This window comes from Euprymna scolopes, chromosome 23 (assembly GCF_053919585.1).
Source record: "Euprymna scolopes isolate OS-2025 chromosome 23, ASM5391958v1, whole genome shotgun sequence".
Taxonomy (NCBI): Eukaryota; Metazoa; Mollusca; class Cephalopoda; order Sepiida; family Sepiolidae; genus Euprymna; species Euprymna scolopes.
The window spans coordinates 11865694-12002715 of record NC_136504.1 but is presented as its reverse complement, the minus strand read 5'-3'; the positions used below and the strand labels follow the sequence as shown (position 1 = coordinate 12002715).

General features: G+C 33.8%; 3 protein-coding genes and 1 pseudogene across 3 annotated transcripts; all 4 read left to right on the top strand.

The window, feature by feature from the left end:
* Positions 1-11798: 11798 nt before the first annotated feature.
* On the top strand, positions 11799-11915 carry LOC145246220 (5S ribosomal RNA; annotated as a pseudogene).
* A 20769-nt stretch (positions 11916-32684) lies between these two features.
* LOC145245756 (succinate--CoA ligase [ADP/GDP-forming] subunit alpha, mitochondrial-like) lies at positions 32685-80192 on the top strand. Its single transcript, XM_080107354.1, has 9 exons — positions 32685-32827; positions 59406-59509; positions 62847-62963; positions 64143-64355; positions 69766-69823; positions 72416-72577; positions 74173-74246; positions 76389-76577; positions 79361-80192. The coding sequence occupies exons 1-9, from the start codon at positions 32794-32796 to the stop codon at positions 79379-79381; spliced, it is 972 nt and encodes a 323-aa protein (XP_079963480.1). The 5' UTR covers positions 32685-32793; the 3' UTR covers positions 79382-80192.
* A 10970-nt stretch (positions 80193-91162) lies between these two features.
* LOC145245753 (uncharacterized) lies at positions 91163-123706 on the top strand. Its single transcript, XM_080107352.1, has 2 exons — positions 91163-91298; positions 120546-123706. Exons 1-2 carry the CDS (start codon positions 91264-91266, stop codon positions 121723-121725), a joined length of 1215 nt encoding a protein of 404 aa, XP_079963478.1. The 5' UTR covers positions 91163-91263; the 3' UTR covers positions 121726-123706.
* LOC145245754 (uncharacterized) lies at positions 92562-106977 on the top strand. Its single transcript, XM_080107353.1, has 2 exons — positions 92562-93327; positions 106267-106977. Exon 2 carries the CDS (start codon positions 106313-106315, stop codon positions 106637-106639), a length of 327 nt encoding a protein of 108 aa, XP_079963479.1. The 5' UTR covers positions 92562-93327; positions 106267-106312; the 3' UTR covers positions 106640-106977.
* Positions 123707-137022: the final 13316 nt, after the last annotated feature.

The following is a 137022-nucleotide window of genomic DNA, read 5'->3' as shown; positions in this document are numbered from 1 at the left end:
GAAGGCCAATGCTCTAAGAGATATCCCAGACAGTTTTTGAATGAAACTCAATTGGATAAAATGGTTACCCACTATATCGACGATTATCTACGGTAGCTGGAGGATTTGAAACAACAGTTACCCTCCCTGGCAACGTAAAATTTTCTGTAGACAACCGATGGGTTTTACAATATAATAAACTCCTTTATAAAATTTTTAATTTTTAATGCACATATCAATGTTGAATACCGTAATTGTGAAAACTCAAATACATTTGTGAATATGTGAATAAAGACAGTAATGAAGCTGTCCTTCGCAATTGAAAATAATGTTCATGATGAAGTTAAGAGATATGAAAATGTCCGTTACATTTCTACTAATGAAGCCATTTGAAGAATACTTAACTTCCCCAGACATGTACATCATCCTCCAGTTATTCACATGTCGGTCCATCCAGAAAATGAACAGCAGATATACTTTACTCAAAGAAATGTGGCGGATAGAATTGCAAATCCTCCTGCAACAACTCTGACAGCTTTTTTCAATTTATGACAAGACTTCTTTGCACGTACACTTCTGCATGCTGAAGTTAGCGCTTATTATACATGGGACACTAAAAATAAAATCTTCAAGCGAAGATTACAGGGTAGGACAGTTCTAGGCTATCCGTGTGTTAAAAAAAACATAAGTTTTGGGCAGGGTACATACAGTGCATCCAAATCAATTCAAATGCTTCTACACCATGTTATAGGTCCACAAAGTTTTAATGACCTCAAAACTATCAATGGTCAAGTTATGAATACATTCAGGGATGCATGTAATGCGTATGGACTACTTGATGATGATGATGATGATGATGATAAACACTCGGATGCTACATTACAGGAAGCATTTACATCAGCACATAATTTGAGGCATTTGTTTGCCATCATGTTGATTACATGTGAAGTGTCTTCTCCAACAGGATTTTGGCATACACACAAAGCAGCATTCAGTGAAGAACTTGAAGGCCTACTAGACACTATCCTCGAGTGTCTAAGGTCTCTCTGTACAGGGGTTTTTCAGAACAATCTGGCATGAGGATACTTTTTCCTAAAAATAAACCCTGACCAAATGTTCAAAATCACATAGTATTCGCTGCCCAAATAAGATCTCACTACGGCTACCCCACAGCTTTTCCGAGGATTGGTGCACCTTCTCCAAGTGATATTACCTCAAGTAATAGCACGAAGCTGGATACTCCACCAGACTAGATAAATTATTGTCCTGGAATCCAGTAAGACCAAGAGACCAACATGAAAGATATACTACAACGTATAAAAATGGTTAATTGGGGAGAGGAAAATTATGTTCTCAATTTCTTTACTAACTCAGTGTTTGAGAGATAAAGAACTTTAATGGAACGTTCGAATATCTATGTATCTCATATAGATTTCAAGTGTTAGCCCCAGGTCGTAGGCCCCTTGATTTCTGAGAACTTCGACTGAAGTAAAATAAAACAAATGAAGATTTCCTATTGAAGGAACACAATCAACATCCTGAGGTTGATATAACATTTTCAGACAAAATCTTTAATATTGCTTTGGTTCATATTGAAGATTTGCCTTATGAGATGAATGGTAAAACACAGATTTGGGTCTTACGTCACCTGATTGATCTAATACACAACCATTCATTACTGCTTGGACATGTGAAATTAGCTATCAACCACATGAGCAAGCATCAATTGTTTGTGATGGTATTGCACACCTAAATAGTGAGCAAATGTTTTTTCAAACTGTAATTAATAAGGTAGAAGATCAGCAGGATGGCTTCGTATTCCTTGATGCACCTCGAGGTACAGGAAAGACAGTTGTTACTAAGCTGATTCTTACAGAGGTTAGGTACAGAAGGAAAAATAGCTGTGGCATCATTAGGTATTGCAGCCATTCTTCTTCCTGGGGGTAGAACAGCTCGACATTTAAACTGCCATTATCATTAACAAAAGATTCTAATCCAATTTGCCAAGTACAATGAGGATTAAATGCCTGCAACCTCGTGATAGGAGCTGTCATATTAACTTGTGTGGCTAAGGGTGAATTGACATTCATTCCCAGAATACCTATTATTCCATCAGATTCTATAATTCAATTTAAAAGGCTTCAATTTCCAATTAAATTATGTTTCGCCATGACAATCAACAAGTCCTGAGGACAATCCTTGGCCATAGTCGGTCTCAACTTAGCTTCGCCTTGCTTCAGTCATGTGCAGTTTTATGTAAGATGTTCACAGGTAGGCTCCTCACACCATCTATATATATATATATATATTAGCACCAGAAGGTACAACATCAAATGTTGTGTATCCAAGAGCTTTATACCAATAACAAAGTGAATGCTCCATTCCAGGAACACAAACTTATGTCACATCATATTCAGATGCACTTCACATACACTATTACAGAATAAAAAAAACTTCTAATAATATCAGAATATCAATAGATCTATAATTATCTAAATTATTGATAATTGTTGTTTAACATTTTAAACAAATTCTATTTCAGTGATGTAAACTTTTACTTATGTACATATTACATTTTTCTTTACAACAATCATCACTTACCATAGTTTCACTTATTTCAGTTGTTTCAGTACAAGATTCCCATCAATTACGAAAGTTACTTACTCTTAATAAATACCTAAGAAACCATTTGTTGCATTTCGCTTTCAATTATTTATTACATAACATTTGTATTAAAAATTCTTCTGTTAAATTTTTCTGATGCATTTCTCCAGTCTCTTATTCACGTGATTCACACATGATGATGCACCAGATAATCATATATTTTAATTTATTCTTTTTGGAAGAAGGGATTCACTTAACTAATCTCTTCTGGCTTTGTGCCATTATAACCAACGGGCACCAATGATACACATGGATTTAGCAATTCAAAATGATTATTATTTAATATTTTCTACACTTAACATTCTTACATATCTTCTCGGGCAACACCGAGCAACGGGACCGGCTAGTTTGTAATATAGTTGTTAACATTCAAAATATGTAATGCGTTTTTGACATGGAATGAGAGGTTTTGTTTTGTTTTTTTTTTTGTTTGTTTTTTTCAAACAACACAATTGTTAGAATTTAAAAATGTTTGATTTTGAAGGAAAAAAATCGTTAGCCAGTGATAGGTTAATTTGGAAATCAATTTCTTAAAGCTGTCCAACACATGCCAACATGGAAAACAGACATATTATTCAATTGGAATTCATTATTGAGACAAGTATTATTTATTTATGATGAAGGCCAGAGGAATAGTTGGCTGAAAAGTTATGAAACAACAACTAAGGATAATAGTCTGCAATAAATAATGTAAAACAGATGTTAAATCGAATGTGATGATAGTTTAACTATAAAAATGGAACAAAATATCAAAAGTAAATTCAGCACTCGTGCATTGCTGTCACAAAACTTATTTGCTCTCATTTTGGAGTTTGCAGAACAAGGGGAGACAATGCAATTTGTTAGAAAAATTTTTATTTTGTAAAAAAAAAAAAAAAAAAAAAAAAAAAAGTCACATGCATTCACATAATAACTATTCAAAACTTATAAATTTAAAGTCATAGTTTTGGAAAACGTTCATCAATTTCAGAAACTTAGATTTTGTAAAAGAAAAAACAAGTTTTCTCAAAAAGAAAAAGTCATGCATTCATTTCAGGATTTTAAATTTTATGTAAGAAAATATTTAAAAACTTCTATTTTATGTTATTAGAATTTTATTGATTTTATTTAAATTCAATAAATGTTCAGATAATGTTTAATTTTGTGTTATTAGAATTTTTTGTTGACATTTATTGGGATTTTCCTTGTCCAATCACAAGCCAGCTCTCAATCACGTGACCGAGTACATAAAAAGCAAAATCGGCAAACCCTCTTTCTCTTTCTCCCTGGCTTTTGCTGGCAGCAGACATTTGCCTCGGACTTTGGCCCCCACCCCAGGTCGAACATGAGTACAACAAGCCAACATGGTGACTTTCAAACTTCCACTTTCTTCCACGTGCGCTTCACACGCATACTCTTTCCTACCACGAGACACTAACCTTCTCTGCTATCGGATGCACGCTCCTACACACGTAAACACATTGAACACTTGTCTCTCTCTTTCAACAGGCTTGTCGGATATCAAATCTTTGTCACCACATTTTTATTTTTTTTTATTTATTTTTTTTTTTACATTTTCACCCCAAACAAGGCACATTGCCACTTTGTTGTAGGGGGCTACTATCAGGGGCAACAACTACTGGGGTACCATCCATGTTGGGATTTGGGCAGCAAGATGTCGGTTCATGTTACACTTGAACTTCTGCATGTCAGTACAATTGGGGAAGCAGGGATCTGGAATGGAATTCCAGAGTCTAGCGGTTCTGGGGAAGAAACTACTGAAGTAGAAATATCTTTTACATCTAGGGATCTCTACTATGTGGGGTGGGATTTAGCTGCCTGTCGGGTTTGTTGAGGGTGTCTACGTCGTGAGGGCACAAGTGTCTGCAGTTTGCCATTAAAATACTTGTAGAACAGGCAGAGGGATGCAACATTTCATCAATGGGACAGAGGCTGAAGCTTAGATGCCAGTTCAGGGCCTATCAGATTGGCGACTCTCTTTTGAACGTTGTCTAGGAGCGAGAGACTAGTAACAGATGCACCAGCCCAAATATGACAACAATACTCCATACATGGGCGAATGGTGGCCTTATAGAGGTACAGGATACTTTCGGGTGTTAGTAGTTTTCTAGCACGGTAGAAAGAGCCTACCTTCTTCGTAGCGGCCCTGGCAATGCTTTCAATGTAATTGTCCCAACTCATGTTTCCTGTGAACGTTAGGCCAAGCAGTTTTAAAGATGTACTCTCAGATAAAGAGCTACTGGCCATTGCTATTGATGGTAGAGAAGGTTTCTTGTAATTATTGAAGAAAACAAGTTTAGTCTTGGCAGCATTGAATGTGACCATCCATTTTTGTCCCCATTCTACTACAGATTGGAGGTCATCCTCTAGTTTTTTTGCCATTTCTTTAGATATGTGTTCATTTGTTTTCCTGTCATGCCTGTTATAGAGTGTGGTGTCGTCAGCATATATACTCGTCTCAGAGGCAATTTTGTAGGGGAGGTCATTTATGAATATCAGGAACAGTAGAGGTTCAAGGATAGATCCCTGGGGCACTCCCGCATTTATATCATATTGTTTAGATGTACGACCGTCGAGGACAACCTGGATTTTTCTCTTATCTAAGAAGGATTTAATTATGTTAAGTATTCTACCAGTGATACCGTATGATCTAATTTTCTTGAGGAGACCCTCATGCCATACCCTGTCAAAAGCCTTAGATATATCTAGAGCTACTGCTCCCCCCCCCCGCTTTGTCCACTGAATGGTATATATGTTCAGAGATTACAGTGAGGATGCAGGAACTTTTTTCACAACTACTATAAATACGAACGTGCACAAACACTGAATTCTCCTACTAATCCGCTTCTCTCTTGTACATGCTACTAACTAAGATGACAAAGTTGCTTTTAAATGTTAAAATGAGGCTCCATTTTGTTGTTTCTTATTCTACAGACTTTCTTATCCTTGTTAATAAAAATCTTGCAGTATTTTTCAATGACAACGGAATTTCTTTTCTTTTAATTCTTTTCAAAAGAAAAGTTTCTTCTCAAATACCAAAGACAGTCCAAAATTCTTGCTTTTTCTTCTCGTCGGGGCCCGGCAAACTTTTAACATCTGTATTTATTTTTTTATCTATTTATTTATTTATTTATTTTTTTTTTACAAAGGGGGTCACCACATATCAAGGCCTGAAGGCCACTCGAGGATAAGGGTTAATATGTATGGTATGGGACAGTAGGGTAGTAATCGTTTATGGTGGAAATTCAGTATAATTAGATTATTTAGGATCATCATCATCGTCGGATCTCCCTGCTAGTTTAATTATAAATTAATGTAAACAGAGCCGTCATTACTTACATCAGAAACCCCTGATTGGAAAGGTCGGGTGACATACCCCCTCCTTCCCATGAAAGGATGACTGCAGCAGCACTCTGGAAATCTAAGATTTTGTCCCTTTACTGAAAATATTGTTGGGGAAAAAAATCATGAATCTCTAATTACTTGTTTGCCCACAAGGTCGGTTTTAATATGGGGAAATCCAGTAGTTATAGTCAGCTAGCGTACTTCCTAACTTCCAGCATGGCTGCTACCGGAAGCAGTGACAAGGCAATGCTTTTTTTTCTCTCTCGCCTATATCTCCCCTGTGCATGTACTTTTTTCTTTCAATCGTTTTTTTTTAAATAATCATTTAAAAGTTCTTTTTAGTCTCATTTTAATTAAGAATTATTAAAAACACTTAAAAGTTTTTTAAAACTATATTAGAAATATTATGCATTAGAGATGTTTTGTGTGTGTGTGTGTGTGTGTGAAATTTTGTTATTTTGATTGCAATAATTATATTTTTTTATACTTTCATAAACATATTTATTATATAAATTCAAATAAAAACATATTTTTAAAATTAAAAAAAAATATTTTTATACTTTCAGAAACATATGATTTTAAATAAAGACATTTTTAAAATTAAAAAAAAAATATTTAAAATTTCATAAACATATTTCTTATAAAATTTCAAATAAACTAAAAACATTTATTTTTTAAATTTTATTATTAAAAGTACAAATAAAGATTGTGTTATTTTTATCTGTATAATTTTTCAATAATTTTTATTGTATATTTTTCAATAATGTCCTTTTCTTATACTTTATTTCAATAAATCGCTTTAAAATAGAAATAACAATAAAAATGAAAGAACTGATTTGTCTTGTTACCGCTTCCGGTACTAGCCACCATGGAAGTTAAGAAAGTACGTCAATTGACAATAACCAATCCAGATCTCCAAAAAGAGCATGCTGGACTGGGAAAAAAATAAAATCTGCCCCAGTCTTGAAGGACAGAAAAAAAATGAAGTGTATTATCAGAACAGATACTACACTTTGTTCTTAATAAATAAAACGTTATTGAGGATGTGAGTTAATCAATTCCAAACTTAAATTCTGACCAAGTCTCTTCTCCTTTAAAACTTTAATGCATGCCATAAATTTTATTTAAACGCGATAATTTATCTAATTTTTGGTGATTAAAAAAATACATTGTCTTTACAAAGAATAGTTTCTTAGTACACCCCAGTTTCACCCCACCTACATCATAATTGGGGGTGCGAGAGTGAAGAGTACATGTCCCTCCTCCCAAATCAGCGACAACACTATGTACATGTGTGTGGGTGGGTGTGCAATCCAAGTTCCCATATCCTTGTTGTCAAGTCACCTTGACTTCGACTAACCAAGGTCAATGATACTCCAGCTTCAAGGAGGCCAAGAAATAAGTATGGAAACCTTTACATGTTGGAATTATAAATGTCAATCAGCATAGATTAACAACAAAAGACAGAATTTAAAGAAAGAATAAAAGTTATTGTTGAATATTATACAACATTTAAATTCAACATGTTTGATCTAGTGAGTGAGTCTCAGCCTCAAGACTGATACTAAAGCATAGTATCAGTTCTCTCGTTGGTCATCAAAAAAAAATAAAAATCTTTCTACACCGAGGCAATTTTTATTTTTTATCCCAATCGAGTGTGTCCCTTTTGGGGGAGTTGAATTTTACCCACATTAAAAATTAGCCTCGTGTCTAACTCTACCCTTACTCTCTGCCTTCAGATTAGAATCAAAGCGTAGTATCTGTTCTAACCTTAGTCAGTGGATAAGAGATCCTCCTAAACTGAAGCAATTTTTATTTTTGTTGGAGACTTAAATTTACCCACATTAAAACTGGCCTTGTGTCTAACTCTATCCTTCTAGGGAAGCAAGTAAATAAAGACGCTTACTTATAATTAGAATCGTATTGCTTTAATTAAAAAAAATAAGTAAAAAAATAAATAAATGTGAACATCGGACGTTTAAAACTTGGTTCATAGTAAGTTGAGGAAAGAACAGCTGATTTTTGGATGAGTAATTATCATGCCAATTAGGAGATATATGTGGAGAGGTGTAAAAGATGATAAAGTGATGTAATAGGAGACGAGACAGGAACAGAGCCAACACTACCTACCTTTTACCTATCATGGAAATAGGTGTGGAAAAGAAAGTTTCAGTAGTGCTCTGGAGGCTTCTTAGTTTTATTTCGGTTCCTTATTATAACACTGCTGAAAATATATATATATATATATATATATATGTTTATATATATATGGTATAATCTTGTACGGCATTAGATCACCAAAGTTAAGCAACATTGAGTCTGGCTAGTACTAGACGGGTGACCACTTAGGAATTCTAGGCGCTATACGTGCTCCCCGCTTATCTCAGCATTGTTTCCAGTCGCCCTAAACCTCCACTTGCCTCTGGTATTCAACAATGTCGACTCAGGAGAGGTGTGGTTGGAGATTACTGTGTGTATCTATAGTTTGTCAAGACTGAAGTTTTTGTTTACTTGCCTCCCCACGAGGGCAGAGTTAGACACAAGGTCAGTTTTTAATGTGGGAGGAAACCATCACCCAAAAAGGGGCACTCTGGTTAGTAACAAAAATAAAAAATGTATCAGTCATGAAGGATTATTTCTCCATTAAAATTGAAGTGGAAAAAGTGAAGTTCAGCATCAAAACAGATACTACACTTTGATCTCAGCCCGAATTCGGTAGTATTCAAGTCTAATGTAAAAAAATTTCTTGATAAACCGTCCTCTTAAGTAATCCAATTTACCAAATTTCAAATCGGTGCAAAAGTGTGAAAATTAAAAAAATGGAATTTGCTGGGTGAAGATCGAATATGCATTTGTAACGTAAGAACTATTGGTTCATGATTTAGCCTTGCAGCAAACATGTCTTCGTAGGTCAGGCATTAATGCCAAAGAAAAAATAAATTGTAAGCTAAACGTTTTGGTTTCGATTCTCAGTGGTGGTGTTTAAGTCATTTTTTTTTTAACTTTTAAAATCGTTACAATACATTCGGTCCAGTATAATATTAAATACAAAATCTGCATTCATCAAAACATCATATTTAAGGATATTTTACGACTGGGCAAAGTTACAGTTATAACTTCAGATACCCCTTCTAACATAAACCGACATAGCATAAGACCTCCTATTTCATGTAAACCCCTTCCATAGCTATAACCCATCTACCCATATGATTAAATACGCATCTTCTTTCAATTCACTTACCTTATATTCTTCCCGAGAGTCTACTCACACATGTTGTACATGTATATTAAAACCCACTATGACAGATATGCTATACACCTACCTGTATTATATAATAAAAACTATACTCCTCCTATATCAGAGATCAATTTAGTTCCCCTTCATATTTTATTTCGCTCCTAATGCAACTATCGATAGACGTCGCATCCCTATTATGTTACCCAGCATCTTCAAAATAGACTTTGTAGACTAGTGGGGGACGCCCTTTTCTCTTCCCTGCAACTTCTTTCCCACAGAAGAGACATTGTGAGCCTGTCTCTGCTTTATCATTATTTTCATGGCAAATGCTTGTCTGAGCTCCAATCTATGATCCTCCAGGTCTGATTTTCATAAAAACACACTCGTCTACCTGAAACCACTATCAATAATTTCTCCCCCCCCACTCTTCTTCTGTGCCTAAACCTAAACATAGATTCCATAAACAAAGCTTCTTTCTTAGAACTGTATGTCTGTGAAACGGTTCCGTTTTCCTGATTTCCAACTGACTACAATATGGTCGTCTTCAAGTCCACCGTAAACAAATTCTTGATTCTTGATGAGCCATCTCCTTAAGTAATCCAATTTACCAAATTTCCACTGCTAACGGTGACTTCTTTGTTAAAAAAAAAAGATCATATTTTGTCGAATTCAAGAATTTGCATGCCATTTCAAACGTTGCATGCTCTAGTTCCGTCAGCCAAGACCAGGTAGAAATCTTAAATAATGTGCAATTGTATTCTTCATGTCACATGCACTGAGAATTGAGCCTTCAACATCCGAAAGAGTGTCTCTTACAATTGACTTGCTAGGAAGATTCCTGAGTTCAACAACTTACATCTGAAGAAGATCGCAGGTTACATCAGTCAAAATGTGCAAATAAAATTCAAGAAGAGAACAATAGTCTGAATATTCCAAATTATCAAATCCTCATCTCAAAAATATCAGAAACATAAAATCTATATGTTAATCCAGAGAATGTGTCAGACTGAAAATTTCATCACTCTTTCAAATCATCCAATGTAAATGGAGTAGGCGTATATGATTGGTTTTACTGGGGTTTTTTTTTTTTTGGTTTTTTTTTTTTGCCTTTCCATAAAATGTATATAAATTCATAAATCTATAAACGTAAGAATGTGTGTGTGTGTGTGTGTGTGTGTGTGTGAGGACACTTCTCAATTTATATACTCAATGAATTTTTAATCTACCCACTTGAAATTTAGTATATAGGGTATTCAGACATGTGGAAAACTTTAATTGGTTTTCATTCGGAAAATGGACTGCTAAGGGGTCAAAATTGAAAAATTAGAACTTGGGAGTCATCAGATTTTTATCCGTTTGTCAACTTTTTCACGAGGTTTGAAAGCACTTTTTAAAGATCATGACAAGCTGGCCTAATGGTTATTATACTTGACTCACTGTTTTTAGGTTTTGGTTTGGATATCAGTGCGAGTGTTTTTTTCTTTTTTACTTACAAGAAGTAGACTGTTTAGAAAAAAACATAATACTTGCATACACGTCTTAATTCCTTTCCGTTTTTTTTTGTTTTGTTTTGTTCTTTTTTGTTTTGTTTTTTAAAGGAATTTAATGTTACGTTTAATACTAGACAACGTCACGTACATCTTCTAGTTTTAATATATATATATATATATATATATATATATATATATATATATATATATATATATATATATATATATACAGGATGAAAATGTCATTAGTTATTTTAATTACCCAATGTAAGCAATTAAAATTCTTGCAGAATACAGTCGAAAGAATTAGAATATTTAATATTCTGGTTTATCGTGTTCAGCAACGCAGTACGCACCTGTGTAGAAACTAGAATTATTTTCGGCACACGTGGGTCACCGATATTCACCGTTTATTATTCTTGGTTGACGGGTGATGCCTTTATTGTTTTATTAACAAATACAATGCAGAGGGGGGGGGATTGGTACTCTGTAAACTATCAAATGGCTTTGTAGCAGAGTAAGCACATTTACATATCAGATGTTTCAGATGGATTGAAAAAGCGAGACCCTACGAGTTTAGGAACAATGGGCTGATTTTCAGATGAGTAATTATCACGCCAGAAAGGAAGAATATCTATGGGGGAGTGGTTGAAGATTATAAAGGTAACAGAAAGCAAGTCAGAGGGAGAGATGTATCACAGATAACAGATTTATTTTTTTGTGGGCTATTATCCTCATCTTCATTGTTTCCCCAGATTTTTTTGTTTTTGTTTTCCTCAACTAAAGCTTTTTTTTTTCCCTTTCCATAAAAATGTCTCTGTATATAAATCTATATATCTATAAATGTGAGCATGTGTGCGAGGACACATCACCACCTATATACTTATATATACTATATGATTTGGGTAGGACTGAAACCGCTATCTTCAGATAATGCTCACCTGGAACTGTAGAGATTCAATGCCTCTATCTACTATGCCACGGACCCCAAAGGGTGATTAAGGTTGGATTTTTTGATCTTATAAATCCAAGTTTTCGTTTTTATCTGGTCTTCTATTATCAGGTCTGTACCAAATGGTACTGTACACGGCATAATCACGTTGACACACCGGTTTCCATCAAATCACCGAAGTTAAGCAACGTTGAGCCTGGCTAGTACCAGATGGGTGACCATTTGGGAATTCTAGGTGCTGTATGTGCTTTCCGCTTATCTCAGCATTGTTTCCAGTCGTCCTGAACCTCCACTTGCTACTGGTATTCAACAATGTCGACTCAAGAGAGGTGTCATTGGAAATTGCACAACTCTTGCCACAAAAATTTCATGCGCAGGCACCCTTACCCTGGGTATCTATCGTCTGTCAAGATTGAAGGAAGCCTTGATGACCAAATGGTATTATATATTATTTTTTTTATTGGAATCCTTTGAGGTGAGTAATTAATTAATTTATTTATTTGCAAACTGTTATCCTCATCTTCATAGTTGTTGTTTGACCACATTTCGGCCAACTCATCCTCTGGTGAAATAACAACAACTATACAGATGAGGATAATAGTCCGCAAATAAACAGAAATTACTCATCTCAAAGGATTCCAATAAAAAATAAACAAAATAGTATATAAGATAACAGATGTTGTATTGTTGGTCCAGGAAAATGCTGGAAAGTAAAGCAGATGATTATTATTATGATTATTTAGAAGTCAAGCTGTTTTGTCAACTATAGAATGTACCAATGTCACGGTATATTACAGAATACTTTCACTTTTCCACTTGAATAAAAAAAACACACAATGGTAGCATTTTGCGCCAAAAAATGTTAGCCACGCGATCAGCATGTGTCACTCATGTGCTGTTCACATGCGACACTCATGGCATTCACATGCAACATTCATGGCATTAACATGCAACATTCATGGCATTCACATGCAACATTCGTGTGCTGTTCACATGCAACATTCATGGCATTCACATGCGACATTCATGGCATTCACATGCAACATTCATGTACTGTTCACATGCGACATTCATGGCATTCACATGCGACATTCATGGCATTCACATGCGACATTCATGGCATTCACATGCTACTCATGTGTGCATATACGTGTAGGTGTTTTCACATGGCCAGATGTTGTTGATTTTTTTCATTTTTTCTGCCAATGAAAAAAACCCTCAAAATTTGATTTTTTTTATAAATAATTAATTTCAAAAGTCTATTGAACAGAATGAGAGTCAAATATGCTGATCGCGTGAACACAAAATGCTACCATTGTGTGTTTTCTTTATTTGAGTGGAAAAGTGAAAGTACTCTGAAACACACTACGACACCAGGAATGTTAACTTGATAGAATGGAATTTAGAAACGAGTTAAGAATTTTAGTGTGGATAAATAATAACTTGGAAATGGAATTTTTAGTTAAACAAACAAATTAGAAATTTTAGCTGACAAAAATAATAAATAGATTACGTCAGCAAAGCTATCTAGCATATGATATATAAAAAGAAAAACATATGGAAAAAGACAAGCATGCAACTTTCCAAGTGGAGAAACATTCTGGGAATAAAAATTGCCGAAAATATAACCAGAAACTTCTGGTTGTTTCATTGGGATGAATCTTGAATCTTTGTTTGCAGCTTTTGTGGATCCATCAAACAAGACCCAAAGATGGACAAGGTATGTTTCCCCTATTGACCAGATGTAGAACCCCAACAGAAGTGTGTTTCAGTGTTTCATCTCTTTGTATTGTCTGTTTTGTTATGTCCTGTTAAACACATGTTATATATGCATCAACTTGAAAACAATAGAGAAGCAAGACGATCCCAAACACTAAAGACTCTTGCATGCATGAATACTAATATACACCCACAACAAACTGTAGATAAACGCAAAGAACATTATTAGACGTTACATCCATTAAGACATGAATATATACCTGTTATAGCAACCTGTAGAATAAGAAGACAAGATGTTTCATCCTAACATTTAAAACCAGCTTTATCGATTATGTTTTATAGTTTGACTTGTATAGTTAAACGGTTATTATTAAGAAGAGTTCTCTTTTTTGTTTACTTTTACTTAAGGCAACGTCCTTAAAATGAAGGGGCCCACAACCTGGGGCTAACACTTGAACTCTATATGAGATACGTAGATATTCGAATGTTCCATTTAAGTTTTTTATCTCTCAAACACTGAGTTAGTAAAGAAATTGAGAACATAATTTTCCTCTCTCCAGTTAACCATTTTCATAAGTTGTAGTATATATTTTTGGTTTCTTGGTTTTGTTGGATTCCAGGATAAGAATTTATCTAGTCTGGTGGAGTATTCAGCTTTGTGCTGTTACTTGAGGTAACATCACTTGGACAAGGTGCGCCATCCCTCGTAAAAGCTCATGTGGATTAGCCATAGAAAGGAGATCTTATTTTTGCTGTGAATACTACGTGATTTTGAATATTTGGTCAAGGTTTACTTCTAGGGGAAGTACCCTCATGCCAGGTTGTTCTGACAAATCCTTGTACAGAGAGACCTTAGTGTCTAGTAGGCATTCAAGTTCTCTCTGTGTAGTGATGTAGATGAATGATTAGACAGACCTGTTGAAAGAGAGAAGAGTTCATGTGTGTGCTAAAGTTATGGTCCGTAGCCATGATGGATTATTTGTCTTCTTGAAGTTAACAGTAGAAGCGTGCATCACAAAAGATTAAAGATAGTGCTGTAGAAAGATGAGTTCATTTATGTAACATATTGTAGTCTGGTCGCGGTATAATACTATCGCCTCCCCGGGATGGTTACTTGGTTGAGGAACGTCTTGGGAACACAACCAGCTCCCCGGGGAATAAACGATATCCAACAATATCTAAACAATAGGTTCATGTTGGAAACATCAACAAAAAACGGGTCGATATGTCCGATATGTCGTCGGCTACAACTGTCTGACATGGGTCGCTTCTTGTGTGTTCATTGCGTCGTTACAGGCAGTTGTCTGTCATCGCATTAATGGGAGGAACCACAGGCTGAAATCAAACACTTGTACAAAAATAATGAACAAATGCATTTTTATAAAAAATATATAATTTATTTAACAGTTAACAAGTAGGAAACATATTTAATCGATCCATTGCGTGCACACCAAACTACTATATCCCATGCATACAGGATGCAAGCTTCAACTGTTTAAAACAATACAATCATATTTCAATTCTCTCTTTCTTCATTGAAAGAGAGAGAAAGGGAGTGAATGAGAGAAATAGAGAAAGAAAGAGAGAGAGAGAGCGAGAGAGAACGAGAGAAGGACATAAAAAGAGAGAAGATATATTCATACAGGTTAAACATTGTTTTATTTTCGAATGCCTCATTGACGAGTTCTTTCGGGTTTGACCTTTCATTTTCTAAGACCTTATATCGTTTTGCCTTGGTTTAATACTATAAACAAACTGTCATTCTTGGCTTGAGTCATCGCAGAACATTTTCAAAATCGCAAACACCTGTTTTACACAATTGCACTGCACAAGTGCAAATCAAGTTAGGCACAAGGTTTATTAATGTAGAAGCCCCCAGCTCCCTCAAAAGAGGCTACATCATTGTGCCACAGCGGCAGTAGATATGTTGGATTATTTTTATTCACATCTTAAGTTGAACCCTGGGCCTGAAGGTCAGAGTGTGTTGTGTGGTGTCCTACGTGGAGTTGTTGTCAGTCCAAGGTCTGGGAAGAAACAGAGAAAGTGTTGCCATGGTTTAACCTTCATGCACTTTGTCATATATTCAGCTTGCCAGAGAGATGGCATCTGATTGGCAAGCCAGAAAGGAAGTTGACCGTTTCAACCAATCAGCAAGGATATTACAAAGCAAACATATTCAAAATCTTAAGCCGACAGCATATGCTGCTACAAACAACACTCTATAACAGAGATATGATTATATATATATATATATATATATATATATATATATATATATATACACACTCGCTATATGCACATCCAGAGTACAACACATTAACACAGTAAATAGACTCTTAAATAAATATTTACATACATTCATTAAATAGGCTGTTGTATATACTCGTAATATATTATATAATGCAGAAATGATGGCTACAGTTCGCCTTTTCTTAGGGATAGGGTAGAGAGGGGTATATGATTGTTCTGTTTCTCTTTCTATCCTTTTCCATGAAGTACATGTAGATAAATTTAAAATAAAAACCATGTTTTCTGCTGTTTTGGTATGTTCACCCTATGGATAACAAAGACCAGGAAAATATGTCTCTTGGAGTTAGCACACAAGTCGTGCACGTGGCAGTCGGACTGACATATACCCACACTCTTTATTTGTTGTATTTGCTTTTCTGTTCAATATATTTTGTTTGTACTAATTATAAAGTTGCGTCTTTCTTCCGTACCCTCACAAGACCACAACACTAACGACAAAAAAATAAGACATATTTTCCTAGTCTTTATAATAAGTGGAAGAGTGCATTATTAACCATAGGGTGGATACACCACGACACTTAGTTAAAATGAAGACGTCATAATTTATTTTAATCATCCAATGTAAACAACAAACTGAAAAATTATAATATTTGATGACAGTTATAACCACAGTTATCTCAGTAGATCTCAAAGTTAAGCAACGTTGAAACTTGGCCAGTACTAGACGGGCGACCATTTTGGAAAACTAGGTGCTGTATGTATTAAGGTAAGCAGAGGCCAAGCTGAAAAGGAGAACTGGAAATTACAGGTTTATAACAAGTGACAACATAGTAGTTACAATTATTAGTCATGGGTAGAAGGTTGGGGTAAAACCATCTCTCTCTCTCTCTCTCTCTCTCTCTCTCTCTCTCTCTCTCTCTCTCTCTCTCTATCACAAAAGTACTATTATATACCAAAGATCAAAGGAAAGAAATCGCTCTAAATGTTGAACACCTCTAATTCCCTTTTTTGTTTCCCACAAAATGAATATTACAAACAGAAATGCATCCATATTCTTTCAGAGGCCAAATAATATATCGTCTTTGTTAATGCCTTGTGTAGTTTCTGACTTTTAGTTGAACACACATAGATAGCTGCTCTTTATATAATAGATACGTTTGCTGTACTTTGGGGTAAGCTATAGCTTTATATTAAAGCAGTCGGATCTGATTGGTTATTTTGTGGCACTATTTCCTTGTGCCACTGTTTCTAACACACTCTGCAGCATGGACGGGTGGTAAATTGTCCATGAGCGTAGAGATACAAAGAAACCCCTTCCCATAATTCCCTTGCTATCTTTCTGTCTCTTTCCTGCACGACCACCATGATGTGAGGACCCATAGACTGTCTCTCCGTAAATGAGGGGGGCCACTAGTTAGGGTAGGTTAGTTAGCTTTGAAAAGCCTATTGTAAAAATTAATTGCAAATTGTTTTTTTTGTAATATATATTGTATCTCTAATGTAAAATAAAATAGTTAGTTATACCTTTGTATATTACAATTGTGTCGCGTGTCGTTTTTCTTGTGTCTGCCATGAATTCCTTCATAAATGTCTTAAGTCGAAAGGCGGCCCTGAGGACAAAGAAATGAAGATTCCCACCAGAATGCCACCAGGGTGATGAGATCATCTTGAGAAAGGAAAGGAGCCACACCCAGAACCAACATCTCAGGTATGATTTTCTTCTTACTACACAAACCCTAATGACTGGCCCATCTTCATATCTTCCCGAGACCGCTTTAAGACATTTACTATAACACGTCTGTCGGTCACACCTCGGTGGCCGGCTGATTGTGGTATAAATGGTGCCGTGACCAGGATTGACCCTGGTTAATTACCAGACGGATCTCGTCGCATCTGTGTCGCAGTATAAATGATGCACTATGACCAGAACATATTGTTTCCCAGCATGGAAATAATTTCGACCCTTAAACCCACTGCACAACCAAAAATAACGACCACTAGACGAATCGAATGAAAAAAATGGTCCACGGTCTTTAAAAACGGAAAAAACTATTATTTCTGGCAAAATTTAAAAAAAATAGCAGACCAGTACACACGCGCACAAAAAAAAAAAAAAAAAAAAAAAACGCACTCAAAAAAGAAAATTCAGAACCTGAACAAAAAAATTGTCTTGCACCTACAAAAAAAAAAACAGTTTACAAAAGATCGATTTAGAAAAAAAAAGAGTATTGAAAGTAACCCTTCGAAAAAAAAGTAAGAAATGTGTCCCACACACAAAAAAAAAACAGAAACGAGAAAAAAGTGTCTCTAGAATATGCAATATCTCTTTCTCTCTCACGCTTTCTCTCTTTCTGTCTCTCTCCGGATATATATCGATATGTGTGTATATCTATGCATCTTGTTATTACATGAAAGAAAAAAAAAAAAGAAAAAAATCCTTCAAACACGAAGCTCGAAAAATAAATTTAAAAAAAAAAAAAAGGAAAGAAAATAAAGGATACCTAACATTTTTTATCTGATCTTTATTTCAGGTTTATAAAGATATAGGACTTTTTAAAAAATTCTTTTGACTTTGCAAGTGTTAGATTCAGATTTGAAAAAATAGAACTTTTACATTACATTTTATTCCATGAACAGTTGATGTGTTTATTTTTCAGGTTAGGTAACAATTAAAGCTGAAACATAAGGGGACATTTTTTTTTTGAATTGATAATGTTTCTTTTATTGATGTTTTGTCTGTTTGAAAAGAAAAGAAAAAAATGTTACTGGTAAAAAAAAAAAAATTGGGGTTAGATAATATGAAAGTTTTGTGTTAGAATGTATTTTACAAAATTGTTCAAAATAAGATTGTTTTTCTATTTTCTTATTTTTTTTTTTTAAACTCGTAGAAATGTTTAATGTCTACCTGTCACTCATTTTTTAAAACAATGGCCGCACATGGGAAAGATAAGCGAAGATGACCTCGTCATGGTGTTTGCGAGGGTGTTGAGGAGTGGGTGGTAGAACAGTGCTATCTGCCTCTCTCTCTCTCTCTCTTATTCTCTCTATCTTTCTATCTCTCTCATTCCCTTACCTTTTAGGGTCTATGAGGACGAGAGAGAAAATTGTCGAAGATTTTTTTGTTATTACATAATGATATCATGAGGGTGGTAGGGTGTGTAATGGCATCGCTCTGTCTCTATCCCCTTCTTTTCCCCCTCGGTCTCTTTCTCTACTCTTGCGTTTTAATGATTGTATAGCTAAACCCCCATGGCTGATTGCAGGAGGGCATATAATAACGAATTAACTTGGAGTTTTTTAAATTTTTCTACCAAGTTTAAAGAACAAAATTATTTATGCTTCGTTAAATTACATTAAATGATGTCTTCAATTGGTTTTTATTAAAAATAAAAACTGAGACGATTATTCAAACAGCACTTAAAGTACTTTTTTGAAGTCTTCGAGTGTTTGGAAAAGCCAACTGTTACATGATTACGTTATTTTTTTAAGAGTTCTCTGAAATGTTCATAGTTTTTCTTAAAGAAAAAATTACGCTATTACATTTCGAATATTCTCTGAATTTTTAATAATTTCTAAGGAAATATTGTTTGACTAACGAAAGAGATTTTCCTGAACTCTAGATGATTTTAAGGAAGAATTATTCGAGCAAATTCTTTAATTGAAGGTTTATTTGAAATTGGACCGTATGATAGGGGTCCCTGAAATATTGACTGAGGAGTATATACGTAAAATTGAATTAATTATTAAGAAAAAAAAAGATTTCCTCAGTCTAGAAAGATCTCTCTTTAATTGAAACTTTAATTTTTTCGAGCTGTTAACTATACAGAACTGGTCGTTAACTAATGTGACTCCCAGGTGTGGCGGGAGTTTATTAATTCGAAATAATCCTTGTGAGTGAGTTTAGGAAAAGAATTGCTTTTAAATGATAAAATAATTACTTTGGAAAATAAAGTTAATTAACGTGAAATGTTTCTGAATTCGAAATGACCTTGATAATGACCTATAAGAAGAAATGATTTTTAAGAATCAATTAAATAACTTTAAATGTACACTGAATTTTAAAAATAATAATTACAAAATGAAAAAGTTTTGGGATGTCTCTGAATCTCATAAAATAATTACTTGGAAAATAAAGTTAATTAACATGAAAAGTTTCTGAATTCGAAATGACCTGGATAATGGTCTAAAAGAAGAAATGATTTTTAAGAATCAATTAAATAACTTTAAATGTACACTGAATTTTAAAAATAATAATTACGAAATGAAAAAGTTTTGGGATGTCTCTGAATCTCATTGTGAAGGGTAAATTGATTCAAAATGAATTTTCTATGATCTTTTCGGAAGATTAATTTTAATAATGAACCAAATGTTTGGAATAATTTTTGAATTGTATTACGAAAAATGGGTCTATTCGAAGTTTATGACCTTTTGAGAAGATTGGTTTTTATAATAATAAATGAATTACTTTGGAAAGAAGTTAACTAACATAAATTGATTTTAACGATGAACCAAAATACTTGAAATAATTTTTAAATTTTGGAATTAAATTTTAATGATCTTTTGTAAATCAAGTTTTGAAAAAATACATATACTTTTTAAATGTACCCTGAAATTTGGGAAAAAGTTAATTATGAATGTAATAACTGAAATGCGTTTGCATTGTGTAAACAAATTCTAATTGTGACCGAGGTGCTCTGAAATGATTTTTTAAAAATGTTTTCTTTTTAAGAAAAAAAATTGTTAACACCCTATTTCATTGATTTAATGTATACCAGGTTTCTGAATTGTTTATTTTTGGAAATTTTTTTCCCCCTAATTGAGTATTCTAACTCATGAAGGCTGAGTACCCTTCTTAGTTAATTCTTTATATAATTAATAAATATTCCGTGGTGGATAGTTTTTATTGGTCGCTCGGCGGCAGACTCCTTGCTCTAACAGAATTAATTGGATTAGAACCTCTGAAGACCAAGGTTTTACTAAATCCATATAGGTCGGCATGATGAGGTCACGTAACCCCGACTTATCTAAAATACATTATACTGGTTGCTGAAGAGAGCGTAAGTCCAGTAACTGAAGTAATAACTTGGAATACATATAGGTCGGCGTGATGAGGTCACGTAACTCCGACTTGGTTAAAATACATTATACTGGTTGCTGAAGGGAGCGTAAATCCAGTTACGAAAATAATGTTATGAAGACTAAATTAAAAAAACGTATAGGTCGGCGTGATAAACTCACGTAGAATCCGGCTTAGTGAAATACGTATAGGTCGGCGTGATAAACTCACGTACAATCCGGCTTAGTGAAATACGTATAGGTCGGCGTGATAGACTCACGTAGAATCCGGCTTAGTGAAATACGTATAGGTCGGCGTGATAAACTCACGTAGAATCCGGCTTAGTGAAATACGTATAGGTCGGCGTGATAAACTCACGTACAATCCGGCTTAGTGAAATACGTATAGGTCGGCGTGATAAACTCACGTAGAATCCGGCTTAGTGAAATACGTATAGGTCGGCGTGATAAACTCACGTACAATCCGGCTTAGTGAAATACGTATAGGTCGGCGTGATGAACTCACGTAAAATCCGGCTTTGTTAAAAAATATTATACTGGTTGCTTAAGAAAGTGTAAATCCAGTAACTGAAATCATGAGGTCATTGCCTCGATAGAGGGCGAGGATGATTACCCTCTCTGGTATTTGAAGCAGTATACCAGTCTACCAGGAGCCTGGTGGAAAAAAATAACTTGCTTCACTGAGTTCCTGATGGAACGTAGAGCATGGGGACATTGATTGCTGACGGCCGGTTGACGCACCATTCACGGAAAATTAGGGACTTCTGAAATTTATGAATACTCATAAATTTCGGATAGCATAGGGAGGGATGTGGCACTATTTCCTTGTGCCACTGTTTCTAACACACTCTGCAGCATGGACGGGTGGTAAATTGTCCATGAGCGTAGAGATACAAAGAAACCCCTTCCCATAATTCCCTTGCTATCTTTCTGTCTCTTTCCTGCACGACCACCATGATGTGAGGACCCATAGACTGTCTCTCCATAAATGAGAGGGGCCACTAGTTAGGGTAGGTTAGTTAGCTTTGAAAAGCCTATTGTAAAAATTAATTGCAAATTGTTTTTTTTGTAATATATATTGTATCTCTAATGTAAAATAAAATAGTTAGTTATACCTTTGTATATTACAATTGTGTCGCGTGTCGTTTTTCTTGTGTCTGCCATGAATTCCTTCATAAATGTCTTAAGTCGAAAGGCGGCCCTGAGGACAAAGAAATGAAGATTCCCACCAGAATGCCACCAGGGTGATGAGATCATCTTGAGAAAGGAAAGGAGCCACACCCAGAACCAACATCTCAGGTATGATTTTCTTCTTACTACACAAACCCTAATGACTGGCCCATCTTCATATCTTCCCGAGACCGCTTTAAGACATTTACTATAACACGTCTGTCGGTCACACCTCGGTGGCCGGCTGATTGTGGTATAATTTTAACCATGTGACATCGGAGAGGCTTGAGGTTAGATTTCAGTTAATGACAAGAGTTTTAATTTTATCTAAAAATGTTACTTGAAATCACTCAACAAGTTATAACGAAGCAACATATTGCAATGGAGACGTGTGATATCGAAATTGATTCTTTTTTTTTTTTTTTTTTGAGGGGGTGGGGGGTATGTACTTTGAACTGATAATAAAAACTAATTGTTATCATAAAGGTCATTTATGCTAAAGGTTGCAAGGTTGAACTTTAACCCGATGACCTAAATTTGCCAATCTGTTCAGTTGATTCTTTGATAGGTGAAGTAAAAAGTAGAATCAATGCATTGACCCCCACTGCAACTTTTATAGCAGATGGGAGGAGGGGGGGGTGAAGATTAATGTGGTGAAATTAGGACAATTTCAAAATTTGAGGTTATATGAGATTTGTACTTCGCTTTCTTTTGACAATCATCATCATCATCAGTTTATTGTTTACTCACTAGGAATTCTCATATGCGTCGATACGAGTGCTCACTCACTGGAAACTGCAGGTGGTGTTCCCTGAAATCTAGGTATGAGCATAATAAAGGCGGAATTTTCAACCACCATAACAAATAATAACAGTAAAAACTTGTAAAATAAAATTGATTCATCGTAATTTTTGCTGTATTCTCAAGAAGAAAGATTATTATATATATCAAAAAATCTATTTTCTTTTTTTTTTTTTTTTTTTTACTCTCCATAAAATCAGTGAATTTTCAAAAACTTCCCCAAAAAGCTAAAAACGGGGAGGGGGTGGAGAATGGAACCGAATGTTATTTCTACATATTATGGCGTAAACAATGAAAACAACGCGATTTTTTTTTTATTCTAATTTCGTTAATTTTTTTACAGACTTATTTAAAACAAACAAACAAAAAAACCTAAAAAACTGAGACGCTTCTTCAGAATTGGGACAAGATTTTGTAATCGATAAATGGAGTTTTTAGATAAAGAAAAACAATGGTTTCAACTGACTTTTTTTTTTTGTCAATTCTAATAAGTTACAACGGTAGCTTCCAAAGTATGCAGTCGAAATTACCTGAATATTACTGAATTATTTAAAAAAAACAACTTTAATCGTGTTAGCAGGTGAAATTTTCCGCCATCTTGTTTAAATCGAAACTGAAAATTACCTCCATTTTGAACTCTCCTGTGTTTTATAATCGTTTTCATGAAGTTCTATTTATTTTTTATTTTCTTTAATAAATAATTTTCTAACTTATCGCTTTTTGTAATTTTTGGATATAATCATCTTAAAAATACAAGGAATATTATTGTTTTCATGTGAAATTCAGTATTACGCTTTTCAAAATTTCGTCCCAATAGTGTAGAAGGGCCAACGTTGAACGTATAACCTGAAATAAAATAATATACAAAAAAAAAATCATATTTCTAAGGTTGCTTCTTTCTCCTTGTCTCATATCATATGTCAAGTTTAATAGCTCCGTTTTCTAGGTACACAGATGTAGGAATTCTTGTTCAATATAGCGACGCCTGTGATTTGATGAAAAGGTTCACCACAAAAATGCGCATGTTTTTGCACAATGCAAAGGAACAAATCTATAATCTTGTGGGAAAATGGCAAAAGACTCCAAGATTTCTTTCATAGGCTTCAGTCTCTGTCCTATCGACAAAATGTTGCATCTCTCTGCCTGTTCTACAAGTACTTCATTGGTGAATGCTCTGACGAACTACAAGCACTTGTACTCCCTCGACGTGAATAACCCCGACAAACCCGACAAGCAGCTAAATCCCACCCCTACACAATAGAGATCCCTATGTGTAAGAAAGCCTTCTACTTCAATAGTTTCTTCCCCAGAACTGCTAGACTTTGGAACTCCATTCCGGGATTCTGCTTTCCCAACTGTACTGACATGCAGAAGTTCAATTGTAATGTGAACAGACATCTTGCTGTTCAACTCCCTTCATAAAGTCCCTGCAACTTATGTCCCTGATAGTAGGCCCCTACTTCAAAGTGGCACTGTGCCTTATTAGGGGAAAATTTAATTTTTTTAAAAATTGAATAAAAAAGTTTGAGGAATTCTTATCAAGTAAATTTTGTAATCAACAAAACTTTTGCGCATTCTTCTTGTCCCCTACAATCTCTGTATGTATTTGATCAAAATGGCTGTTTATGCGATGAAACCTATGGAAATAAACAGAGAGGACAAAGACTCCAAGTTTCATCTCATTCTGGTTGAAAGCAGAATCTATGCTTTGACAAGATACCGCAAAAGCAAACGAGTTCTTCAAATGAAAACACAAATAATTCACAACAAATTTCAAGATCACAGTGTAGTATCTGATCCGATGCTACACTTCACCTTTTTCTGTCCTCGGTCAGTGGAGAAGAAATCCTTCATGACTAAAGCAATTTTTATTTTTATTCCTTTCCAGAGTGCCCCTTTCTGGGGAGCTGGATTTTCCCCACATTAAAAACCGACTTTGTGGCTAACTCTGCCCTCGTGGAGAGGCAAGTAAATAGGAACATCTCTTTTGCATAACAAACAACTTGAAGTTATATAACGGACGAAGATAATAAAAACAAAGTTAAAAGTCTTTATAAAAAATACATTTTATCTTGATCTGAAAATATATTTTTTTTTTGTGGGTGGTGGTGAGTAACATGGATATATTTATCTTTTTCACCTTCAAAGGAATTTTGTTCTTGTTACGACTTTAACCTACATCTGATGGTGGGAGCCCAAATTTCAAAGCTTTTGCAAGTGTGGAGTAATCCCTTAATTCCCATTACCCCTGGTTTATTCTGACCCTGAGCCGTAATACCTACCAGGGTTCCATCTATGAATTATATAGAATCTATCCTAGGTATGAGATGAAGCCATATCCGGTTGTATGCACACACACACACACTCACACACACACACACACTCTCTCTCTCTCTCTCTCTCTCTCTCTCTCTCTCTCTCTCTCTCTCTCTCTCTCACACACATTTACATTATGGCTAGGTTGTTAAAATAAACACACATGACACTACCATCTATGGTAGCACATCTAAGACAGTAAACGACCAAGTTCTCTCCGATTCTCTCTCCTCTGATCTTGATCACGTTGTACAATGGGGAAAGGAGTGGCTGGTTACTTTTAATGCATCTAAAACCAAGCTTCTATCTTTACATCATCAACGTTCTGATCCCCATCTGGCATCAATTAAAATGAATGGCTCTCGTCTTGGGGAGGCCTCAAGTTTTGACAGGCTTCTGGGCTTGACCTTTACTGCTGATCTTAAATGGAATATGTACAGCAAATCTATTGCCAAGGCCGCTGGAAAAATGGTCGGATCCTTCTATCGATCCAGTATATATCTCACTGCTGATGCAATTCTCTATCTATATAAGAGCCAGATACGTCCAAGGATGGAGTACTGTTGCCACATATGGGCAGGAGCTGCTAGAAAAGACTTGTCCTGCCTTGATAGGGTTCAAAATAGACTTCATGGCCTGGTGGGAGATGTCCTTTTCTCTTCGCTGCAACCTCTGTCTCACAGAAGAGATGTTGCAAGTTTGTCTCTGCTTTATCGTTATTTTCATGGAAAATGTTCAACTGAGCTTCAATCTATGGTCCCCCCTCGCCAAACTTTCACAAGAAACACTAGACTAGTTGAAAACATTATCAATAATTTTCCCCACTCTTTATCTGTACCTAAACCTAAACATAGATTCTATGATCAAAGCTTCTTTCTTAGAACTGCACACCTGTGGAATTGTCTTCCGTTTTCCTGCTTTCCAGCTTTCTATAATATGGTTGTCTTCAAGTCCAACGTGAACAAATTTCTGATGAGCCGTTCCACTTAAGTTAACAAATTTACCGAACTTCCATTACTATCGATTACTATATTGTCCTTTTGACTACTCTACACTCTTTAACCCTTATCCTTGAGTGGCCTATCGGCCTTGATAAGTGGTGACATTTATGTAAAAAAAAACAAAAACAAAAAAAACATGAATTAATAGTTGAATATATTAAGCACGTCTGATATTTGTGCAGTTTTGTTGCCATGCTGAAAAAATAACGTTATTTTGAAACCTATTCTTAACATGAGGAGGGGAGGGTGTTTTGTAACTATTCTGTGCTTCCAACTAACAATTTAATAATAATAATAATAATAATAATATATCGCGAAACTTGAATTTAACCTGAAAAAAATTATTTAAATACAGCGCGGTAACGAAAGTGCATATGCACCGGACGTTTGTTTTTAAATCTATATACAGAATGATACTGTAGTGAGATTCAGATGCGATTCTGATGAATGCTAAAAAACAAATGACTTTTGTTGTTACCCTCTTTCTTTCTACACTTCGTTGTGATTCGCTGTTTTCGTCACTTCCTAAAACAAGTTTTCACAGAAAAGTGTTGAACAACCAAAGAAAATCGTTTCAAATCCTAAAAGTAAAAAGTTATGTCAGATTAACAAACCGATAAAAACTTCAATAAAATGAGCAAACAAACAGCCGAAAGCTTGAAAAAAAAGATTAAACCTGTTGAACCTAAAAGACTCAAGAACGTATACTCAACACCCTTTGTGCTTTTGGCAAAAACGAATCTCCAATGACAATGGTTCTTGACAATACCCAAAGACACCATCGTCATCTAAGATAACCCTACCGGGGCCAAGAATCATGTCATAATACCTTAAGGCATCAATAACGTCAAATCGATTGATTTTCCAATAATAAAAAAAACATTAAGAACTTGTAGGATTAAATAACTAAAAAACAAAACAAAAAAAAAAACAGTAGATATGCCACAAAACAAAACGAATAAACTTTTAAAAGCTCTGTAGAGAATACAACATCCTCAACTAAAATAAAAAGTTTTTTACCTAAAATTTTCAAAATCAGTTCTCAGAGCTTATCAAAGAAAGTGGTTTCTTCAAGGAAAGAACCATTCATGTCTACAAGGGGACTACAAAATGGGAAATTGTTCCAGCTCATTCTTAAGATCCACACAAAAAGCAAATGGCCACCTCTATCTGTCCTCTGTGTGTGTGTATATATATATATATATTTTACAAAGGAATCACCACTTATCAAGGCCCGGAGGCCACTCGAGGATAAGGGTTAATGGGTATACATTAGTCAATGTGATTATAGCGTTTTTAACATAGGTATTGGGATTTTTGTAAGTTGGATTATATAGGAGTACAGTTCATCAAGAACTTGTTTACATCGGACTTTAAGACAATCAAATTGTAGTCACCTGGGAAGCAGGCCAAAGAAAGAGAGTTCCACAAGCGTGCAGTTCTAAGAAAGAAGGTCTGCTATTGGAATCCATGTTTAGATCTAGGCACAGATAAAGAGTGTGGGAAACTATTGGTGGTGGTTCTGGCTAGATGAGTGTTTTTTGTGAAAGTTTGTCGAGGGGGGGGGACATAGATTGAAGCTCAGACAAGCACCTGCCATGGAAATAACGATAAAGCAGAGACAGGCTCGCAACGTCTCTTCTGTGGAAAAAAGGTTGTAGGGAAGCAGGGGAGATCACTCCCTGGTTACTTTCTGTTATCAAGGAAGATAACTCTATGGGTACTTCCTGTTATCAAGAAAGATAACTCCATGGGTACTTCCTGTTATCAGGAGCAGATGATTCGTTTACCTATACATGTCCTTTCCCTTGTGCCTGCGGGATGAATTGTCATGTTTGCATCCAAAAACTTGCATGATTTTCTGTGCATTTGTGCTCTTGTTTTACAACATGAAGGTTGTCCTAACAATGGAGGAACTGACCGAGTGTATGCATCTTCCTGTGGTATCATCAATTTCCATTTCTTCTTCATAATGCCCACTGGAGGATCTGACATAGATGGGCCATTCAACCTCCATTGCTTCCTCAGAGGGTTGTTCCTATGGGGTGGGTCAGGGTTTGTGGACGAATGTGAGGTTCCTGATGTAGCGTATGGGGGTCATCCACAATTTTTTATGAAGAAACTGACGATTGTGCAATATTACTCAATTGTTTCCATTTACTTGCACTTAATATTTTCAGTCCCCATCTATCTCCACGATTATTCCCATCTTCACCCTTTGACACAAGTACTTACCATCCTGGTTCTGGATCTAGACAAAGTCTCTGACTTGGAATTCCCAGAATGAACAACAATGCTGGTTGTAGAACTTTTTGTTCTCTTGACGATTGTCAACTCTTTGTTTATTTCTTTCAATTGTTTCCACATTTAATATTTATCCCATAGGACAGGAATGTGGTCTTTAGTGACTCAACATAAATAGCATTATGTCCAAGGACATGTCAAAGTCTTGAACAGAGGCATTGTGAAGGGTTAGTAATGTCCAAGCTACCCAATCATGGCACAGAAGACTTTAGTTGTCCATATTAGCTTTTATGCATTTTGCAGTCCTAACAGCTTACTCTGCACGGTCATTAATTTGAGTGTAATAAGCTGATGAGGTATATTTCCATATACATTCTTTAAAAAAAAGTCATACTCCTTGGACTCAAACAGTGGTCCTCTGTCCTAAGAGATTTTTGCAGGTACACCATAAATGTAGAACCACGTTTTCAAGGTGTTGCATACAATTTTCACTCTTCTCAACATCATTAAGGCCACTTCCATACATCTAGTATATCAACCAGCATACACCATAACGTTCTTACATTGTATATCTACAAAATCAACCACCACTTATTGGAATGGAAATTCCGGTTCTGCTTGTGACATCAAGAGTTGCTTGGGTTGAGATGATGCAATTGTGTTGCAAGTGCCTCACTGGAGTCTGGTTTGGCTGATGTTAACATCCAAACCCAGCCAGAACAATCGTTGCCTTGCATTTGTCAGCATACCATTTATGCCTTGATGTGCAGAATGAAGGGATTCCAATAGCTCTGCGTGAAGTTGTCTAGGTATCAGGATTTTATTACCTTTGATAATGACTCCTTCCAGGCGATATGATTCTAACTATTTGAATTTCTAGAAGAAATTAGTGAATTCGATTGTTCATCAAATGGACGCAACAGCGAAGACATCACGTTTTTTTTTTCCACGTTTTTTTTTTCCACGTTTTTTTTCCTTCTTTGCAGTACGGGTTCAAACCTGCCTGCCTGCCTACTATCACTTTCTTTTTTTTTTTTGCTCAAACATACAGTCAACACCGGGCACCTAGGCTAGTATATCAATAAAAGAAGAGCAAGATATATTTTTATTGATATAAACAAATTTACATGGTTGCGACATTGGACATGCTAGTGTTTCAGACAAATGGTCGGTGAAAACCAGAAGTTCTAGTCAGGTGACTAAATAAATAGTTGCTTTCCACAGACGAAACCAGTCCTCAAATGAAAAAAAGAGAAACAGTTCAATTTACTTAAAATACAATATTATAAAATTAAAGAGAGATGGAGAGGGGTCATGTGACATATATACTACAGACATTAAAAGAAGAGCAGGAGAAAAAAGAAAAGGAAGAAAATTCATTATCGTGTCGGTCTCCATTTTTTTCAAAGGGCATCTTATCCAAGATGCAAGGTGCAGAACAAGATGGAGTGGGTCAAATAATTGCATTTTTTCTGGAACATTTTTTGGGTTTTTAGCCAATAAAAATAGCTGCTAAAGGTAAAAAAAAAATTTTTTTAATTGGAACTTAGAAGGTGTAAGTCTACTAAACCACATGCGCAAATACATTCATATGTTTAAGTTGATTTATTTTTAATTATTTCTTATCCATTTGACAAACAGTTCAAACAGTAACAACTAAGGCTGGAGTGCTATATGTTTTGGTTTCGATTCTAGCTGATGGCACCCAAGTTATATATATATTTTTTTAAACCACTACTATAGAGTGGGTACAATTTAATCAACATATGTAATATTTTTATTGCAGAACTTCCCCTCTGGACCAAAGTACTGAAGTTTGCGAAACAGATACCACATACAAATTTATTATGGCTAAACTATTAGCCACTATATTATGTAACTATAAGAAGCCATATTTAACACATTTAGTTGTTATAATAAAAGCCTACATTTCATCCTAGGAGCAACATCATCACAATCACGACCATCTTTAGAGGGAGTAGTTTCTATTTTTCTCTCTAAATAAAAGTACTCCAACTGCCCCAGTCATCACTGGGAAGAATTCTACATTTTCAACATATATGAGGTTTTACTCTTTGTAACTGGATCATAAACTCATACGCATAACATAATCTTTCCCTTTTCTGTGTCAAAAATAATAAACTCTCCCCAGACAAGTTCCTTCTGATTGGCTGAGTTCTAACCATTCCTATATTCTGGATTAACAGTATCCACATGCTAAATGAATGCTAATGTACCATTCAAACATGGAGTTACAATGATACCTACTTTTGCACTCTGAGTAAATTGCTGCATTATCTTTCTTAAATTTGACAGCATAATTTTGTATTCCCCCCTCTCTCTCTATATATATATCTATCTATCTATCTATCTATCTATCTATCTATCTATCTCTCCTCTCCCTGTCTCTCTCTTGCTCAATCACTTTTTACTTCAAACAAGTCATTGCAATGATACCTAATTTTGCACTCTGGGTAAATTGCTGCATTATCTTTCTTACATTTGACAGCATAATTTTGTATTTCCCCTCTCTCTCTCTCTCTCTCTCTCTCTCTCTCTCTCTCTCTCTCTCTCTCTCTCTCTCTCTCTCTCTCTCTCTTCCTCCCTATCTCTCTCTCTCTCTTTTGCTCACTTTTTATTTTTTTAAAAAACAAACATTTATTTCCTCTCCCTCTCTCTCTCTCTCTCTCTCTCTCTCTCTCTCTCTCTCTCTCTCTCTCTCTCGCTCGCTTTGTACATTTGGTCCCGTAATTAATTATATTTTTTCAGACATACTTACGTTTTTTTATGTACTTTATTTAAAAAAATTTTTTTTTTTTTTTTTTACATGAAAGTCACCACTTATCAAGGCCCGGAAGCCACTCGGGGATAAGGGTTATTGCGTGTACAGCAATCAATGGGATAGTATCATAGTAATCTTTAGTAATTCCTGATGAACTGGCTTAATTTACAATTATACAGTTTCAGTTTTCATGAATCTATGTGGCTTTTCTTTGTATTTTAGATCTGTAGTAATTTCTATATGTCCGACTTGCATCTGTAGCTCATGTGAATGAGTAAGATGTGTGCAGTAGTCACACATATTCATTGTTTTCTTTTCATGCTTATGTAAAGAAATATATGTTTAAAATATCTAAACAGTTTGACAGAATATATAAGATATTAACTTATATAAACATAGTTATTTGAAATAATACGCGATTTGAAAATGAAAAATCAAATGATAAAAGTATCCATATTTTTATATATTTTTATTATGAAGGTGATGTGTAAATTCCTTATCTACATCAATGATCTTCCAAAACACATACTTAAATCATTCATTGACATCTATGCTGATGACACAACCATCTATGGCAACACATCAAAGGCCGTAAATGACAAGGTTCTTTCTAATTCTCTCTCTTCTGCTCTTGAGCACGTGGTACAGTGGAGAAAGAGGTGGCTGATTACTTTTAATGCATCTAAAACCAAGCTTCTATCTTTACATCATCAACGCTCTGATCCTCATCTGGCATCAATTGAAATAGATGGCTCTCGTCTTGGGGAGGCTCCATGTTTTGATAAGCTTCTGGGTTTGACCTTTACTCCTGATCTGAAATGGAACACGTACATCAGGTTTGTTGCCAAGGGTGCTGGGAAAATGATGGGATACTTCTACCGCTCCAGAAGATATCTCACTACTGATGCAATTCTCTATCTGTATAAAAGCCAAGTACGTCCAAGGATGGAGTACTGCTGCCACATCTGGGCAGGTGCTGCTAAAAACAGCCTATCCTGCCTTGACAGAGTACAAAATAGACTTCGTGGCTTAGTGGGGGATGCCCTTTTCTCTAGCCTGCAACCTCTCTCCCACAGAAGAGACATTGCAAGCCTGTCTTTGTTTTATCATTATTTCCATGGCAAGTGCTTGTCTGAGTTCCAATCTCTGGTCCCCCCTCGCCAATCTTTCACGATAAACACCCGTCTGGCTGAAACTACTGTCAATAATTTTCCCCACTCTTTATCTGTGCCTAAATCCGAATGTAGATTCCATGAGCAGAGCTTCTTTCTCAGAAGTGCATGACTGTGGAACTCTCTTCTGTTTGCCTGTTTCCCACCTGACTACAACTTGAATGTCTTCAAGTCCAACATAACAAATCCTGACAAACTGCCCTCTTAAGTAAGACACTCTATCAAATCTCCAATTGTACACGCAATAACCCTTATCCCTGCGTGGCCTCCGGGCCTTGATAAGTGGTGTGGTGACCTCCATGTAAAAAAAAAAAAAAAAAGAATTAGTAATTATTTTCACGCTATAGTCACAGTTATATACATAGGCACCTAAGTTTAGGCTTGGCTAGTCTGTTACATGATCACATGGTTTGCTAAATAAATAGCGTTACGGAAAATGCGTGTGTGTGTGTGTGTGTGTGTTGAAAGAGATAATTACTTGTACGTTCATCCGTAGTTTTAAATAGTGAACGCTTACCAGCATTATAACGCGAGCGACTCGGTGAAAAGTTGTTGCACAGCTCCGATTGGTCCGATCACATCACGTGCACAAACATGGCTGCCTGCAGAGCTCTCGGTAGATTACTAGGTAAGCTCCGACGACGTTTTCTTCTTGTTTAGTTCGAATAACGCCGTTGTAATTTATTCGAAAAAGCCTATGAGACAACAGGTTAACATAAATTTATTTTATTTCTAAATGTGCCATTTTCATCCTCTCTGACACGATTAGAATTGCCAGATTGAGAAAGGAAAGCGAGTGAAGTACCTGTAGTGTATGGAAAAAAAAAAACAAACAAACAAAAACTCCGGTTCATTTTTTTTTTTTTTTTTTTTTTATCCTATTACCTTGACAAATATTTTCACCTTGACCTAGCCGGTATTTTTATTATTCTATTATTAAATACATTTAGTTAACCTAGAAGATGATTATTAATTCTTTTCGTTAATACTTGTCTCTAGATTTCCCTATTGACACTAAGACGCTCTTTCTATCTTGTCTCTAGTCTATAGGTGACCTTCCATTATTTTTTTTTTTATTTTTTCGATTCTGGAATAGTGTACCTTTCGAGAAATACGATTTGCGGATGCACGATTGAGGCATAATACTAGACTCTCGCTTAATTTAACTATATTGACTTAAATTCACCCCCCCCCCAAGAAAATGACGTATTAAGCCTAATTAATATTCCTAGCCTTTGATAATATCAATTATTGATAATTGATTTCTAGGGTTTGTATTACTGTACACATAGATTCGGAAAAGTTGTCAAAAAAACAAATATATAACAAATAAATGTTATCAAAGGCAAGATAAGTTACTTTTCTACCTAACTGGATATATTTTTTGTGTTTTTATTCAATGTAACATGTTTATTCAGCTCGAAAACATGCAGTGTTTACCGATGTATTGGAAAATTCAAAATGGCGCACGCGACTGCACGACTGTCTCTTTAACACGGTAAGTTTGGGAAAAGATGTTATAAATAATAAACTAGACAAAATACTATTAAAAAACAACCGAATATATGTCAACTTATGTCACGGTAACATATATTGAGCGAATTTCTAACAGTATTTTGTCTAGTTTATTATTCATAATACCTTTTCCCAAACTTACCCTCTCGTAGAGAGAGTCGGCCGCCATTTTGAATTTTCCTATACATCGGTAAACACTGCATGTTTTTCGAGCTGAATAAACATGTTACATTGAATAAAAACACAAAAAATGTATCCAGTTAGGTAGAAAAGTAACTTATCTCCCTCTTTAACACGGTAAGTTTGAGAAAGGTGTTATAAATAAAAAACTGGATAAAATACTGTTAAAAACTCGCTCAATATATGTTACCGTGACATATATTCGGCGGGTTTTTAATAGTATTTTTTCTAGTTTTTTATTTATAACACCTTTTCCCAAACTTACCGTGTTAAAGAGGGGTGAGGAGGAGGCGCCATCTTGAATTTTACAATACATCGGTAAACACTGTTTTTCGAGCTGAATAAACATGTTACATTGAATAAAAACGAAAAATATATCCAGTTAGGTAGAAGAGTAACTTATCTTGCCTTTGATAAAATTTATTTGTTATATATTTGTTTTTTGACAACTTTTTCGAATCTGTGTACAGACAGTAATACAAACCCGATTTCTAACATTAATGATATTGATAATTGATTTAACTTTGATAAAAAGGGTGCATGTTAAGATAGTCAACAGATCGATTTTTTTAATAACAATATCATTTTGGTACTTCTACAGTTTATCGCCGGAAATGGAGACGCCATTTTTTTTTTTTCGGGCACCTGTTGTCAAAATGAGGGAGAAATCGGTATTTTAAACTATGAACAAAGCATGGAATAAATTTAAAAAAAAAAAAATAGATGATGATTACTTTCGGAAAGAACTAATTACTACGTGCCCCAGCATAGTATAAACACCCCTAACCTCCTCATGTTAAGAACGGCTTTCGGAATAAACACCTCGAACTTCGAAACCCGTTCTTAACATGAGGTACTACTACTACGCTGGGTGAGGCAGGAAGCACGTAGTAATTACTTCTTTCCGGAAGTAATCATCATCTAGTTTGTTTGTTTTTTTTTAATTTTTTTTTTTTATTTCATGCTTTGCTTCAGTCATAGTTTCAAATACTGATTTCTCCTTCTTAGTTTGACGACAGGTGTCCGAAAAAATGGCGTCCCCATTTTCGGTGATAAACTGTCATATTTTTAAGCAAAAATAGTATCGACTTGTCCAAAATAGTAATATATCACAAAATCACTTTCATCTCGTAGAAAGTTATTTATAACTAAAAGTAATTCTTACGGAAAATTGGGTAAAATTGCATTTTTTCTTAGATGTTATAAAGTAGGTGGTGAAGAGTTCACACACACAGGAGTGATAACTCGGAACGCCTAATTTATATTAAATTTTAATGGCGACTAACTGTGTACCCTGTAGCAATAGACTTTTTTTTTTTTTTTTTTTTTACTAAGAACACGATAACAGTTGTCTTGCTGGATGAATTTTCGTAACTTTTGGATATATTAATTATTTGGACATGACAATGTAATATTGTTTTTTGCTTAAATTGACATATTTATAAAAATCAATCTTAAGCAGTAAGCACCCCCTCCCAAAATGTTAATTAACTTAATTTACTTAACCCCACCCCTTTCCTTACTGTTAGTGTTAACAGTTATTAAAAATAAAATCGCTTGTCCTTCCTTAAGCCTGGGCCCGAGTGGCAATATGGAAAAATAAACTAAAAAAAAAGTAATTAAAATAAACTAAAATTAATAATGACAAAGTACAAAGGGTGCACTCGATCTGAGTATTCCAAGATCATAAAAAAAAGTTGGTAGTTAAGTCCCGGCAAAGTTCGACAACTCTAGAAGGGTCACATCCGTATTTTACACCGTCAAATCACTAATATTTACGAATTAGTTTTAAAATAAAAAAATGTAATTAATATAAAAAAAAAGGTAAATTTATACAAATACCGTGACAGCGAATTAGTAGAAAAAAATGTACCCTAACCCAGTTTTCATATTCGTGTTCAGCACACCGAAACGTAACAGAATACTACGTAAAAGATTTTACGGTACTGGTCGCGGTAAGAGTTCCCTGCCGAACACCCTCCAAAAACAATGATGTCTCCCGTTTCTCGCGCAGCCGCAAAGGACATGTTTTAGTTGCCATAGTAACAACACTTTTTATCGACATTGTTTTACTGTTTAAAGACATTACTACACATTTATTAATAATATCTCACTTTTAATCACTTTTATCGACTTTTTAAAACTTTTTTTTTTACTCTTTTTAAATGACAACGTTAATGTTTATGAATATTGAAATAAAACATTACTACACATTTATTAATATCTTTTTTTTTCTTTACTGTTTATGTGTCAATTTTATCGACTTTTTCTTTTCTTATATTGAATATTGAAATAGAAGACATTACTACACATTTATTAATAATATCTTTTTTTTTTTTTACTGTTTTATTGTTTGTGTCACTTTTATCGACTTTTTCTTTTATGAAACTTATCGGCGGTTCTTGAAATTTACTTACCACAAAATGATGATAGAATAATAAATTTACTTACGTTTAATCAATGTTATTTTCTTTTTTAAATAGCATTTTCTTTTTAAATGACGACGTTTTTACTGTTTATGAATATTAAAAGAAAAATAATTACTAAACATTTATTAATAAGAAAATGGGTGCTAGTGCACTTATGATCCGCGCTATATTTTAAATCGTATTTCTAAGCTTAAAGTTTAATGTTCATAAACAGTAAAAACGTCGTCATTTAAAAAGAAAATGCTATTTAAAAAAGAAAATAACATTGATTAAACGTAAGTAAATTTATTATTCTATCATCATTTTGTGGTAAGTAAATTTCAAGAACCGCCGATAAGTTTCATAAAAGAAAAAGTCGATAAAAGTGACACAAACAGTAAAACAGTAAAAAAAAAAATAAAAAAAAAAAAGATATTATTAATAAATGTGTAGTAATGTCTTCTATTTCAATATTCAATATAAGAAAAGAAAAAGTCGATAAAATTGACACATAAACAGTAAAGAAAAAAAAAAGATATTAATAAATGTGTAATGTTTTATTTCAATATTCATAAACATTAACGTTGTCATTTAAAAAGAGTAAAAAAAAAAAAGTTTTAAAAAGTCGATAAAAGTGATTAAAAGTGAGATATTATTAATAAATGTGTAGTAATGTCTTTAAACAGTAAAACAATGTCGATAAAAAGTGTTACTATGGCAACTAAAACATGTCCTTTGCGGCTGCGCGGGAGAAACGGGAGACATCATTGTTTTTGGAGGGTGTTCGGCAGGGAACTCTTACCGCGACCAGTACCGATTTTACTAATTCGCTGTCACGGTGTTTGTATAATAATACCAAAAAAAAATGGTACTGGTCGCGGTAAGAGTTCCCTGCCGAACACCCTCAAAAAACAATGACTTCTCCCTGCGCAGCCGCAAAGGACATGTTTTAGTTGCCATAGTAACAACTTTTTATCGACATTGTTTTACTGTTTATGAATATTGAAATAAAATACATTACTACACATTAATAATATCTCACTTTTATCGACTTTTTAAAACTTTTTTTACTCTTTTTAAATGACAACGTTAATGTTTATGAATATTGAAATAAAATACATTACTAAACATTTATTAATATCTTTTTTTTTTTTTTTTTTTACTGTTTATGTGTCAATTTTATCGACTTTTTCTTTTCTTATATTGAAATATTATATATATGAAATATTGAAATTATTCTTATATTGAATATTGAAATAAAAGACATTACTACACATTTATTAATATCTTCTTGAATATTAAAATAATTTCCCAACTTTTTTCATTGCTATGTGTTTTTAGTTTTGTGTGTTGAATGAAACTTTTTTTTTTTTCTTTTTTTTTTTTTTTTTTCATTACAACAATAGTTATCGACCCCGGTTCTTTGGCTGACAAACGACATCTGTCGGCGGTTCTTGAAATTTACTTACCACAAAATGGTGATAGAATAATAAATTTACTTACGTTTAATCAATGTTATTTTCTTTTTTAAATAGCATTTTCTTTTTAAATGACGACGTTTTTACTGTTTATGAATATTAAAAGAAAAATAATTACTAAACATTTATTAATAAGAAAATGGGTGCTGGTGCACTTATGATCCGCGCTATATTTTAAGTCGTATTTCTAAGCTTAAAGTTTAATGTTTTTTTCGTGCTGAAATAACGTTATTATTTAAAAAGCCATTCTTAACATGGGGAGGGTGCAAGTTCGCCTAAAAAAGTAGAATCTCATTTTACGGAATTAGCTAAGAGTGTTAATTTACAATAACACCTATGGCACCATTGGCACTTCTGCATGTCAGTAACATGAAGCGAATGCGTGTAATTTAGTTTCAAGAACCGCCGACAGATGTCGTTTGTCAGCCAAAGAACCGGGGTCGATAACTATTGTTTTAATGAAAAAAAAAAAAGTTTCATTCAACACACAAAACTAAAAACACATAGAAATGAAAAAAGTTGGGAAATTATTTTAATATTCATTTTAAGAAAATGCTATTAAAAAAGAAAAAGTCGATAGAAGTGAGACATAAACAGTAAAACAGTAAAAAAAAAAAAAAGATATTATTAATAAATGTGTAAAACGTAGTCATTTAAAACAGAAAAGAAAAAGTCGATAAAAGTGACACAAAACGTAAAACAGTAAAAAAAAAAAGATATTATTAATAAATGTGTAGTAATGTCTTTTATTTCAATATTCAATATAAGAATAATTTCAATATTTCATATATATAATATTTCAATATAAGAAAAGAAAAAGTCGATAAAATTGACACATAAACAGTAAAAAAAAAAGAAAGATATTAATAAATGTTTAGTAATGTATTTTATTTCAATATTCATAAACATTAACGTTGTCATTTAAAAAGAGTAAAAAAAGTTTTAAAAAGTCGATAAAAGTGAGATATTATTAATGTGTAGTAATGTATTTTATTTCAATATTCATAAACAGTAAAACAATGTCGATAAAAAGTTGTTACTATGGCAACTAAAACATGTCCTTTGCGGCTGCGCAGGGAGAAGTCATTGTTTTTTGAGGGTGTTCGGCAGGGAACTCTTACCGCGACCAGTACCAAAAAAATATTTGGTATTTTTTTTTTTTTTTTTTTTTTTTTTTTAGATTAGGTCCACCTCCACAATTTTCTTTTAAATGACGACTTTTATAAGTTTTCTACTATGCTGAATACGGAAATCGCATTGAAAGTTTGCAGAAATAAGTAGTTATCAAGATATAAAAGTTGTATTATGCATTGTGTTCGTATTTGTATAACGGCCATCGTCTTTACGCGCGTGCGCGCACCATAAACAAATCTACGTGCGTAATAAAGATGGCCGCCAAAGAATACAATGCATAATACAACTTTTTATATCTCGATAACTAATTATTTCTGCAAAATTTCAAGGCGATTTTCGTACTCAGCATGGCCGAAAACCATTAAGAGAAAATTGTGGAGGTGGACCTAATCTGAAACTTTATCCAATATTTTAATATTGGAAGTAAGCACTTGATTAAATAAAGTAAACAAATAGAATATACATTTTTATATATTTATAACTTCATTACAGAAAAATGAAACAGTTTTTAGAAAGTATTATTGTCTTAACAGAAAAACGAACAAAATAAAATCTGGAGTAATGAACCACGTAACAAAATATAAATTTATACAAAATAAAACAACTTTGAAAATCGAGCATTTCTTAAAAAGTGTATTGTTGTCTTATGCTTTTAATAATTCGTGGAAATGCGTGTCCTTTTTCACGCCGTCTCCACAACTCTTCCATTATTATATATATATATATATATATATTTAAAAAATTTTTTATTACATTTTCACCTCAAACAAGGCACATTGCCACTTTGGTGTAGGGGGTTTACTATCAGGGGCAACAATTACTGGGGTAATTACAGGGATTTGGGCAGCAAGATGTCGGTTCATGTTGCACTTGAACTTCTGCACGTCAGTACAGTTGGGGAAGCAGGGACCTGGAATGGAATTCCAAAGTCTAGCGGTTCTGGGGAAGAAACTACTGGAGTAGAAAGATCTTCTACATCTAGGGATCTCTACTGTGTGGGGGTGGGATTTAACTGCCGGTTGGGTTTGTCGAGGGTGTCTACGTCGTGGGGGCACAAGTGCTTGCAGTTCGTCAGAGCATTCATCATTAAAATACTTGTAGAACAGGCAAAGGGATGCAACGTTTCGTCGATCGGACAGTCTGAAGCTTAGATGCCAGTTAAGGGCCTATCAGATTTGCGACTCTCTTTTGAACCTTGTCAAGGAGCGAGAGACTAGTAGCAGATGCACCAGCCCAAATATGACAGCAATACTCCATACATGGGTGAATGGTGGCTTTGTAGAGGTACAAGATACTTTCGGGTGTTAGTAGTTTTCTAGCACGGTAGAGAGAGCCCACCTTCCTTGCAGCGGCCCTGGCGATGCCTTCAATGTAATTGTTCCAACTCATGTTTCCTGTGAACGTTAGGCCAAGCAGTTTTAAAGATGTACTCTCAGATAAAGAGTCGTTGACCATTGCTATAGGTGGTAGAGAAGGTTTCTTGTAATTATTGAATGGAACTAGTGTAGTCTTGGCGGCATTGAACATGACCATCCATTTTTGTCCCCATTCCACTACAGATTGGTCATCCTCTAGTGTTTCTACCATTTCTTTAGATATGTGTCCATTTGTTTTCCTTTCATGCCTGTTATAGAGTGTGGTGTCAGCATATATACCCATCTCGGAGGCAATTTTGTCGGTCATTGATGAATATCAGGAACAGTAGAGGTCCGCATTTATATCATTGTTTCGATGTATGACTGTCGAGGACAACTTGGATTTTTCTCTTATCTAAAAAGGATTTAATTATGTTAAGTATTCTACCAGTGATACCGTATAATCTAATTTTCCTGAGGAGACCCTGTCAAAAGCCTTAGATATATCTAGAGCTACCGCTCTGCCCTCCCCTGCTTTGTCCAGTGAATGGTATATACATTCAGAGATTACAGTTAGGATGTCTGTTGTGGAACGGGCTTGTCTAAATCCATATTGTTGGTCAGTCAGAAGTTTAGCATCTGTAAGGTGATGGTTAATTAAGGTCTCAAATATTTTGGCAAAATTTGGTGGAAGGGAGGCTAATGAGGCGATAATTCAATAGGTCAATTCTTTCACCAGAATTCTTGAAGCAGTTTTCCAACAGCCCGGAAAGTAAGATTCATTAAGGCATTTGTTGTAGAGTTTGGAGAGAACTGGAGCTACTTCGGCTGAGCACTTTTTTAATAGCACAGCTGGGATGAGATTCGGTCCACATGCTTTTGAAGTGTCAAGGTTTTTTATGATAGCATGCACCTGAGCAGGGGTGATTTTCAGATCGTCTAGTGTGGCGTCTATCCGCATAGGGTGGTTGGAAGGGTTCAGTGTGGAGTTTGAAGCAAACCGACTGGCAAGCATGTTAGCCTTCTCTGTTGCTGAGCAAACAACCTCGTGAATTTTGGTTAGTGGGGGAATTGATTGCCCATTATTTACTACACTGTTGTAGATTTTCCAGAAGTCACGAGTTCCTAATTTTTGTGCTTCGATGCGTTTTTTAGTGGTTTCCGTAAATTCTCTCTTAGCTGTCGCTATTTCTTTCTTAACGTTACTTCTAGCTTCTATATACTTCTGTTTGTTTGAACTGGACTTATGTCGGTTAAATCTGTGGTATGCATGCTGCCTTTGAGCAATGGCAGTAGCGCAAGTCGAAGTAAACCATTAGGGAGAGTGGGGCTTGCTATAATTTTTCCGCATGAGAACATGTGCTTCGATTGCAGTTTTGAACCATTCGGTGGTCTCGTTTGCGCACTGTTCAGCAGGAAGAGAAAAAATATTTCCCCATGGAGCATTTCTGATAAGATCTCTGGCTTCCCAGTCAGCCTTTTTATAATATCTCGTTGTTTTGAGCACTGCCTCTTCAGTTTTGGCTCTAGAGTTTAGGGCGATTTCAACCATTATCACTGCATGATTAGATGGGAATGGAACAAATTTTCATTTTTTTATATTAATTATATTTTATATTAATTATATATTTTTTTATTTTAAAACTTTAATAATTTTTATTATTTTAAAACTAATAATTCGTAATATTCGTGATTTGACAGTGTAAAATACTGATGTATGTGACCCTTCTAGAGTTGTCGAACTTTGTCGGGAGTTAACTGCAAGACTGTCAAAAAGTGGCAACAAAGTTTTGTTTTTAATTCTAACCAGATAGTAATTTCAGATTCAGTTGTAAAATTTCAAAATCATTTTCAGACATCCTGTAGTAGTGACAAAATCGCCGTGGCGACCATTTAAAAGGGGGGGGGTGCTTATTTAGAATTACACTTAAAAATAAAAATGGTACTTATGCACCTATATTACCGTGCTGAAATAAAATGTTATTTAAAAAGCTGTTCTTAGCATGCGGAAGGGAGGGTGTTTTGTTACTATTTTGTATTTTGATTTAACAATTTAATAAACAGAAATTAAAAATTGGATTTAACTTGAAAATACTATTTAAAAAAAAAATAGCACAGTAACATAAATGCACAAGCACCTAAAATCCATTTGAGAAATATATACTTTAAATATGTAAACATGGGTTTATTACAATCCACAGACGTACGAAAAAGTGGTTAAAAAAAAATATTATCAAAGCAAGATAAGTTGCTCTTCTACCTATCCGAAAGTTTTTAGTGGTTTTACTCACTTTAAAACGTTTAAGTGGTTTGAAAATCATACAATGTTTATCGATATGTGAAAGACAAATGGAGACGAGCTGACTGTTAAATACATGAAGGTTGGAAAAATTGATAACATATTCTTAATTTTTTGACCACCTCTTCGTACATCTCCTGTTTACATGTTTAGAGTGTATATTTCTCAATACAAAATGTGTATTTCTCAATGGATTTTAATTCAAAAAGATTCCTCAACATCCAACAAAAAAAAATTCTCGCAATAAACTCACGCCATGATTTTAGTGAATGGCGAAAAATCTCTGTATGTACTTGTCATGGAACAAAAATGTCATATTCTAAAAATTACGTAAATTGATCAAGTAGTTTTTTGTCTTAAGAAAATTGAATTGGTAAATTTTATGATTTTTAGCGATTGGGGGACTTGTACAATGCACACATGCCAGTGTATTTTTATTTACTTTTTTTTTTTTTTTTTCCAGCAAATTATTATCGATTGAATACTTATCTTCTAGATTATAAAAACAAAGCAAGAAATTCAATATTTAAATAGCTGTAGGGTACTTGGTTTTTAATACAACGTTCTAGTAAATCGATCCCCCATATTGGAACCAATGGACAATCCAATGTATTCCGTATTGTTTTTACTCCTCGCCATTTTGTTTGCTAACACATTTGCAATTTTTGGTATTTATGCACTTTTGTTACTGTGCTGAAATAACGTTATTTTGGAAAACATTCTTAACATGGGAGGGTGTTTTGTAACTACTCTGCTTTCACCTAACAATTTAATAAAAAAAAAAAATATTTTAAATGTGAAACTTGAATTTAAGCTGAAAAAAAACTATTTAAAACTAGCACGGTAACAAAAGTGCATAAGCAACCCAATTTTTTTTTTATATATAATCTGGTAGATTAGTGTCAGTCGATAATAATCCATTGAAAAAGACAAAAAGAAAACAAAATGGGGGGGGGGGTTGCATTGTGATCCGATTAGCTATTAATAATAATAATGAAATAACATGGCCCATGAATCCCAGTAGTGAAATTGAGTTATTGCCTGTTGAATTTTAACACATTTAAAAAAAACATGAAATTTCCCAGTTCTCTCCTGTCTTATTCATAGAATTTGATTTCCTCATTTCAAAATGAAAACTACTTGATCAATTTACATGATTTTTGGAATATGACATCTTTGTTTGGTGACAAATACATACATCAAAAATTTGTATTTTCTATATTTTTTAATCACTTCAACATCCGATGCTAGTCTAACAGCACTGATGAACTGATACAGCGAAACAGTACTGTATGGGATGACACACACACATATATATATAGTGGCGCAAAAAAAGGAAGTCCACACTTGCATTTTTTCAAAAATTGTAAATTTAAGCTAAATTAAATGTAACTGTTTAAACAACCTATACCGCATTTGATTCGCCTTTTTATTCCTCTATAATTTTATCTTTTGACTTTTTATTGACGTATCCTTTTTTGCAAAGGAGTCACCACTTTATCAAAGCCTCGAGAGAAGGGTTAATAAATATACTGTGGTCAAGGGGAACATGTAGTAATCGTTAGTTGTGGAAATTTGATAAAGTGAATTAAGGGGATGGCTGATCAAGAATTTGTTCACGTTGGACTTGAAGACAACCACATTGTAATCTGTTTAGTTTTCCTGCTTTCCAACTGAGTTCCACAGGCATGCAGTTCTAAGAAAGGAGTTTTGTTCATGGAATCTACGTTTAGGTTTAGGCACAGATAAAGAGTGGGGGAGTTATGGATAGTGGTTTCAGCCAGACGAGTATTTTTCATGAAAGTCAAATCGGGAGACCATAGATTGGAGCTCAGATGATTACTTGCCATTAAATAATAAAGCAGAGACAGGCTCGCAATGTCTCTTCTGTGGGGAAAGAGATTGCAGGGAAGAGAAAAGGGCATCCCCCACTAAGTTACGAAGTTTACTTTGAACTCTGTCAAGGCAGGATAAGCCACTTCTAGCAGCTTCTTCCCAGTACTCTATCCTTGGATGTACTTGGCTCTTATATAAGTAGAGAATTGCATCCAGAGTGAAATATCTACTGGAGCAGTGGAACGATCCCACCATTTTTTCAGCAGCTTTGGCAATGGATTTGATGTACATGTTCCATTTCGAATCAGGAGTAAAGGTCAGACTTAGAAGCTTGTTAAAATATGGAGCCTCTCCAAAGACGAGAGCCATTCATTTTGATTGATGCCAGACGGGCATCAAAGCGTTGATGATGGAAAGATAGAATCTTGGGTTTTGGATGCATTAAAATTAGCCAGCCACCTCTTTCCCCATTGCACCACATGATTAAGATCAGAGGAGAGAGAATCAGAGAACTTGGTCGTTTACGGCCTGTGAAGTGTTGCCATACATGGCAGTGTCATCAGCATAAATGTCTACGAATGATATTAAGATGTGATTTGGATCATTTATGTAGATCAAAAAGAGAGTTGGGCTCGGGATGAACCCCTGAGGAACTGCAGCATTAATACTGTGAGCTTCTGATTTCTGCCCATCAACCACTCCTCACTCTTATGAATCTATCAGAGAGAAATGATTGTGAAAAGACATTTCCAGCTATACAGTAGCTGGAGATTTTGTGGAGTAGACCTTTATGCCATACTCTATCAGAAGCCTTTGATATGTCTAGAAAGGAAACCGCTGTCGATAGTCGCTAATGCTATAAGATATAACTGAGCACATCTGCTGTACATCTAGCAGAACGGAAACCATACTGCATGTCACTGAGGATGGTTATTTTTGCTGAGGTGGTTGACTACTTCTCTATTTAACAGATTCCAGCAACTTACTCATGATATACAGGAAACTTATTGGTCTATATATATTAAGAGGGAGATATCACCTGAATTTCTAAATACGAGACCTATTGATGAGGTTTTCCAGGGTGTTGGGAAGCATTTCTCTTTAAGATCACGCTTAAACAGCTTTGTAAGTAGTGTTCACGTCAATTTAAAAAATTAACTTCAAATCATGAAGGCAAAAAAAAAGCTCTGCAGCAACAAATGAGCTTAAAACCAGCTTAAAATATCCACTTTTTAGGCAGCGAAGCATCTGCTAATCGTAATTGTTGTTGTTCCAGGTTATACAACGTAACATTATTTCTTTGCAGGCAAAATGCCCACTAGGATATCTTTGCCATAATATTTTCGAAGTGACCACATGTATTACCATCTGTATAAAGCAGCTTCAATTCAACCTATGATGGAACTTATGCTGAACAAACACTTGACTTTCGGACTGATATTCAAGTGTGGTATTAAATGCCAACAATTAGAGCAACTAAAATTTGAGATTGTAGTAACGGTAATGTAGACAGGATGACCGACTGCTTCCATTCTCATGCTTTTGATGGCATTGTCTAATTTAAAATTTGTCATTTTCCAAATAAATAATTCAGTATAGTATATGTTCTATCAAAAGTCCTTGACTGGGACAATTTTAATTTTTGTATCACCCAATGTGCTCCTTTTAGGGAGCTAGATTTTTCCCATATAAAAAAAATCAACCTTACCAAACTTGACCCTCTGGGAAGGCAAAACATTTTAAGGTTCATAAACAAATATTGCATCTTTCACTGTAAACAAACAAGTTTTTTTAGCAGGGTGAGGGATCCAGTTTTGTTTTTTATTTGTTTTTTTTGTTTCCTTTTGGAGGGGGGGTATCAAGAATCGGAAAGCATGTATTTTCATTTTTTTTATTTTAGTTGAATTGTTTATCTGATATCAACCGTTTTTTAATTTTTTTTTCCAATTAGTGTTTAAATATTTTTATTGAAAATTCAATGTATTTTCTTTTTCCAGAAATAAGTTTTTTTTTTTTTTTTTTTTTTTTTTTTTTTTTTTCACAATCTCTTGTTTACAATTTTGATTTCTCTCATATTGAAAAATCTTTTCTTTTACTATGGTAAGACTTAAAATATTTTTTAATAGGATTATTCATGATTATTTGATATTGAACCACTTTCGATTTTATTTTGTATTCACAAAAAAAAATGGTTATCTGGAAGACTTACTAAAGTTATTAAACTTGACATTATTTTTACAAAACAAAGTTCACAATGGGATTCATTTGATAATCGTTATTATAATAATGTAAAGTCGAACCCCCCCCCACTTCTGCATTCAGACATTATAGCTCAGTAAACATAAGTGGTATATAGAATTTGACTGCTCACACTTTATGTCGATTCTTGATGTGTTTTTGAAAAATATATGCTTGTTGGTTCACTTTTCTACATTTTTTTTTGACTTGCCTGATTCCACTAAAATTGTAATATATAAAGGAAGTAATTTTTACTCTTGCACAAAAACGTACTTCCATCATCACTACTACATTAAACCAGGGAAGATCATCTTCATAGGATATGTTTTCTTGAAACTGCCATCATTATTTTATTTTCTGACTTGTTTATTAATATTTTCCTGCTGATACTTTTACGACCTAAATATGGGTTACTTCCTTCACTTTTGGGGTGCTTTGATTTTTAGGGAAATGTTCACACCAGTTTTGGAGTTTTATTTTAAGGTGTTTCATAATGGGAAAGAAATATTTTTGGGATGAGCCGGATTCAGAGAAATATTTTCAATGAAAGATTTACAGGTGTTATTAAATGTGAGAAAATTAAAACAATGTCACCATGTAAACAGAAAATGAGTTTAGAAATCTTATATTCATGAGATATTTTATGTATGTTTAAAATGAGAGGCTTACAGCTATAGGAAAACATAGAATGTTCCTGAATATTTTTAGAGTTCTTGTAAAAACAAAAGGGTTCATTAGCTGAGACATTAGTTAATCTGGGTTGATTAATTAATAGCCGTGAGTTTTAGATGTCAAGAAAATCATATTCAAAACTGTTCAGTTAAATAAATTATAATTCATTGAAAGTTTATAAGAGTCAATGTGCTTTTCTGTTGGTGAGATATTTCAGTCAGAAGGATTGGAAATATTTCAATGAATAAGTTTAACAGAGTGACAGGCGATAAAGTCGAGTTGTTTGTGCATGTAAGTGGAGAGAGATATCCCAGAGATGAGTGTCCAGTGACACTGATCTGCAGATTCAGGTTAACTGGGTTCCACTGATTTATTGAAGAAAAATTTGGCTTTTAAAGGGTTTAGGTAGCTCCCAGAAAAAACATTTCAAATAAATTCAGAAAGATTTCTGATTCGTTGGAAATATAATTGTTTTTATTTAAGATAGTATATGCGCAGACGATGTGCATACAAACGCGTTTATGCATTTTGATTTTGTACGTCGATGTGTAAAATACAGTTTGCACACATTTATTTATTTATTTTTTTGTTTTTAAATTTTTTTTTTCTCCTCGTAGAATTTGTATAAGAACATAACTTTTCTCTCTCCCAGGTTGTATCGAATACATTTGGTTGCTTACGTTCATCTTAGTTATCATTTGCATTTGATTACACTATTTCACCGCAATACGTACTTTTCTAATCAAATGCTGTTTAAGAACAAAAACAAAAATATCTTTGATGCCATGGTAGACCATGACGACAAAAACATTTTCTTTATTTTTCTTAGGAGTGGATCCATATTCACAACTTTTTTAAAGTCTTATTAAACAAAATACACTTGGCTGTTAGTCAAAAATAATTTTTCGTTATAGTCATCTAACGTACTTCCTAATTTCTGGTGTATTTACTACCAGAAGTGATGACAAGGCAAATCAGTTACTTTGCTTTTTTTTCTCTCCTACCTATATTTCCCTTGTACATGTACTTTTTTTTTTTTTTACTTTTTTTTATGTTTTTCATTTCTCTTTTATTTCTTTTCTTTTTTTTTATTCAATAATCATTGAAAAGTCTTATTTTAATTAAGTATTACTGAAATTATTTTTATTATTAAAAACACTTAAAATCTTTTAAAACTATTTTAGGAATATTAGGTATTCGATAAGTTTTTTTATGTTTGAAACTTTATTGTTTTGATTCCAATAATTTTATTTTTATAATTTCATAAACATAAGTTATATAAATTCAAATAAAAAAATATTTAATAAAAAAAAAACTTAATTTTTATATTTTCATAAATATTTCTATAAAATGAAGACTTATTTTTTATTTTTATTATAAAAAGTGCAAATAAAGATTTATATTTATCTGTATAATTTTAATTTTTATTGTATACTTTTCAATAATGTTTTTTTCATATTTGATTTCAATAAATTGGTTCACAATAGAAATACTGAAGAACAATAAGTTAAGGAACTAATTTGCCTTGTCACTGCTTCTGGAAGCAGCCACGCCGGAAATTAGAAAGTACATTAACTGACTATAACCTAATTTTTTGCTTTACCTGTTTCCCTTAAGCCAACAACAATGCTGCTGTCAGCATTTGCAATAAGAAAAAGAAAAATGCAAAAAGATCAATTTATTTACTAATTAATCTGCATGAATACAATTTTATCAACAAATTTCATAAAACAAATTAGTTTTATCAACATGTTTTTTGAATGGAAATGCATTTAAGATGTTTGTCAAAAACAATTTCTCACTTTACAATTTGTGACCTATTTGAGTTAATACAATTATAATTTATTAAAAGTTATGAATCTTTTACACTTGTGTAAATGTAGATTCCAAAAACGATTTTTATCTTCGTATAAAGACCTGGCTTAATCCTAACTCCTAATGAGATTTCTGATTTTTTTTTTTTGTCTGAATTAATACTCTAATATTTTTGTCCCCCCCCCCTCTTCAATTAAATCATTATTTTATATTTCTGCCAGGACATAGGTCCTGCTAGTCTACTATGTAAAGGAAAAGTGTCAATGTCTGACTAAAATTCAGTAACTACCAAGGATACACTTACAGAATTTGATGTAAGACTTATGTTGGCAACCTAGTTTTGGATAAAAAAAAATGCTGTAAAATTTTTTAGGGTCACCAGGGACCAAATTAGTTGGGAGGGGTGTTCCACTGATTATTTTTCCAGCAACACTGGGGTTAATCTGATGACTTATTTTACCTTTTCTTTCTATTATATTGTTCCCCAAAGAGATGGGGAGGGGTGAAAAACTAATGTGACTGGGGATTTGTAGAGAAGAGAGGTTTTAGAATAAGTTATGCACATGTTTTAAAACTTTCTTATACATGCTATCAGCGTAATCCTACTAATGTAGTAGTGAAGTTTTCAGAAAATTGATTTTAATCTGCCAGTTTAAACATTTTAGCAAACTAGTTCAAGCAAATGTTTTTAATTTGGTATGAAACTTTATTTTTATTTTTTTTAATTACTTGACTCCTTGTTTATTGCAGGCATAAACTTTAACAATGCTGATATTGAAAATTTTAAGATATATTGTTAATATGAATAGATCATTGTTTCAATTATTATGACCCTCTCAATACATATAATCAGGTGTGTATGTATACGATATCAACTACAAATGGCTTCCAAGTAGATAGGATTTATCTCGGCCACAATATAAAACTGACATAGTTTCTCTTCAAACTAGAACACAACTATTGACAACGCAAATTCATAATTACTTGAGCGTTTGAATTAAATTTTAATTTAGTAAACAAATGTAATTAATAATTTCAGTTTTAAATACATGATCAAACAAAAACATACTAGCATTATTTGCTGTATTTCTGTTAAGCATTCCAAGTTTAGACTTTTTACTTAAACATAGATTAATTTGTTAAAATTGATTTACAACTTGATAAATTTTCATAGTTCTTTGTTCCTAATAATGATTTTGAAGTGAAAATAATAAAAATCTTATCAGTTGGTAAATGAAGGTCAATATGTGTGTTATGCGAATAATGCTTAAGAACTTTCACTTGCTCTTCAGCCTAGTTTTATCATTGTGTTCTCGTTCTTATAAGTGTGTGTGTGTGTGTGTGTGTGTGTGTGTGTGTGTGTGTGTGTGTGTGTGTGTGTGTGTGTGTGTGTGTGTGTGTGTGTGTGTGTGTGTGTGTGTGTGTGTGTGTGTGTGAGAAAACTAATGGCACTTGTATTTGAATATATTATAGAAAATAGAAAGCCAAATAACAATGTCTATTTTTTTTTCTTTAAAATAAATAATTTATCTTAAAGAAAAAAACAAATTTTTGACTTGTTAAAAAGTCTTCATCAGGTTATGATTAGGGCTATGACAACAGCATATTCTTTTCATTGTTTTGACTCTTGAGTATATATCCAACACACACAATTAATCAACCGAGGATCACATCATTCTCCATAAAAACATAAGATATCAATGGATATATACCTGAGAATCAACAAGGAAAAACAAATGCTGTTGTCATAACGCCTAAAACTCGGCCATGTGTGGCACAAGACAGAACATTTAAAACCAACCATGAATAACATCTCAATAGAACCTTATCCACAAGGGATTTATATCTATGATATAAATATGATTTACAAACAAAACAATGTCATAACCTGATGAAAAATTTTTTATTCTTTAAGATAAATAAATTTATTTTGGAGAAAAGAAAAACATTGTTATTTGGCTTTTTACATAATTCATGTATATATGATGATTGCCACTTTTATAAAGGCCGTTCCTATAAAATTGCAATGTCTGCTTGTTGGCACGCAGATCGATTTTATTTTTACAAGTCTTGCTATAGATATGACATTTCCGTTTTTACATCTATGTTGCTTCACACTTGTTTAGTTGACTCATACCATAGGATCTCGTAACTCGATAGACAAGCTCTTGGCAGGTACTCTGCCGCATAAACTAAACACATGGTAAAATTGAAATGTGGTTGGGATGCATAGCGCCGATTGTTTCTGCAAACCACGATTGAAAATGGAGTACTCCATATGCTTTGTTTCAAATCTGTTGAAGCCATCACAGATACACTTGTACCAGAGCCATCCTCTCCCTGTCTCCCATGTTCATATGAAGGATTTTCAGGTTTTTATTACAAAGCTAAAATGTAACTTGGGTTTGTGTTTCAGACGTTTTTCATGCAGCAGTTTCCCATGTAACAGTTGCTAAAAGAACCTGTAATCTCTCATCCTAAGTGCCCTACACAGTGCATTTGACTGCATATACAATGCTTGCCAGTTCATTTTGCTCTAGAACATTGTATGATTGTCAGTTAATATTTAGGATCCTCCCGAGACAGGTGGAATCTCTCTAGAACTTCAATGCATCTACAATACATAGTTCATATCTTTGATGAATGCGGAACATAGAAAATGTATGGCTCGTGTACAGTTTTATTTTGATAGTAATGCCGCCTCTGTCTGACCATGTGCACTTTTTCAAATCTACGAAAGGCTTTACTAACCTCTTCAATTTTAAAAGTATCTGTTTTGAGGGATCCATCTCGGGAGAGAGTGCTACCAAAGTTTACTAATGAGTCCACTTTATCTAACTACCTTCGTGTAAATGTTGGGCTCTAAATACTGAAGTCCTCGGAAATATTAAGCATTACCTTAGTTTTCTCTAGATTGATGGGGAATCCAAAGGTGGCACGTTTGAAAGAATAAGTCTATTATCATGTGAATCTTCTCCTGTGCATGTTATCATTTGCATCTTCTCTTCTGTGTGGGCAACGCAGATGGCGTCATCGGCATAGACAAGTTACCATACAGGGGTTTGGAAGATCTTTGACGTTGCATTAAGATGGATTAAAGACTCTACCAGTAGTTCGGAAACATGAGAACACTGGCATTCCAGTTTTTAAAGGTGGAGAATGCCATTGCTAAATATATATCCAATTTTACCGAGGATTGTACATAATGCTGCTCTATTAAATGTTGAAAGTTTTTATCGGGTCTACAAAATCATGATAATGACATTCGTTGTTCGATGAACTTTCCTGAAGTTGTTGGACAAAAAAGATTGTATCCATCATGCCAAGACCTAATGTAAAGTCCTTTTGACATTCTGGAATAACACTGGCACACTCTCATAGTAAAGTGGTTAAGCAAGATTTTTGCAAATACTTTACTCAATCACATTAAGGTTTGTACTTTTTATAATTTCCACAAACTGATTAGGTTCCTTTTCCCTTGTATAACAACATCAAAGTTGGATCCATCCAATCGTGAGGTACAGATGCACTAGCAGTATCAGAAATTTGGGGATATTCGCAGGCGAAGTCGCCATTTTGAATATACACCTATCTTTCTATCAGATTTTAATAATAGTAAAACGTAATTTAAACCCGTAAATTTTATTTCAATAAAACGAGCAAAGACCAAATTTTAATATCATAAAAGCTTTAATAGAGAAATAAACAATTTTATTTATTTTTCCGTCGATTTCTTCACTTAAGTGACACTTAACATTCGAACAATAACATTACTTGAATCTTACGATAATTATTTTAACGGCAAAATAAAGAACTTACCTGGTTAATGAGTAAGATATGCTTTCTTTTAATCTTCCTGTATGAGAATTTATTCATATTTATGTATTATAATCCATGTATTTTTAAATGGAAGGATTTTTCCAACACACGGCGACGACGGCGTGTCTTTAAAGCAAGTTGTGACGACACCGGAAAGTGAAAAATTATCTCTTACTTATGTACGGAGGCTTATAAGTGTAAAAAAAAACCACTAATTCAGAAACCTTAATAATCTCGATATTGGATTATATTCCTTCAAATTTTCCACTTTTAAAGGTTTTCGGAGGCGCTGAAAACATAAATAAACATATATACGGCAAACGAAACTAATAGTTTCCAAGATAAAAAATTTTACAAATGGTCACAAAGTGGGGGGTCACTTTTCTATAATGATGTGACGTCAAATGGGCACCCACTTTATGGCCACATTGCAATGAACAGATTGACGGTAGCAGTACGTTTTTGCCTGACTTAAGGGAGATAACTTGTCCGGTTTTTTTTTATTTTTTGTGCCTTGACGCTATCGTAGACAAAATCTGATAGTTTTCATTTTTTCATTAAGACGGATTACTATATGACGCAGATGTTCAATGGTATTTTTCTTTTTTTAATATCTTAAAGAAATACCTGAATATTTTTTTTTATTATACTATAAATCTGCATTACCCGAATTCGTCTTTGTTTTTTTATATATCGAAAAAAAGGAAACCAGGAATTAAATATAATTATATCAACTGATGGACTATTAATTACTGGAACATTCTAAACAAAACTTAAGCTTCCACGTAAAAAAACAAAAACAAAAAAAAAACACGTGGTTATCGAAAAAAGAAGGATTTAAATTTTGGACTTTACCGGTAAATTACCAGATAAGTAATATTCTTTTGTTGTTTTAAATTTGAGTATTTTATTTATTCATGTTTTATCTTCAATTTGTGATATATAAAACGTTTCAAGCAAAATTAATTATTAAATTTCTCATAGACATTCCAAAATGGGGGGGTGAATTTATAAAACAACGTTTGTCTATAATATTATATTTAGTTTATCGGAAAGAGCATAAAATTTTACATTCACCCTGAAAAAAACGTAACAATTGAACGAATAGGAAAATTTTGATAGATTTTTAAAGTTTAAAAATTGAAAAATATTCATCTCATAAAAATCAATTGATTTCATTACGTAACAAAATGGCTCCCTAGAGCGCACGCACGCACTTTGTAAACAATGTTTTTTAAACAATGAAAAATAATATTTCTATTATTTTTTAAACAACTTAAATAGTTTATTTTGGAAGCATATTCTATAAAGAAAATAAATAACCCACTTTAGAAAGAGAAATTACGAGTTTTCTATATTTTAATCGCAGTTTTCTGTTAGGGGTGTCAAAAATTCCCCCAAATTTCTGATACTGCTACAGATGCACCTATCTGTATGTCTGATATTAATCGCTAAACTTGTGGAACGATTTTTGTCATCCCCAAAACCGAGAACCTCAACAGGGATGACATCAGGCTTAGTTGACTTCCCGATATTAATTTTCTTGATTGTATTATGAATCTCATCATCGATCACTGACGGATTATAGGATAGATCTGAAAACTGTTCAGTTTAATTTCATGTCTTTGGGACTTTTATGGAAGAGGGACCCATTTTTGAACCTTAATGGTTCCATAGATGAGAATTATGGTCTTCAGACTTGCTTACGCAAGTGCTACATGGATTTGATATCATTTTTTATTTATTTTTTAAATATTCTGCCATCATTGTTTTTATTTTCTGAATATTGCACTGAAGTGCAGACTTTACATATATATCTTGCTGTTGCGGGTGCACATTTTTTATTTATTTTTTGAATATTCTGCCATCATTGTTTTTATTTTCTGAATATTGCACTGAAGTGCAGACTTTACATACATATCTTGCTGTTGCGGGTGCACATTTTTTATTTATTTTTTGAATATTCTGCCATCATTGTTTTTATTTTCTGAATATTGCACTGAAGTGCAGACTTTACATACATATCTTGCTGTTGCGGGTGCACTGGTATAGCCTATTTTTCTTTTCTGTAATCTTGTTCATCTGAGTCATTGCCATTCAACAAAATGATTTTGCTTCCTCAAACTAAGAATCTCCAATTGTTTTCGTGTACCATCAAGCTCTACATTCTTGAACACATCTTAAAGATTGCCACATGCACTCATGTCTAATCTAGATATATCAATGTGTTTGGGAATTTTTATTCTTTGAGAGTGAGAATTACACATATGAAGCTTTAATTTATCATACAGAAACTTGTGTTCTGAATCACACTCTACACCTCGCATAACCCTTACCATGCACACTTCCTAAAAATTTTGCCTTCAACTAATAATATAATCAAGAATGTGTCCATACTTTGACTATGGGTGGATCAAGTTGCCTTATGGGTAACCTTCTGATGTAAGAATGTGTTACAGATGGCAAGACTAAATTTTGAGCAGAACTGAAGAAGGTGAATACCATTGCAATTCACATTTCCCACTCCATATTTAATGCGGTTCATTTCATGATTTGTATCCACTCGGACATTAAAGTTCCAAAAATTTTGTTAGCTTTTGGGATCAAGATTAGTATTGTCCTTAGATCTTGGTTGAAGGACATGATATCCCCCCTCCTCACTGCTAAGAGTTGAAACATTCCCCAAAATGACAGTCATAAAGAGATGAATGGTTAAATCTTGTCACTAAAACCATGTAGCTGCTCAATTTTATTGACTCTGTACCACTCCACCTATTCCTGTTTTTCCCTCTAGTCTACCCTTCCAGAAATGCATATACTCAATCCTTGCTTCTGTCAATTGAACTTCATTGCTGAATATGATTTCAGCCAGTGCACCAATGTCAATCTTGTGTGTACTTAATTCCTTTGCAACTACAGGGTGGTCAAAAAGTCAGGTAACATTTTAAAGAAAAACGATATTAGCAATACACGTATATTTAAGTACCATACATTGAAATATAAAATGAAACAAATATGAAATATGTTTATTTTGTTAATTGTCGTCCATTTCTCTCTATCAATTGCTGGAAGCGATTAACCACTGATTGTGTAACACGTGTAATCATGTCAGCTGATATCCGCGCAATCTCCTCTTCAATAAATAACTTTAAAGACGCTATTGTATCAGGCTTCTTGCCATAAACGCTATCCTTTACATAGCCCCAAAGCCAGAAATCAGGAGGGGTAGTTTATATATTACACTCAAATATTTAAACAAATAATATTAAACGAATAGAGATTATAATGGATCATATTGTTTTTTCTACCTTTAACATGTTACCTGACTTTTTGACCACCCTGTATATCAGTATGTCGCTAAACATTCTTAGATTCATCACGATTGAGGAGTGTCTAAACTTTCAAAGGAGCTAAAGAAAGGTTGTTTTTTTTTTTTAATGCTTTTTCATATTGCTTGTATGAACAGCCATACAGTGTCATTTCTTTCTTAAGTGTCTTGTAGAGATATATGTACACATAGATGGCCATGTTGTATGTGCTTGTATTACATGTAAAGCACGCTCTCCTACAAAGCCCATTTTTAGTGACAAACACAAGTTTTATATCAGTTTCTATGACCAAGATGGATGATCTACAAAAAAAGGGGTATAGGTGCATCTGCTACTAGTCTCTCACTCCTAGAAAGGGTTCAAAAGAGTCGCCAACCTAATAGGTCCTGAACTGTTATCTAAGCTTCAGCCTCTGTCCCATCGACATAATGTAACCTCCCTCTGCCTGTTTTACAAGTATTTAAATGGTGAATTCTCTGACGAACTGCAAGCACATGTGCCCCCTTGACGTAAGTACCCCCGACAACCCCGGCAAGCAGCAAAATCGCACTCCTTCACAGTAGAGATCCTTAGATGTAAGAAAGACTTCTACTCCAGTAGTTTCTTCCTCAGAATCACTGGACTTTGGAATTCCCTTCAGAGTTCCTGCTTCCCCAACTGTACTGACATGCAGAAGTTCAAGTGTAATGTGAACCGACATCTTGTTGCCCAACTCCCTACATAGTACCCCTGTAGCTTATGTCCCTGATAGTAGCCCCTACAACAAAGTGGCAATGTGCCTTGTTTTGGGTGAAATTGCAATATAAAAAATTAAAAAAAAAAAAAAGTCAATCTTGCAAAGTTGGATAGCATCGTATCTGCATATTATACCTAATATTTCTACACCCCACAAAGATATGTATGCATACACATATACATTTTCTCTTCAATTTTTAAGTGCAAAAAAGAAGTATTAAGTAAAAGACCTTTTGAAATAGCGAGTAAAAAGAAAATATATATATACTAACAGTGTTGTAGTTGAAAATTTTTAAAACGCATAAATAAAACAAAACAAATAACGACGGATTTAAAACAATATTTTAGCGAATTTTTTAACCTTTGAAAACTAAAAAGAATTGATTTTAAAAATTCAATTTTTTTTTTTTTTTTTTTTTTTTTTTTTTAAATATATATAAATTGTAAAGGAACAAATGTCAATTCACTTGCACATTTTGGTTAACTTTTAGCAAGTGAAGCATGCATGGTCCCCCATGAGTACACAGTGAACAAGGCCTAAAAAAAATGCCTAAGTTCAGCATTTGCCCCCCCTCCTTCCATTTAGCCCAAAAAGTCTCGAAAGGATGTCAAATCCTGTTGAAAATGAACAAACGGTGCAGTTTTAATCCTTAACATATGTAAATTTAAGTTCTGCACCATGCAAAAAAAGAAATGACTAAACGTTTTCCCGGAAAATCTGTTCTGTTACTATTTTACTCATATCATGTTTAATGTTTGTGCAAAATTTCAAAATTCCCAGGCGTAGTTATTGAGAAAAGTACAGATGGACGAACAGACAAGGATGAATTTACAGGTTCACCCTCCTTTTGTCGGGGGACCAAAAAGGAACTATAATAAACAAAAACTTAGTCTCCTCAACATGATTCTTAATTATAAAAAAAAAAAATAGCCAATTTGAAACCATAAACAGACAGCCATGTTTGAATTTTTGTAGAGGAAATGCTTTTAATGATTTTTTTTAACTGATACAGGGCAACTATAAAGGGGCCAATTCATTTTATTAATGTTTGCAATGATTTTTTTTTTTTTTTGTTTTGTGATACTGGACGTACAGTAAGTAAATTTATACACACAAACACTTATTTGTTACAAATTTTCTCATTTGTCTTTTTATCTCTCTCTCTTATATATATATATATATATATATATATATATAATGTGAAAGTATCTGTGTGTCTGTGTACATTTCCCTACGCAATAACTCTGCCAATTTTTAGTCTACAAACTCGAAAATTCGATCTTTCATACGACAAATATTGAAAAATTGGCTAAAAACATTAATATCTTCTTCAACTAGGCACTTTTCTACAGAGGGGGGGGTCACTTTTTTCGCTGATATTTTTGAAAGTTATCCTCTCCTTTAGATTGTCTAGCCTTAATTTTAAAAAAATGTTTTCCAGTTTGGCGGTGGTCGTAACGGCATAAACGATAGGTTTTACCCCGTTCTTTTCCTCCTTTGCGGTACGGGTTCGAGCCTGCCTTCCTACTACCCCTTTTTTTTTTTTTTTTTTTTTTTTTTTTTTACTTGCTGGCTGGCAATGCAAACAACACTTTGGTTTAGTAGAAAAAAAAATGAAATAAAAAATAAAATTTTTCTCTAGTGATTCCAGCTAGAAAGGTATAAGTGAAATCAATTTCTTTTGGTGTTTAATGTTTTAAAATTGACAAAAGTAAACCTTTTTTTTTTAATTATCAAAAGGTGTTGACTCGGCTCATGTCCTAACTGAAATCGCTCAATAAATATATGTATTTCCTAGACTAAGGTCAAAGAACAGACACACCCCTCCTCCCTTTAACCATATATTCTGAAACTACATTAGAGTTTTTGAATAAGTATATTTCATTTTGATCAAAGGTAGTGCAACATTACTAAAAGGGTTTACATTTGTACTTGACATGTATAAAAAGGAAAAACAACTTTTTTTTTTTTTTTTTTTTACTTGGAAATTCTTGAAATGCTAATATGAGGTTCAGTGCAGAGTAAGATTACACGAGTCCTGTTTTATTTTTAAGAGACACAATGTATCTCTTGATATGGTTAAAGACTGAATTTATAGTCACAACTAGAATTATGTTATATCAAATGAAATATGTTCTTACAAACATAATTGAGCACTCTGGTTTTATTTCTCATAACTATATATATATATATATATCTCTTTTTTACCATCACTTTCATGCTTAAGGTTATATTCTCAAATGTTTACTCGTCTAAGTACTGTATAGGCTTTATATTAACTTCCATGATCTTAAAATAACTTACTATCATACATATATTTATATGCATGTCTTTTGATTAGTAATTTTTTATATATTGATTTTTTTTTTTTTTTTTTTTTTCTCTTCCCCAGTATCTAAAAATCTTGGTGTACGTCATTGTTACACAGCCACTCGGCCACATTTAGCAATCGGCAAAGATACCAAACTCATCTGCCAGGGTTTGACTGGCAAACAGGTAAGCGCATTAAAACGGACATTCTTCATATGCTTTATATTAAATTGAACACCTGTTATTGTTATTTTCTTCTGAGAGTTTCTTAAAATTGCCATTTTCTACAATAAGTTGGAAAAGGAAACCAAATCTATACTTATGATTCCACATTTAACAGATATCTATTAGTTTTCAATCAAAATGTTTACATCGATATAATTGCTTTAAAATTAAAGAAAACTTAATTTGCTGGTCTAAGAAACCATCATTAACCTTGACAGGAAACCTATTATTCCTTATAAGTATTGCTTCTTGAACCTATTTAGTATCTGTATTGTATTAAGAGGCACATCTTTCGATGCTTAGTCTGACTAGAAAGTGATTCTGATTGTGAGGTCCCGTATCTATTCTATACCACTACTCCCAGGTCCACCCTGGTCTGGAGTAGTAATATCTATCAGGGTCCCATATATAGGTTAAATAGAATTTGTTTTGAGCAAGGTGCAACATTACCCAATAGTCCCTTGGGTAGTGAGTTTGTTTTTTACCTCGCTCCACTACTCCAAACATATTTTTATCTACCCTTTCTACTTTTTCTTCCTCATCATAAATAATATTATTAAAGGATACTGATTAAAGAATTAAATCTAAATAAATAAATGTTTAATTTGTTACATTTATCAATCCTATATTACCATCAAAATGGATTAGTTATTCACATCAGTAGTACAATATATATAAAACAGTTTGATGTCCTGTGCTGTGTGTGTGTGTGCATACAGATTAACGATTAATAAAATTCTTTAAATTCCTAATTGGCATAACTATTTAAAACAGTTTATAATAAATTAATGTTTCGTGTTATTAATTTGGAATTGCATTGTCTTAGTCTATACATTCAGTGGTTTCATTATATTAACAGTAAGTCAAATAAATAACTAAAAGTTAACATATTTGAGCTCCCTACAAGTGAATTGGAGGGGAAAGGATGTTTGTCTTGCTCACTCTTTTGCCCTCGTTTTGCAGTTTTCACATTTTCTGTGATAAGCACTTTTTAATTTGCTAAGTAAATGCTTTATTTGTAAGGTTTAACAACAAACTTATTGTTTAATGTTTACAAACTCATTTTCACTATTTTTATTGACAAATGAAAACAAAAGTTACACTGATCTGTCAAAATTACAAAAAATATTAGGTTGGTTTCTCATCTGTTTTATATATGATTTCTGAATTCATTGGTATATTTTTAGCCATGTATCATTTGAAAGTGTTTTTTGCTCTATCGAATCATGTTTTCATTACCGTTCTCAATCTCTTCATTCACTTTGCAGGCTTTTTGATAGCATGAACAAAATTTGAATCCGCACTATTTTCTTGTTAAAGTTCAAACTAGGCTGAAAAGCTGACGAGATAGCTCATGATATTAATGTGTTTGGTCCAGGACCACTAACGAATGTGTAGCACAACGGTGGTTCAAAAAATTTCGCAATAGTTATGAGAGCCTCAAAGATGAAGATGGTCGCGGCCGGCCACTGCGGTTGATAACGAACATTTGAAAACCTTAATTGAAGCCAATCCTCACAAAACCACACAAAGTTGCTGCTGTATTTGAGGTCGACCACTCCTACAGTTGTTCGCCATTTAAAGCAAATGGGTAAGTCAAAAAAATAAATGGGTGCCGTATGAATTGAATGATAATCAAAAAAATCGTTGTGAGGTGTCTTCTACGCTTTTTCTGTGCAACAAAAATGGCGCATTTCTCGACCGGATTGTGACGTGTGATGAGAAGTGGATCCTCTACTACTACTACATTTGGCACAGTGGTTGAATGCCGGAGAAGCTCCACAACACTTCCCGAAGCCGAAATTGCACCAAAAAAAAGGTTATGGTAACTGCTTAGTGGTCTGCAGCTGGTTTCATCCATTACAAACGATTACGGCGGAGAAGTATTGCCGATAAATTGACAAAATACACCAGAAGCTCCAACGTATGTGCTCCAGATTGGTCAATATGAAGGGACCAATTCTCCTGTGACAGCGCTCGCCCGCATGTTGCTCAACTGACCCTTTAGAAGCTGAATAGATTGGGCTACAAGACTCTGCCTCGTCCACCATATTCACCGGACGTCTTGCCCACCGATTATCGCTTTTTCAAGCATCTCAACAACTTCTTGCATGAAAAATGTTTCAAAAGCCGAGATGATGCCAAATCGGCTTTCAATGACTTCATCGCTTCCAGAACTGTTGATTTCTATGCTAATGGAATAAATAAACTTTTTTCTCGTTGGCAAAAATGTGTTGATTCTAATGGTTCTTATTTCGATTAATAAAGTTTATTATGAAAAGAGTTATGATCTATTGAAGTTGAACGTCAAAAAATGACATTTTTGCACCAATCAAATAATGCTTTCTTAGAATTGTAGATTAACATCTTTTACTCAATCGATTCACCTCACAAACTAAAAAAAAAAATTTTCTTAAGACCCTTCTGAACATTCTAAAAGAAACTTGCTAAAATAAAGTAAAAAAAATTAAGAATTTAAAGTCGGTGATCAATTTTGTATATATATATATATATATATATATATATATTCAATGTAAAATTATCCTCCCATTTTTAGGTCAGTCCAGCATTTTAGGGCAGTTAACTAAATTCTTTATTGATAATTATTGGAGCTAAATCTGCTTTTTTTGATGGAGATGGAAATCTTAGTTATTGCATGCTTTTTATGACCTTGTGTTTGGATAATGGCCTTAAAAAGTTAGAAAGGGCCAAAAATTGGAAACACTTATGTTAAATATATATATAACTACTTCCCCTTTCTGAATTCTAAAAATTTTTTTCTTTGTTTTCCAGCGTTCACATAATCTTTTAAAAAACACACACGCACAGAATAGGTGGAAAAGTAACTTATCTTACTGGTGGTAATAGTTATTTGATTTTTTTTTTTTTTTTTTTTTTTTTTTTTTACTACCCATATTTTTCTCTGCTGGAAATTAGTAAACCTATTTTCAGATTAACTATCTTTCCTACCCCCCACCCTGGGGGAAATTTTTTTTTTTTTTTTTTTATACGCTTTTATTTACATGTTTTATTGACCTGGTTGATTAAAAAAATGGCACTGGGGGTTAATTGAAGCGAAAACTTGAAAATGAAACAAATACACAGCTAATAAAAAAAAAATTTATATATAGATCTGTTGCAAAGTAAATATTTCATCTACTACTGACAGTTATTAATTGCATTTTTTGTTTAATTTTTCTCTGCTAATGAAACTATCCAATTATGACTTGAATTCTACAAAAAGCAACTTTCTTTAATATCTATTAATATTTCTCTTTAAAAATAATTTTAATTTTAGGGAACGTTTCACAGTGAACAGTGTCTTCAATATGGAACACAATTGGTTGGAGGAGTTTCCCCTGCCAAAGCAGGAAGCACTCATTTGGGTGTCCCTGTTTTTGCCACAGTCAAAGAAGTAAGTAAATCGTTTTTGTCTAGGAAACTTAAACCTGTGCATTTTCAGTGAGTTTGGTTTTTATCATATATATATATATACAAGTGTGTATCAAATTTTAACTACTTGGAATCCTTGTCAATTTCTGATTTTCCAACATTAAAATTATCCAAGAAACAAAGCTATCATTTTTAGTGACAAATCAATTGTCTCATTTCATTTTAATTCTACATGTATTAAAATTTTATTCAGATTGTTTAATAGTAAATTTGAAATTTTGTAAATATTATAAAGAAAAAAAAAATATATATATATATATATATATATACGCACACAATAATATTTAATTTAACAATATCCCCCCTCCCCCCAAAAAAATTTAATATCCATGAACCATAGAAATGCTTTAGATCAGTGCAGATTACTAAAATAGTTTTTTTTTTTTTTTTTTTTTTTACACAAAATACTTTAAATCCTCAAAATACCATAATTTTGTTGAAAGATGTATATACACTGACATGGATCAATACATAATTATCTGACATATTTGAAGAGTAAAGTGATAATGTTAATATCACTAACTAGTAATTTTTGCAAATTATGTGAAAGACTTTGGTGGTTTTTAAGTTTTTTTTATGCTGCTCTGATAAAGAATTTAACCATGAAATCTGGAAACCAGAGTAGAAAACAGTTTTTATTTGTTTTTTTTTTGTTTTTTTTTTAAATAAGTCGACAGGCAGCAGTATTTTTTTCTTCCTAAACAAATTTGTAATTACTTCTAGTATTAACCATATTTCTGAATGGAAATTTTAATTACAAATTCCATTTTAAGTTGATTAAATAAGAGGGTATTTATCTACAAATTGCCAAACCTTTAAAAGATGTTCTAATCCTTGTTATAAAATTCAACAAAAGTTGTGAAACCTGACGTAGATGAATACTTTAACTTCCTTTCCAGCTGAATATTTTATTTTCCAATCTTTCCAATCAGTTCCTGCATGAAATGACCGAAGACAAGTTGACTAGATCCTTTTTAGGTTATAAAATAAAAATCATTTTACTTTTTAAGTTTTTATTTTGTTTGCGTATTCTGTTACTTTTATCTTATATTCCATTTTAAAAATCAATCTCATTTTATTCACTAAACACCTTCCTCTGTGCATGCATTATGTAATATTTAAAACGTTATCTTGTTTTTAGGCCCGAGAGAAAACTGGTGCTGATGCTTCTGTGATATTTGTACCACCTCCCTTTGCTGCCAAAGCTATTCTTGAGGCTATTGAGGCAGAAATGCCTCTGGTTGTGTGCATTACCGAGGGCATTCCACAACAAGATATGGTCCGAGTGAAAAAAAAATTAACAGAGCAGAGTACAACACGGCTCATTGGCCCAAACTGCCCAGGAATCATTAAGGTAATCACATTTTTGGTTTGTCTTTCCCAATTTTTTTTGCAGACTCAGTTTTTAATTTGGGAACCTAATAGTTGAACTTGAAATTTATGCAAGACTAGCAGGTTGGGGTGGGGTACCCAGCGTTGCCCGAGTGTTTGGAGGTGTGTGTGTGTGGTCAGCGGGGGTGGGGGGTGTTAATGAAAACCTAAGAATAAGCGAAGTAAAAAAAGAAAACAGAAAAACGAATGTTAAAACTTATCTGAAAAATAAAGCGGGGATACCGGGTGGTGGGGTGGGGGGGGTTGGAATCTGAAAAACAAAAAGAAAACAGAAAAACAAACGTTAAAACTTCTGAAAAATAAAAACCAAAAAAAAATGCAAAAAATGGCTTAATAACCTTGCTTCAATATCAAAATTTAAAAAATCGGTAGGTACCCGGGTGTGTGTGGTCGGTGGGGGGGGGGGGGGGTTAATGAAAATCTAAGAATAAGCAAAGTAAAAAAAACAGAAAAACGAACGTTCTGTGAAAAATGGTTTAATAACCTTGCTTCAATATTAAAATTTAAAAAATCGAAAAAAAAAAGACATCTCCCACCATGATTCGAACCCAAACATTTAGATAATGACCCAATGCTCTAACCAACTGAGCTAACATGACGTACATGAAATTGTGTCGGTTCTTCAAATATTTAAACTAAATCAGGTTATGACATCGTCTGACGCATGTGTAGAATCAATCTCGTCATGAGAGAACGGTTTTTGCTCACTCCCCCCCCCCCCTGTAGAAAAGTGTTGATTTCAGGGTAAAAAAAAATTAACGTTTCTGGCCAATTTTTCGATATTTGTTGGGTGAAGGATGGGGCTTTCATATGACACCAAGTTTGTGAATTTTTTTTCAGTCTGTTGAAAGCTTTTAGCAGACATACAAACACACAAACATTTTCGCTTTTATATATATACTTGCGGGGGGTACCCGGCGATGCCCGGGTGTCTTGAGGTAAATCAAAACTCGGGGGGGGGGGGGGTTGAATAATAAAAAAAATGTTTTGGTAGGTAAGTATCAGAATCGAACCCGTACCCCTTCAGTTGGAAATTAATGTGTAAAAAAAAAAAAAAAAAAAAAACCCCTGCTACGTTAACCATTGACCCACGGCGACAACAGACAATGTTAAGTGGGTTATTTAACTATAAAAAGAGGCGTGCGCAATAAAAGTTAACTCTGCTGCTTCCATTTGACCTAATTAAGAAGGTCAAATAGAAGTCACGCAGTTGTTTACCCAAGTTTTACTGTTTTTGTTTTTTTCCCCCAACAGATGTTGGGGGAAGGGGAACCAGCTCCCAATTGTCCAGATTGAATAACAATTGTCTGATGTACAACATTGATCAAAGCTGATTGCTTCTGGACATTGCCCGGCGCAATGTCGAGAACGTTTGTTGTTAACTTTGAATTAGTTTCGGTTTTTATACGAAAAAGCCTCATCAACATGCGAGAAGCCAAAATAGCAATAATTTTGTAAAAGTCGACGTAAATAAATCTAGATGCGACGCATTTCCCAAATCGTACATATTATTATTTAGGACCCATATAAACAGTTGTAAGCGATCGTAACGACATCGGAACCGTGTGCGAGAAAAGCCTTTTGAAGACATACACGAAATGGTCACACACATTTTGCCTTTTATATATATAGACTAGCAAGGGGTACCCGGCATTGCCCGGGTGTTTTTCGGGGTATGTGAAAAAACCCGAAAATGTGAAAAAAAAACAGGTGCCCATGAAAAAAAAAAACGAAGCCTTCATGACGCGCAGTTGGCAAATAATAAAGTGTTTTAAAAAAAAAACAGGTGCGCGTTTTTGATTGACGTGACGGCGATAGGTATTCATACTTTTAAGTTGTAGTGTAGAAACATTTGAGTTTCTCCATTCTCAAGACATAACCTGTTCCTCATAGGTTCATACACATTACCACCTGTACTTAAGAGCCTTTCACTCTCCACAGATGAAGGTGGTGCACTTAAATATTTCCTTCTTCCACCACTGAAATGGATCATCACCTCTTGCAAGTAGTTGTAAAGCTACATAATGATCAAGTTTTTTGTGCACTTAACCATAAAGGATTTACTCTTTTTGAGTTTAGATTGTGATTCTTGTATTTCTGTTGTAGTTGCACTTTCCAGGTTTAACTCTGCTTCTACCTATTCTAAGTTTTGATTTGTTATTTTAGGCTTATTTAAACTAATTTATCAAACAGGCTTGAAAGAGATACAGTTTTACTTTCACTTTGATCTTCTTGACCCTCAACAGAGCTTGAAGAAATGTATCCTGTTGATTCTGATTCATTATCATCAATAGAAAGTAGATGTGGAATCCAATTCTTAATGTTTTTCATGTCATTCTTTTGAAATTTAAATTTGAATCTTGGATCTAGGAAAGTAGACATAAGTTTTTATCATTTTGATTGGATAAAAATCTTGTTTCCATTGATTCATTGAATTGTTCAACAGTGGTAATTCAAATGGACTCAATAACTGAACATTTTTTTAACAAGTCCCCATTAGTAAATTGTTATAGTAGGAATCTTATCAACAGCATACCAGAGCTTTTCATTGTTCTAAATTTTTTAGCATATGATATGTTGAATTGCACCATGTGATCACATCTTGAATGAATTTGTTTTTCCAAATGAAGCAGATCCTGCATTTCGGTTAATTTGCTAATGGAGAGTGATTAAAGTGAGACTATATTTGTTCATTATGATTGTCTTAAAAGTCTGTTGGAAAATGTTATTTATTGAGAATTGCAACGTATGAAGCTTGATGGTGATTCTAAACCACATTTCCTGACAGCAGCAACCATATTTGTTCCTGAATTCCACAAGACTAAGAAAACTTTATTTGCAGACTGTTATTCTCATTTTCATAATTGTTTTATCACATTTCGGCCAACTCGTCCTTTGGCCGTCTTCATGTGATTAGCCGCGACAGAATAGGAACACAGTCTTGTAACTGCATTCCTAGTAATTACTGCCTTCCATAGTTGTTGTTGTCTTACCACGTTTTTGGCCAACTAAATCTCTGGCCTGCTTTAGGTAGGATTGAAACCGCTATCTTAAGACAATGCTCGCCTATAATTACTGGGACTACACTTATGAAACTCAGCATTCCTCTTTCGTCGCAGTTAATCACCTAAAGAAGGCCAGTGGATGAGTTGGTCGATACATCATGAAACGGCAACAACTATGAGGATAAGTCAGATAAATAACTACACAAATTACTCATCTCAAAGGATTCCGATAAAAAAAATAAATTCTTTGTTAAAGAATATTGTGCAATTCTTTACTTGCACATGTGTGCACCAGAGAATGGAACAACTCTAAGCACTACTGTTCAAAGTCATTTGAAATTCAATGGCCTATCAAACCCAGAAAGGGATCATTATTTGGAGTTGCTGATCAAATGTCTGTAGTCAAAGAAATGCTGCTAATTTCATAAAGAGATGATTAAATTTTTTTTTTTTTTTTAGTGAAGTTGTTTTTTATGGAATACTGTAATTTGGACAAAGTTTTGCCATAAGTCTATTAAATCCAATGTTACAGAAATATGGTTGAATATCAACGACAATCATTTCTTTTATCAGATAATCAATATCTTGTGACCTGTGATCATTAGTATCCCAAACTTTCTTTTTAGCCAATATTGATTCTATAGTAGTTTAGTGTTTTGTTGAAGGCTCATAGTGTCTGCCACTTGTTTCTAGAATGTCTTTCCCTGAATATTCATTGTGCTTCCTTTACTTGCCTGCAAATTTTGCTTCTTTTGGACGAACCTTTCTAAGATGGTTTAACATATTAGTCGTAAAAGGTTTTGCTAATTTGCCATCCCTTTCATGTGATGATTTGACATAACTTGCAGGCAGCTTTATTCTTATTCTTAGGATTGACATCAAAATACTTCCAGCAGAAACTGATTGCCATAATGGTTGAAGGTTGCTGTCAATATTTAGTTAATTTTTTTACATATTAAAATTACTTATCTAATGAGTAATTTATCTCAACGAAATATACATTATCTAAACGAGAAAAATAAAAATATATGTAATGGTAGCAAGAGTCCAAAAGTGAGGAACAAGAGTATGACTGAAGAAGAATGCCTTATTTTCAGTTCACACATCGTCGCAAGTTACTGTACAATGCTGTGACATGAAAACTAAAAAATGAAGTAATGATTTTCTTGGACAATGAATTAAAGTAAAAAATAATAATTCGATAGGAAGAGAAAGGAGGAAAATTTTCCATATGCTTACATCTATTTGCCTCAAATTCAGTGCAGTTGTAAAAGTCTACATGTTGACAGCGTATCATGCCTGGTATTTGATAATATGGGGGAGATGTGCATATCTCTTTGATAAATTTTCACTGACAAGCAGAAAAGGGGAGTTAACTTGTCTTCGGTTACAATATAATTTAATTATTAGTATCATTTATGACAACAAAATTTGCTCATAAATCGTCATTAGAAAACCGATTAATCTGTAATCAGCCGTTTATCAAAGGCTGATTAATTGGCCCATTTGCTATGCTATACTTCCCTATTATCATGGAATTTCCATTGGTCCCACAGTAAACATACACTAAATGGCATGTTTAGTGGGTGATATGTTTGCCATACGTGTGAATAAATGACTTGCTGTAAGCTAAAGGTATTTGGCTAAGAAAAAAAAACAACCCAAATATTGGAAATATGTTTGGTTGGACCATTCAGAATTAAAATTGTCAATTTAAATAAAGTTAGTATCTCTTTGAACAAGACTGAGAAACATGTAGTTTAGAAAAATAATGGTCGATTAAATATGGAATTAGACAATGAATTTTTGCTGTTTATAGATTGGCAGCAGATTGTCCTTTACAGCTGGATACTGGTCTTTTTTGATGTGTCTAAGAATATCAATGTTTTGTAGCAGGTTTGGGGTCAGACAGTTGGGCCTTTAGGTGTCTCTCTTTTTTTTTTTTTTTTTTTTTTAGTAGGACAGTCGGTTGGATTTGAGCGGTTATCCAACCGAACAAGATGATCTCTAAGCCATTGAACTTGTTTTGATTTGATCAGGTTAAGAATTCTCATTTGTAAGTCTGTTCTTCAAAGGAAAAACAACAAACCTCATTGTAACATTCAAAAAAATCAGTTTGTTGCTTATTTTTCATTGGAGTTGCCATTTTATTTGGAGAAAGAATTATTCAGTTGCAACACTGAGACCAAATTGACAATGTGATCGGTGTCAGAATCAAGCAATAACTTTGAACTGGCACAAGTGGACAATCACAGCCTGTGCAGTGAATACACACACACACACACACACACACACACACACACATAGTTGCCACAACTATTTTACTGCTTTTGATTAAAGAATGTTTCTTTTATCTTGTAATTACAGCCTGGGGAATGTAAAATAGGCATTATGCCTGGCCATATACACCAACCAGGTACTATAGGTAAGTACAAGTTTATTTAGTTTGGTTATATACAAAATTTTATATTCTTTTATGTATTTCTTAAGATTACTTTGTCACAATTTAATGGTAAAAAATAAATGTTACATTTTAAGCTTGTTATCTTTACAAAGAAAGTTTATAAATTTTTTTATGGCTAAAGATTTTTTTTACTGGAAATATGTGAAGATTCTTTTCCTTAGTGTTTGTTCTGAAACTACAAAAACTTGAGATTAATAATTGTTTATATAAATCAACTCCTGGTGATGCCAGGTAAACTCTCGTTCTCCTCTAGAAAGACTGAAAATCCCAACGGCATATTTTCTAAATATCAACTTGTGATTAATGATCATATACACAATTAAAATATTTGTAATATTAGGGGAAAAAAAAAATCAATCCCTTTCCAAATTGGTCAATATTTTGCACGTCTTTTTCTGCCAAAATTTGTGAACAATGTTTCTTTACATGAATCCACTACTGGTGATAAACATTTTGCTTTGCTATTCTTCTCCCTCCCCTTATCGAGGTTGAAAATAGTGAAAGATTATGTATTTTGTATTTAACTAAAAGTTTTTTTTTGCCTACAAATACACCAAAATATGTAAGCAATCATTGTTTATATATTTCAAGATTACGGGGGAAAACCGAGTTAGCAAAAAGAGAGGGAAGGGTGAGGGACTATAATCTTTTGTTAATATCTAAATAAAATATTCGTTATCTCAAAACTACCAAAATCTGCGATTAATAATTATTTACACGATTCAAGTATTAAACGGTCACATGAACACCTTGGTACTCCCTCCTCCACTCAAGAGGTGAAAATAACCCATCAAATTGTTGAAAATGTTTTTTTACAAATATCTAATAATTCATCACAATTTGTTCAAAAGTGAATGTAATGCTGTAATCAATATTTCTATTAACATAATGCTGATTGTCAGCTGATCACACATGATCGGTTTGTTCATACATGCGGTTATGGTCAAAATGGTTTGCAATTTTTCAATTTCCAGTTTCAGCTGTCCATTTAGCTGGATGATTAAACATGGTCAAACAAAGCCATTCTTAACATAGGGAAAGGATTCATTATCCGATAGGAAGATAATCATTAATCAGAAGGGACCATATCTCGTTTGTCATTGTTGTCTCATCTGCAGAGCAAAAAATGAAAATCAAACAATCTTGACTATAACTACACATTTTATGGAATCATAAACTGAATTGGATAATCTTAAAATACTTACGAGGAACTTGTCTTATTTTATCATATTCCGTTTCACTTCTATTCATGCTTTTAGAAATTCACTTTCAAACCAACCTGTTTTTGGCCAGATTTTTAACCGACTTTCTCGAGCCTAAAGCCTATCTTTATCCCTTCCTTCAATGTTTTCCTTGGCCTTCCCCAGTGAACTGATCTGGTCTTTTAATTCTTCTACATCTCTTAAGTTCCATGAAATCTGACCAAACAAAAGAGCTTGTAATGTTCGGTCCCATTGATCATGGAATCTCTGGTCAGTTGGGTACAAGCAGTTAGATCAGGGCAAGATCCCTCCCCTTCTTTATGCCTCTCTAGGAAGTTCACCCCTCTTTCTAAATTAGTATAGGTAGGATAGTACACTTTGATCATGTGATGGTTTCTTTCCCCTCCTCTTCCTCTTAATTTTCAAAAAGAATGCGTTTTGATCTAGACTGGAAAGAATCAAGATACCAGTTCTCAGGCTCCTGAAACAAGAAAAACTTTCGGAATATTCCCTACATCCCAAACAACCAGTAAACTAAATATATTCCTTTTACTCTTATTAAAGACATGAATTCACGAATAGTTTTATTTTTGTTTTATTGCTGTCCAATTTAAAGTTACTACCGTTTTACTTGCTCAACCATTTTTACCCTTGAATATTTCATCAATATAAAACAATGTATCTGTACCATTTTTGCGCATAGTTTTATATTTGCATTATTCATGCTTTAATGTCTTTCATCCCATAAAATTTATATGCATGTCATATATATATATCCCATTCAAGATTATAAACCTTTTATGTGCATATACATATAAATAACATTTTTCTCGGAACTTTTGTCCATTTTTCGGTTTCCGAGCCAGACTTTCATTTTTTTTTTTTTTTTTTTTTTAACTAGCTTTTTCACTTTACTTTCGTCATTAAAACAAAATTGATCTTTGCACCTTGAATTACACTTTTTATTTCACTTTCAGTTCTCATCTTTTCTATCTCTGCACTTTTTCTTTTTCTCCTTCTCCCTTTGATTGGAAAGTGTGTGACATGTGTCACATGACACCATTTACCAGTTATAAGTTTTTTTGCATGGTATCAAAAGAAGTAATATATTGAAATTAATTTTCTGGTGGGATGACAACCATAATTAGTCAATATTTGATAATTATCAGATTTTGAAGAGGGTAGAGAATGTTATGGCTGACTCAACATAATTTGTATTAAGAAAGAAAATGATAAAATGATAGCCTGACGGAATAATTGTAATATCAATTAACAATAAGAAAAAATTGACAATGAAACATTTAAATGATAAAATTGTGATTATTTGTTTTTCTTTTCACTTTTTGTTTAGGTATTGTTTCGCGTTCTGGGACCTTAACATATGAGGCAGTTCACCAGACAACTTTGGTGGGTCTTGGCCAGACTTTGTGTGTGGGTATTGGAGGAGATCCTTTCAATGGGACAGATTTTATTGATTGTTTGGAAGTCTTTATTCAGGATCCAAAGACGAAAGGTAACTTTCTAAAAAAAAAAATTCAGTTCTTAGATGTGAGATTAAAATTTATCCTGTAATGCGGTTACAATTTGGGGAGTGTGGAGTCACCCGAATTACCATTATTCCTGAGTCCACTCTCACCTGTAATGGTCAGTTCTGTTGGACTTCATATAAAAAATAATAAAAAAAAATAAAAACAAAATCTACCTAATGTTTTAATAAAAAAAAAAAATCGAAAAATAAGACCTGAATATAATTTCAGAAAGCAAACATGAAACCACTGGATTTCTAAAATTCTTTGTCTTTTAAATTTGACAAAAAAGTCTCCATTCATAATTGACATGGCCATCTTTTTGAATATACAATCAAAAATAGTGGGAAAAAAAAAATCATAGAAAGGAGAAGAATCCAAACATATAAAGACTTGAATTTGTTAAAATCTGAAATTGTGCAAAAACTTTAAAATATTGTTTTAATTAATACAGGCCGATATAAAGTGAGCACAAAAAACGAGCCTTCATTTCCAGCAGATGAATAAAAGGTAACTTTGTCATATTCCCATTTACTGTAATAGTTAGAGTATCTTTTAATGAGATGATGTGACTGGAGTTCAATCCTGTCACGTCATGAGAAGGACTGAAACAAAATTGTACTTCATTCCTCATTGCTAAGAATTAAATATAAAGTTATGGTGAAGCAACATCATTTTGCACAAAAAAGTAATCACACCTATAGATAAAAAATTAAAATTCAGCCATAAATCCAATTTGAAGGATTGGCAGAAATTAACAAAAATCAAAGAAAAATCTTGAAACCAATTACGAAGCAGCACAAACTAACAAAATTTCCAGAATCAAAATCGATCAAGAAAACAAAAACTGTGTCCTCCATCCACATCCTGCTGTAGTAGCCAACGAAAAGGCATCAACTACAGGTGATCCTTTTTTTGTCATATTCTTATGCATTATCTCCATGGATTGGTATAACAAATGTAAAGCAATGTTTTTTGTTTTTTAGTTAATGAATCTATGATTACCATATTTATAAACTTATTTCAATATTTATTCATTTATTTATTGCGGACTATTATCCCCATCTTCCTTAGTTGTTATTTTACGACATTTTAACCAACTATTCCTCTGGTCTTCGTCAGGTGAAAACCGCGATGGGATAGCAACTCTGAATCTCCTAACTGCATTCTCAGGCGAGAATTGTCTGAAGATAGCAGTTTCAATCCTACCCAAAACTGGCTAGAGGCTTACTTGGCCAAAACATGGTGAGACAACAACTATGGATGGTAGTAATTGTTGAGAATGCAGTTAGGAGATTCGAAGTTCTTATCCTGTTGCGATTACCACTTAACGAAGGCCAGAGGAATAGTTGGCCGAAACGTCATGAAACAACAACTAATAAAGATGAGGATAATAGTCTGCAAAAAAAAAAAAAATAATAAATAATTAATAAAAAAATTAATAAATAATACTCATCTCAATAATGAATTTCAATTAAATATTTATTTCAATAGATTTACATATTACTACCTGAAATCAAGTGGGTGTTTTTTTTTTGTTTTTTTTTTCGTACTCTTTAAATATTTGTTTCTTTTTAACTAGGAATTGTCCTTATTGGAGAAATTGGTGGCAATGCAGAAGAGAATGCTGCTGAGTACCTGAAAAAACACAATGTGGTAAAATATTTTTGTTTCCTTTTAATTTCAAATGAATGCCTCCTTTTTTTTTTTAATATATATATAGAATGAAGTTAAAAAGTATAAGGCATGAATCCTCAAATTGCTTGATCAAATATTACTCTTGCTAACAATATCATTTATGGTTATAAAATTAATTTTTCTTGGGTGTCAACAAATTGAAAAGTATGTCTCATTTATAGTGGATTGCTTCCTTCCTGATAGTTGAATCTTTAGGATTCATTTCCTTGCAGAAAACTTTGAAACCAAGGCTGAATTGATTGTTGTTAATTTAAAATGGATGACCCGTTATCATCTGGCATTTTTTATGATCTGACAAAAAATGTTTGTTTATTGGTAATCTTTAATCAAAAGAGAGCATGGTTGCATTTAAATTTATCGAGTGGAGGTAATTCTTATTAAAACTGCTTTAGATTAGCACACTCAACATTTTAATGTCAAGTCTCGATAATAGATTTAAAAAAATTGGCCCAAAATGAGCAGAGTGGAGAATTTTTTTTTTTTTTTTTTTTCAGTTTAGTTTGGCTAGCATAACTGGCAAACCTTCCTATGCAATGACATAAAGGCCTGTGCATTTGTACTCTGATTCAGATTAGTGAAATTTAAAAATAACCATTTCTGAAAGAATTTTTGCTTCTTGTCCAAGATTTCTCCCTCATATTACAAAATTTGAAATAGCTGTATGATGAATGCACCTGTGACAGAATAAAACTGTCATATCCCAAAAATCATAGAAATTGATCAAGTACTTCTATTTTTAAACAAGAACCATCAAATTTTGTTAAGCCAGGAGAGACTCGTCACTATCTTTTAAGAAACAAAAGGAGATAATTCAACAATAATTCAAACTTGCAAAATCAGCCTATGATTTCCCATTAATTGCCTAAAATTGTTTAAAAATGATTTTCTTTATAAAAATAAAACTTGATCAATTTATATGATTTTTGGAATATATTTTCATTCTATCACAGGTATGTACATCATAAAATTTTTCTGTATTTTTGTTTCATAGAGGAATTCTGGACAAACAATTTTTTTTTTTTTTTTTTTTAACAAATAGTTTATTCTAAAGTACCACTATGAACAGGGTTAAAGAGTCGCCAACCTGATCGGTCCTGAACTGTCATCTAGGCTTCAGCCTCTGTCCCATCGAAATGTTGCATCCTTCTGCCTGTTCTACAAGTACTTTAATGGTGAATACTCTGACGAACTATAAGCACTTGTATTTCCCTGGATGTGAACACTCCCGACAAGCAGCTAAATCCCACCCCTTCACAGTAGATCCCTAGGTGTAAGAAAACCTTCTACTCCAATAGTTTCTTCCCCAGAACTGCTAGACTTTGGAGCTCACTTCCGGGATTCTGCTTTCCCAACTGTACTGACATGCAGAAGTTCAAGTGTAATGTGAACAGACATCTTGCCACTCACCTCCCTTCATAATACCCTTGCAACTTATGTCCCCGATAGTAACCCCCCTACTTCAAAATGGCACTGTGCCTTGTTTGAGGTGAAAATTGAATTAAAAAAAAAAAAAAATAGATAAAACAAAACTTAATGTCGGGATTAATGAAGGGCATGTTTTTGATAAATACATTACAGAAATAAGGTAACTCTTGTATTAAAATAATCATTATTAGTCATACAGAGTTATCTACTCTTGTCGAATTATCATTTAAATGGTTGGCACCTATTTTCTTTACTAAATGTAAGAATATTTGAAAATGCATCTGCATAACATAAAATTAGAATTTTATTAAAATTTATTGTCAATTATAGACAACTCAAGAAGTAACATATTTTATCATGAATATTTCCTTATTTAATGATGTGATTTTTCACACCAGAGTTGCCATTGAACTCAAGTCCACTCTGACCCAGTTTGGTAGTACTTGTTAGCATCCCATCTATGTGTTAATCTATCATTTAGACACTCTCTTAATATCTTTTTTTTTTTTTTTTTTTTTTTTTAAATATCCCTCCAAAACAAATGCAATACAACTTTCTATGAACATTGACATGCCGTTAAACAAATCAATAATTATTTAAATTGATCTTTTCGGCATTTCTTTATTTCATCTGTTTTTATTCAATTTAATCAATTGATTTCCATTTCCTTTCCAGGGTGCTGATGCTAAACCTGTTGTATCTTTCATTGCTGGCCTGACTGCACCTCCTGGTCGGCGTATGGGTCATGCTGGGGCTATTATTGCTGGAGGCAAGGGAGGTGCCAATGAAAAGATTGAAGCCCTACGTGAGGCTGGGGTTCACGTTACAGCTTCACCTGCTCAAATGGGTTCTACCATGGTTAAGGTAAAAAAAAAAATTTTATTTTATTTATTTTTTTTTTTTTAACTTCTGAAACAATGAGTCATTATGCTAATAAAAACTGCTGTACTGCTATGGTTGGGATAAAAATATCCTTTTTTTACTTAACAGTAAATTTATTTGTGTAGGAACTTTTTATTTTCAACAATATAAATGAATCCTTATGCTAATACCTGCTGTAGGCAATTTAAAAATAGACCAAAAAATATCACTGGATGAAAGGTGCTTGTTCAGAATAAGATTGAATTTCCATTAAAAACCAATATTGTCTACTTAAATTTTTATGTCAGTTTCAACTAAAAGTAATATTATCTATTTGTCACGCCGTAACATATTACTGCATTCTTACATAAAATGTGTACTCATGATGATCGGGTGATCTGTCATTACTGTTTGACTTCATGCAGTTACCTCCCCCCCCCCCACCTATAAGAACTCTTCTGGTGATTATTTAAATTAATGACAATGTATTGTTTCTAATAATATGCACTAATGTTCCACTGATTATTTTCTGCAGGCCTGCTAGATATAATTAGTATCAGATTTTCTTTTGATAACAGAATTAGTTTGCATCTTAAATTTACATTTGTTACTGAAAGATCTGTTTCTTTTATATTATGCGAAAAATATGTTGAACAGGCTAAGTTATATCTATAAACAAAAAAAAAAACTAATGACAATGTATTGTTTCTAATAATATGCACTAATGTTCCAGAAAAAAAAGAAAGCTGATTAGAATTTTTTTTTTTTTTTTCATAGATAAATTTTTTAAGGATACAATTTTTATTTGATGCAATTTAAGTGTGAAATAGGAAATCTAGGGCAGTTATTTTTAATGTTAGAAGACATAAATTCTCTAGTAGTGGAAGTACTTAGCATAATGCAATTACTGTCATTTAAAATTGTATTTTCATGGTAACGAGAAATGTAAACAAATATAAAATAACTTTTTGTTGTGGATGGCAATGGCATATGATAAGCCTGCTGACAAGTAGTTGGATTTCGAATCTCCAATGAAACCCTCACCATATATAGTTATACGGAAGAGTTATGGTTTAACAGCTGTCTGGATAACAAACACATATATTGTATAATTTTCTTTTTATAAAAACATTGGCTACATATGTGCATACAGGTTTCAGCTGTGATCTTTCAAAATTGAACTTCATTGGTCTGAAGTTAAATTTTGAAAATGTATACACATATGCAGCCAATAATTTTTGTGTAAATAAATAAAATTATCCAATAATACAGCTCTAGTTGTTATTAAGTACTATTTTATAAACACCAGTTTCATTGGATTAACATTTAGGAAACCACAACACAATCTTGTTTCTGTGGAAGTTTTTTTTTTTTTTCCCTAATTATTTCATCTGTAATTTATATCAACCCTTAATTTATGAAGCTCAATATAATTACAGAGCATATAGCAAATAAATGATGGTCTATGTTCCAAATTTCAAGATGCTGTCCATCTTACAATTACATGTACAATTCTTGACAGCACCTGTTTTGTTGCACAAAATTATTTATTATATCAATCAATGAATCCTATCCACTCTTAACTCCTCAGAAAAAATATCACCTATCAATCCATTAAAAGAAAATAAAATGCATATGGACATGATTACAAAATCTAAAATTTGGACAAGTTACAATTACCTTTTATTGCTGAAGCCTGTGCACTCCTAGCACTCCACATGTTAGAACAAAATAAACATAAGAAATTTCTAATACTCTCAGATTCACTTTCTGTACTAACATCAGTGAATAACAAAAAAAAAAAACTCGAAAATCCTCTAATAATTAAACTCCTAAACAGAATTGACTCCTTATCCACACACAAAGAAATAACTATATGCTGGATCCCAAGTCACATTGGAATAAAAGGAAATGAAAGAGCCGACTTAGCAGCCAAATCAGCACTAAACCTGAATCAATAAACATTCCATATACTGACTTTAAACCCAAAATCAATCAACTATTTTATACAAAATGACAACAATGGAACAAGAACACAAATAACAAATTATAGAATGAAAACCAACTGCTAGAATATCAAAAAAACAAGTTGTTATACCTAGAATTCATCTTGGTCATACAAAACTCACACAATCTTGCATACTAAAACAAGTGCAATAACTACAATGCTCATTCTGTCAAAAAAACTTGTACCATCAAACACATTTGTGAAATATAGAGCCATTGATAATGCCAGAAAACAATATCTTAAATCCAGCAATATATGAAGAACATCTTTGAAAACAATTTTTTTTTTTTTTTTGCGATTTTCAAAAATAAAAAATATATGCATGTGACTTGGGTGCATTAGCTTGAATCGAAACTGAAATAAAAACCTATGAACTTGACTTCTTTCAGCCATAACCAAAACTTATGAAGAATTCTTGGTAAAATTATGACAAGAAATAGAAGTACATAACAATTAAATGACTCTGTAAGCATGACACAGAAAATAACATGCACACTATTTTATTAATATATATATTTTACTTCAATCTTTCATATATTCATTAATTAACTAATGTATTTTGTGTGTGTGTATATTAATTTCTCTACAATATTTGATTGACATCTTCCATGAAAAATAGTTTCTTTGAGCTTTATATATCTAGATCAATTTAACACGTATAGTTTGGTTTTAATTCAATAATAAACCAGTTGTTTCTTTGTAGCAATACAGCCAGACATTTTTTTTTTCTAAAGTTATAAAATATCAAATTAATTTCTTTTAAATGTTTTCTTTTCAGGCAATGCAAAGTCGCCTTTGATGCTTATGATTTTCGTAAGTAAAGCAATTACGAAAACCAACAACTGCAACTGATTTGTCATCACGTTGATGTTGTTTTAAGTCCAGACAACCAGTTTTGGCTGAGTTACTGTTGAAACCAGCATTTTGCGGTTATGTCTTCTGACTCTACATGACAAAATGGGGTCACGGTTTAACAATGAAATCATTTCTCTCTTAATATTAACATTTTGAAGAAAATAAATTGATTAAATAGATTTTTTTTTAATGTTAAATTTCTCTTTTGTTTTATTTGTTTTTGTTGGTTTCTTTTTTTTTTTTTTTTTGTTCTATTTTTACTTGGATTTGTTTTACAATTAAAAAGAAAATTTCTCTAAATAAATTCTTTAAACAAAAAATGCTGAAGTCTGGTAGGATTATTTTTCTTTTCTGTTTTTGAATAAGAGACTTTTTTTCAGTGAAGCTTACTCTCATTTTGAAATAGTTTTAACATAAAGTTTGTCATCATTTCTTGATAGTTGCCCAACTTCTTTTGTGCTGATGGCTTTGCTTCACTTTGCTCTTTTTCAAGTATCTTTCGTTACCTGCTTCAAATTTGTATTTGCTGAGGAAAAAAGACCACAATTTTTAAATGCTTTTGTTTAAATATTGATCTGATCCTCTTGCCAAATAAAGTCATTAGAGTTTAGAGACGTGATGTATATTTGTAGTGTGCAGAATGTTTGGCTAATGGTCTTTTTTTGAAGAGATTATTGCCATCAACTTTTAACGTTTATATTTAACAAGATTCCACATGAATCCTTACTTTCAAAATAAAACAAATATTCTGTCAACTTAATTGTTTGTCTTAATTCATTATCCAATCATAGGTACTTGTACAGTTTTATCAAGACATTAAAAAATGAAAATATTGAAAAAGGTTATATTGTACATATCCGTTTTGGACTGAAGATCTCTGAAAAAAAATTTAATTTGAGCGAATAAATTTTTTTTTTTTTTTTTTTTTTTTTTTTTTTTTTTTTATGAGAGCACAATGAAGGTAGCCATCTTTGATGTTTTAGAACACGCCATGGGAAGATAACTCGGTTTAAAGTGCTGACACTCCCTCCCCATCTTTAATACTAGCTTTTCTTCCTAAAAATCGAAACCTGACTTTTGCTCAGTATCATTTTTTTTTTTTTTTTTTTTTTTTTTTTTTACTAAAAAAAAAAAAGCTACTTGATCAAATTAAGTGAAATTGTTTTTTGTCCATTCTGTAACGGGTACGTACAATAATCTTTTTCCTATATTTTCATTTTTTAATGTCTTGATTAAACTGTACAAATACCCAATCATAAAATAACTGGCATTTTCTCTGTGTGCCTGTTTGTCGTTCAGTTACAATTTTTGTAAAAATAAATATAATTCAGTTTTTATGTTGCAATATTTTTTTATATAAAAAGGAAGGTATGATCACTGAAAGTGGGGAAAGTTCTAGTTATAGACACCGGCAATAGGAACTGACTAATCAAATTGGGCTACGTTTTGCTAGCAACCAATCAGAAACCAGAATTGTTCCATAAAAATTGAGTCTTTAGCATTTCAACACCTAATTTTTTTCATGTAAACATGAGAAAGATCTTTTGCTCTTTGAATGTAAAATTATAAAGTCCAGCCTATGTACCAAAGAGCTATGCACTGGAAACTGTTCTGAAATTGAACATGGCTTTCAATTCAAGATTGATTTATTTTTTAAGAAATGGAAAATATTGTATGAATACTATGAATTCCCAACAAATGAAGATGGATGCGATGACTGGAAACCAAAGCCTTGAGATCTTCAGTTTGATGTTCTATAAACTGATCTATTTAGATTTTTTTTTTTTTTTTTTTTTGTATTGAACAAAAATTTGGCTTTATATGGGGTGGTTGCAGAAAGACCACTTCCAATAAATTCAGAAAATCCTGATTGGTCCAAAACGTTTTTTATTAATTCAGGTAGATGCGTATGCAGAGATTTGCACAGAAACAAGTTCACAAATTTTAATTTTGGACACCGAAGAATAAACTTTGGTCGTCACATATACTTGAGGAGTGGAAGTAAAGTTAAACAATTTGTTTTTAGAAATTTATTTCTCAGAGATGACTTGTCAACAGACTCAAACGTAGTTATGAATGAAAAGCTACATCAAGAAGATATGTTAATTGTTTCAAACATAATTGAAAGAATATTGTCTAAGCAAAGAGAAATATAAGTAACCTTTTTTTTCTTATTTACCCTAAACAAGGCATATTGCTAATTGACATAAGCGGTTACTATTTGGGACCATATATACAAGGGCACTATGTAGGGAGTTGAGCAGCAAGATCTCTGTTCACATTACATTTGAATTTATGCATGTTAGTAGAGTCAGGAAACAGAGGGGGAATTCCAAAGTCTAGCAGTTCGAAAGAAGAAACTATTAGAAGGCTTTCTGGCATCTAGGGACCCCTGCAGTGAAGAGGTGGAATCTTGCTGCTTGTTGGGTATGTTGATGTCGAAGGAGTACAAGTTCATCAAAGCAAAGTACATTTAAGTAGACACGGATGAAACATTGCAGCAATTGGGCAGGTTAGTGCACGACCTATTAGATTGATGACTAGTTTTTGGATTCTGTTGTCTAAGAGGGAGAGACTAGTGGTCGATGCACCAGCCCAGATGTGGCAACAATGCCTCATACATAGTTGAATAGTGACTTTGTAGAGATATAGGATACTCTCAGGTGTAGGTAGTTTTCTGATGTTGTATGATGGAGAGGGTTTATATCAAGTGTATATAAAACAGGTATGTATAAACCAGGGGACTAAACTGTGTAAATGTTATGTAGTTGTTTATGTAATGTTCGTTGTGTGTGTGTGTGTGTACATTTTTAACACCTAACCTGCATAACATAATAAATAGATATAGATACTTTCAACAATAGTTCAACAATTAAGATAAAAACAATAGTTCAACAATTAAGATAAAAATGAAATGTAATAAGTCCCCAGACGTACCTCTTCATCGTACAGTATATCGATACACTAAGGCTGACTGGGATAGCTTCCGTACATTTATATCTGATCTACCTCTGCATTCCATGTTTAAAAAGGATGTGTCCTCTATAGTATTAGACCTAACTGAATGGTTAATTGTAGGTATTGACCATTTCATACCCTCTAAAAAGTTTCAGCAAAAACCTAACAGCCAGCCATGGTTCTCTCCAGAATGTGCTGCTGCCATTGCGCACAGAAATCACTTTTTCCACTGCTTCAAACGTAATAGATGTATGGAAACTAAAGCCGTTTTCAGGACTGCCAGCAACCATTGTAAGAAAGTAATAAGGAACGCAAGAGAGTTGTATGCTCAATCTGTTAAGTCCAAAGTAGCTGAGCAGCGGCTTGGTTCCCACCAGTTTTGGCAAATAGCAAACAGAATCCTGAACAGAAGCGTGTGCTCCATCCCAACTATTATCAATGGACCTGAGGTAATCTCGTCAGCATCAGACAAAGCCAAACTCTTTGTCAAGAACTTTGCAGCTAATTCTACCCTTTGCGACCAAGACCGCCAACCCCCAATATTTCCTCCTGTATCAGAAAACACGCTATGTGATATACGTATATCTGTACGTGATGTTGCCAAGCTAATCAAAAACCTTGATTCCAGTAAAGCAACTGGCCCTGATGGTATTCCAATTATAGTACTCAAAAGACTTCAACCTGAACTAGCACCCATACTTACAAAACTGTTTAAACGTTGTCTTAAGGAGAATAGTTTCCCATCTCCCTGGAAAATCTCATCAGTATGCCCTGTATTTAAGAATTCAGGTGATCGCTCATCCCCCTCTCAGTACAGGCCAATAAGTCTCCTGTGCGTCATGAGTAAGTTGCTAGAATCTGTGTTAAATACAGAAGTAATCAAACATCTCAACAAAAATAACCTTCTTAGTGACACTCAATATGGTTTCCGTTCTGCTAGATCTACAGCAGATGTCCTTACAGTTATATCGCATAGGATTAGCAAATCTCTCGACGGTGGCAATCTTTCTAGGGCAATTGCTCTTGACATATCTAAAGCCTTTGATAGGGTATGGCATAAAGGTTTACTTCATAAGATCGCTAGCTATGGTATAGCTGGAAAAGTCTTCTCAATTATTAAATCATTTCTTTCTGATAGGTTCATAAGAGTAGTAGTTGAGGGGCAAAAATCAGAAGCTCACAGTATTAATGCCGGTGTCCCTCAGGGATCAATCCTGGGCCCAACTCTTTTCCTGATCTACATTAATGATCTTCCAAATCATATCCTTACATCATTTGTAGACATTTATGCTGACGACACTACCATTTATGGTACCACATCTAAGACAGTAAACGAGCAAGTTCTCTCCAATTCTCTCTCCTCTGATCTTGAGCACGTAGTACAATGGGGAAAGGAGTGGCTGGTTACTTTTAATGCATCTAAAACCAAGCTTCTCTCTTTACATCATCAACATTCTAATCCACATTTGTCATCAATTGAAATGAATGGCTCTCGTCTTGAGGAGGCCTCAAGTTTTGACAAGCTTCTGGGCTTGACCATTACTCCTGATCTTAAATGGAACACGTATATCAAATCTGTTGCCAAGGCCGCTGGAAAAATGGTGGGATCTTTCTATCGATCCAGTAGATATCTCACTGCTGATGCTATTCTCTATCTATATAAGAGCCAGGTACGTCCAAGGATGGAATACTGTTGCCACATCTGGGCAGGAGCTGCTAGAAAGGACTTGTCCTGCCTTGATAGAGTTCAAAATAGACTTCGTAGCCTCGTAGGAGATGTCCTTTTCTCCTCCTTGCAACCTCTATCTCACAGAAGAGATGTTGCGAGTTTGTCTCTGATGTATCGTTATTTTCATGGAAAGTGTTCAACTGAGCTTTAATCTATGGTCCCCCCTCGCCAAACTTTCACAAGAAACACTCGTCTAGCTGTAAACACTATCAATAATTTCCCCCACTCTTTATCTGTGCCTAAACCTAAGCGTAGATTCCATGAACAAAGCTTCTTTCTTAGAACTGCATGCCTGTGGAATTGTCTTCCGTTTTCCTGCTTTCCGGCTGACTACAATATAGTTGTGTTCAAGTCTAAAGTAAATAAGTTCTTGATGAGCCGTTCCATATAAGTTATTAAATTTACCAAATTTTCATTACTAATGATTACTATATTGACCAACTTCTACTGTACACTCTTTAACCCTTATTCTTGAGTGGCCTCTGGGCCTTGATAATGTGGTGATGCCTTTGTAAAAAAAAAACAAAAAAAAAAACAGGACAAATAGCACCATTGTCTGGTTGCCCAGACAAGGGAAAGACATACCTTTTTGGTCGGAACCAAGGCTGTATTGTTCCAGATGCGCTTCTGAAAATGAAGTCATTTTCTTTCCTAACAACTCGGACAACAAAATTGTTTTTTCCACATTTGTATTTATTCCTGTTGCGATTTTTTTTTTTTTTTTTTTTTTTTTAATTTATTTTAGGGTTGCACGCCATTTCTTTTTCAGGGATTACATATTAATGTCTTTCCAACTGAATGCTTCCATAGCTGAACGATTTCCAACCAGCTGAGAACTGGCTTGTTCTGTCTACTCATTCCAACTCCTCCACTTAAGACTCCTTGACTAACTCTTAACTCTGCTGTATATAATCAAACTATCCTTTGTGCTTACATCATTCAACTACACAAAGACCCAACAGGTGACTTATCAGTCACATTTTTCTCTGGGCCAATTTTATAGTTTTTAATCTTTGGTTTGAAAAACTATTTTTTTTTATGTCCACTACATTCTATTAAAACATATTTGTTTTTATTCATCTAAGATTCTTTCTTATTATTATTTATAGAATCTAGTCAAGTTAAATTCCTAAAATATCATTTAACCATATTAGTCTTTGAATTGCATTTTTCTCTTTAAAACAAATCTAATTCAATCTACACAATAATAATAATAATAATAATACTCTTCTGGCTCAGATAATTTGGCAATACTCCGGGTGTGCTAATATGCAACACTAGAATGATAAAGAGATCCCTGCTTATTTGCATTAGCTTTGGCAACAAATTCATTTTGCCTGTTAATGATAAACCGATGTGTTTGAATGGTGAGCTTTCAGTTAGCATGTTATTAGTCATGGCAATCGGTGGTTGAGAAAATTTATTGTAATTTTTAAAGGAAAAAAGCTTGGTCTTAGTAGCATTAATTGTTGCCAACCTTTTAATCCCATTCCACTAAAGAGTGAAGATTATTTTTTAAGGTTTCGGCCATTGCCTAGGATATGCGTACATTCGTTTTTCCCTCCTAGAGGGTGGTGTCATCAGTAAATATACCCATCTCAAAAAATTTTATCATTTTATTTTATGGATATTGTTACGATACAAGAAGGGGGGGGGACTTTTTTTTCGGGAAATATTTCCCTGTGAAGAATCTTATTACTCTACAAGACTAACAGTATCTCCCCGCATTCTCATAACATATTAATAAAGAAAATGAATAACTTATATGGCCAACATTTTTTTTTATGTCCTATATGACATGTTTTAATTCAGATCAGTATCGACATGAAAAAAATCGAGTGAAGCATATGGATGGCAAAATGAAAGAACACAACTATGGGTTAAAGATATAAAACCATTTTATTACTCAATAAGGTTTGATCTACCCTAGAAAACCATCATTCAATTGGCCGAGAGTGGAAGCAACTAAAGAATTTGCAAATAAAATAAAGGAAATATCTTTTCTTATCTTCTTGTCCTTGTCTATAAGAATTATTCTGTCAAAAAAAAAAAAAAAATACTAAGAATAACAAGATTATATGAATCAACTAAACTGTCCAATGGGGACAGGAGAGGACTTGGAGAAAGGAGGGATATAGAATGTAAAATATTTAGCTGGATAATATGTGCAATATCCAGAGAGAAAAACAATTTGTCCAAAGAAAATAATCCAATTTTGAAGGGTTTTGAAAAGTCATTAGGTGATAATGTAGTCTGTATATAAATCTGCATTTCTTGTTTATGTTCTCTTTAGCGATATCAGTGTTGTTGCTCTCTTTCATCGATATGTAATTCTGTGACTGATTGGGAGATCAGCACCTCTACTTCGTGTCTCCTTAAGTGAGATTAACCTTTTTTTTTTTTTATTTTTATTTTTTATTTTTTTTTTTTTACTTTTCCTGTAAATATATCTGCAGACTTTTCGATAAATAGTTATCTATGGAATATCAAAAGATTGGTTCCTTGATCTCTTGTGAAATAATCTCTTCTTTTGTGTCTAAGTGCAATATGGAAACACCTTTTTGGTATCTTAGTGCTCTTGGCACCACTGTGCAAGGCAGTCAAGTCTCCAATTCACCCATCTCTCTCCATTCCAGTCCTATGGATTGGTTTGGGCACATTGTACAGGGGCAGTTTGTACCATGGATCCGATCACAATGTGATCGGGAAGACATTAGATTCTTTGCATCTTCACTATAGACTGTCGATGTGTCGAATGAATTTTTCTTATATTCTTTTCATTATGGAGAGTAGACTGCATCGTGGATGCATTATAGGCAGCTTCTGTTACTCTCTCTTCTAATTTCTCCCTCAGTCTTCATTTACAATGAGTGAGTTTTCTGACAAATGGAAAAGAAAAAGCTGTATTTTAGGTCAGCAGTATTTTTGCGTGAACAGTCGCCTGATATGTCGGAAAGTTTCTGTTTCTATGTCTATCCTTGTAGCCATGTCACTAATAAGGGTGCTGAAGGTAAACATTTTAACTGGGCTGATGTTATCCGCCTGATAGTCAGGAACCCAAACTTTGGATTAACCACTAAGGATTCTGTCCTATCAGCAGGTGTAAAGTACTGGGGCTGCTGTATTGCTATTTGGTGAATGGATTCTGGACCATGCAGTAGCTTACGGAGGGGCTTCTTGATGCCATATTGTTACAGCTTTACCTTATCATGAGCTACAATATATATATATATATATATGTATATATATATGTATATATATATATATATATATATGTATATATATATATATATATATATATATATATATATATATATATATATTGCTTTGTTTCTTTTTCTCTCTTAATTTCCTTTTCTGCTCTACTCTAACCAAGTCTGTCGATGTGTTCCACAAATCCCAAAACTCCATCATGAAAAGTCTCCCGGAAAAGTACACAATTAAACCCAGGTCTCCAACTTCCAACATAGACCCCCTCCCCCCCCACCATGTCATTGTCTCCAACATCAGGAGTCTACGTTCCAACCTTCCAAAGGTTGAAACCCAATTACAGGAGACTAAACCAGACATATTATTCCTAAGCGAAACTGGCATTAGATCAACTATTTTCCTAGATGAGTTCGTAATTAAAGGATACTCTAACTTAACATCAAAATCTGCCCCCCCCCCCCCAAGATCGCCATGGGCATGGAATATGTGGCTACATTAAAGATGGCTTTCCATTTGGTAGGGACATCTCTAGAGAAGACTTTAAATTACACTATACGTGCTTCCGGGTTGCACTTGCTCACACCACTGCATTTATATTTGCCCTCACAACAGTGGAGTTGCTAACTTTAAGTGCATATCTGAGAAAATTGATCACATCCTGTCTGCTCATCCTTTGGCTAACATTCATGTATGTGGAGACTTCAATGTTCATACTGTGAAATAGTTAGCCCACTTAAAGAAGACAGATGATGAGGTGAGATTCTATCATGATTTCTCCATTGCTTATGACCTCACTCAGATTGTTCATGAACCCACTCATGTGCCAGACACTGATGGTCAGTATGCAAGTCTCCTAGACCTTTTTCTCACAACTTGCCTTGAGTTATGTTCATCCTCCATTCTGTCTCCAATGGGATCTTCTGACCATTCAGTTAAGATACAAACAAAATGTAATAGGCCCTCATACATACCTCTCAATCGTACAGTATAGCGATACTCTATGGCTGACTAGGATAGCTTCTGTACATTTATATCAGATCTACCGCTGCGTTCTGTTTAAAAATGTGTCCTCTATAATATCAGATCTGAGGGAATGGTTAATTGTAGGTATAGACACTTCATACTCTCAAAAAAATTCCAGCAACAACAGTCAACCATGGTTCTATCCAGAATGTGCTGTTGTCATTACACACAGAAATCACTTTTTCCATGGCTTCCAACAAAATAGATGTACTGAGACTAAAGCCACTTCCAGGATTGCCAGCAACCCCTGTAAAAAAATAATAAAAAATGTGAGAGAGTTGTACGCTCAGTCCATTAAGTCTAAAGTAGCTGAGCAGCGGCTTGGTTCCCACCAGTTTTGGCAAATAGCAAACAAGGTCCTGAACAGAAACATGTGCTCTATCCCCCCCATCATCAATGGACCTGAGGTAATCTTGTCAGCATCAAACAAAGCCAAACTCTTTGCCAAGAACTTTGCAGCTAATTCTACCCTATGTGATCAAGGCCGCCAACCCCCTGTATTTCCTGCTGTATCAGAAAACATGCTATGCGACATTCAAATAACTGTGTGTTATGTTGCCAAACTAATCAAAAACCTTGATTCCAGTAAAGCAACTGGCCCTGACGGCATTCCAATTATAGTGCTGAAAAAGCTTCAATCAGAACTAGCTCCCATACTTACAAAGCTATTTAAGTGTTGTCTTAAAGAGAATTGTTTTGCAAAAACCCTGGAAAACCTCATCAGTATGCTCTGTATTTAAAAATTCAGGTGATTTGATCATCTTCCTCTCGGTACAGAGCAAGTTTCCTGTGCATCATGAATCTGTGTTAAATAGAAAAGCAGTCAACCACCTCAGCAAAAATGACCTTCTTAATGACATGCAATATGGTTTCTGTTCTGATAGATCTACAGCAGATGTGCTTACAGTTATATCTTGTAGGATTAGCAAATCTCTCGAAGGAGGCTTCACTTTCTAGGACAATTACTCTCGACATATCAAAGGCCTTTGATAGTGTATGGCATAAAGGTCTACTCCACAAAATCTCCAGCTACAGTATAGCTGGAAATGTCTTTTCAATTATTAAATAATTTCTCTCTGATAGGTTCATAAGAGTAATGGTTGATGGGCAGAAATCAGAAGCTCAAGTCCCTCAGGGGTCCATCCTGGGCCTAACTCTCTTCCTGATTTACATCAATGATCTCCCAAATCACATCCTAAGATCATTCGTAGACATTTATGCTGACGATACTACCATCTATGACAACACATCAAAAGCCATAAATGATCAAGATCTTTCTGATTCTCTCTCCTCTGATCTTGAGCATGTGGTACAATGGGGAAAGAGGTGGCTGGTTACTTTTAATACATCTAAAACCAAGCTTCTATCTTTTCATTATCATCGCTCTCTCCCCATCTGGCATCAATTGAAATGAATGGCTCTCATCTTGGGGAGGCTCCATGTTTTGACAAATTTCTGGGCTTGACTTTTACTCCAGATCTGAAATGAACATGTACATCAAATCTGTTGCCAAGGTAGCTGGGAAAATGGTGGGATCCTTCTATCGCTCTGATAGATATCTTACTGTTGATGCAATTCTCTACCTATATAAGAGCCAAGTACGTTCAAGGATGGAGTACTGTTGCCACATCTGAGCAGGAGTTGCTAGAAGCAGCTTATCCTGCCTTGACAGAGTTCAAAATAGACTTCATAGCTTAGTGGGGGATGCCATTTTCTCTTCCCTACAATCTCTTTCCTACAGGAGAGATGTTGCGAGCTTGTCTTTGCTTTCACCTAACAATTTAATAAACAAAAAGATATCGTAAAACTTGAATTTAACTTGAAAATACTATTTTAAAAAAATAGCATGGTGCACCACTATATTTTACATATTTCTTTTCCAAAGGACCGTTTAAATACATTGATTTAAATTTAAAGTGTTGTGTGTAATTATTTCTAAAAATTGGTGAATTCTGAATTACTCATTCTTTGCTCCCCCCTCCCCGCCTTCCTATCGCCTTTCCGACCCCTTTTCCCGCTTCAGTTTAGTGTCTAATCGATACTGATCTGATTGAAAAAAAAAAAAAGTAAAAAGAAAAGTTACATTCAAGTTTTACGATATCTTTTTGTTTATTAAATTGTTAGGTGAAAGTACAGAATAGTTCACTCACCAGCCCTGTAACAAAAGTGCATAAAGTACCAATTAAGTTATTTTTAATATCGTATTCAGCAAAATGAATGGTTTATTTTATTGATGCTACACAGTAATCACGTGATTAAAATTTTAGCAGACGAAAAATTGTGAGTCAAAAGAATTATGAGTTCAACTTTCGGAATTTTTGCACATACACCGAAATAGTAATCCGTTCTTACTAAAATAATAACAGGGAAATACATACAACTGAACTAAAATTAAAAAATAAAATAAAATTAAATTAAAATATATAAATAAATTTCGTTTTCGAGTTTCCGGTTCGGTCTTTAAGTTTAATGGACATGAACGATTTTTTGACGGTGAATTTGGCCAGGGTATTCCGATAGTCACATTTACCAACCAATGTAATTTTGGCTATTTTTTATTTTAAATTAAAAATACATCTTGTACATTATCTATTGGATTATTTTTCGTAATTTTTTGAATTCACACTAATTTCTCCATAACACGTAAATACATAATAATGTTGCGTTTATTTAAAAGCTCGCCACTGTAAACAAAGCACTAAAGAAAGAAATCGTAAGATGTTTGTTTTTTTTTTTTTGCAATGTCTTAAGCGGCAATTTGAAATTGACCAATCACAGCGACGTTTAAATTGTAGTTTTATTATTAGTTTCGATTTTCTTGTCGTTTAAGGCAACAAAACTTTTAACTTTTACACTGCTGTCAAAACTTAGTTTTAGGATTTAAAAAAAAAAAAAAAAAAGAAGAAATGTCACCGAAGAAAAAAACTGTATTACAATGCAAGTAAGTTTGTCGTATTTATTAAATCTCTATTAAAAAGAAAAAAAAAAAACCCAAAACTTTCCCTTGAATAAGTTCATTTGGGTTATTTGACGGCGGCCACGTTTGTGTACGTTTTCAGCGTCCCAAATCCCCCCTCCTTTTTTTTTAATTTAGAATATGTCATTTTTTGATGGGAGTATCTATTCGATTTGAGTTTTTTTTTTTTTTTAAAGATCTGTTGTTATTTTAAGATGTAACAAATATAAAGATTTAATTTACGAATCTTTTTCTGAAAGAGAATGCGTCCCTTTGCGCATGCATTTGAATCTGTCGTCCTTAGTCTCCGATTTTTCTCTCATGGAGTTGTTTTTTCGGATTGTATTACTGTACACATAGATTCGAAAAAGTTGTCAAAAAGCAAATATATAACAAATAAATGTTATCAAAGGCAAGATAGTTACTTTTCTACCAAATTGGATATATTTTTCGTGTTTTTCAATGTAGCATGTTTATTCAGCTCGAAAGGCATACAATGTTTACCGATGTATTGGAAAATTCAAAATGGCGCCCGACTCTCTCTTTAACACGGTAAGTTTGGGAAAGGGCGTTATAAATAATAAACTAGACAAAATACTGTTAGAAATTCGCTCAATATATGTTACCGCAACATAACTTGACATATATTCGGTGTTTTTTAAATAGTATTTTGTTTAGTTTATTATTTATAACACCTTTTCCCAAACTTACCGTGTTAAAGAGAGTCGGGCGCCATTTTGAATTTTCCAATACATCGCATGTTTTTCGAGCTAAATAAGCATGTTACATTGAATAAAAACACAAATATATCCAGTTAGGTAGAAAAGTAACTTATCTTGCCTTTGATAACATTTGTTGGTAAAATCCATTGAAAGCGGTCGGTAATAAAGCTGTGTTTTGTACGCATTATAAATGTTTCTTTTCTGTGTCTTACGTTATACATTAGTACATTAGGGGTCATTTCGAGTTAAAAGTTTATTTACTGCACTCATCTGGACTAGAGAAAATCATGATTTAAATGTGTATGTCTCGTCTAAAAAACTAACGATAATTCTCTAATATGGCCGACCAGACGGGTGATCAAAAAGTCAGATCGAGCGTACCGTCCCGCGTACCGGAAAACGAAATGAGTTATTTAGACGAGACATACACATTTAAATCATGATAGTTCAGATGGGTGCAGTAAATAAACTTTTAACTCGAAATGACCCCTAATGTACTAATGTATAACGTAAGACACAGAAAAGAAACATTTATAATGCGTACACAGCTTTATTTTCTCATAGAACCACCGACCGCTTTCAATGGATTTTACCCATTTGTTATATATTTGTTTTGACAACTTTTTCGAATCTGTGTACAGTAATACAAATCCGTTTTTTTTCTTTCTAATATTAAATGCTAGCAGGCCAGTCAGGCCACCCGGCGTTGCCAGATCATAAAATACACTTAAATATAATGTTTTACTTTATGCAGATTTCATATTTATTATTATAGAGCCAATTCAATACGGTTGACAAATACCTTACTCACCTGCGCAGGAACAAACAAACAAAAAAAAAAGTTCGTCTCCAGAAGCGAAGTGGATTTAAGAAGCAGAAAGACAGAACCGGGACCGAAAAATAAAATGAAATAAATAATATAAGAACTGAAAAATTTAATTCATGTACATGTTCATTTTAAATTCAGGATTTACAATATTTGTTTATTAAAATTGTTAAGTGGAAGTACAGAATAGGGTGTTAATTTACAATAGCGTGTCGTCCTCAGGGTTACCAGACCATAAAAATTTAAAGCTAAAAAAAAAAAAAAAAAAAAAAAAAAAATGCCAAATTATTACGTACTTCCGTGTCCTGTTGAAATTCGTATACATTAACAAAAAGTTGTTTTTGATGACATTTAAAATTGTCGCCGACAAATTGTGTGTATGTAACGTTATGCTTTCCGGTGGCAAACCAAACAAAGCACGTGCACGCCACGCGTTGTTTTGCTTATGGTGACGATAGAAAAACAGGTAATCTTTCGTTTATGTACAAAACTTTTCAAAATAAAAACTGACTTTATTTGACTCCGATAAAATGAATAAGAAATGTTTTATAATGAAGTTCTAATGAAAAAAGGTAGTAATGTCGAATCCAATACAAAATTACAAATACAATACAATAAAAATATTCATGAAGTTTTGCCGGTTATCCTGACGCTCCGCACTTCTTTATTTACCTTGGAAGTGACGTCACACAAATCTTATAATACGGATGGCTACAATTGTAAAAATAATGTTTTATTTTTCTTTTATTTTGAGCTCCTTTTTTCTCCCGTCTGTTTTTGTTTTCTACAATTAATAAACCAGTTTACAAGTAAAAAATAATTTGTTTTAGCGAATTTAATTTTTTTCTCTCTCCCATTTGTTATATTGGTATTTGAGCGGAGAATCTAACATTTCTTTTCATTTTGAGAATTTGTTTTTAATTACTAACACAGCGGAGAATTTATTTTATTTTCATTTTGAGCTCTTTTTCCGATCCGGCGTTACCCTCCTGCACTTTACGACCCGAGTTATTTTTTAACGCTATTATTTAGAAACCTATTATTTAACATGGGGAAGGGAGGGTGTATTGTAACTATTCTGTACTTTCACCTAACAATTCAATTAAAAAAAAGGTAAATATGAAGAATTACTCCATCCTCAAATTCCTTTAAAATTACCACTCTTAAAGGTTTTCGGGGTCGCTGAAAATAAATAACGTTTAAAATTACGGCAAACGAGTAGTTTTCAAGATTTAATTTACTTGTAAACTGGTTTATTAATTTTAGAAAACAAAAACAAACGGGAGAAAAAAGGAGCTCAAAATAAAAGAAAAATAAAACAAATTGTTTTTACAATTGTAGCCATCCGTATTATAAGATGTGTGACGTCACTTCCAATGTAAATAAAGAAGTGCGGAGCGTCAGGATAACCGTTTTGGCTGATACTCGTATCATTACAGATGGTTGGCGCGCCTACCGGAACCTTTTTATTTTTTACATAAGCATAACCACTTATCAAGGTCCAGAGACCATTCGAGGATAAGGGTTAAGAGTGTACAGTAGTCAATTGGACAATATAGTAATCGTTAGTAATGGAAATTCGGTAAATTTGTTAACTTAAGTGGAACGGTAGGTGTGTCAGAATTTTGGGGGAATTTTTGACACCCCTAACAAAAAAACTGCGAATAAAGTAAAAAAAAACCCAAAAAAACTCGTAATTTCTCTTTTTAAAGTGGGTTGTTTATTTTCTTTATGGAATATACTTCCAAAATAAACTATTAATGTCGTTTAAGAAATAATAGAAATATTTTTTATTTTTTAAAAAACAGTGTTTACGAAGTGCCTGCTCGCCTTCATGCAGCCATTTTGTTTACGTAATGAAATCAATTGAATTTTACGAATTAATTTTTTTTTTTTTTTTCAATTTTTTCACTTTAAAAATCTATCGATTGTTGTTTCTATTGGTTCAATTTTTATGATATTTTTAGATTCAATGTGAAATTTTATGCTCTTTCCAATAAACTGAATATAATATTTTAGACAAGGGTTGTTTTTTTTTTACCCCCCCCCCCAATTTTGAAATGTCTATTAAAATGAAAATAATTTTCTCACCTCAAATTTATATATCACAAATTGAAGATAAAAGATCAATAAATAAAATAAGCTTATTAAAAAAAAAATAGTTATTTGCAAATTTACCTGTAAAGTCCAAAGTTTAAAACCTTTTTTTTAACCACGTTGATTTTTTTTTTTTAAGTAAAACCTTATAATCTTACACAGAAAGTTTCGTTTTATTACGAAAATTATTTCTATTTCATTCAATGTTTTTTTTTTGTTTTTTTTTTATATTAAAAAAAAAATTAATTCCATAAAGTGGAAATAAAATATATTAGATCAAAAACGCATGTATTTCTTTGAGAAAAGAAAAAAAATTCTTTGACTGAACTTTTTTTTAAAGGCAAAAACTTATAAGTAAAATGTGACTAGTTTTCAAATATGGAGACACAAATTTCTTCACTCACAAGGCTAGACGGCTAACGCGAACATGTGGTTTTTACGTCCTTCTGTTCATCCGTAGTTAAAAAAAAAAAAAAAAAAAAAAAAACACCAGTTCGGCGTTTGGCTAAATACCTTAATAATGCTTACGTAATGGCGGGGTTTTCAAATAGTGTTTAAAAAATTCTTTTATTTAAAAAAATACATGGAATTTAAAATATAAATATGGATAAATTCTTAACAATAAAGAATGGAACTACCCATTGAATAGTATTTTTTTATAAGTAAATGATTTTTTGGCATTTATATATACATATATTTTATCGAAGCAAGTTAAAATACGTTGATTTTCTTAAAATTTTTCTAAAGAAAACTGATTTAAAAAAACAAATATTGCATAATTTGCTATTACACTTGTTATTTTTTTTTAATTTTGGTCTTTGCTCCTTTAATTGAAAAGAAAATTATGGTTTGAATTACATTTTTCAAGTAGTTATAAGCTTCGAAAGATAGTAAGTTGAATTATTAAAGTTCTTATCACGTCATTTTTAATGGCCGCTTCTGATACACCTAGTGGAATGGCTCCTCAAGAATTTGGTTACCTACAGAACCATTCTGTGTTTGTCCATTGGGTGTAAATCACACTCTTAATTTTGTTTCCTGCAGGACCCTGCAATCCACACGAACACCATCTAATGTACTTGGCCACGTGAAGTACAAGTACCGTCATATGCATGGGACATCACCTGCCCTTTTTGAAACATATCTTCATGAATTCCAATGGCACTGAAATGCCAATAATGTCTTCATGAATATATTGTATTGGGTTCGACATTACTACCCTTTATAATACACCAGCGGGGGTGCCCGGGTGTTGTAGTAAGGAGCTCGAGAAGGGGGGGGTAAACAAAAGTAGCAGGGGGCGCCCGGGTGCATGTAGGTGTTGTAGTAAGGAACCATTGGGGAGGGGGGTGTAAAAAGTGGTAGTAGTGGGGCGGGGGAATCAAAACAACAGTAGGCAGAAGTGCTGATAAAAAAAGAAAGAAAGTGGTAGTAAACATGCAGGCTCAAACCCGTAACGTAAAGGAAAAAAAAAAAAACTGACACCTTTTTTTTTTTTTTTTTTTTTACATAGGGGTCATCACTTATCAAGGCCCGAAGGCCACTCATGGATAAGGGTTATTGCGTGTACAGTAATCAGTGAGATAGTATTGTAGTAATCATTAGTATTGGGGGTTTTGATAGAGTGTCTTAAGGGGGCGGTTTGTCAGGAGTTTGTTTATGTTGGACTTGAAGACGTCCAAGTTGTAGTCAGGTGGGAAACAGGCAAGCGGCAGAGAGTTCCACTGGCATGCAGTTCTAAGAAAGAAGCTTTGCTCATGGAATCTACGTTTGGATTTAGGCACAGATAAAGAGTGGGGAAAATTATTGACAGTAGTTTCAGCCAGACGGGTGTTTCTCCTGAAAGATTGGCGAGGGAAGACGAGGGATTGGAGCAGACGAGCACCTGCCATGGAAATAACGATAAAACAAAGAGGCTCGCAACGTTTCTTCTGTGGGAGAGAGGTTGCAGGGAAGAGAAAAGGGCATCCTCCACTAAACCACGAAGTCTATTTAGTCAGTGTCTCCATGGCGTGATCGGAAGTCACGAACGTCAGAATTAAGCATAGTCAATCGAAAAGGGAATGATGACTTGCTAAAATGACAACGCAAAAATCGACCCCTCCTTGTACAAAACAGCCGAGTTTAGGGTGAAGGAATTAATGTTTTGGGCCAATTTTTCAATATTTGTCGTCCGAAGGGTCAAGGTTTAAAACTATACTGGTTTGGTCAGGTTCCGTCGTCTCTGTCAAAAGTTTTTGCAAGACCTACAAACACACATACACACATTTTGCCCTTATATATATATAGACTAGCAGGGGTGGCCGACGTTGCCCAGGTGTTTGTAGGTGTAAAAGAAATAAATTTTTAATATGCAATCTTCAAGTTTTGTCAACCAACATTTACAAAGGGCAGTAATTAAAGAGTACCAACTAAAGTCTTATCTTTAAAAAGTGGATTGGGGGGGGGTATTCGGATATGTATTCTGTATTGTCACTCTTACCTAATAACTATTTGTCGGCAACAAATTTAAATGTGATATTCGTTCAAAACAGACCAGAATACTCCTAAAAATCAACTTTTTAAAGGTGTCTTTAGTTAGTACTCTATCACACTTTCATCTAATTAGCTCTCATAAGAAAAAAAAAAATGTTTTACAACTATAAGGTGTGTCCATCTTTTTCTCTAAAATAATTTAAAATAAAAATGAATGACAAAATAGCTTGTACATCAAAGAACTGAAAATTTATTGAAAAAAAAAAGAAAAGAAGATTGACAATGTATATTTGTCCATAGGTCATTCGAAGCAAAAAGAAAAATGTAACAGAATACACTCAGTTAAAACTTTACAATTACAGATATATTTTTGAAAAAGAAATTGTCTTGTGTATGTGTTTTTTTTTTGTTTTTTTTCTTAAGTTCATTCAAAAGTTGGTAAGTATTTTTTTAAAGGAATTCTTTTTTTTTTTTTTTTGCCAGAAATCTTTCAAGACTAAAAGCAAAATTCAATGAAACCATTTGTTCTTTTTATGGAAATCTTGCATGACTTATAACAATTTAAAGAAAACAATTCTTAATTAAAAAGGTTACTTGGAATCTTGGGCAAATATCGAGTTTTTGTAGTTCTTCTTTATTTTCCTTGTTTTGTCTTTTCTTACGTAATAAATAATAAAATATTATTTGAGACTGAAAATGAAAAATATTTATATCCTAATAATAATAATAATATTTTTTTTTTTTCATAACGAAATAAGAACTACACACTCTAAATTAAATATATGAAGACATATATATATATATGTTTTCTTTTTTATTCTTTTACTAACATGGGTGCCTGGCATTGCCCGGGTATTTGGAGGTGTATGTTGAGCAAAAAAAAATAAATAAAAAGCGGTCAATTTTTTTAACTTTGACCCGTATTATGACTCCTTAAAATTTATTGTTTTGGGCTCAAATCAAGTTATTAAGTTAGATCCATGTCCAAGGAACCTATATCTAAAATTTCAAGTGTTTAGACCCAAAATTGTCGGAGAAGTTTGGTAGAGTTCTCAAAGGTCAAATCATTGAACTTTGACCCCTTAATTGCAAAATTTCTGTCCGAAAACCGATCACAAAGCTTTTCACAAATCTCGGTACTCCGTATATCAAATTTCGAGTCTGTAGACTTAAAATAGACAGAGTTATTGCGTAGGGAAATGTACACAGACACATTCACTTTTATAGATATATATATATATATATATATATATATACTAGCAGGGGTGCCCGGCGTTGCTCGGGTGTTTGGAGGTGTATGCTGTGCAAAAAAAGCAAAAAAACAAAAAAAATGGTTAATTTTTTAAAACTTTGACCCCTATTATGACCCCTTAAAATTTATTGTTTCGGGCTCAAATCACTTTATTAAGTTAGATCCATGTTCAAGGAACCTAAATCTAAAATTTCAAGTGTCTAGACCCAAAATTGTCGGAGGAGTTTGGTAGAGTTCTTAAAGGTCAAATCGTTGAAATTTGACCCCTTAACAGCCAAATTTCTGGCTGACACCCGTCACATCGATTTTCCCAAATCTCAGTACCCGGTATTTCAAATTTCGAGTCTATAGACTAAAAATTGACAGAGTTATTGCGTAGGGAAATGTACACAGACACACAGACAGACAGACAGACAGACACGTTCACTTTTATAGATAGATAGATATATATATAAGTAGGTTGTCGTTTGCTTGAAGCATTGTTGAAGAAAGTTATAAGGTAAAATTAAAACCAAGAACAATGCGAGATTTTTTTTTTTTATATAGAGTAAAATTATTTCAACTCTAAACAACAGTAATTTTTTTTTTTTTTTTCCTGTTGTATCCAATGGTGTTATAAATCTCAATATATTTCAGACTTATTAGTCCTTTTTCAAGAGAAGACAGCGGAAGAGTGTTCTTCATGAGTGCAAACTCTGTCTGGCCGAGACTGAGGGATACAAGTAGGTTGTCGTTTGCTTGAAGCGTTGTTGAAGAAAGTTATAAGGTAAAATTAAAGCCAAGAACAATGTGAGATTTTTTTTTTTTATATAGAGTAAAATTATTTCAACTCTAAACAACAGTCATTTTTTTTTTTCCTGTTGTATCCAATGGTGTTATAAATCTCAATATATTTCAGACTTATTAGTCCTTTTTCAAGAGAAGACAGTGGAAGAGTGTTCTTCATGAGTGCAAACTCTGTCTGGCCGAGACTGAGGGATATAAGTAGGTTGTCGTTTGCTTGAAGCATTGTTGAAGAAAGTTATAAGGTAAAATTAAAGCCAAGAACAATGCGAGATTTTTTTTTTTTATATAGAGTAAAATTATTTCAACTCTAAACCACAGTAATTTTTTTTTCCTGTTGTATCCAATGGTGTTATAAATCTCAATATATTTCAGACTTATTAGTCCTTTTTGGCTTTAATTTATATATATAAAAAAAAAATCTCGCATTGTTCTTGGCTTTAATTTTACCTTATAGATATATATATATATAGATAGATAGACTAGCAGTTCCGCCCAGCTTTGCGTAGGGAAATGTACAAACACACACACACGCGTTCACTTTTATAGATATACTAGCATGGCTGCCCGGGTGTTTGGAGGTGTATGCTGAGCAAAAAAAAAAAAAAATATGGTCAATTTTTTTAACTTTGACCCCTATTATGACCCTTAAAATTTATTGTTTTGGACTCAAATCAAGTTATTAAGTTAGATCCATGTCTAAAATTTCAAGTGTTTAGACCCAAAATTGTTGGAGGAGTTTGGTAGAGTTCTCAAAGGTCAAATCGTTGAATTTTGATCCCTTAACAGACAAATTTCTGTCCGAAAACCGATCACATCTATTTTCCTAAATCTCAATACCCTGTGTATCAAATTTCGAGTCTGTAGACTTAAAATTGACAGTTATTGCGTAGGGAAATGTACACAGACACATTCACTTTATATATATATATATATATATATATAGATAGATAGACTAGCAGTTCCGCCCAGCTTTGCTTGGGCCCTATGTGCATATGTATATATTCAAGTGTGAATATGTAAAGTAATGTATTTCTGTATAATAGTCTTCCTTAACTACCATAGAGAAAAGACAGACAGACATTTTCACTTTTATAGATATAGATAGATTGTTTAGATAAATGAATATTAATTTCAATGGCACTTTTAAATAATTAGTCGCTCTGACTAAAATACAAAACATTTGGATAATTCTGATATTTTAACAAATTTCGGATACATTTGGATTCCATTTTTTTTTTTTTTTTTTTTTTTTTTTAAGTATAACCTTGATTAAATAACGACATTTGTCATCATCTTTTTCTTTTGCATAAAATAGTTATTATTTCGGGTTTTTCAAATATAACCTTAAATAATGACTTTTCATCACAAATCTTTTTCTAATTTTTGGATCTTTTCCAAGAAAATAAATTCATCTTTTGACTTCACAAAAATGTCTGTGGCCCCGCAAATAACTTAAATGTTAGCTAAGAGATCAATTTGTCTCAACTTCTCTATATTTTAATGGTATGATAAAATAAAGAGCATTCGAATATCTTCTCGACATTCTTATAACGAGTTATCATAAAAAGGAGAATGATTAACTTACGTAAACGCACTTTTTATAACAAAAGAAAACTGTATTCATGGAGATGAAAATTTAGATGTTGAGGAGTAAAATAAAAAAAATAATCATGTTAAATTCTTTAAATTGCTGTCTGCCAGTGTGTATAAAATAAAACTGTCACGTGACTCAAATCAACCAATGAAATCATGACATGAAGGCAATCATTCAAATGTGAACAAAAAATGATCGTCTGCCCATTATTTTCAAACAAAAAAAAATGAAGTACTGTTGCCACATCTGAACAGGAGCTGCTTGGCTGCTATCCTGCCTGCGAAACCTAGTAGGTAATGCCCTTTTCTCTTTCTTGCAACCTCTTTATCACAGAAGGGACGTTATGAGCCTGTTTCAACTCTATCACTATTTTGATGGCAAGTGCTCGACTGAACTTTAATCTATGCCCCCCCCTTGCCAAACTTTCACAAAAACCGCTTAACTCAACAACCACTTCATATGATTTCTCCACATGTGTGCCAAAATTTAAATGCAGCTTCTATGAACAGTTTCTTTCCTAGAACTGCCCACCTGTGGAACACTGGCTGGTCTGCTTCCTGACTGAATAAAACATAGTAGCCTTCAAATCCGATGTAAACAAGTTCTTGTTGAGACGTCCCCATAAATAATCAAATTCTACCCAATTTACACCATTAACAATTACTTCACTACCACCTTACATTCATTAATCCTTATCCTCGAGTGGCCTTCAGACCTTGATAAGTGGTGACACTCAAGTAAGAAAAAAAATCATGTTGAATCCATTAAAAAAAAAACAAATTTTACAAATTTTATTTTATACTGAAATTTTTACTTTAAATGACACTTGTATATCGAAACTGGAAAAATTTAACTGGCTTTAACGTATAAATGTATATTTGCGCATGTGTTAAAGAGCACTTTAAGTCGACTTATGCCTGCCAAGTTTCAAGTTTTTTTTTCAATTTTGATCCCTTAGTAGCTATTTTTATCAGCTAAAAACCAAATTGTATTTGTTCCACAGGTTCAAGTCACTATACATCAAGTTTCAAGTCTGTAGACGAAAAATTGACAAAAGTATTTCATAGAGACTATTCTGCACACACACACACACACACACACACACACACACACACAAAATCACTTTTATATATAGATAGATTAAATTAAATGCTTTCATCGCAATGACTCTACAGACAAAAGAAAACTGTTACAGTTCTAATCATATAAAAATAATGACACTTTTTGAAGAAAATACAATTTGTGATGCTGAAAACATAAGTTTGTAGACCGTGTGCAGCAATTTCTGTGTTTCTGTCAATTAAAAATTAAATTTCACCAATAATGAGATTTGGTGAATGACATTTATTTTTTAAAAAAATAATATACAGAAAAATCTTTATGGTGTACTGATTGTGCAACGAAGATTTAAAAAATCACGTAAATTGATCAAGTAGTTTACATTTTATTTAAGAAAATTAAATTTTACGATTTTTAGCAATTCTTTCACATTATGTTAAAAAGAAAGAACAGAAATAGATAAATCTCGGTAGTCGAATTGAGTTGTCCACCGTTGAATTTTAATGCACCTACTAGCTCTCCCATCTGGCTCATTATAAAATTTGATTTTCTTAATTAGAAAATAAACTACTTGATCAATTTACATGTTTTTTTTTTAATATGACATCTTTGTTCCATGAAATGAAGATTTTTTTGTATTTTTGTTTTTTAAAATAAGTGTAATTTTAAATAAGACCCTGAGATTTGAATATTTTAGACTTTATGATGGGGGATCAATTTAACATCATATGATGACAAACTTTCTGATCAGGGTCTTGATATATTTAGTTATCCTCAAGTTTCTTCACTGCGTGCTTACAAAGGTTTTTTATGCTGAGCTGTCGACTGTAAAATGAAACAAGTTTTCTATTTTTAATTTTTTTTTAATTGTATGTTTTTAAAAAAGCAAACAGACAAAAAGATTGGGTTATCAATTTTTTTGTTCGTTTGCTTTTTTAAAAATGACAATTTAAAAAAAAATGAAAAAGAACTTGTTTCATTTTGCAGCTGACAGCTCCACACAAAAAGACTTTGTAAACACCGGGTGAAGAAATTTGAAGATAATCGTATATTTGAGCAGTCCCAAATTTCTGGTATCAGAAAATTTAGGTCACGTGATATTTTTGTAGACGGTGTAATCTCCAAAAATGTAACCTCGTATTAAATTATCAGGCGCTATTTTATCAATAGATTTTAAAAAGAACAATATACAGTCACACAGAACAAAACCTTTGAATCAAAGGTGATATTTTCAGAATAACTAAGAAAGCAAAAAAAAAAAAAGCGGTGAAAAAATATACAACAAATAAATGTTACCGAAGGCAAGCTAAGTTATTCTGTGCAAGTCCATAATAATTATTAAAACAAAAACAGTAGTGTTCTTGTAGAGTAGTTTTTATTTTATTCAAGAAAATAAAAGGTACTCATGCACTTATTGAGCTGTGCTGAAATAATTACATTTAGAAAGCCATTCTTAACATAGGGACAGGAGGGTGTTGTGTACCTATTCTGTACTTTCACCTAACAATTTAATAAAAATAGGTATCAAAAAACTTTAATTAAACTTGAAAATACTATTTAAAAATAGCGCAGCTACTTTCACCTAACAATTTAATAAGAACAGGTCTCGTAAAACTTTAATTAAACTTGAAAGTACTATTTAAAAATAGCACGGATCAATGAAAAGTTCTATGACGTTTTTATCATAAATTTTTGACAGCATTAATCTCACTTCAAACAAACAGTTCAATTTAAAAATATAAGAGAATCGTGATGAAAGAATCATAAATCTAAGGTATTTTTTAACGATGCGATTCCGATTAATCATCCCACCACTAATTGAAAGTTTTGGAAACTATATATAACTAGCTAGCAACCCGGCATTGCCCGATCGTGCAATGCACTTGAATATGATATTTTAATTTATGCAGACTATGTATGCATTATTATAGAATCAATCCTGTATTGATTATTATATATTACAAGGAATAATTTATCCAGTGGACTAATTCACTAAAAATAAAACAAATAATAATGATAATGTCGTTCACCAAATTTTGTCTGTGTTTATTTACAATATCATATCAGCTAATATTTAGGCTTGACGATGAATGCCCTGGAAAAGTCACTTCTGATTAATGTCTAGTTTTAAAATATGTAAACAAAGAAATGATTTGGGATGATTTTTAATGGTACCTCTTCTTTTATTATAAATTGAACTTATTAATAAAAAAATAAAATAAAATGGTGCGGTTCACCCGGGTTTGAACAGGGGATCATTTGGTCTGTAGTCGAATGCTCTACAAGTAAGATATATCTCCAGATAATAATAAATCTGTTTTGTTTTTTGTTTTTTTAGAGAGAAAAACTATTTTTATGATCAGATTTTTTTGATTTTCGATACTTATCGGATGAATTTCTGTACAAAACATATCTAAGAACACCGCCAGACATATAAATTAGCTTTGTGTGAAATTTGCAAAAGATAGGCTTAGCTGTTTTGGAACCTATGAGGAAGAAACGCACACACACACATGCACAAATGACCTTTATATAATGGCAGAGATTATAAATAGAGATTAAAACAGCATTAACCTAAGAATCATAAGTTGATTCAATTAATAATATTCCCTTGGCACTTCCTCATTCGAAGGAAGCTGGTTCAACTCACTTAGGATGAATGTTGTACAACAACAAACAAACAATATTTGACCCTTTTGGTCACAATTTAAAAATATAATTATTTTTATTGAAATTTCATCTACTTCAATGTCATCTACCACTTAACATGTTGAAACGCATTTGAAACATGCCCGATAAACAGGAGAGATTGAATCCTCTAATTTATTATTTACAATCATTTTCAAAGGGATCCAATGCATTGATCCAGAAGACTGAAGGCGTTAAATAAAATTATAATTTAAAAAGGGAGGCTGTAACATTAAAAATATGGTGATGGTACACAGTGGTGAAGGAATAAGTGGTTACAACAAGCACACGCCTACTGCAAGGAAATAGTAGCTGCACGTGAGCAAGAACCTGGAACTGTTTGATTTCAAGACGAGTCATGATTATGCAAATTAGATGCTGTCGGCAGTTCAAAATAGCTTAATAAAAAGGATTTTAGACTGAGCTGTGTGTTTGGATGCCACACCATTCACGTGAGAAGAAAGGAGAACTACTACTGCTGATGGCATCAAAAGCGAACATCGTCTCTGTTGTTGGTGAAAGGAAGAAAATAATTCAGCACCTTGCATGAATACTGAAAGTGTACATTCTGTGTGTGTGTGTTTTTTTTTTTTTTTTTTTTTTTTTTTTTTTTTTTTTTTTGAACACGAAGAAATGAGAATTAATTAACCAAACATCTTTCAAAAGAATCCCGGGCAATGCTGGGTAAATACAATTAGTATTTTTTGCCTGGATGTGTCCATGACATCATTCTTTTCAGCACAAGCCAAAGAACCAAGTTCAAATTGTGATCGCTTTGTTGTTTCGAACAACTTGTACATGTCTAACGAAACATTTTTTCTTTCCGAGATTCATTGACTAATTTTCTTTTCTTACACCATGTGTATCCTTTTCTGGAAGCGGAATAAATAAAGATCTAGCCAAAGATAGGTTTAAAGTCAATTTCTAAAAGCTGTTATGCCAGCAAGCAAAATGGATGTTAAACTGATGATGAATTCTCTTGTTTAATTTGCTTATTTTATATTTTTTGTTCTTATATGTATAACTTTACACTTAAATATTGCCTTATTTCCCGTTGTTAAACCCGCAGTTTACTGAAAATAGACAATAGGTGGCTCTGTAAGAGTAATTTGCATGTTAGATATCCTTGAATAGAGGACTAAACCAAAGAGTGATATTAACTTTATTTTACAAATACATTTATACAAAGTATACCAGGTATTTGAGAACAAATATAAATTCAATATACATCATGGAAGACCTGGCAGATATGCTTTGTGATCCAAGTGCAAGAAACATACAAACAATTACACTTAAAAGGACGGTTATAACCTTAAAAAATGTATGAGTTAATGAGTGAATGTCTGTCATCCGGTAAAATGCCCCATCCCCTGCTAGAGCAAAATCATGAGAAAATATTTTTAAAGTACAATTTTCTTATTCATTACGTCTTAAACTTTTTGTTTCTCTTTCAGACATAGTGACAGCATCGATAGAGCAGCTTCTAATTTAACACAAAAAATGAAAAGGGATGCTGTGCTCGTGGCCCTAGCTGCCAACCGCTCTGACTTAGAAATCAGCCGTTTTTTAAATGTGGACATTTCCTTTGTGCAGGAAGTTAGAAATGATGTAGAGCCCTCTGTTGGAGACGACATGTCATCCATGTCGAAGGGAAAAAAACATTCTCCTCAGTCGGAGATCGTTGAGTTTGTCTGTGATACAGATGATGCTGCTGCTGATGACTCAAATGAGTCGAAGAGAGCCATCGACAAACGACTCCATGAATCAAAGTCTACTATTGTCGAACATGATGTGAAAGAAATGACAAATAAAAATCCTGTTCGATAAGAAAGGAGAGAGAAGTTTCTGTCCAAGAAAACCCAGGAGCACCACATGATCGGTCTTTGGTACTTGTTGAATGAGTTTAGTATATGACCGAGAGGATTACCATTCCAACAAAATGGTGGACTCTTTTAATGTAGCCATCATGAATGCCATGACCAAAATGAAAACAGAACTGTACCAAGTTTAGGCATCAAATCTGGTCAAGGACACATTGAGTGTCTTCTCAAGGTCGAGAGTGTTTTCCTTGATTTAACATGCTGTTTCTTATCCAGTTGAACATGTGTATCAATTTTTATGATTTATGAAAATATATTTTTTCTATTAAATGTTTTTATTATTTTCTTGATGTAATAATTTGTTTTCAATCACTATGGTTTGTTCAATATTAAAAAAAAAAGTTATAAACCTTGAATTCCTTAAGGAATGTTTGGTCCTGCAAAATTTAACAATATTATTTTTAAAAGTATGAATGGTCGAATAGGAAATTAAAATGTCAGTTCATTTTATGTTAAATAGGAACTCCGTTTTCAAATAGATTTTTATAATTCTTTTAATGACCATTTTATATAATTAGAAGAATACCCGTCCCAGTAGGAGTAAAATTAATTTCACAAACCTAATTCCTTTGCAGCACAATTACTTGCACTTATAGTGGCTGCCATCCTGCTTGGATTGTTGGGTTCCTCCTAAGCACCAACTGCATCTCAAACTATCACAATTCAGTTTCGATGATCCTAGGCCAGATCGCAGAAAATGGCTAACCACTCCTGATTCCAGTGCCAGCGCCACACTACTTGTGGGCCTGATAGTACTGCGAGATCGTCCTTAATTGTTGTCGCCCAGGTCTTCAGCCACCCTCCGACATGTTTGTACTAGCTAGGCAGGAAGAAGAGGGAGAGAACCTTGCGAATGAGCTCTCCCTCTGGTCGACGAGCTGCATGTCAAAATTACTGAAGACAGACATTAAAGCAAGATGGACGGTAGAGAGTGTAGGTTTAGTCTTCAGTGAAGAGTATAAACCATAAGATGATCTCCATGGTAACAGCGCAGAATGCTGCAAAAACAGTCGTTGTCAAAGACTTTCGTTTTGCGCCACTATTATGTTCCTTTTACAAAGATTAAAATCAAAATGTAATACCACTAAACATTATGTCTAGAATTCTTATTACAATTTTGATCAAAATCCATTACATGATTTGGATTCTAGAAAATATTTAAATTAAAGGTTTAAGCTTAAGTGGTCTTAAGAATAAATTGAAATTCAGGGAATCTTGCTTAATTGGTGTTTAATGACTATGGGTTAAATTTGATGTAAATCTGAAATATTTGAATTACAAATAGAAGATTGCGCCTTTTAAAAACCTTTTAAAATATTCCAAAGAAACTGAAATTTGGAAAATATTTATTCATGTCTATTACTTATTGTTAAAATTTCACATAAATCAGAAGTACCTGAATTTTCATGAAAGGCTTTCACACCCTCTTTGTTCTCTTTGTATAAAACTAAATTAAACTAGGGATAAAACATTTTCCACCCTTCCCTCTAGTAGCTGTGTTTCAAAATTCAAAATGATCGGTTAATTAGTCTAGGAGTGAATCTCGTACATACAAATGTAATAAACATTTACACAAACCTAATTTTATATGCATTAGCTGTAACAGGTATTAAATAATAGTTAAACCTTGTAAATATTAGTTTCTTTAAATGTCCTAAGAAATCATTTTTACAATACTTTTTTTCATCATTGTCATCATCTGTTTTACATGGTAGCATGCGATGCATGGCTTTTAGAAATTGACTTCCAAATGAAACTATCTCTGGCCAGGTCTTTATTTATCCCCTCTTTCTTTCAAATTTCTTTGGTCTTCCCCAGCCAACTGACCCTTCTAACCCAATTGTTTTGCAGTTCTGCTAAGTACTCTCCTTTTTTCAATGTGACCAAACTAAGAAAGTCTCCTGTTCTGCACACATCTCTTTTATACTGTACAGATTTTGTCTTCTTCAAGGTAATTGGATCTAAACCCATCTTCAAGACTCACATTGCACAGTCATCATTTTGTTCTCGTGTCATTTCAATCCATGCAGCACTAGACAGGTTTCATTTCCATACATCATCACACTACGTAACATGCCTTATAAGTTTTCCTCTTGGTCAACAGTTGTAACACTCTGCTGGTTAGTGATGACAGAAGATGGTTGAATTTACTCCATCAATTCCCTGCACGACCTAATGTATTTTAATTTCATTATTTGATTGAAAATCCATCTAAATATCTATATATATAAAAGCGAAAATGTATGTATGTGTGTTTGTGTGTCCGCTAAAAACAATTCGAATTAACAAACTTGGTATCATATTGAAGCTCCATCCTTCGCCTGAAAAATTGACCAAAAACGTTAATTTTTTCACCCTGAAATCAACAATTTATAAAAAAAACGAAACTAATTTGAAGCTGGCGGCATCGTTCCCGGCGCAATTGCCGGGAACGTCCAAAAGCAATTAGCTTTGATCAATGTGGAGTTTCTCCTTACATCAGACAATTGCTATTCAATTTGGACAATCCCCTTTTATGGGGAGCTGGTTTCCCCCCAACATCTTGGGGAAAAAAAACCCCCTCAAAAACTGCCCTGCAATAAATAAAAAAAAACTGCCCCGCAGTAAATAAAAAAACTGCTCCGCAGTGAAAGTTAACTTGATCTCATGAAGTCATTAAGTGCGGGCACCTGCCAATTCTTAATACTTGAATAAATTCAAACATGTTTCCGTTACTATTTCTTGCTGGCCGAGCGGTTAACGTCGCATGTTTCTTTTCACACTTTATTTTCCAACTTTGCCTCAAGGCTTTGGGTTCGATCCTTCTTACTTACCTACTAAAACTTTTTTTACCCCCCTCCCCCTACCGACACAAACACCCGGGCAACGTTTTTTTATTATTCTTTTGTTTTGATTTACTCAAAAGCACACATACCTTTAAACACCCGGGCAATGCCGGGTACCCCCGCTAGTCTATAATATAAATCTCACCTGTCTGCTTAAATGTATGTATGTATGTTTGTATGTCTTGCAAAAACTTTCGACAGAGGTGATGGAACCTGACCAAATCAGTATCGTTTTAAACACTAACCTTCGGACGACAAATATCAAAAAATAGGCCCAAAACATTTTCTTCATCCTAAACTCGGACATTTTGTACAAGGAAGGGCTGATTTTTTTTTTTTTTTTTTTTTTTTTTTTTTTTGCCGACATTTTAGCAAGTCATCGTCACCGTTGGATTGACTTTGGTAATTTGAATGTTTTTGACTTCCGGTTACATCATGGAGACATCGGCTAAGACATCAGATTTTCTTTCATCTTCTTTTTCGCCTTCACGGCACGAGTTCAAGCTTACCTACTACCACTTTATTTTTTTATTTTTGTTTATTTTTTTGTTTTTTTAAACACTTTTTTTACCCTGGCTACTGTTGTTTTGATTCTACGCTACTACCATGTTTTTTTTTTAACACTTCTTTCCACATTCACAGGTTCGAGTGTGCCTGCCTACTACTACTTTTTTTTTTTTTTTGCTAAACACACACCTCCTAACACCCATGCAATGCCGGGCATCCAGGCTAGTTAAATATAGAGAAACCAATTTAAATCAAATCTGACAAAATGTTGAGGAAATAAGTGAAAACAAATCAGTATGCCAATTATAAATATGATTGCTACAGACATGTGGCTCTTTTACTGTTTTGAAATGGAGTTTTCAGAAATTGTTTGCTGTAGCAGAACCAAAGCATCGGAAGTGGTAAGTACTACTGCATAGAAATGCTGGAGAGATTGTTGACAAAGGTTAAAAGCAAAGAAATATCTTGTCCGATCTGAACTCACAAACACTTTTTCTCAATGAAAAAATAAGAGAATGTCGAACAAAAGGGAAAAGTGTCTACTAATATGCATTCAAACATTTGTTTATATCAAGATTACGACGCGATGATATTTTCTGATGCTATACAAAGTTGTTCATCAAGGCATGCAAAAGGCAGTTGAGATAGTATTGTTAATCAAGGTATGACAGTAACTGGAGAAAAAAGATGTCAATATATGAGGTTCTTTCAATAAGTTTCTAGACTTTTTTGTACAGACATTGAAAATTGTCGTAAACGCTTGAAAATTCAGTGTTATTGCTATGCATCTTATAACATGACTGACCAATTTTTATGATTTCAGGTTCAAATGAGCAGCTACAGCAGGAATTGGAATACACCCTACTAAAGCTTGATTGTCACAGTTGGTGAATATAAAATTCAATCTGGATGTGAGGACACTTTAGAAGAACAATATGCAATAAAATTTTGTTTTAAACTTGGCAAAAATGGCACAGAAACGTATGGTATACTTCAGACTGCTTTTGGACCATCTTGCATAAATCAAGACTCAGTTTTTGAGTGGCATAAGAGATTCAAGGAAGGCAGGGAGTCTGTGAGGGATGATGAAGTGTGGGAGAAGTAAGAAAGTTAGAACACCAGAGTTGATTGGCCAAATAAAGAATTTTATGGATAAGGACCGTTGTGTCTATAGAGACAATAAGTGCATAGTTTGATGTCAGTGTGGGAACTGTACACACAAATATTCGCGAGGAACTGAAGATGCAGAAGATTTGCACAAAGTTTGTCTCAAGGGTGCTCAGAATATCAGAAAGAAAGATGGTCGAGCTGATCAATTCAGATCCCGCAGTTCTTGATGTTCTGGTGACCTGTGATAAGTGCATTGTAGCCGGAGGAGATTACTTTAAAGGGGACGAGAGTTTTATGTGTGTACTATTTATAAAAGTGCCTATACATATAGTCTGGAAACTAATTTAAGACACCTCATATTTAGAGTTAGTTTACAGTCAATTTTTGGTATGGCAATGAGTTTTACAACAATGTACTACAATTAGAGGCAATTTACGGACAACCTTAAGTTTGTGACAGTTTCCCATTGGACACAATAAAAGGCACATTGTGACTCGGAACAAATAGAGATGAGGCCACATCAACTGACGGACACGCCCTTGACATAAGACGTTCAGAATTTCCCATGATAGTGTTTTCTATGTTCCTTTTTGAATTTTTATTTTTTTTGGTCCCCTGACAAAAGAGGGATTGGATCTAGTAATTCACTCTTGTTCATACGTTCGTTTGTTCAGTTTTCTCAATAACCATTCCTTGAATTTTTTTGAAATTTTGCACAAACATTAGTCATGATGAAAGTAAATGTTTGCCTGAACAGATTTTCCGGGATAACTATGGTTACTCCTTAGGGGCTATTATACATTATGTAATACATTTTGTTACAGACACAACTGATGACAAGGATTGGATTCATCAAAGAGTAGTTAGCCGACTCTAGTTGACAATTCCTGTTAGAGCAATTGAAAGTAGATAAAGGAAAGAAGGACTAGCCACGCAGCTATCTTGAAGGGGAGAAACTTCCATACTAGGCCATCTCAGAAGATTGTGCAGCATGTGGGCAGATAGTAGTGACTGAAAGTTTATCCAGCCACTATATTGTGAATGGCACAGGAAAGACTGTTAGTTGGGCATCTTGAGGGTAAAATAAAAATTACAATGAAATCGTTAAATGTTTTTATTGGTTGGGGATTAGAGTTCTGTTGAATCTGTCATGTGACGTGGAATGGGGACGTAAATAGATAACATTTAATGCTACTAAGACAAAGCTTCTTTCTTTAACAATTAGAAAGAACTAATTGCCATGAATAATAACACTTTAACTGAGAGTTATTGCATTCTAACTCCTTGACCTAAAATTCATAGGTAACAAGAATTGGAAGAATACTTAGACATTGCCAAGGCTGCTGCAAAAAAGGTGGGCTACCTCTATGATGCTAGAAAATTACAGACACCTGACAGTGTCGTTTTAACCACCATTCAACCATACATGGAAATATTGTTGCCACATATATCTGCTGCATCAATCACAAGTCTCTTTCTATTGAAGAAGATATAAAAAAAACTATCCAATCTAATAGGTCCACACTGTCGACCAAGTTTTAACCTCTGTCCCATCGTTGCAGTGGTTTATCCCTGTGCTTGTTTTATAAATATTTTAATGGAATGTGTTTTGATGAACTCATAGCACTGGTGCCCCCTCAACATAAATACCCCCAACAAGCATGCCATACTAGTGGGTAATTGTTACGGCTTTACCTTTTCATGTGCTACAAAAAAAAAATTTCCTTTCTTTTTCTCTCTTACTTTCCCTCTCTGTACTGCTCTAACCAAGTATGCCGACCTGTTCCACAAATCCCAAAACCTCAACATGAAATATCTCCAGAAAAAAACTCGAATAAACCTAGAACCCCATCTTCCAACGTAGACCCCTACTACCAGGTTTCCTTCTCCGACATCAGGGGTCTATGTTCCAACCTTCCAGGGGTTGAAACCCAATTACAGGAGACGAAACCAAACATATTATTTCTAAGCGAAACTGGAATAGGGCCGACCACTTCCCTAGATGAGTTCATAATTAACGGATACTCTAACTTAACAGCTAAATCTGACCCCCAAGATCGCCATGGGCATGGAATATGTGCCTACATTAAAGATGGCTTCCCGTGTGGCAGGGATATCTCTAGAGAAGATCCTAATTTACCCTATATGTGCTTCGGGGTTGCACTTGCTAACACCACTGCATTTATATTTGCCCTCTATCGGCCCCACAACAGCGGAGTTACTATCTTTAAGAGCATATCTGAGAAAATAGACCACATCCTGTCTGCACATCCCTCGGCTAACATTCACATCTGTGGTGACTTCAACGTCCATAACGTGGAATGGCTGACCCATTCAAATAAGACAGACGATGAGGGGAGGTTTTGTCATGATTTTTCCATTACTTATGACCTCACTCAGATTGTTCGCGAACCCACCCGTGTGCCCGATACACCCGGTCAATATGCAAGCCTCCTAGATTTTTTTCTCTCAACTTCCCCTGAGCTATGTTCATGTTCCGTTCATTCTCCTCTAGGATCCTCCGACCACTCCGTCGTATCAGTTAAGATAAAAACAAAATGTAATAGTCCCCAGACGTACCCCTCCACCGTACTGTATACCAATGGTTAATTGTAGGCATAGACCAATTCATACCATCTAAAAAATTCCAACAAAAACCTAACAGCCAGCCATGGTTCTCCCCAGAATGTGCTGCTGCTATCGCGCACAGAAATCACTTTTTCCATAATTACCAATGTAATAGATACACTGAGACTAAAGCTGCTTTCAGGACTGCCAGCAACCACTGTAAAAGAGTAATAAAAAATGCAAGAGAGCTATATGCCCAGTCTGTTAAATCCAAAGTAGCTGATCAGCGGCTTGGTTCCCACCAGTTTTGGCAAATAACAAATAGGATCCTGAACAGAAGTGTGCGTTCTATCCCAACCATTATCAATGGACCAGAGGTCATCTCGTCAGCATCAGACAAGGCCAAACTATTTGCAAAGAACTTTGCAGCTAATTCTGCCCTGTGTGACGAAGGCCATCAACTTCCCATATTTCCTCCTATAACACAGAACACGCTAGGTAATATACAAATATCCGTGCATGAGGTTGCCAAGCTAATCAAGAACCTTGATTCCAGTAAAGCAACTGGCCCTGACGGCATCCCAATTATAGTGTTAAAAAAGCTTCAACCAGAACTTGCTCCCATACTTACGAAACTGTTTAAGCGCTGCTTAAGGAGAAGTGCTTTCCGACTCCCTAGAAAACCTCATCAGTTTGCCCTGTATTTAAGAATTCAGGTGATAAGTCATCTCCCTCTCAGTACAGACCAATAAGTCTCCTGTGTGTTATGAGTAAGTTGCTGGAATCCATATTAAATAGAGAAATAGTCAACCACCTCAACAGAAACAACCTTCTTAGTGACACACAATATGGTTTCCGTTCTGCAAGATCTACCGCAGATGTGCTAGCGGTTATATCTCACAGGATTAGTGAATCTCTTGACAAAAGCTTCCTTTCTAGGGCAATTGCTCTTGACATATCAAAGGCCTTCAACAAGGTATGGCATAAGGGTCTACTTTACAAGATTTCCAGCTATGGTATAACTGGAAGTGTTTTCTCAATCATTAAATCATTTCTCTCTGATAGGCTCATAAGAGTAGTGGTCGATGGACAAAAATCAGAGGCCTACAGTATTAATGCTGGAGTCTCTCAAGGGTCAATCCTGGGCCCAACTCTCTTCCTGATTTACATCAATGACCTCCCTGAACACATACTTAAATCATTCGTTGACATCTATGCTGATGACACAACCATCTACGGCAACACATCAAAGGCTGTAAATGACAAAGTTCTCTGATCTCGAGCGCGTGGTTCAGTGGGGGAAGACGTGGCTGGTTACCTTTAATGCATCCAAAACCAAACTCCTATCCTTACATCATCAACACTCTGATCCCCATCTGGCATCAATTGGGATGGATGGATCTCGTCTGGGAGAAGCCCCGTGTTTTGACAAGCTTCTGGGTTTGACCTTTACTCCTGATCTGAAATGGAACACGTGCATCAAGTCTGTTGCCAAGGTCGCTGGAAAGATGGTGGGATCCTTCTACCGCTCCAGAAGATATCTCACTACTGATGCAATTCTCTATCTATATAAAAGCCAAGTACGTCCAAGGATGGAATACTGCTGCCATATCTGGGCAGGAGCTGCTAAAAACAGCCTATCCTACCTTGACAGAGTACAAAATAGACTTCGTGGCTTAGTGGGGGATGCCCTTTTCTCTACCCTGCAACCTCTCTCCCACAGAAGAGACGTTGCGAGCCTATCCTTGTTTTATCGTTATTTCCATGGCAGGTGTTCATCTGAACTCTAATCTCTGGTCCCCCTTTGCCAATCTTTCACGAAAAACACCCGTCTAGCTGAATCCACTGTGAAAAATTTCCCCCACTCTTTATCTGTGCCTAAATCAAAACGTGGATTCCCTGAACAAAGCTTCTTTCTTAGAACTGCACGCCTGTGGAACTCTGTTCCGTCTGCCTGCTTCCCACCTGACTACAACTTGGATGTCTTCAAGTCCAACGTTAACAAATTCCTAATGAACCACCCCCTTAAGTAAACACTTCATCAAATCTCCACACTAACGTACTGTACTTGCAATAACCCTTATCCCTGAGTGGCTTCCGGGCCTTGATAAGTGGTGACCACCGTGTAAAAAAAAAAAAAAAAAAAAAAAAAAAAAAGCAACAAAATCCCCCAATTCACTGTAAAGTTTCCCTGGTGCCGAAGAACCTTCTACTCTGAAAGTTTCAGCTTTCAGGCTGCTAGACTTTAGACTTTGGAATTCTCTCCCTGTATTCCTCTTCCTCCATTCCCTACTTAGAGTGTCCCTGTAGGTATAGTTCTTCTTTTAAATTTTAAGTATGAGTATGTAACATGTAGTGAGGAAGAAGAATTGCAAGTTTCGAGATAGAAAACAATACTCAAGAGAGAAAAGGAGGAGGAGAAGAAAGAACGAGAAGTCAATGATGAAGTGATTGTAAGATGAGAAGGAAAAGTGCTGAGAGAATGAAGAGTAGGCAAAAGGGTAAAAAAAATCATAATGGGAAGAAAGAGGGAAGATAGAAAAAAAAAACAGTGGCACCAATTCAATCTTGCAGAGCACTGAAAAATTGAGTCTTGTTTGCTACGAAAATCAGATATATGCATAGATTATGAAAGAAATCAAATTTGCCAAATAAAAATGACTGAGAATGAAAGTTTTGTATGGACAGCAATATGCTGAGCTTTGGAAGTTATAAATTATTACCTTGTCACTAAGTTAAATACATTGAAATATGCCACGTCTTCTTCATACCATTCATTAATGAAAACAAAAACAAAAGCTGAAAATAAGAGGAAGATATCTGCTAATATACTGTCGTACACAAAACATTTATAAATGCATCTTTTTGTTTTTGTTTACATTGAGATTATGGCTCAATGATATTTTGTGGTACCAAACATAGTTTGGCTCCGTCATTAAAAGGCGACTCATGTGCCGTGTCAGTATTCTAAGCTGTCATATCATGGAATGAAATGTATATATAGACATAAAGATTGGAAGAAAAGAGAGGAAAAGGAAAAGACATGTGGCGATTGAGAGGTTACACTCAACAATTATGAAAGTTTCTTCTTATCTCTTCAAAAACAAGCCAACCATCTGGTAGCTATATCTAGTGCAGTATATTGAGAGCCAGCTGTGTCTGGTGTTGCGTATTGAGAGCCAGCTGTGGTATTCATTTCGAACATATAATTTGAAAATATGTCAAGAAATAGTGAAGCAACAATTAAAGTGAACAGAAAATAAGTGTCACAGAGTTGTATAAAAATTTTGGTCAAACGAAAATCGGTTGAAGCGTTAAGGAAAGCACAAAAACCAATATCCATTTTAGCTGCAATCGAATTTATAAATACAAAGATTATGGAACTATACCAACTTCTAACATTTCAGTTTTTTGTATAAACATAAAAATACCAAAATAACTGAACTTGTGCAATGGAATTGAGATGTCATTTCGAAACTAATGAATGGTATTACAAAAGAAATGTAGACCTTTAAATCAAATTGTGAAGGATTGGTGATATTGGGGATATCATGCAAAATACAAAACCTACTAATAAATATCACTAAAAAAAAAATAAAAGCGTCACTCAGATGACATCAGATACACATTACACAGATGTTGGATTGGCAGGCAACCCGGGAAGAGCAGCATTTGATGGCTTGCACATACGCACATGCATTTCATGTAAGGAATGCGGGACATCCCACCATTGTCTAATGTAATGCATAATTTGACCCAGAAATATGTGAAAGGATATCGGTCAAAAGATTGAAACAATAGACAATAGGAAATATTCAAAATCCCAATAGTAAAAAAAATGTTTGTGTAAATCATCACATAAAGAAAGCGGGGAGTCGGCCAGAGAGAGAGAGAGCAAGCCTGACACATTTCTTCACTGTCAACATTCCCATACACCTCACGTGCCTTCAGAGATGTCAAAACACCAGTAATAACTTTAAATCCAAAGCTGAGTATTAGTGTGAAATAAAGACAAAATATTTTATAGACCAAATGTGTTGTTTTACCATGGCCACTGAGATATGGAAGACCTGTTAACTGAAAAATGCCTGCAGGCAATGTATGATTTGATGTATGATTTGTCAAACTGATACTGTTGATACTATATGGCGGCATTTTTAAAAAGAGCATTAAAACGTTAAAAAAGAAAAGAAAGAAACCCAATTCGATTAATAATGAAACTGAACTTCAATATAAAATATAAATATTATCTATGTGAAATTACGTAATTTTAAAGCAATATACAATCTAATACTGATAAAACTGAATAGGGAACGAAGAAAGAAACTTAAAACACAAACAATTCTTGGCCTTCAGGACAAGATCACAGTGTAGTATCTGTTCTGATGCTACAATTCACCTTTTCTATCCTTGGCCGGTGGAGGAGAAATCCTTCATGACTGACACAATTTTTATTTTTGTTCCTATCCAGAGTGCCCCTTGTTGGGGATCTGGATTTTCACCACAAGATTATATGTTGAAATATTTAAATAACTATTACTTTTAATACAGAAATTATATTTAAAGTTTTGGTTTTTTGTTCTTCTATGTGAATTTTTTCCCCATGTTTTTCATCAAAATGTGTAGTGTTTTTTCATCATTTACATGGTTAGGCCTACTGTTCACTACCTGTTCACTGGCCTACTCTCTCGGTAACTGTGGTTTTACTCAGTGTCAGAGTATATATCTTGGATCAGTGAAAAAAAGTAGATTTAACAATTCTATAGACTGGAACACACATTTCGAAACAACCAGCTGCAGTAAATACATAACACAGAAAGGAAGAGCCAATTGACACCATTTTTGAGACATTCGATCTTAACCCACTCCAATCAGAATAGCAGCAAAGAGAAAGAAAATTAACTATTTTCCTTAGTAACTCTTCTGGACCACATCTCCCTACTTCTCTCTCTCTTACTTGTTTTTGTTATGATGAGAAAGATTTAACAGTTGAAATACCTACTCCGTTCGTAATGATCTTGTAAACCAGCTCAGCCAACTTTTGAGTTTTGTGTTTCATCGAGAGCTAAAATGTAAAAATATATAAACGCTATTTGTCTGTCTCCATATTTTCAAACTCTATTTCCTCTGAAACTAAAAGTCGTGGAGTGGTGCTAGGGGCCTCAAATGATTGGATTTTTTACAGACCATTCTTTTATGGGTCTTTTGTCGGTTAAAATTGAAAAAAATCGTTATACATTTTGTACATTCATCTTAGTTTATTTTCAATCAGTTTTTATGCGTGTCACATTGGTACAGTGGTAACGTCACCAGCTTTGAATGCTACATTTTCAGTTTTGATTGTAGCTGATGGCCACCAAATACGTTTTTGTACTTTTGAAATCACGGTTCTATAATAATATATACAAAATCTGGACAAATAAAAATATCATATTTAAGCGTATTTTACGCCGGGGTTTAGCCAAACGTCCCCCCTCCTCTCTCCCGCTAGTAAATTATGTATTTTTTTATATAAAAAATATGGTCTGTTCGCTTCTCATTACAAGCGTTTCTATTTCAACTGATGGTCCCACCCCAGATAATTACTTTGCTGGAAAACCTGACGAAAGGCCTGTCGAGACTACAGATGGGATTAACCCATTAATTGAAAGAGATTTGTCTATCAACTATTTTTTGTTGTTGTTGTTTTAAATAGAAAAAGGAAATCTGACTTCCGAGCTAAGATCAGAGTGTAGTATCTGTTCTGATGCTACACTTAAGTTAATTTGTCCTTAGTCAATATAGGAGAAACCCTTCTATATTAAGGCAATTTTTATTTTTGGCTACTTGCAGAGTGCCCCTTTTTGGAGAGCTAGTTTTCCCCCACCTTAAAAACGACCTTGTGTCACATTTTGTTTTTGTGGGGAAGCAAATAAATACCAACAAGGAAGCTGGTTGGGCTATGCCCAGAACGTAATAGCTCTTCAAGAAACTGAGTCCTCATGACATGATCAAACCAAGTTACACTTCCCCGACCCGCAGCCATGTCATAATTTCACTGTATTCATGTTGGTTATCTTTTCAATGTTAATAAAATTTATTACTTTGCTCCATGCTTGAATACTTCAGTCTAAGTTCTCAAAAATCGAGGGCCACTTCCTGGGTCTTAACACTTGATCTCTACATGAAATACATAAATATTTGAATTTTATATTATTGTTCTCTTATATCTCTCAAACGTTGAGTTATTAAAGAAGTTGGGAATATTAATTTTCCTCTCACTTAGCGACCAGTTAACTACATTTTTGGTTGGTCTTACTTGATTCCAGGACAAGAATTCATCTTGTGGCGTATCCAGCATAGTCTTGGCAACATCACTTTGAAGACAGGTTGTGACTCTGTAGATGAGGAAATGAATTGATTAGCTGACTGACAAACATAGTCTCAGCAGTTGACTAAGATGCGGACTTTAGTCTTTTCGCCTTCTTTCCCACGATGGTGTCACACATGCATCTGGAGCCCAACTGATATTTACAGAATGTGTTGGAGCTTGCACATTTTTGTGTTTTGTTTTATTTTATTTTATTATACTTGTAAACCCATGCATAGCCTCGCCTCAGCAAGAGCCAATGTGAGAAACGACAATATGGCCAGATGACAAGAATTTATGGCACACAGCATTAAGATTGGCATTTGTTGTCGAGTGTGAGAACATGTGGTATCACAGCATTTGAAAATTGCATTTATTTACCTTTTTATTCTTTTAGTTTTTTATTCTTATTATTGCAAATACGACCTTAAAGGTTTCTGAAAGCAATTTTTTAATCAACTCCGATTGATTTATTTTTTTTCTTTGTTTTTCAGAATGAGCATCCAAACAAAAAAGCTGGACCAGCAGAAAATGACAGCAGCTATTGAAGGCATGGGGTCCAAAGTGTTCACCTTAGGGAAAGCATCAAAGATTTTTGGCATTCCTAAAAGTACTCTGTCCGACAAAGTAAATGGCAAACAGCCTGTAAAGAAGACGATTAAAACGATTCTAACTTTTGAAGAAGAAAGGAAATTGGCAAACTGGTTGATATCTTTGGTCCAAAACGGGTGTAAAAACCCGAAACGGCAACTGCTTCAACAAGTACAGAAGATTCTAAACAATGAAGGAAGAGAAACTGTATTCAGTAATAATTTTCCTGGAAACAAATGGTATTATGCCTTTCTAAGAAGACAAGGTATTGTGTCGCTACGCCAGGAAATTGAAAATCAACCAGACTTGTCACAGGTTGCTGAAACCGAACTATCTACAAACCAACCAGGGTTATCAGCACTCCTGCGAGCTGTTGAGGAACCCGTGGCATCTTCAGAAACAACGCCATCAGAGGAACATATAGAAGCAGCTACCGGAGATGTGCCAACAAAATCCTGCACTCTTGAGAAATCAGCAAAGATTTATGGTATCCCAAAAAGTACATTATCGAGTAAGGTCCACGAAAAGTACCCCCTGGGGAAAAGGTGTAAAACCATTCTGACGTCTGAAGAGGAACATAAACTAGCACAATGGTTAGTGACGATAATACGGAAAGGTTGCAAATTTCCAAAGCAGCAATTACTGCAGCAGGTGCAAAAAATTCTGAATGATGAAAAAAGAGAAACAATATTTCCTAATAATCTACCTGGTAATAAATGGTATTATGCCTTTCTTAAACGACAGGGGATATTGTCGCTATACAAAGATGACACATTAAAAGAACCGTCTGAATTGTTGCCTGAAAAAGTGTGTCCGAGGTTAAAGCCTGAAATCCCCGATCAGCAAACGCACTTAGATGACCTGTTAGACACGATTCAACAGATTCCTGCAGATAAATTGTCAGATTATCGAAATAAGTTAATTGACGGTAGACATTGTGACGAACCAGAATTTGTTAGATTTAGCTTCCTTTATAGAAGCTTGTCAGCCATTCTAGAATCGAAGGTCGGACATTTTTCTTCTTCCCAAGGAGAAGTAAAAGAAAACAAAATTGCAATTGGTTCGTGCGGAGCAATTTCATGAAGATTAAGGAAAGAATAGAACATCTTCAGATAAAAAAACAAAAAGCATAAAAAAGATATAGTTAAGATTTTTGTTGATAAAATGTTATCTATTTTTATAATTTACTAGCAGGCTGCCCGACGTTGCCGGTCATAAAATACAAATCAATATTATATTTTAATTAATACAGAAACTAAGACGTGCATGGGAGTAACGTTTTTTCTAAACTGTTCACTTTTTTGTAAGTAAAAAAAAATAATTACTCGAACTGAGATCAAAAGCAAAACCTAAAGACGGTGAGTCAAGTATGAAAACAATTAGACCAGCTAGACTCAGTCTTTAAAAAGTATTTTCAGACTTACTTATTTTTAACATAAGTAATCTGTAATGCAAACTATTCACGCATGCACATTCGTGAAACAGCAAACATAAAAATCCAATGATTCTCATGTACCAATTTTTCGATTTTTGACCTTTTTTCTGGATGATTTCCTAACCACTCCTATCCTGAGTCGGCACTACTTAGCAAGGAGAAGGCCAAGGTGATTGGAAACTATGCCAAAATAAGTGGAGAGCATATATAGAACCTGGTATTCCCAAATGATCACCCATTTCAGCACTGACCAGGCTCAACAATGCTTAACTTCGGTGATCTAACAGGAACTGATGTGTCACGGTGATTATGCCATACAAACTACTACTGCTACTACTACTACTACTGGTAGATGAGATGTGCATTATTCATATTTTATATAAACATTTTCTGAACATAATGTAACTCCTATTTTAAACACTTAAGTGTATGAATGTGTGTAATAGTAGTAATAGTACTACTATTACTTCAAATTCACATGTATGACATAACACTTTTATACTAATGAGTCATCATTTATCGAGGGTAAAAGCCACTCGGAGACATCGGTGAATGAGATGCATAGATTGTCAGTTTAATATTAGGAGAGGATTGAAAATGATTCCTTCATTAATTTTGTATGAATCAAATGATTCTGTTGTTGGCATTGGTTTCCCTGATATTTTTCTAGTTTATTTCTTATTAGAAAGACATTGGATATTTCCAGAAGGAACCATGTGAAGGTTGCCAACATTGGTAAACATTGAAACAGAAGTATTTTTAAATGTTGGTTTAAAATTCTTTGAATATTTTGGAACAGCACCCAGAAAAGTTAAGCTATTGGTTGTTGTTAAGGTAAGCTTCTGTACATATTATTTAGATTTTTGGACTACTGTTCTCAAGTGTTATTTTTGCAACGTTGAGAATATTTCTGCCGAACTTGGGAATCTGCATGAATTTCGAACTCAGAATTTTATTTAATTGTAGCATACTCTCATTTCATAAATCATGAAGTAGAGGTCCTAAGTAATTCGCGATTATATTTTTTATTTGTTGCTCGCACTGAGGATTGGACCTTCAACTTCCAGAAGAGTGTAACTTTTACAGCTAAGCCCTTTATCCACTATGTTATGGGCCCTTACGGACAATTTTAGTATGAATTTTTAGGAGCCTTAAACTATTTTCTTTCTACATGTACAATTCCTGAGTTCAACAAGATACACCTGAAGAAGGTTGGAGGTTATATCAATCAAAACATTGTGAAAATCGCACACAAGATGAAAACAATAGTCCAAAGAATCTAAATAATCAAAATCCTCATCTCAAAAATTCAGAAACGCAAGCTTCAGAAGTTGAATTTAACTAAGATATGTTTTCTTAGATTAATTAAAGAAATGAGGAAATAAATGTGCCACCTGTGCGCATAATTAATAGTTTGTCTTGAAAGTATAGAAAAGGTACGAAAAAATGCTTTCATGCATAGCTATATGCGATGCTTTAGTAAAATACAAATTCAGTTTTATTTTTTTTTTTTGCAAGATTATATTTTGTTTTTAACATTCCAAATAAAAAGAAAGAAATGTAAACTTCAACTTGATCCGCCCAAAACTTTTGTAATTTTATATGAAATAAATTTTATTTTTCCCTTAACATTTTATTACTGACAACAGATGATATCAAAACAAAAAGCAAAAACAATATCTTTAGACAGTTTATATTTCTATCAGGATGATCAAAGCTATTTTTCAAGATGGTTGTGTAATATAACTCAGTCGATTCAAGGAAAGGAGAGTACTCTTCGATGCTCATGTAGTTAATTTTTTTTTTTTTTTTTTTTTTTTTTTTTTTCACCCCAAGCAAGGCATATTGTAATGTAACAGATCAGGCTTGTTAGTGGACTCAAAGGTTCCCAAGACATAGGATAACAGGGTGGTGGAATGAGGAATTGAGAAATATATCTAAGAAAAGTGGAAATTAAAGAGTCATTGGATAAAATAGTTAGTGAACATGGATATATGTCTGAAGGCAAAGATTAAAAGCAAGTAGAGTAATATACAAAGCTAAGAAGAAGACTGAGAGACAGATTTCCAGATATACTATTTGTTAGCATCATAACGTGGTCAAAGGGAGAATAACTCTCTTTTTCTGTAAAGACAAAGTTGCCTCCCCTGCTTTAATTCTGAGATTGAGTGTTATCACATCTTTACACGAGAACAAGAGACCACATGCCAGCAGTCATGTTGGTCGAGCAGCAACATGGAATGCCACGTGCAGACAATCGGATTGTTACAGATAAAAGACTTAATTCATATGGTAAGTCATAGCAAACTGGCGACAAGTTTCAAACATTTTAACTAAAAAAAAATAAATAAAAATGTCTAATTTCTGCAGATGTTCTTAAAGAAGTCCTTGCTCAACAACAAGAACAATAAAAAAAAAAGAAGCTGAACTAAATTTAATAACATGTGGAACTCTCTTCCATTTACCTGATTTCCGGCTGACTATAAATATGGTCGTCTTCAAGTCCAACGTAAACAAGTTCTTGATGAGCCGTTCCCCTTAAGTAATCCAATTTACCAAATTTGCACTACTAACAATTACTACACCACTGTACATTTATTAACCCTTATCCTCGACTGGCCTCTGGACCTTGATAAGTGGTGACTCCTTTGTTAAAAAAAAAAAGTCATAACACTATTGTAGATTTGGTGTAGAAAAGATATCAAATCACAATTTTGTAGGACAGTTGCTGCATAGATTACTGACCAGTTTGATATGGAGAAAAGGTCAGTAACACATTCGCTGGCAGCTATAAATCTATTCAATTTATTTTCATTGCACAGGGTACGAGTATACTCGTAATTGGCAGCGAAAAGGGCCAACTTCTTCCTCTACAATTTAAATCAATTTTATTCAAATAGTTTCATCAACGCAAAGAATGGTATGGAAAGAATAATGAAAACAGGAATATAAAATAAGTTTAGTCCACCAACTTGTTCTATAGAAACAGAATTGAGTTCGTGAGTTTAATTTTGTCTAGCAAGACCATTGCTAGAGATGAGGAGAGAAAGATAACGTCTTATCACATTGACATCTCAAACTAGACAGTTAATAATTGGCGAGAACGAGGATTGGGCAGAAGCAAAAGTTGTCTCCTATGCGAACAGTGTCCTTATTGCTCAACATATCAGTCCACAAGTGAGAACATTCAAGTATGTTCTTACAAAGCCATGTACTAATCACTCCGTGAGTGAGAATATGTGAATGCAGAAGAAAATAGATTGTAATCATATAACTGCTACATTACCCCCTGCTTAGACTTAAAGTTGATAAAAACAAGAGATACTTTATTAATAGTAGCAGCATAAGAGGATAAATTTAAGTAAATTGCAATAAGAGGGTGAATAAATATTGAATTCAGTCTGAAATGTTGAAAAATTTCTGTTCTTTTGCTTGAAACAAATAGCATATTGAAAAGAGTCCATTGTAACTGGAAAATATAATTCAAATATAAACAATCTTGCATAATTTTTTGGGTTAATGAACATGTAATGGTGATGCGTGTCAGAAGGTAAGATTTGCTTGTCTCCGGATATTCCATCTCAGCTCAAGAAAATTGAGTGTGGGTGGAGGTTAGGGTTACTGAGTGTCAGTTTCCAGTAAGCCTGCTTCAATCTATCTAACAACATGGTCTCTTTTGTACCTTTAATTTTCAGAATTAAAAATTTTTCATTTCATGCTGGCACACAATAACAGATTGATATAAGGTGGCATGAGTGAGTTTCAAAATGATAAAGAGTCCTTTTGGGGAGTCCAAGCTTCCCACATTTGGAGGCCTTATACCCAAGCTCCTTTTTCCTTTTGAGTAGACAAGTAAAATTAAAACATAGTGCTATGTGTGCACAAAGTTGTAGCCGAAATATTGAAAGTAGTGAATCTATTGAACCCATCATTTCAGATATATTAAACTGAAAATACTGCCAATGACTGTATACTTTGTTTCTGTCCCTTTCTTGTAAATAGGTATTAATGTCTCTCTATTTAATTATCTCTCCGTTTCCCTCTTATATTTGTCATCATGAGAAAAATTCGGTTGGAAGTTAGACAAATTGTAAAATGTTAGCAGCACAATATCGTTGATGGCAGACATTTTGACTATCTCAACACTCGAGTTCTTAAAATACTTCTTCAAATGTAAAAGCAAAAAAAAATGTATTTTTATAAAAATATGCATTATTTACTTATTCAAGTGTTCAAATTCCAACAAAACAAGTCTCTGCCCAAATCATTAATTCTCAGGAGAGAATTAATGATGCCGAGAAGTCGACACAACACCAGTCAAGCTGATGACATATCAACCCCTTGATCTCAAGGGTATATGACTATTGTTTTATTGTATTTATGAATCGGACATAACAGCTGTTCCAGAAATGTCTCCACTGTGCAGATAAGCCAAGTAATATACCTTGGCAAGTGATAGTAACATAAATGGGTCATGATACAATGACTAGGAATTGCTGCTTTAATGCTGAGGGTTCATTAACAACAGACTCTTAGAGAAGCATCTGTCTCTGTTAATATAATGTTCAGTAGCAATTACAAAGGAATCTGAGGGGATAAATATATGATCAAATAATGTAGAGCATTTCTGCTGGAGATCATCTCAAACCGTCATTGTAATAATAACAACCAAGGACAACAATAGGCACATCCTCACTCCATTGTTGAGGATCAAGAGCTGCATGCAAAATGGCTTTCAATTTACGATGAAAGTGCTTGATCATTCCATTAAAAGCTGAGTGATAGCTAGTCCTTGTATGCACATTACTTAGGATTTTGGAGAGTTCTTTGAAGAGGTGGTATTCGAATTGTCTACCACAATCAGTTGTAATTGTTGCAGGGATGCAATAATGTGACATTCATCTTGTGATACAGGCATGTGCCACAGTTTTAGCATAAATATTAATTAATAAGATGGCTTCAGGCCAATGGGAAAAATAATCAATAGGTTAGTAGGTTGGAGTAGATTTGGCTGACCAGGCATGCTCTAACTAAGTTAATGTGGATGTGGCTAAATCGTACATCAAGAATACAAAAAGTTCCGAATGGTATTTTTTTTCCACTTTGACAGGTCTAAGAAGTGATTTCGCATCACATATTCAGCTAGAAGAATCTAGCTGGAATAAGTTTCCAATGAACTTCAGGAAACAGAGTTGAATTCAAGGAAATTTCATACAAAATTTGTGTACTCATAACTCTAAGGATGGGAAGAACTGAAATTTGTAAGTAGCAAATTCTGGAGCTGACAGATTTAAAATATCCAAAAATGGCCCAAAGCCATTGAATGAAGGTTGATGTCCTCAGATAAAGAAATAACATTGGTGGGAAGACAAGATGCATCTTCAGTAGTATTCTGTATGAAGAACTCAAAAATGGAATCCAAATCTCAAGCTTCCCGAGGGGAATATGTCTAGCTTAGTAAAACAATGATGATCGATGTAAATGGCAAATTCTTGATTCTTCAATTGTTGCATGTTGAAAGTGCACGCACACAACTGTACGCATGACAGCTGGTAGCAAATGCATTGAAGGATGGGGTCAGGATGTCAGAATTGATATCGTTGGTGGCGAAAGGGCAACTGTTTGATGCACACACCTGTCGAGTTGAGCGAACCTGCAGAGGAGCAGATCACAGAGGAAAAGACAAAAGGGAAGAGAAGCCTACAGTCAGCCAGCAAGCAATATTGCACAAGCTCATGGTTCTATCCACCCACCTTCTGGTCCATACTTTGTCTCTAGCTGGGCGCACGCACATGAGGCAATAAAGAAAGAAACAGAAAATAAAAGTTTTTATATTTTTATACAAAAAAACGAATTGTTACGAATTTTTTCTGATGAAAAAATCGACTGCACAACACAATGCGTGATGAAAATATTTAACAGCTAAATAATCAAAAGTTCATATCCAAAAGTACTATAGCAAGTTTCTGCAGGTGTCAATCAATGAGAAAAGTAAGACAATGGTTGAATTTGCTCCTAGTGTTGTTGTTGTAAAACAGCACCAAATGCAGAACTAGATGCATCTACGCCGATTGAAAATTGAGCATCAGGTATGAGATGTTACAGCAAAGATGAATCTTCAATCTTTCTCTTTGTTTCATGAAAATGTTTTGTGTCAATAACACAGCTTCGAGCAACTGGTTTATGTTTTAAGTTAAATGCAGAGAGGTCGAAAGGTTAAGACTCAGTGACTTCCATTAATAACATGTGCACCTGCATGCTAGTAGGGTTACGAGGCAAGTCAGTGTATTTTGTATGCAAACTAGTTAACAGGGTGTTACCACCCGCACATATACACATTAAAATAAACAGACGATGCACTTGTATTTCTAGTCAATCAGTTAATTGGAAATTGCAGAGAGTTCTTTAGTAAGACTAGAATCAGTCAGTCATACCAGAAAATCTTGATGCAAGATGAAAAAATAGAGAAAGAAAAAAGATCTGGATCGATTCAATGATGCAAAGGCCCTGTCAACGATGGAATCCAAATAAAAACTTCTCCAAGCAATAAAATGAAGTTGTGTTTTTGGGGAGCAGGCATGAATCGTTGCAAGGGGACACTACCAAGAATGGAAAAAAAAGGTTTGTGTCCTGAGATCTCCTTATATGTGACCCCCCCCACACACACACACCCATAGCTGTATACACACACAAGTGGACACAAAGACAGATGGTCATGGCCATATCACAATTATATAGAGACTACATGCGCAAGAATATATATATACACGAGAATATATACACCTTAACTCATCCCCCCCCCTACAACAGAACAATTTTTCAAAAGGTTGGTTAAAGAAGCAAAGAGTGTCTGGTCCAAATACGTTTGATGAAGGTTGATGTCCTCAGATGAAGAAATAGCACTGAATAGAAGATGAAGCAGTGCATCCATAAACTAGATATTTGCTGTATGCTGCTGGAAAATTGTGAAATGAAATCCAAATGTCTAATTTCCAGGGAGAATATTTGTCCAGCTTAGCACATAGTGTACATGCAACTTCTTTCTCACAGAAGAGACATTAATAGTCTGTCTCTGCTCTATCATTATTTTCACAAGTGCTCGACTGAACTCCAATCCATGTCAAACTTTCACAAAAAAACATTCAACTAGCTACAACTACTTTATACGATTTCCCCCCACTCTCTGTCTGTGCCCAAATCTAAACGCAGATTCCATGAACAAGGCATCTTTCTCAGAATTGCCCACCTGTGGAACACTGTTCCACTGGCCTGCTTTCTGGTTGAATACAACATGGTAGCCTTCAAATTCAATATAAATAAGTTCTTGTCAAGCTGTCTCCATGAATAATCAAATTCTACCCAATTTACACCATTAACAATTACTACACTAACACCATTAACAATTACTACACTAACACCATTATCCTCAAGTGGCCTTTGGGCTTTAATAAGTATTAATAAGTAAAAAATAAAAAACGAGGATAGTCTGTATAAATAGCAAGTTCCTCGCCTTTCAATGTTTAATTGTTAAGTAAATAACCAGAAGTTCATGCCCAAAATTACTATAGTATATTTCGATGGACATCAAGTGATTTCAAAAGTAGAACTGTTCAGCTTCTTGACATGTATTCCTTAGAAATCTTGCTTTTGGTATCTACAGTACTTGCAGCAGTCAGACTTCGGAAAGTGTGCGTTAGGCAGACAGAATAAACTCGAATTATTTCACCATGGGCAACGCATTGTGTTGAGGATGCTTTATTAACTAGATAAAAAAAGATCTGAAAACAAAAAAAGAAAAAAAGGAATTAGAAAAATACATTTGGTGCAAGCGAGAGAAAAGAGAGAAGAAATAAGTCCACTAGGAGTCCAAAAATAAAGAAAAAGAGAAAATAAGCTACCATTCCCGAAAATTGAGGGCACAAAATACACACTGTCTTTTAACATGCATGAAAGGTTAAGAAATAAGTGAAGAATATACTAACTTACTTCATGGCTGCGTAGAAGGATGCCTTACTGGATTGTAAAGAAAAGCCAGTTTCTTGGTTCAAATTCAGTGGTATTACACTACCACCCTTATCCTCAAGTGGCCTTTGGGCTTCAATAAGTATTAGCAAGTAAAAAGTTCACATTCACATGACCTTGTTGTAGCCTCGTTTTTGTGCATTTGCTAATACACAAAAATGAAGCTACAATGAGGTCACGTGATGACCTAGTCTTGAAGTATAAAAATAATGAAGATTGTAACTCTAATATTGTTACTTTAAAAGCAATGTTTTCTCTCCTAACACATGGGCAGAAAAGAAATGGCTTAAAAGAAAAGCTCGGACAGAAGGGTAAACAAAAACAAGATTCGAGCTTGGAAAACTGGTGACGACTGAATGCGTCTCTTCCTTAAAAAACTGAAGATGCGACAAGGACAATGATTCAATTTGATGATGATGATGATGATGATGTAAAACTGCACTGACTATAGAATTAGATGCATCCACGACAATTGAAAATTGAGTATCACCTATGAAATGTGACAGCAAATAAAAAAGCTTTTTCTTTATCTCATATATAGAGATGCATTCGTTTTAAAACTAGTCTGTCAAATATTTTCACACACAGCGAACCTACAAATACAATTTGTAAAAAGAAAAGAATAAGCAATTACTGCCCTTTGACCTCACCTCTGATAAACAGGCGTCAACACTTCTATTTCAATGTTTTCCTTTTTCCTCTTCGTCTCTCTCTCCCTTTCTCTTTCCCTAGTGGCATGCGACAGTGATGGATGATGAGCGATGTGTCACAAGTTTGGTTTACACATGCAAACACGACTCTATAATGAAATGGACTTTTGCATACTAATCCAATCTTAGCGAGGTAAGCTAAAAATTGTAAAATACTGAACAGACTCTATGGTCAATGAATTACCTCGGAACAACATGAACTACACAATTAATCAATCCACATATGATCGCCAGAGATCAATCAATACACACATGCTCTTATACGTTTTCTACCAAAAGGTATTATTTGTATAAAAATGTATAAATGTTTTCTACTTGTCTTTAATAAATTCTACAGGGTGTACATGTATAGACTGAGCATCTATCTTCATTAATTTATAAGTCGTTCAAACACGTAATGCTACCTCAACACGTAAAAAGCTTTTAGCTGTTTGTCATCGAATGAAATAAGTTCACCCTGTTTTTAATTCTTCAAAATGCGGTTAAAAGGAGTTAAGGATATTCATGCAATGCGAATAGTCCCAGAAAATTTGGCGTAGAGAAGTTTGTGTTTGTAAATCTTGCAAAACTTTAACTTTGTCAGGAAGAGTGCCTTGGGGCTAATGACATGACTAAAAAAAACAAATTTTGTAACATCAAAAATACATTTAACAGGTTGTAACACTGCAAAAAATTTAAAAAGAAGACAGAGATGTATTAAATTTTCTTCCAGCAAGCTTTGGTTTGGATAGGTTGTTTGGTTTTATGGCATATCAACCATTTTCAGGTTATTTAATGCTGAATCATTTTGGAAAAGAAGTTTTATGCCTTCCCGTTCTTTAATCTTCAAATAATTAATTCTAACAGCAGTTTCTTTCCTATGTTGCATAAGAGAACCCCGGTAGGAGGTTAAACAATAAATTTGGCCAATTAAAAAAAAGCGTGACCAAGAGACACATGCGGAATCTTCATGTAGTCAAGGACAGCAAACAAAAAAGTCGGTCACAAGTCTAGGGGAGCCCGGGAGATGACGTCAATGCGAGGTCAGGTTTTAGGACACAAAATTTCTGGGCAGCGAATGACCACATTCTTGCAAAACAATGCTGATCAAAATGTCTGCCAATCAGAGAAACAAAAAGGATGCTGGAAAGGAAAAAGATAAAAAAAAGTCACAGCGAGAAGGAACGATATAACCACACAAGAGGGGGTAGCAACACAGTGTTACATACACCACCCACTACCATCCCTGTCACACGGCCATCAGATTTGTTAACCCATCATTAAAAACTTATATGTACAGAAATAAACGACATATTTTTATAACCAGCTGTGTGTGTTTTCTATTTTCACTCACAAGTGTTTTAAGTCAAAGAAATGAAAAAAATTGTTATTTTTGGAAATTTAATAGACTTAAACACAATTGACAATTCAGCCACCATCATCATCATCATCATCATCATCATCATCATCATCATCATCAAAGTGAAATGAAACACCTAGAACTGCTTGTTTATGGAACAAAACACCATGGAGCTGCTTCCCAGATAACTATAACGTAGTCGTTTTCAAATCCAATGTAAACACGTTCTTCTAAACTAAATTAATTTATTCAATTTCCATTTGTCCCACATGATACTCATTAACTCTTGAAGTGCTTCTGGGCCTTAATAAGCAGTACTTATATGATAGTAACAAAAGAAAATTGACCATCAGCTAGTGCTTTTGACAATATTTTGAGAAGTAATAACTGATTTACCATTTCATTAATAATTGTGGACTACTTCCAGAGGAACAGAAAGGATGCCGAAAAGGAAAAAAGAAAACAACACATGACCAAAAGATCCTGAAGGAGGCAAATGTAGAAAAAAGAATATAGTCACAGCATGGATCGATTATAGGAAAGTATACAACAGAATCCCGCAAGCATGGATAATAGAATGCCTGAAGATGTACAAAATACCAGACAAAATGATCTATTTGATTGAAAAAGCAATGAGAACATAGAAGCTAGAAATGACAGCTGAAGAGCAATACATAACAGAGATAAAAATACAAAGAGGTATCTTCGAAAGAGATTCCTATCACCATTACTGTTCATCACAAGTTCACTAATACAAATGAAAGAATAAACCACCTAATGTACATGGACGAACTACAAATTTTTGCAAGAAACAAAAAGGAACGAGAGACACAACCAGAATCTTCAGCCAGTATATCCGAATGGAATTCAGTATGGAGAAGTGTGCACTGCTAGTTATAAGAAAGGGGGAAACTGGATGTAATGGAAGATATGGAGCTGCTCAACCAAGCAAAGATGAGGACAGGCACTTGGTGAACATAATACCTACAAATATTTGGCAGTTTTGGAAGCAAACAAGATCAAAGCAACGGAAATGAAAGAGAAAATTAGAAAGGAATATTTCAGAAGAACATGAAAACTCGGAACTAAACTATGTATTAAAATCCTAATAAAAGCTATAAACACATGGGCAGATACTCTGGAAGAACTGGAGCATCTCGAGCATAAATATAAAAATGCTAGTATATATATATATATATATATATATATATATATATATATATATATATTGACAAGAAAGTTCTTTGAGCTGTTAAATTTTTAGCAAGCGACTAGTGCAACAGAAGGGACAGCATATCAACCCTTGGTTTGAAAAGTGAACGAGAGAACACCCAACCTCTATTGAAGATTGACGTAACACCCAGTGGAGTAACACTGGACTGACCTTTTACACAAATATATATATATATATATATATATATATATATATATATATATATATATATATATATATATGACCAAAAGATACTGAAGGAGGCAAAATGTAGAAAAAAGAATATAGTCACAGCATAGATCGATTATAGGAAAGTATAGTATGAAAAGGTTCGCATAGGATTAGCAAATCTCTCGACGGTGGCAATCTTTCTAGAGCAATTGCTCTTGACATATCTAAAGCCTTTGATAGGGTATGGCATAAAGGTTTACTTCATAAGATCGCTAGCTATGGTATAGCTGGAAAAGCCTTCTCAATTATTAAATCATTTCTTTCTGATAGGTTCATAAGAGTAGTAGTTGAGGGGCAAAAATCAGAAGCTCACAGTATTAATGCCGGTGTCCCTCAGGGATCCATCCTGGGCCCAACTCTTTTCCTGATCTACATTAATGATCTTCCAAATCATATCCTTACATCATTTGTAGACATTTATGCTGACGACACTACCATTTATGGTACCACATCTAAGACAGTAAACGACCAAGTTCTCTCCAATTCTCTCTCCTCTGATCTTGAGCACGTAGTACAATGGGGAAAGGAGTGGCTGGTTACTTTTAATGCATCTAAAACCAAGCTTCTCTCTTTACATCATCAACATTCTAATCCACATTTGTCATCAATTGAAATGAATGGCTCTCGTCTTCAGGAGGCCTCAAGTTTTGACAAGCTTCTGGGCTTGACCATTACTCCTGATCTTAAATGGAACACGTATATCAAATCTGTTGCCAAGGCCGCTGGAAAAATGGTGGGATCTTTCTATCGATCCAGTAGATATCTCACTGCTGATGCTATTCTCTACCTATATAAGAGCCAGGTACGTCCAAGGATGGAATACTGTTGCCACATCTGGGCAGGAGCTGCTAGAAAGGACTTGTCCTGCCTTGATAGAGTTCAAAATAGACTTCGTAGCCTCGTAGGAGATGTCCTTTTCTCCTCCTTGCAACCTCTATCTCACAGAAGAGATGTTGCGAGTTTGTCTCTGATGTATCGTTATTTTCATGGAAAGTGTTCAACTGAGCTTCAATCTTTGGTCCCCCCTCGCCAAACTTTCACAAGAAACACTCGTCTAGCTGTAAACACTATCAATAATTTCCCCCACTCTTTATCTGTGGCTAAACCTAAACGTAGATTCCATGAACAAAGCTTCTTTCTTAGAACTGCACGCCTGTGGAATTGTCTTCCGTTTTCCTGCTTTCCGGCTGACTACAATATGGTTGTGTTCAAGTCTAAAGTAAATAAGTTCTTGATGAGCCGTTCCATATAAGTTATTAAATTTACCAAATTTTCATTACTAATGATTACTATATTGACCAATTTCTACTGTACACTCTTTAACCCTTATCCTTGAGTGGCCTCTGGGCCTTGATAATGTGGTGATGCCTTTGTAAAAAAAAAAAAAAAAAAAAAAAAAAAATTGCAATTAAGAATAGGAAATTGGATCAAATGTTTGTAACATGTCTTCTTCCTAAGATTAAGGGTGGTGGTGTTTGATCAACACTGCTGGGGAGCCATGATGTAATATACTGTTTTGTTTTTAAATCCCTGAAACAGTGTTTCATCGTAAACAACTGATGATCTCTTGAAAAATAAATTATTGGTATTATAGTAAATTCGAGAGCGAGTTGATGCAGTGATTGCAGGTGATTAAATGACTAGATGGTTTTCTAACGAATGATAAAAAATATTTTTTTTGTATAGTTTTAAAGGTTAAAACCTTCAAAGACTATATATATATATATATATATATATATATATATATATATATATATATATATATATAGTAATGTGATTGATAATTTAAAAATCAAATTATAATTAAATTAAAAATCCGTTTCATAAGATGGAACAACAACAAAATCAATTATTTGTATGATCGTTTCGGAAAACAATGTTTTTATTGTGGTAGACATCAAGTTACGGACAATAATTATTACATATAGTTTTTTATTAAACAAGGTTTTCTCATCAGCAAATATTGGAAAGGGTTTTTATTAAATGTAAAAGACACCATAAATAAACCTAGCATTAAAGTAAGGCAGATGTATCTTTTAATTTTTCGCCTTTTGAAATCAGGAACTATGGTTAAGGTACTCATATAGATGCTTGCTATAGCTTTTCATAAGCTTTTCTTTCCCTGTATTTTAATTAAACTAGTAATTTTACTATTACATTAAAATACACTTTGCTCTTTAGACTATTGTTCTAATCTCCTTTAATATATATATATATATATATATATATATATATATATATATATATATATATATATATATATATAAAGAGGTTTGTGTTTACTATCAACTTTTTACACTAATATTATGCAACTATAAATCATGTAGAATATCTGCATGAATCTAATTACATGTAATAGATAACTACAGATGATCAACCCATAAGAAAATCGAAAAAACAAATAGGGAATCAATGTACCGGGATAGATAAGACGCGTCTTGCTACATAGTCGCTTTCACAAAGTTCTATAAACAAGGAAGGCCGATATCATCAGGCAGCGACTTGACTATTCAAATGTTCAATGAATAACCTATATATATAAGATTATTCATTGAACATTTGAATAATCAAGTCGCTGCCTGATGATATCTGTTGTTTGATTGAAACAAGTGGCTGTTTGTAGCAGCGGGATGTAAACATGTCTATATAACAATAAACAAGTATTATATATATATATATATATATATATATATATATATATATATATATATGTATATATACATATATATATGTATATATACATATATATATGTATATATATATATACATACATATATATATACATATATATATATATCTATATCTATATATATATATATATATATATATATATATATATATATATATATATATATATATAAGTGTGTTCAATTTTTCATTCATTTATTTAAAAAAAAAATTATTAGCGATTCTGTACTAACTCCTTTCTTTTCCGCTCCCTGAGTCCTTATTAAAAGAAAGGAGTTATTTGCTCTTTGTTTACATTTTTTCCAACCACATTTTTTTGGGCGTATTACTTTTTATTTTATCTTATTTATTTTTTAATATTATTTATTAATAATTATTACGTGCATAAAAGTAAGTCATCTATATACTTTTATGCACATAACAATTATTAATATATATATATATATATATATATATATATATATATATATATATATATATATATATATATATTTAATTATTATAGTAAAAATAATTATATATAAATAATTATATATATACATATATATATACATATATATACGTGTATATATTGAAGCAAAAAACATTGGCTTTTTCGGTTCTTATTTAGAATTCACCCTCATTAAAAAAAAAAAGAAGAAAGAAAAAGTGTTCGGCAAATTAAAAAAAAAACAAAAACAGTAAATGCAGAAAAATTGGTTCTTATTTAGTATTCAACGTAAAAAAAACAAAAATTCCCAAA

What these genes read in the sequence shown, in the direction of transcription:
- LOC145245756 (XM_080107354.1), top strand. Translation starts at nt 32,794, where the DNA reads ATGGCTGCCTGCAGAGCTCTCGGTAGATTACTAG. An exon ending in AGCTCTCGGTAGATTACTAG is followed by an intron (nt 32,828 to 59,405) that starts GTAAGCTCCGAC and finishes TCTCTTCCCCAG; the next exon opens with TATCTAAAAATCTTGGTGTA. An exon ending in ACTGCCCAGGAATCATTAAG is followed by an intron (nt 64,356 to 69,765) that starts GTAATCACATTT and finishes TTGTAATTACAG; the next exon opens with CCTGGGGAATGTAAAATAGG.
- LOC145245754 (XM_080107353.1), top strand. Translation starts at nt 106,313, where the DNA reads ATGAAAAGGGATGCTGTGCTCGTGGCCCTAGCTGCCAACCGCTCTGAC.
- LOC145245753 (XM_080107352.1), top strand. Translation starts at nt 91,264, where the DNA reads ATGTCACCGAAGAAAAAAACTGTATTACAATGCAA. An exon ending in AAAACTGTATTACAATGCAA is followed by an intron (nt 91,299 to 120,545) that starts GTAAGTTTGTCG and finishes TTTGTTTTTCAG; the next exon opens with AATGAGCATCCAAACAAAAA.